We start from the raw sequence: 144,179 nt of genomic DNA, 5'->3' as shown, positions 1-144,179 counted from the left end.
TCAGGAAAAAGCCGAGCTGAGAGAGAAGAGAGAGATAGAGATAAAGAGAAATTGTTCTGTGCTATCTTCTCGCTCTCGGTAGGGGACTGGTTGTCGTTTTTACCTGAGGTGGCAATGTATTGCTACTCCAGATGAGTGCCGTATTAAGTGCTTCTGGAGTTTATATTCACATTTAGTTTGATACACAATTCACGGCCTATTCGAGAAGAAATTAGTTTATCTACAGACTTTTAAACAACGCTAGTTATCTCTGTGAGTTTTGTTCGCAAATTCCTCATCCGTCTCTGCCAAACTTGGATCTATAACCATCTCTCTGTCCATTGGTATACCCGCAGACTCGTAGTTTGTTAAGGGGTTCTAGAAATTCTATGGGGTCTAGAAATTTCAAAAAATCGATTTTTTATGTTTTCGATATTTCGAAAGTATAGTATCTTAAGAATATACTGTGAGATTTTCATGCTTAAACTCCCAGTATTATAGCTTCTACAGCCCATTAACTAGGTAGAGAGTGGTCCGCGCGCTCCTGTACCTCCAACTTTAAACTCATTTATCTCAAAACGCCTTTTTTCGGCACGGCGGGGATGAAAACAAAAAAACTATTCAACCGAATCACTTGAAATTTGGATATGCTTTTCACAACATGTATCGCTATCGTCGGAACTAGAATCATAATTTTATTTAAATAATTTCCTATTTTTTAAACTAAAAAACTAGTGAAAAAACCCGATTTTACGAACTTTTTTTTCAAAAGTGCGCTATTTTGTCAATTTTTCATTTTTTCGATTTATTCTAGTTCCGACCATAACTGCACTCTTTCTGATTAAGAATCTTCTTGAATTTTGTGTGTTCAGATGAGTAGAAGTCTCGAAATCATCCACGCCGTCCGGGTTCGATTTTTCGAGAGCGTCATCTTCAGCGGCATTTATTTTCAAAGTAAAAAGCATTATTTCAAAAGTAAAAAAAAAATTTTTTGTATGCTCAATAAACGTACTAATAAGCTCGAAAAGTTGAAACATCGTTTTTTAAATTTTTAATGGCAAAAAAATCGTGAAAATAGGTGAAATTTTCGTGCTCTAGACCACCGGGTAGGTACCCTTAATCCATCATCCAGTTCATTCGCATGAACACCAAGAGTGTCATACTTGGCACATAAGTTCAGGCACATTCTGTGTTGTAGCTGTCAAAAGGATGTATGATATGTTGAGAATTAAGTTTCACGGAAAAGGTCATAAATTTGGATGGTCGTGAATATTGAGATCTAAAGTCGTGAATATTGAAATTCAAAGACAGCATCTGAAGTTCACGAATGCATTATTTCCTGAAAATTGCTTGTACACAGGTTATGTTAGGCTGTCTGCGTCATTTATATCAGAGGTGCATGTGGATTTTAAAATAAATTTAAAAAAGTAGTAAAGCTGTGGAGGCGTAATGGTGAAAAATTCACGAAAAAGCAAAGGATGATGAGATTGGAGGTACTTTTATCAATAGGGGTTTTTTTTTGACCAATCACGTTTGACTACTGTCAAACTAAATACATTTTTTTTAGCATTCATTTACATTTCATCACGGAAAGATTCACGCCTCAAAAGCGTTTACAAATCGTACATTTGTTTTACGAAAATCGACGCTCTGTGAAAAGTGTTTATCGCGTGCTCAGGTCAACTTATGGTGTTCAGCGATGAGACCAATTTTTGGCTTAATGGCTACGCCAATAAGCAAAATTGCAATATTTGGGCTGAAGAGCAACTCGAAGCCATTCAAGAATAGCCTTTACATCCATTGAAAATAACCGTTTGGTGCGGCCAATGGGCTGGAGGAATCATCGACCCATATTTCTTCAAAGACGTGGCTGGCGCCAATGTAATATCGAATGGCGAACATTACCGCGCCATGATAAACGACTTTTTGATGCCGAAAATTAAAGCCCGTGATCTGCACAATATTTGGTTCCAAGAGGACGGTGCTGCTTCCCAAGCAGCCTGTGGAACAATGGATTTTCTGCGTCGTCGTTTCGGTGAGTAATTTATCTTTCGGACCAGTGGATCTGCCACCAAGATCATGTGATAGTATACCTTATGGACTTTTATTTGTGGGGGGTATTTAAAGTCTAAATGCTTTGTGGATAAACCAGCTTCGATTGAGACATTGAAAGCCAACATTACTAAAGATATTCACGAGGATGGCTAAATTGCGGCGCAGTTACGGCCAACAATTGAAAGGGAATATCTTTAAAAAATAAATGTCATGTCTACACAGAAATAATGCCCAATCATTTTGAATTTTCGTTGGCTTACTTCAATTTAATATCGGATACCCCTAAAATGATCACCCTTAATGGATTCTAAACCATTTATAACCTATTAATTATATGGCTAAGTAACAATAATGGATATCTAAATTCCGGGATCCCAAGAATGTTACAATGAGGTTCCGAAAATTCCGAAAAATTGGCATTCCAATAGGATGAACAGTTTCAGGAATCATTAATAGCTTTTGCCCTGCCGACTTTGAAACTTACTGAACCTATTCTATCATACAGCTCCAGATGTCTGTTCTTAAACAGAAAAACTCTGAATAGCTGAAGGGCATTTTTGGTATGGCTTTTTTTGCGGCTAATATTTGAGGAGGTCATATTGACTCGGCTGTGCTAGCGAGAAAAATAAGCTTCAATCTTCCTTCATACGGTCTGTGGCATGTGAGCATCTTTTGCATTCCGAGAGCTAAATCTTATTACAAATATTTATATACTCTAAATGAACCTGTAAATATAACTCTGGCTAAATTAAAGGAATTCCCCTGCATGGATTTCTCGTTTCCAAGTGCCGTTTAACTCTATTTTGATGCAATCGGTTTAAGTAACTTATGATATGTCTTCTTAGATCGTTAAAATTGTTATATTTATTGACTAATAATAAATATATAAATAAAGCGCTACCTTCCTTCCTGCAATAGCATTAGTAACCAGTGCCTCCAAAATCAAGAAGATATAATTGAATCCTCTTAAGCGTTCGTCTGCCCTATGTCCCAACCTGGGACTCTATGAATTGATGGTGATGAAGGCTACGTAGTGAATAATTTAAAGGATTTATTCACAATGGACAATTAAATATATGGCTTACCACTTCATTTACAATAAGCCATGAATGCGAATGGAGGTTGTACTCATACTTTCCAATAAATGCTTCTTCATATTGTACTACAACATTTTATTGCAGATCAAGCAAGTCGCCTATTGCCATCGTTATACGAGTGTTCCTATAGAATGCGCTTGGAAATTATAAATGCCGCCAAGTAATAGTGTTTAGCCTAATAAATACCTTACCGCATTATATGCTCAAGTTTTATTTGCTTGCACATTATTTATCAGACGTGAATTATAACCCTCGGGGATGGAGTGTTAATCTAGTTGATTCCATGAACTTAAGAGCAGAGCGCCCTTTCGAGCTATGCTGCTAAACATTAATTCATTTGAAGCTCAATAAATAAACAGAAGTGTACTCATCACTTTTCTACTCCACAACCGGTACGAGTTTTCCCAAGAGAGGCAGCTATTTTCGTTTAAAATATAATGAAAAAAAGAAAAACCAGAAATCTTATAAAAACTAAATTGAATAGCATAAAATATAATAACAAAAATAGGAGCATGTTTTGAGTGGTTATCAGCAAGACTTTTGGCATACTTCATTTTTTTATTTTTCGTTTTTTCGCTTTGTGGTTCAAAAATAATACCACCTAGTTAGAGATAAATTCGCGAAAATATTTACTAAATCCCTTTTGAAAAAGCGCATATTAGATTTCTTTTATCTCTTTGGAATAGCCCATAATAAACTTTAACTTTTAACTTTTCTGAAGCTGAAAAAAAAACATTTATACTTATATATGTATGTATGTATGTATATGCATATGTATATATAATTTTTTCTGCTTGGGTTTTTAAATTTTCCTTTTTTCCATTCTATATCTCATTATTTTTGTTCTGATTTTATTCTTGCGCCTGGCACTTGAACTAAATATTTCAACGTCTGCTGTTATATGCGACGGTGATTTAATTTTTCATTCTTTTTGGCACAGATTAAAAGTGGTGGCGGCTGCGAATGTTGTCGTTGTTAGTGTACACGTACATTTTCGCATCGAATTTTCCCCACTAAGTTTGTTAATTTATGATGAGAAATTATCTTTTATTTGATTTTTTGTGATTTTGTATTTTTTTGCAATTTTTTGTGCTGTGTTTGCATTTTTTCGGGACCGATTCTTAAGTAGAATTTTTTTTGTGGAGACTACTCACGTTTTTATATGTATGGAAGTTTTTTGTTGTTGTTTCTGTTTTTTTGTTCTACCTCTTATTAAACTTAGTTAATTTTCCTCTTACGAGGGCGAATTTCCACTAAATTATAAAGTGTTTTCGTTTTCCCTTTATTGGTGTGTTTGTGTTTTTTTTCGTAATTTCTTTTCGAATTGTCAACTAAAGCGAAAGTGGGCGCATACACAGCCAAAATCCCCCGAAAAAGAAAAATGAAAAATAATTACATGAAAACAAACTTGCAGCACGTTCGAGGCAACGAACCAGACGGCACTTGTGTTGTTGGTGTTGTTGTTGTTTTAGTTGAAGAGAATGATGTAAATGAGTTTTTATAATTATTTGTAAGCAACAATATGCAAGCACACAAACACACCTACACCAAGGCACTTCTGAAAACATGCTCGAGCGTATTCTCTATGGACATATAACGGGTATTTTTTCGAGACTGAATTCTTGTGCTCTCTTTATTAGCTGGCGAGGTTTATTTATTGTAGTATTTATTTTATGAATAGTTTGGAGCAGCTGGCGCTACACAGAAGACTATCCGTTTGGCTGAATTTTTCCCTGCAGAGCAACTAATGGCTGCATGACTTGGCGAGCGAAAATCCCCGAAAAAGGTAGTTCACATAATCTTGGTGGTTGCTAGCTCACCTCAATTCTGGATGAACAAAAGGCCGCACCAATAAAGTTCTGGTTTCATGCACTGTATGTCTTATTGAATAAACTTACTGGAGTTGTTTAAGTAGCATTTCTATAGGTGAATGGAATTGACTTGGGGAACCAAACAGTAGCAAATCATTTACCTGTAGCGCACAGCGCCGAAGGTAATTTTTGAAAAAGTGGGCACAAAAAGCCCAATGCATCAAATGAATCGCCTGTGGATTCAGCATCATTTCCTAGAGTTCGAGTGTGGAACATAGGGCCACCGCCTGTGGATTAGTGTCACTTTAAACTTGACAATTTTGCATAGCGGCTGTCGAAAACTGGACTCACGGCTTTGTGAAATTTGCTTATCGTCCATTGCTTTTTGAAATACATTTTTACAATATTCAAAATGGCGCAAAATTAATCACCTTATCGGAAGGTTTATAAATTTTATAAATGGCCTCGTACGTCAATCATATTTAATAGCAAGCAATAGAGCACCCAAAGGTCAAAATAAAGATTTGCATCACTCAATTTTCTTTCATTTATTGAATGAGTTTTTCAAAAATCAAATGGATGATTAATTAATAAAAAAGAAAAAAAAATATTAAAAAAGTTTGTATAAACGCAATAACTAGTTTGGGTGGAAATCCTTTATATGGTTACCTTCTAGAGTGATTTGAACAGAAGTGCGAAACATTTTTTGTTTTTTTGGGACAGCTGGCTTGATAGAAATAGAAAATATGTTTAAAATTTCTTCATACACTCGTATATAAATGACATTTTTGTATATCCGCGTGGTGTGCATCTTGGTGTTTTTCCAAAAATGTAAAGACCCACCTTCGAACGGCAGATGGTTCACTCGTAGGTTTTGACATAGTCTGTTGAAGGGCGAAAACACATTTCCTAATATATTATTTTGCTGTTTTGTCCCCATAGCGGGTTTCGAACCTAGGCATTTCCGAATAGTTGTCACGCTTGGTAGTCGAATGGCTTGGTATTCGAATACGGCGGTCGTCGCCAGTCGATATTTCGATGCATCTAAGAAATACACCCGTTATATGCCCGCAAGTGTGCGCTGCGAGCAGCAAGAATTTCGCCAAAAACATAGAAAAAAAACAAGGGAAAATAAAAAGATACGTATAGTTTTGTGTGCGCACTGACTCTTTCCAAAGATATTTTTAAAAGTTGCAAGACACGAATAAACATAACTGAATATCTGAGAGTGCCACAATTGAAAGGTTTGTAAATAACATAATTCATATATACATGTGCACACACATATGCATGTATAAGTGTATATGTCCATATGTATGCTCATGGCAAGGAGGAGGGCAAACGGTGCGCTGTGTATTTAGGATTCGTCGGAGCGCGTTATGTTTCGTGCGTGTAGCCTTGATTTCATTCAGAAGCATTCAATTTACAGTTGCATACGTAATTGTGTGAGTGTGTATTGTAGAAAATAAAAAAGTACCCTTGCTCTTGCATGAAAATAGAAAAAATCAAATGCTTAAAAGCTTTTTGTAACATCCTTCACACGTCTACTCCCACTTCACTTGCTGGTCGTTCACACCAGCGATTTTTCGCAAATTTCACACACAAATATGTATTTCTTTATCTTCGTTAAAGCAGCATTGCCGCTACCGCCACCGCCCCGCTACTACTTCATTACCGTTAAAAAATTTAGTGAACGCATTAAAATTCTATAGGCGAAGTGGCCGCTGCCACCATTGCGAGTGCATGGAACCACTTAGCGTCGTTCCGCGCCATACACACAAACACACGCACCCGAATTAACGTACGAGCACGCACAGACACCTCGACGTAGATGGTTCGCGTTTACGTGCATACACACAATGGAATCAATGAAAATCTCCTCTGAAGCACATTTATTTCTATAAATATTTTTTTTTGTTGGTTTTTCTTGCAGCAAATCAGCTGCGTTTTTAGAGATTTTTTTCTTCGTTTCAAACACTTATCAACTGCAATCGTTTCTTTGTGTATTTCTTTGGGTATTTTCTTTAAAACAACACACCAAACACACGCACACATATATGCGCGCACAATTATTTGCGCTTTTGCAGAAAATTTGTTTCGAACGCCAAGCTAATCCACGACAGACTGACAGCAAGCAATGTGATGGCCGAAAGCATAGCCACAGCCATAGCCAAGTGGGCACATTATTTAAAAGCTATGGTGAAAAAATGATGCTGTTTTTTTGAGATGCTGCGACGTGCTATCGTTCATTTCCCAGTATTTTCCACGTGAGTCAGGAAAATCTACTAGTGAGCGAGAGTGATAGTATCAAATGTGAATACTGAGAGAGCGCATTTTGATTTGTAGGTATGTAGTATATTGCGAGTGCCACCCTCCTTCCTATGCTCCCTTTAGCCTACCTTAGGGCTGCGCGATTTTTTTCATTTGTTTCATCTTGTTTCCGCTTTGGAATTTATAAAGCGTGTACATGTATATGTATGTAAGTGTATGTATTTATTCTCAGTTTTAGTGTTTGTTTACGCTGCGCATTTAGTGCATTTCTTAGAAAAATAACTACCAAGGCACCGTCCCGGTCGATGAGAGGAAGATTTTAGAATCCGAAATTTTAAAAATAAGAGAGGATTTCTCGATGATTAAGTGGGGAGAAGTGGTCTGTAACATCTGAAAACAGTGCCTTGCGCATCTGTCTATAGTTAGATATAGCCTAGATGGAAACGTTGGTGCAGAAGTTTCCTGCAAGAAGCTCTACATTAAGTGCAAACTTAGACTTCTCGCTCATTCCTGTGTTTTCTGAGTGGAGGTAACTGCAGACGATGCGTCTTTTACTAGTTTAATATTCTTTTTTTATTTATGTCAGTCGATGGTTATAAAACCTTCACAGACTAGAGGCACAAGAATGAGCTGCTACTAACTATAAACTAATTGAACTTCTACTAAAAAACTAAAGAAAACAAATATGTATAAACTATTGGAAAAGAGGCATAAGCCTTGAACAAATATTTCTTTAGCGAGATAAGATAAGATTTATTTCGAAAGACAAGCTGCAATTAAGACCTTAGATTCTGTTATATTACGATCGAAATTGGCTGGCAAAAGCCTGTTTTCCCTGCTGGACGCATCGATAATACGCTGCAAAGCTTATATTGGTGGTAGGCCATAGTGACATTGCAGGGAAGTTCGTACGTAGCTTTCTCCATGCAAAACAAGGTTGGCTATCGGCTACCTGCAATCTGCTCCTGCATACGTCAAGTCCGCTCAGAACACACTGGGTTGCAAAGACCTGCTGGCCGCGGGTAGTTCGGGGATGGTTTGGAACTCTGGCTTCAAAAAATAAGAATCACTCGTTAATGGTGTGGGTCTTAATTGGAGGCTGTCCTATGGCTGTATGGAGTGCGATTCGACTGTCATGCTTTAACGCGGCAAGGTTTAAGTCATTTTGGTTCGCACTTTTTATATAACTCTGGCAAGCTTTCCGATTAGGATATCAGCTGTAGCGGAATTTCCTTATTAGAATGTGACGTTTTCTTTTTCGAAACTTTTTCAAATTCACCGTTCGTTTAGTTTTTGTCCCTATCCTTTTTTTAGTCTGTTTTATAATGGATGATTTTTATAATTAATTGTTTAAGGATATCCCAGTCTAACTTATGCGTAAAACTTTCGGCGAGCTTTCCAGTTGTAAAATGCACTTGTCTGCAAATATAACTTTATAATGGGGGCTCCGGTAGGGCCATACAAATTTTGTATTTAAATTATTAATTGCTAAATTGTTTTTGGAAGCCTGTATTTTTATAGATTTATGTCTCTCCTTGTCAGTGCTGGGTACGATGCTCGCATGTATTTGGCGGGTTTAACTTTCTGCCTACAGAACCTGTTCCTGCGATTGGAGTAGGTTAGTAAGATGATAATTCAATATTTTTTGTGGGGAATAAGTTCATGGCGTTTTTACATTTTCTTTTATTTTACAACGATTTGTTTGCTGCTTGGCAAAGGGTAAGTATTCATTTGATAGAACTGTTTCTGCTCTACAAAACTATGGTAGTTTTATTTTTGAGATATTTAATTTTTTATTAGTTTTGAGGCTTATAAATAGAATACCCAGGAGGCAAAAATCAATATTTTCGACACCTGGTCTTCTTTGCTTTTCATAAAGGTCAAAAAGCTGCCGAAGTAGCCCGAGACATTTGCGATGTGTATGGATAAGGTTTCCTAGGCGAAAGATCTAATCTGGAATCGAGGTATTTCAAAAAATATATTAATATTTGCAGTTTATATTCAGAATACGAGTATAGTATACATACATATATGTAGCTAATAAGAATATTCTTCTTCTTCTGACATGATCCAGCCAACGTAGCTCATCGTTCCATCGCCAAGGTCCAAAAATCTTGCGTAGAATCTTTCTCTCAAACACTCCAAGCGTCGCTTCATTGGATGTTGTCATCGTCCACGCTTCTGCGCCATACGTTAGGATGGACATGATGAGAGCCTTGTAGAGTGTTAGTTTTGTTCGTCAAGAGAGGACTTTACTACTCATTTACCTACTTAGTCCAAAGTAGCACTTGTTGGGAAGAGAGATTCTACTTTGCATTTCATGGCGGACATTGTTATCGGTGTTAATGCTAGACGCGTGAACCTTATCCGACCTACATTTTTCAAAAGTTTGTACCAATACGGAATTCACAAACATTCTTTAAAATTTCGCTTACATATTAATATATAGATATTAATGGGCTCTTTGCACTAACATTTGTTGTTCTTTACCTACATCTAATATTTATATATTTTGTGTATTTAGATTTCCACACGCTCGACCGCCTGCATAGCATTCACATCCGCTAAAAAATTCCTTCCAAATGTATTTGCATGAACTTTGCGTCGCGAAATCCGCTCGATCGTGCTTTATGGTTCGCACGACTATGTACGAAAACACACAAACCCTCAACCAACCACTTTGTACGACCCAGCAGAGAAATCTACCAGTACCAAAGATATTCGTATTTTAGTAAATGGGGAACTAATAGCTCGTAAGAGAGAATTTTACAGTAATAGCAATAATTGCTCAGCTTTCACATCAAGTTCATTCAGGAATTAATATGCAAGTGAATGCATTCAGCCCTTACTGATCGCTACTGACATACCGAAAGGAAATAGCTAAGTCAAAAGACTTTAAAGAATAATTGTAATAATTATACCGACGTGAGCTTTAATTATACCTTGAAAATCAGGGTACGGCACTCGAAGTGTAACCAACTTCAGACTGCTCGCGCAGCTGATGAACTGGCACTGGCATCAGCTGTCTGTTATTTGGCTAAATGACAGTCCAGAATATTGTTTACAAACGCGCGGAAGCATTTTGTCGAGAGTAAATGCGAAAGAAGAAAATCAGTAATGGACTTCAAACGTAATAGTGTAATTGCATTATATTTGGCTGGAAAATCACAACCAGCGATTGTTCGTGAGCTCGAGCACCTTAAAGTAAATAAAATTTTTGTTTATCGCACCATTACTCGTTACAACGATACTGGTAACCTCGCGAAACGTCATGGAGGTGGTCATCAAAAGACTGCAACGTCACGTGAAATGGTTCAAAAGTGAAGAAGTGACTTGAGCGAAATCCCCAACGAACTGCCAATCAAATGGCGAAAGAACTGAAAATATCTGACCATGGTATCCGCCGCATACTGAATAATGATCTCAAAGTCAAGCCTTACAAGATCCAAAAGGCGCATGATTTCACACCAAACAAACAACAAGTCAGACTTGAGAGAGCGTAGGAGTTGCTTTACCTGGTCGAAAGCGGTTAATTTCCGAACGTTTTGTTTTCTGACGAGAAAAATTTTCAAATTGAGCAATTCGTAAATTCCCAAAACGATAGGGTTTATTTGACCGACCGTTCATACGAGAATTTGAGTCATCGATTGGCCACCAGGAGACAGCACCCGCCACAAGTAATGTTTTGGGGCGCTGTAACCGCAGATGGGTCCTCTTCAATCGTTTTCATCAAGCCTGACGTAAAGATAAATGCGAAATATTATCGGGAAAGTATGTAGGAGATTACTTTGAAGCCGAGGGCAGACAAACATTTCGGTGGCAGACCATGGATGTTTCAAAAGGACTCGGCATCGTCTCACAAAGCTCGAGTGAACCAAGAATGGCTAAAAAACAACGTTCCAAACTTCATAACGACCAGACAAAAGGCCCTCTAATTCAGGAGACGCAAGTTCGATGGATTATTCTCTTTGAGCCATTGTGGAGACCAAGGTCGGAACTAAAAGAAAAAAGCCATTGTCCGCGAGTGGGCCAAAATACCTGCAAGCCACATTCGGGCAGCTTGCGATTCGTTTATGGATCGGCTTAAGGCCATAGTCAAGACAAGAGGTGGTCATATGGAGCAAAAGTAAATTCATTCTTAATTTTGTATTATTTTCACACATTTTTTACTTTGAATTGAATAAAAGTAACTTTCCAAACTAAATTTATGGCCTTTTCAATAGGTCACACTTTGAGTGCCGGAGCCTGTAGAACAAGTTTAGCAAACGCTGTAAAATATGCCACCTAGGGGGACGAAAATACTCGCATCACCATTCAAATTATTAGCTGGAGTTGGGGTGAGAATAAAAACGGAAAAAAATCGCAAAAGTTTTGACGCTAAGAGAAAGGAGACAAAGTTAAAAGAGTGCTTTAAGGACACGGCTAAAAACTTTCGGTCTATATAAGTATAAGATTACAAAAATCCTTCTGTTCGATTGTTACGAGGTAGAAAAGAGCGGCGCAGGCGGTAGTAGCGAGGAAAAGTGTTTAAAAACCATGGTGTATATATTTATGCTTAGAAAAATCCATATTTTGGATTATGAATAATCTATTTAGAATTGGTTTTGGCTAACTTACATACATATGTGTCCATTCCAAGCGGAATAAACAGCGCCTGAGAAGCGAAAGCCTTACATTGGTTTCTTAAGACATGGTTCCGTTGGTGTAAAAACTCGAAGTCAAACTGGAGCAACTAGCGTTTTCGCAAGATATGCCTCTTTCTGACTTATTTAAATCCTCAAGCTCAAATTAATACTTCGAAGCACCCATTTTTAGTCAATAGATTAAATAAAAGACTCACTACGAGAACTGTAGTCGGTTGCGGAAAATGCGTTTAAAAATGGTTTGCTGATTGGAATAATCAAGGAGTCCTCTAAAAAGGCGGCGCAGTAAATGTAAATGAATAATACATATTTCATGTTTAATTGGTGAATTGATAGAACGCACATACTTACGTGAATATATATTTACGGCAATGTAATTCACAATTGGCGTAATCGGTCTAGTTATGAATCAGAAATTTATTCATCTAGTGTTTTCCTGCCGACTAACTACCTACAATCTTCACACATACATGTATAAGTATGCATGAGAATTTTTGTTTGACTGTTTGCTGCGATGGAATTTCACGTATCGGGGCGAGTAATCGTCCTCATATGCAGTTTCGCAATCGCTATCCTAGTCTCAGTTACATAGACATAGTTGCAATAGTCATGGCTGCTCGTTCCAATATATTAGTGGCGTAATCAGTTGGAACGTTTTTTTGCACTTCTGCAACTTTAACTTCGATGGTTGGAAATAAACTGGTACTTGCAGCTGCCTCTTACTTTTTTGTTTTGGAGTTTTTTCTTTTCTTTCTACTTTGCGAAAGGCCGTAAAGATTTACTTATCCTGCGGTACTACAAATGCGGTGCAAATAGCAGTGTTTTTGGCTTGTTTGGCCTGCCTTAGATGCTTTGTTTTGTGGTCTGAAGGCTGCTACGTACACGTACGGATATACCTATACCTTTTGAACGTTTATGCTCATTTGTATGAATGTATGCAAGAACATTCATATGCACAACGTTTTGCACTATTCTCAACTTCTGAAAGCGACTTTCTTGTTTGTAAGCAAATTAGTAGCCTGCCTACTGCACGAGCGTTAGTTGAGTGCAAGATATTTGGGTTAGATGCATGAGTTTGTAGGATAAATTGAAAAATGCTGCTACCGAAATGAATTATTAGAATGCTGGGTAATAAGTGCCAAAAAATTAAAATAGAAGGCGTTGCAACTTTAAATTCAATAGCTTCAGTTTGTTAAGAAGCACCCGCTAATTTTCTGACTGATGCGACTAATAGCGAACATTCTCGTAAGTAAAAAACAATTAGTTTTGTATACGCGAGAAAACCATCAGCTAATAACTGAAAAGTTTGAAAAGTATTTGGAGATTATTTACCATTTGCCATATTTGCGTCGGAAAATTGAGGTAAAAACATCAGCAATGGGAAATATAACGAACTGTACAATATTGAACAATAAGCGAACGAAGGTGTGTGAACTTGAAGAGGATACAAGTTTCAGTTATGGATAAAAATTTGCATATGAAAAAGGTAGATGGATACTGCATGTTCAAGTAGCATACCATAGATTCATTACAGTCAGAGATCAAGAGCCGTGCAAACAGAGGACTTATCGCAGTGCATCAAAGCTGAAGAAGGTCAATATGGTCTGTGCCATTCACATCAATTACTTTGCAAATGATAAAGTGATTATTATTTATCTTCTATTAGGCAGAATTCTTGCATCGATGTCGATTTGAAGCGAGGACGACGGCATTTGGTGAGTAAAAAATTCCTCCGGCACTCAAATTCACATTCGCAATGGCAAAGACGCTATCGGTGAAATCAATGCCTGTTTTAAGTGCTTCGAGAAATTGTATAAATTGGAGAACGTCAGAAAATTGGAGAAATTGAGGATATAGCTATTATATCGAACTAAAAGAAGATCATTTTGCAAAGTAAACAAGTTTTTAACCAAATCTTAGTAGTGATTATTGCAATTTCCAGACCCACGTTGACCTATACTCGTGTTTGATTTCTACACACAATAAAAGCAGAACGTCTGAATGGAATTCCATTCTCGGGATTTCAAAGGAAGTTGAAGAGGTCAAAACAAGACTGCAGTTTATACTGATTTTATTTTCACCAGAATATGGTTGCGGAAGAAGAATCGATTACAAATGCATATTTAGAAGCAGAAATAGATCACCACGCTTAAAGATTCCTGTAGAGGCCCAAGAGGTCCGAAAATAGATCCATACAGCTATGCCTATGCATGTAGCTATGCCTATGGGAAGTTATTTTCTAGACGTCTCTGTAGCTACCGAGTGAGTGCTGCATATTTTCTCACCCATTTAAGAATGGTGGAAAGGATTTGGGAATTTTATGTACCATAAACATTAGACTTAATAGTGGGAGGCATTTCGACCTAAGGCTACTTTGTGACCTCTACTCATCATAATACCTCATCCAAACCCGGTTCATTTAATAAGACCGGAATGAAGCTGTGTTTGGTTGAGCATATGTGTGTTTCTTCTGGCTGTATCAGGGCGAGATGTCTACTACTTCTCGTTATGGCATCGAATTTAAATCCGAGAAGAAGGTGTGTTGAAGTTTCTAGAGATTGATCACGGAAACGACACTAGACAGTTTAATATATCCAGAGCCAGTGCAGATGGCTGTGCACCTGTTTACTAGCATTCATAGTTTGTACTTAATGAAGGTTATAAGAAGCTTAAATCACTTCAAGAACTTAGCCTGGCATAGCCTCATAGTTTTGTGCCGGCTTATATCTCTTAGTGTTAGTTTTTTGGTTCTAAGCTCATCCTTGATAGTATGTTGCCCCATAACAATAAAGTGGCCATAGGCCCTTTTAATAGCGATACCACAGCCTTTCTAACCAATGTATCTGGCGCTGCATTTTCAGATATATTCAGCAGGTATAGCCCGATGCGTTTGTGCACTACTAATAAATTTAGTTTCTGTATACACTCGCGGACTAGCGACACTTAACCTCAAATGTTGATACAGCCAACTGTCTCACAGAATGGCAATTCGCGTCTTTCGGAATTTTAATTTTAAATGAGCCCTTGTACATAGGCAGATAGCATACTCTTTCGCTTGGAAAATGCGCGTAAAACTACCCACTAGCACAGACAGCTTTGTTTTGGGACCATAAAGCACAAACGCCTTTGCCCTCGGGTATGTTCGGCCCATCTGCATACCAGTGCACGGCACACTCCTGGTGCTTCCTTTCAAGGAAAGACTGCCTTAATGTCCTGTTAAATTTTGAACCACTTGTTAAGAACTATAATTTTAGTGATATCATCTCTGGGGAGCTCCATTATATTATAGTATTGGACGGCAAATATGTATGTACATTCAGCCTGACACAATCCACAAGACGGGTAATATCGCTATTTTCATTGAAGGCAGCGATTTCTGAATATGGCATGTATGGACAGAACAACTTACGCCCAGGCTTATTCCCCATTTTCTAACTCAATAAATCCTAATTTAGTTAGTTTACATTTAGTTATTCTACTTATATATCTGCAAAATTACCTAATAAATTGCTTTTCCCAACAAATTAAGCATTCACTGCAAATAAATTAAATTTCTGTAACCGTACGGAGTTGAATTTCGGTTGGTTAATTTTATGTTTGGTAATTAAACATTTCTACAAACTAAAGTAGGTTAGTGCATCTGTACTTATTTACGCACATCTGGATGTGGAAGCTCCCTGCTACGTAAGAGAAAGCAATAAGTGCCCAACCTACAAATGAGCATCAAGCAATTGTACGACTGCATGTAATTGCGTAGCCGGGTTGCTGCCCAAACATAGAAATAAAGAACTTGAAGCTGATTACGATACTCATAATCGTCCATCGGAGCAGCTGATACCCAATGTAATGGATAGATTTGCTTACACGTACTTGCCCATGAAGAATAGTCATCCAGTAAAAGCCAACTGGACTTTTGTTGGTGTCGTACTTTTAACTAAAGCAAATAAAGCTTGATTTTGCTAGTGAAGTCAGCTTTAGTGGTGGAGTGTAGTTGCAGTGAAACAATTCTCATTAAGTTGAGTATTAGCAAAAAGAAAATGGTATACTTTTATAGGGTGCCTTGCATGTCCTTTCTTCTGTTTGAAAATTGAAAATGTAGTCCTTTTTACTGCTGACGATGAGCGCTACTGGCAATGATTTTCAATTTTTTGATTCCCTATATCAAAACCAATCAGATGTACTATATGCATATGTAAGTGCTACATAGTTGATTAGTGTGATTTGATTCTTTTTGATTTGACTTTTTTGATTTCCCCACAAATGTGTAGTATAGCAGGATTTTCCCCAATTTGTGGTCACTTATCATGCATATGAAAGTGCATCATCTGAGACACAGCAAATACACAGGGAAACATCATTTTTGGGTGCGCAAGGATTCCAACTCAGCATGAACCTAGACCCATACAGTAAAGCCTCCATATTGTTTTGCATTTTCAACTAAAATTTGTTTTTAATGCCACGGTTTTTTTTTTTTGTGAGGTAGGGTTCAAAGGTTCTGCGTTGAGTGGTGTGGCCGACATTATTTGTAGGAACATTAATTGTTACTTGAAATCAGCATTTAAAAACATATTTTAATGGATAGCTTATATTTAATATATTAGCAACAGTAATATACTTAGTTTTAGTTTGTCAAAAAAGTTTTTGTATCTGCTAATACTGTTGGTGTGATTCGCTTTAGTCAGTTCCATGTGCGGTATTTTTTGTACCTCTTTGTTCGAATGGGTTGGTAATTTTTGTGTGTGTTTCGTCCTGTATTTTTGGATTACGTCTTTTATGGGATCTTCATTTTTTATATATCAAGGTGCATTTACCATAGTCCTTAAGATTTTTGATTGAAGTCGTTGAATTATTTATTATTTATATATGTATTTGATTTGCATGCTGCCCCCCATAGTTCTACGCTATATCTCCAGATGGGTATTATCATGGTCTTATATATTAGTAGTTTGTTTTATACTGGCAGTTTTGAGTCCTTGTTGAGTAGCCAATACAGTACTGAATCTGTTCCTGTCTGCCCAGGTATTAGCGTTTGCGTTTTGATTGATGACTGTTTGCAGTTGGTATATATTACTTGGACCGTTTTTTCTATTAAGTTTGCAATTATTTAACTGAATTTTTTTAGAGTAAGTGTCATGTCAGTCTCCTTGCCGCGGGGATGAGGATTAAGTGGTGATTTAATCCCATGTTGTGGAGATTAACTTACCGCGAACTAAGAGGGCAGCTCCATATAGGAATTGGGTATCCACCCATCCGCGGAACAGCGGAATTGGTGCTCACGCAAGTACTATGTGGAGAGTACCGGACCGACAACCTGGAAGGAGGTATAAAATGCATTTTCTACAATAAACGATAGTAATAAGTATCACTATGCTATGGGAGAAACGGCAACTGTTTTCCAAACGGAAGTTTTTGTCATCCTGAAAGTAGCCGAATGGATAATCGAGAGGAGATGGAGAGGAAAACAGATTGGAGTTTTCAGTGACAGTCAGGCTGCACTGAAGGCCCTGGAGAGCGCGAAGCAAGCCTCAAAGATTGTTCAAAAATGTAAGAAGAAGCTTAATTCTGTCGCAAGACAAAATAGGCTTGAACTTATATGGGTTTAAGTACACTCCGGTGTTCAAGGAAACAAAATTCCCGATGAATTGGCCAACCGTGGATCAGCGGTTCCCCCACAAGACTTGTAACAAAGTCTGTTTGTTTTCTCGTGTTGTTTATAGAAAATGACGCAAAATTAATCACCCTATCGCAAAAATTTTAATTGACGTCGTACGTCAGTTATATTTGACACTTGTGGACTAGACAGCTGCAGATGAACAGACAAGCAATCGAGTATATAAAGGCCAAATAAAGACTTCCATCACTCAAAATACTTTTTTATTCATTAAAAAATTTATTATAAAACAAAATTGGATGATTAAATTTGGGCCCCTTGTACAATGCTTGTTATCCAGCTAGACGCTACCGCTAGTCGTTGAAATTTGTATGCACAGTTGGACTGGTTAGTTCTCAAATATATAAGGACTTATTGCTCTTACACGAAATTTTTTTACTTAAGACATCCTTTTAGGAATCATGTTTTGCTTAGAAAAACATTTTTTGTTTCGAGATTCGTGCAAGAACGAAAACTTCGTGTAAAAGAATTTATTAGTGGAATAAGTTCGTAGCGTTTTTACCGAAGATTTTCATTGAAACAAAAAACAATAATTACATAAATAATATAATCAATTCAATGCTCGCCGTTGCTGTTTGCAATATCATTCTCCATCTTCGCCAAAAATCGCCTGGTCTGGTGTTGAAGAAGTTGTTGAACCAGATTTTAAGGACCTCTTTGTTATCTAAGGAGCGGAGAGATGGTAATCGGAAGAAATTAGAACGCAACTTTTTTTGTTTTTTCGTTGAGCTGGTGAAGCACCCAGGTTCCACTTTTTCGGTAAATCCCTTTAAATAAAGGCAACTAAGGATCATTTTATGATCTCAGATAATTTTTTCTGCCAATTCACGCCTGCTTTGGCGACCGTTCCGAGCTGCTTCAGCAGCTTTTTCACCTCGATGAAAAGCAAAGAAGAGCAGGTGTCACAAATGTTGATTTTTGCCTCCTGGGTATCCCATTTCTAAGCCTCAACACCAATAAAAATTTAAATAACTAACAATTAACATAGTTTAGTAGAGCAGAAAGAGTGCTATCGAATTAACACTTACTCCTTGCCAAACAGCAAACAAATCGTTGTAAATTATAAGAAAATATAAAAACGCTATGAACTTATTCCCCAAAGAAAAGGAAAGAAACCAATATGTCCCCCTTAAATATGCAACCACTTTTTGGTGCTGTCGTTTAATAGCATTTACTTTGCATGTTACTGCTGATACTCTATTTTTGTTTAAACCTCATCAAAAATATTGTATGTCCTCGCTTTTTTTTTTCTAATTTAACCAAGGAGCCTTTAGATATGTTTCTGTTAACATTCGACTCCATGGAAAATGTAAAAAAGATATACGAAATTAAAACTATTTTACTATTTATTTAACTACCACAATGCAAACTATGTCAATCCTACGGTCATACACAAAACTATTGTGGTAAACAGCCAAGATGTGTTAAGTGTGCAGGAAAACATAAAAGCATTGACTGCAATAATGCCGAAAAAGAAAAACCAAAATGCTGTAACTGCGGAGAAGCCCATCCAGCCAGTTATAGAGGGTGTGTAGTACCAAAAGAACTACAAAAAATGCGCAGTCAAAAAGTTGGACAGGAAAAAAAAAGAACTTTCAGCTCCCTATACAACGAAATCCAACCAAATTAATGAAGAAAATTCTGAGAAATCAATGGCTTGCAACTATACATTAAAAAACAGACCCCACAACAACTTACTTACGCACATGTTCTAAAACAAAACACTACTAATACTGCTTGCTCTGGAGATGCACTAGCACAGATACTACAGAAACTAAATGAGCAAATGGATTTCAATAAAGCACTGGAAACACGCTTATCTAAACTTGAGATATTCTTATCCGAATCTAACCATGTCTAAAACCCTAAAAATACTTTTATGGAACTCGAATGGACTACTAAAGCACAAAAATGAGTTGGAGATTGTACTCAATTCGGAAAATGTTGATGTCTGTATGATATCTGAAACGCATTTCACAACGCAATCATACATAAAAATTAAAAACTATGAAACCTATCATGTGATTCATCCAAGCAATTGTGCCCGAGGTGGTAGTGCAATAATAATAAAAAGCTGCATCAAGCACTTCGAAGAAGAAAAAGTTTCTGATGATGAGTTCCAAGTTACAGCAGTAACCATTAATGAAGATCAAACCCCCCTTTCGCTTATCGCACTATACAGCCCCCCAAGATACCAGATCAAATGTGAACAATATTATAAACTATTAAAAAGATATAAAAATAGATTCATCATGGGTGGAGACTTTAACGCTAAAAACGTATACTGGGGTTCGAGACTAACTACAACGAAAGGAAGAGAATTACATAAGGCAATGCAACTTGCTGGATGTGATGCAGTCACAACATGCAAACCAACGTACTGGCCAACTGATTCCAAAAAAATGCCTGACCTAATCGATTTCTTCATAGTTAACAAAATATCTCGAAACTTTCTAGAAATTAAAGATAGTGATTATTTAAACTCGGATCACTCACCAATATTTTTGTCTCTCAGCGAGCATATCATTTTTAAAGGACATATGGACAAATTGAGTAACCGATTCACAGATTGGCATTACTTCAAGAAAATTCTACAAAATTGCAAAAATAATGCAGCACAAATAGTTAATGAGGAACAATTAAATAGTGAAGTTCAAAATTTTACGTCCAACGTGCAACTTGCCGCATGGAAAAGTACTCCAACTATTAAAAAACCGCAGTCATTACTCAATACCCAAAGGACATCAGAGATCTTATTTCACTAAAGAGAAAACTTCGCAGTAAGTGGCATCAAACACGAGCACCAATAGATAAAACTAGGCTAAACAAAATGACCAAAGACCTCAGTCGGAAAATAAAGAAGTTTAAAAACGATGGGTTTTCTCGTTACTTGCATTCATTGTCCAACGATCGTCGTGTGGATTACTCTTTATGGAAATGCACAAAGTACTTAAAAAGGCCACAAATGCACTGTCCTCCACTCAAGATAAAAGAAGGAAAATGGGCTAATAACAATTCCCAGAAAGCAGAACTATATGCGGATTATCTAGCTGATATTTTTACACCTCATGAGGCAACATCCGAAAACCTGTCTACATCCGTACTCCAAGAGTTTGAAGAAATTCCACGAGTCACGAGCGCCGAACTAAAAAGAGAAATTAAAATGCTAAAAAATAAAAAATCCCCTGGTTTCGATATAATAACTGCAGAAATACTCAAGCAGCTTCCCCCTAAAAGCATCCAAATTCTCACTAGCATAATGAATGCATCTTTTAAGTTTCATTACGTTCCTATTCTCTGGAAAACTGCGGAGGTTATTATGCTCCAAAAACCAGGCAAACCTGGACACGAAGTCTCATCGTATAGACCTATATCACTCCTACCAGTGATCTCAAAACTGTTTGAAAAGCTGTTGATTAAAAGACTCAATAAAATAATAGAACGAAAAAAAATAATTCCAACTCATCAGTTTGGCTTTCGAAGTAAACATTCTACAATCGACCAGGTACACAGGATCACGCACGAAATAGAAAAAGCACTCGAAAATAAAAAAGTATGTTCTGGCGTATTCCTCGATGTGGCAAAGGCATTCGATAAAGTTTGTCACACAGGTTTGCTTTTTAAACTAAAATTAATACTTCCTAAGCAATACTACGAAATCTTGGAGTCGTACTTATCAGATCGCTATTTTCGAGACAAGCAAGATGATGCTTATTGAAGTCTTCGACAAATAAATGCAGGAGTACCTCAAGGCAGCGTTCTTGGGCCTCTGCTGTACCTTATCTTTACACATGACCTACCGTCTGATCCTAATTACGTCACAGCAACGTTTGCAGATGACACCGCATTGATTGCAGTTGGTAAAACTGAAAACGAATCGACAGCCACATTACAAACCGCGTTAAATAAGATCTGCCAGTGGACTAATACATGGAAAATTAAACTTAACCAAACAAAATCTGTACACGTAGTTTTCACAAACACTAAAATACAACATATACCACTATACATAGATGATCAACAAGTCCCATACTCAAACTATGCGAAATACCTAGGTATGACACTTGACTGCAAACTTCGATGGAAAGAGCATGTCAAGAAAAAGAGGCAAGAATTGGACATCAAACTCAAAAACATGCAATGGCTCATGGGTAGCAGATCAGCTCTCACGATAGAAAACAAGCTATTAATTTACAAGCAGATACTAAGGCCAGTATGGAGTTATGGTGCGCAGCTATGGGAGTGCGCCAGTCAAAGTACGAAAAACGAAATCCAACACTTCCAAAATAAGGTCCTTAGGTGCATTGTCAAAGCACCATGGTACTGTAGAAGTTCCGACATTGAGCGCGACCTTAAAATAAACTCCGTTAACACTGAAATCGCAAAGATTGCAGTTGCCCACAAAGAAAGACTATTAAACCACATCAATGAAGAAGCACTTAATTTAATTGAAACCAACGGATTAATACGAAGGCTCAGACGCACTAAACCTAACGATCTCATACCTCCATAGAAATGCTTTATGTCACGTAGAGTGTAAATTGTGTAATGTTATCATAATTAAGTTGCTTGTTAGTCATTTGTAAATATTTATGAACTAGTTGCAATAAAAATAAAAAAAGTTAGCACCTGACGTTACAGTAACGTGCTCAGTTTACATTTTTTCAAAAGTGTTGGTATTGAGTGTTGTGAAACATTGCAGCAACTGACTCTAAAAAATGAAAATATTATTGGGTTCGATAAATAGGCTTAGTTATAGTTAAAGTTAACAGGAACTGGCAAAAGAAAGTTTACACCAATCTCTCTTTGAACTGAAAAAAATTTGAAAGAGTTCTCAGACAATTGAAACTTTTTGCATGTGCTTTGAAAAAAAAATATTCTGCATATTCGACATTTTAGTTTTGACTTTGTTGCCCATATATTCTAAAGCTGTATACTTCTATTGTAGGTTCATATTAAACTGCCAACTTAGTGGGCTTGAACGCCTCCAGAAATTCTTTGTCCATTATGCTTTGCATTCTATTATATTAGTTTGGGGAAAAAGAAATTCATTATTTTCACGGTAGATGACTGTAGTGATCGATACCTCATAAAGTATAGATCAAACAATTTAAAGTTTATGCTCGCCGTCAAGGTGACACTTTACGCTAAACATCTTTTGCTGTTTTTTGTCTTTTCCTTTCAGTTGTGTGTTACAGGGTGTTAACAATGGAAGTCAAGAAAGGGAAAATTTGGTATATTTTACAGTTTTTCTTTGAAAAAGGCGAAAATGTAAGCCAGGCAGCTGAGATCGTGAATGGTGTTTACGGTGCCGATACTGTAACAGCTAATTATGTACAATTCCGATCAGGCATTTTTCGAAGTTGACCGGTATTTTAGTAGTCATAACATCGCCCAGAATCTAAAGATGGTCCGTAAAACAGTGTAAAACCATTTGCGCAAAAATTGTATCCAAAAATGATGGATTTATTTTTCCCCAAACTAATATAATATTTTACATGGTTTTTTTAGGAAAGCTGTTGGAGTGGCATTCATGGCTCTTCCCTTAGAAAAGTGGGCAGTGCGAAAATTCGCAAGAGGTATCAGACAATTAAAACATTTCACATACCCCTTAACAAAAAAAAAAAAAATGATCTGCATATTTGCCGTTTCAGTTCAGACTTTGTTGTTCCGTTTACTCCAAAGCTGTTATATACAACGCTTGTCCGTTCTGAGCTATGAGAACCGATGGTGCCGTCAGTGCTCTATGAACTTCGCGAACAGATTTATGTTTAGTTGTTCTGGCGTTAAACGATTTATGTTGACTTGCGAAACCTTGCTGAATAGAAATGTTAACACAATTTGTTCACACAGCAGCATAGCTCTCACCCCATACTTATGGATGCGATAATTCTCATGCAGCTAAAGGGACACCCGATACTACAATATATTGTGACATATTCTGAATTTTTTTTATCAAACATGTGAAAATTGATATATGCGCGATACTATAACTCAATTATGTTAATTCTGTGTTTTTTGGTTTACATCTTCACGTGAGTACATTTTTAAAGGACCGAACAGTATAAAAATTATTCTAATTCCATAAAAGTATCATAATAACATACATATATGGGTATCAAATGAAGGAAGAATGCAAGAGAATTCAAAACTATAATTTTTTGCTGAAATTGTTATGGTAATATAGTCATGAAACTGAGTGCATGTATCTGATTATATTTAAATTACTACTTCCTTCTAATTTGAAATCTATGCAGCTACACCCCCAGAAACGTAGTTTTGTGCACGTGGCGTATAAGTCGTATTCTAATCCAATGCTCTGCATAAAATATTTTAACTCATACACACAGCCATAAATATTTTTGTTGTTGTACATTGCAAATACAAATCAGCCATGCATAAGGCTCCTTTCCCTCGCCTAACTCTAACCATGCCCTTGTTGCTCAGTTAATGCAAATAATGGTGCAAACATATGGTAGAGGATATAAGCAATATGCTCCCATTGTCAACCAGCGGCAGCGAGCTTTCTCACGCTCACTCAAGGACGTAAACAAATATGTATGAGTAATCACACATATAGTGAGAGACAAAAGTGTTCGTAAGAAAATATTTTTTTTTTTTTTAATATTTTGAATTTCGCTGCTTCTCTAGATATCCTCAAACCATATCTACCACAACCGAGCTTGAGATGTAAAGAGGTAAGAGTTGTAGCCACGTTTTGCGATCAGGCTTTTCAGATATTTATTTAAAAACTAATAATGTGAATTTTCGAAATTTCTTCGATTTATTTTATGAGTATGGAAAGAAGGCTTTGATGTAGTATAGAAGTAGGGAAAATACATTTTTTCTAATTGCTTCTAAGTAAAAGGAACAAAAAAACAAATGATGGCGGCAGAACCACGATCTCTCAAAATCGTCTTCCTTCACAGTGGCGTGTACTTCTAAAAGCTTTTAGACCCTATACTATAATTTACGTTATATTATATATAGAGTATTTTTTTAGCTGTATGAGAACTATCGATATCGATATCGATAACTACTTATTTGGTTTGACAGCTAAGAATGGCAAACTATGTCGACATAATTGTTCAGTCAGGTTTGACAAGTCATCATGCACCGTTTAACGCCAGAGCAACGCTCCAAATTATGGAAATTTACAATAATTTGAAAAACAAAAATTTGTTCGCGAAGTTCATAGAGCGAAGTGTTGAAGAAGATGCCGAAATGTGGATTCGCTGTCGTTCTCAACTTGTTGGTCTTTGTTCTTCGACGACTACGTGGGAAATTGTACAACTCTTGCAAGCATTGAAGCCAAATGACCATCGTTTGCGCTACATTTCTGGCGATTGGGCTCATTTAGATTTATTGGAAAAAGTAGTAAAAAATTGGAGTGATCGAATGGACCATGTAACTCGTAGCGGCGGCGGGAATACGCCAGATACGGTATTCTAAAAATAAATTCCATGAAATTATCTATCAGATTCAATATTATAATAAAAAAATGCATTCCAAATACATTTTAAGTTCTCAAGCTCTTAAAAAAACACCCAAACAGCCAAACAGGACCCATTTGAAAGAGAAATTAAATCCGATCATTGTTGTATTATTGCAAAGAAAAAGAGGAAAACGAAAAAAGATAAATAGGCGAAAAGTGAAAGTCCGAACGATGACTATTTATGGTTGTGTTTGTCTCTTTGTACTACAAGCAGACAACACCTACGCCTTCTATTTCTGCAGTGAGAACAGTGTAATGTAATCCAAGAAAATAATTAATTGTGATATTTAATCATCTCTAGCTCTTTCCAACTTACACAGAGTTGATCTGGCTTTCTTCTCCTTGATTTACAAAACCTTCTACTTTACAACACTAAAGGTATGTAAAAACAGGTGAATTCGTACCTTAAACCGCTTGACAGATACCTGTAAAATTTCGAAAAAAAATTTTTTTTTCATAAAATGTTAACATTTAACTTTAAGAATGTGTCAAGAAAATTTTAGAATGTACATTTAAGTTTTTTTATATTATAGATCGCCAACCGTGACGACTCTATTCTTTGCGTTCGAGTGCTGGGAGAGGTATAGTTACGTTGTATTCACACTTTAGACTTGTTTTTCTCAAAACTATATTTTTCGAATTGGCATACACGATAGCTCGAAAAGTTATTGACCGATCTCCCAGATAATTTGCACACATTTTTTGAAGTGAAAACTTCTTTAGAATCGTTGGGAGTGATTTGGGAAAAAGTGAAACGAAAAAAGCGACCAACTTGGCTACGAAGCGTTATATTATATATTGATATAAACGTAGCGACGAACTAAATAAAAATAACTTTTATTTTTTCTTGTGATTCGAACCAAGGATTTTGGATCGGAAGCTCACATTGCTAGTCGCTCGGCTACCGCGTCATGCTGTAGGTGCTGGCCTAAAAGTTATTTAGTTACGAAGCGTTATATTATATGTTGATATAAACGTAGCGACGAACTAAATAACTTTTAGGCCAGCGCCGATAGCATGGCGCGGTAGCCGAGCGACTAGCAATGTGAGCTTCCGATCCAAAATCCTTGGTTCGAATCACAAGAAAAAAATTTTTTTTAAACAGATATTTTATTTTATTTTATGATATGTTTATGAGGAGCTTTTTTCATGGCAGAAATACACTCGGTGTTTTGCCATTGCCTGCTAAGGGGTGAGCGCTATTAGAAAAATAGTTTTCCTTAATTTTGGTGTTTTCACCGAGATTCGAACTGACGTTCTCTCTGTGAATTCTGAATAATTCTGAATAATAGTCACGCACCAACCCATTCGGCTACGGCGTTTGTTTAATTTTACTGATGCAAAAATGAGGGAAAATATTTGAATAAAGTTTGCTTACTGTTTATACATTTTCCAAAGGTGACGGAGAACCAAAAAAAAAGTCGATTTTCAAACAAATACGAGTGCATATGTGTAATTGTGTTAGAGTTTCGGTCACGCCCCAGCAAAACCTGCGTGCATATGTGTTTGTAACATTCAAAAAAATGTAATTGTGTTAGAGTTTCGGTCACGCAGGTTTTGCTGGGGACGCTCATAATAGCAACCGCGTGTGTATTTTTATATTCGTAAATATTTTCATTTTTAAATATTTACCGCAATTATGCCGAAAAACAATGCAGAAAAGTGTCGTGAATATCGACAGAAAAAAAAATCAATAAATAGCATCACGGAATTCATTCACGAAAATTTAATAAAGTATACACCAGAAGTATCGCGGATACTTAGAAAAGATTACGATAAAGTTCCAATGATTATAAGTGGCGATTTTAACGTAAATTTTGCATTAGACACAGCGGTTCCTTCAATTGACTTTCTCAATACAACATTCAATTTAAAAATGTGTAACAATCGCACTGAACCGACAACACGATCAAAAACAACAATTGACGCGGTATTTCAAAGATATGTTGACAACATCGAAACCAAAGCATTTGTAACATATTTTAGCTATCATAAGCCACTCGTATCATTTGTTGAAATTGAAAACATTGAGGATGAATAATAATAAAATGAAGAAAGTAAAATATGAACTTTATAGCAATATTATAATGAACCTATAATTATCCCGCCCCTAATGCTGCTTTCGTCTCATTCTCTCTCAGTTTGTCTTACGGAAGGTTTCACTTCTATCCCGTCTAACCGTTAGACTGGTATTTTTTTTTATGATATTACTTTCTATGTGAATTTACAATTTTTCGAAAATTTTTCGAAAAAATTATTTTTTCGAACCAAAAATAGTGGGAAAATTCGCCCCAAAATTCATTTTTTTAAGCATTTTATTCCGCGAATTGTTTTTTTTTTCATTTTTGTTTAATTCATATAAAAATTATGGCATTAATAAACAAAAAAAATTTTGGTTTTATGTATTCAGGTCACTGACGCCGATGCTACAATGCCCGCCGATTGAGAATCCCCGCTGCGACCTTCCTGGAAGAATTGAGTGTACATCTGCCATTTTAAATGATTGAAATAAAAAAAAAGATTTCTTATATTATTTTAATGTACAAATAAACTGTATGCCAATTTTGAAAAAAATGTATTGACTTCTAAATTTTATATAATTTTCATGAAAATCATGGAAAATATGGCCGTTTACAGGTATCTGCCCCCTTAAAGTTAAAATTTTATTTTTAGTCAAATGATCTGTCCGATGTCTCGGTCAACTTAATTCTGCTTGCAAAGCTGTTCAATACAAATTGAAATCTAGGAGGAATGCAACACATTTTCGTCAAAATGTTACACTTTTTAAACAGAATATTTAGAAAATTTCTGGTGCCCAGTTTTTAGCCCTTTGCGTTGACTTTTGACAATTTTTTTTTTGCTGGCGGTATTGAATACCTTTTTCCATATACAAAAATACTTCCATATTTCATTACAAGCCGCCAACAAGTCCCTGTGATATAGGTATTTTACGCAGTATTGGATGGTTCGTCGTTTAGAGCTTCATTTAAGGGGGGAGGCTGGTTTATGAGGTCTAAAAATTGCATCTCTTTGCGATATTCTTTTTTAAGAAAAAAATTAATTTAGCACTGCAAAGTTTTTTCTATCTTTTAATGAACATTTAAAAAGTATAAACAATTTGTGTACTGGTTAAAATAAGTTGAAAAAAAGGTTTAACATAGAAGTTAGTAGAGCGCTGCAACGCTGGAGTTTCCAACTGGCGTACAAGATACAGCTCGTAATTATTATCTAAAGCAAAAAATTCAAATGGGTTTCTAATTATCATGATGAACTAAGAAAATTCCAAAATTTCAACTTTTTGGAGGTTTTAAAGAAAAAAATGCCTTTCTATAAAAAAAAAAATCACTTAAACTTGGTATTAAAATCTTGAAAATTTTTTTTGTATCTATTTTCTTAGTTCAAATAGAAGAGAATTTAATACTGAAGGGAACAAGCTATGATTCATTTCAAAAGGTTCATTAGTTTTTTTTTCATTCATGTACGCCAATTCAAAGAAATCATAAAAATGAAAAGTCGAGAAAAGAAGATAAAGTTTGTACTATAGCTGTCCGGTCACAGCGTAACTAAGTAACGCTTGCCTACCTTTGGCTTTGTATCTACGGAAATATTGAGAATTAGGCTCTGTAATTTTGTGTGAATATTCTGAAATATATTAGGAATCGCTTAAAACGAAAAAAAAAAAAATTGATTTTTTTGACCTTATAAACCAGGCTCCCCCCTTAAGCGCACATACCACTCTATAATACTCAACAACTTTGCTTCGTTTTAGAAATCATTACTAGAAACTTTGCTCATCAATTGTAATCTTTAAACAAAATATATTAACTGAAAGATCTTTTTTCGATGCGGGGCCTATAAATTCCTTATAAAATTTATTTAACTAAAGATCAAAATTACGTGCTGTAGTTGGGTAGTTGCGTAAGTGGTATTTAAAAGTACACTATAGTTTAATAGTCAACATCACGTAAGCGTTAAGAACCATGTGGTTAGACCTTAAGCATTGAAATAAGATCTGAAGGCTAAGGAGGAAAAATAAGTGGAGAGAAGCGATATTGAACGATGGTGTATTTTTGATGCGGATAATTATTCCGATTGAATCGTATCGTTTTACAGAAAAAAATTCCAAATTAAAGTACCTGTAGTTAAACCTTTCTTTTCCGAAAATAAATATTTATTGCAAAATACAATTTTTAAGCAATAAATTCATGTATTTGTAAGAAATCCAATAGCCTTGAAATCCAATAGAAAATATCTCTTGCCAACGAGTGCTACTTTGGACTAAGTAGACAATTAAGTAATAAAGTCCTTTCCCGACCAACAAAACTTGGGCAACGACAATGTCCCTTAGAGTGTGACGGCGAATATCGCAGGCGATGGAACAATGAGCTGTTTGAGCTTTACGAGGACATAGACTTAGCGCAGCGAATAAAGATTCAGCGGCTACGTTGGCTGGGTCATGTCGCCCGAATGGATACAAACGCTCCGGCTCTGAAAGTATTCGGTGCGGTCCCAGCTGGTGATAGCAGAGTAAGAGGAAGGCCTCCTCTGCGTTGGAAAGACCGAGTGGAGAAGGTCTTGGCTGCATTGGGTGTGTCCAACTGGCGCCGGTTAACACGAGAAAGAAACGACTGGCAGTTCTCGCGCCAATAAAGAAGAAGAAGGTAGCAAATGAACCTGATTGCTCCATACAGTGGTTGTCATTGGGTACAGTTCATATACAAATTGTGTTGCAAACAATTTATTTTATTCTGCTCATATTTGGCTTTCATTGGTTAAATATCCGGTAGGTTATTTTTGTATCTTTACTAATAGCGCGACAGGTAGTGGGAAACGCTAAGTCCTTCCAAAAATTCTGTGATCCTTAAGAGCTTATTATAAGCCCTTTTACGATCTACGAATGGTTGGTATTTAACGGATATTTACTTTTCTAATAACGTTAACGCCGCAACCAATGGAAAGCTTATGAGTACATTTCTTCCATGAAAAATGATTTCATCCATGTCTTAATAGGAAAACTGTAGGCCCTTTTATTTGCTGGAAAGCTCAGTTTTCCAAGATCTTGGTGACGGTTGCAGGCACTATCCCAGGAATGGTTTGCGCAACGTCCTGAATCTTTAATGGATTGTTTGCATAACATCGCTCCTTCACGGGAATTCACGGAAAAGTCTAACTGCTTCGAGATCGCCAATTGACCTCGCCGAGACAGGCGATAGAACGGTTTTCGAACTTGCCCGTAAAAGATCGATTGTAACATGGTCTGCGTTGTATGGCGTGTCATTCTGCTGAAACTAACAAACCAAATTGCCGCTCTTTGTGAGTGCATTGGCTTCTCGATGATAATCACCTGAAATCACAATTTTGGCTGTTAACATAGTCACATAGCCGTGTTTCGTATTTTCTCCCTTCGGCAGGCAAAGGCAATCCTCCAAGTGTATTTCTGGTATGCAAAATTCCCCATAAAAACTTATTTGCCGTTCAGAGTCGGCTTAAAACTGTAGGCCCCTCCAATTGTGGAACAACATCAAGACGCAAACGACAAATCGGAAGAGGAGCTCGGCCAAACACCTCAAAGAAGTGTACGCACCAATTATTTATTTATTCTTATATCCCAACGTTGTTGAAGCGTAAAGCGACTCATTTCGCTACGCGGGCTTTCTGGCAAGATTTCCTGCGTGAAAGAGCGATAACTGTCAAAACAGCATATGGTTCATAAAAGAGCTACCCTGTGGTTTACACTGCATACAGTATACGTTAAATACTATAATAGCAAAAATCGTATTTTTATGAATACTTTTAGGGCTCACTATTTGTCCATATGTATGTGGGCATGCAATTTGGTATGCTTCAGCATCGCTTCCCATAAGTAAGAAAGTCAAAGTTCGAATGCAGCGAGTTGGAAATGTGATTCCATTTACATTACCGCAGGCATTCAGGTAATTTTGTGACATTTCCTTGGCACTAGCCTATTAAAAGGCGAAACGAAGCAACGAGGCAACCAAACATCGAAGCTGTGGGCCAAAACAGCAGCAAAACAATCTCAACTGAATATCAACACAAACACACACACACATATGTGCGCCTCCGTGCATATGGATGTGGATAATAAAACCTGATATTGCTCATGAATTTTACGAGTGGAATAACGAAGTTGTAAACACAGTTTATGAGGTAACCTCAATGAGCTGCACTCATGCTATTCAAAGTGCCTGTGAGTAGTTGGTTCGTAAATTATGATGGCGAGGTAGATATACGGTGTGTGAACACCTTTGGAGTAACGCCTGAAAGTAGGCTTTGTTTTGTTCCGAATGTTCATAGTTGCAGCGGCATTATTTATGTTTAAGATATTTTTATTTGTCTTTCTCTCTTACAATTTTCAATTCAACTTCACACATTATTGAACAAATAGTACTCGTATAGTACAATAAAATACACCTACATTACTTGGGTGGCTAAGTGTGTGTGTGTATGTGTTTATGCGTAGGGGCGCATGTACATGTGTACTAATTACAAGTTAATAGCTTTTCCAAATAGTATTTGATAATTTTAAAATTTTGTTCGATTGTTGGGTGTATACATGTCTGTATGTATGTAGTTACACATGTATCTATGTATGTATGTAATTATAAATGCTTACAAAATTATACAATAAAAGGTACACACTTAAAATACGGGTACGTACTACACTCAAAACTGGCAGCGGGCAGTGGAGTACAAAAGGGCATTTTACGCGTTGTAAATATTAAGTATGAGTATATCAAAAAAAAAAAAAACACACATAATATTAAAATATTTAATAAAAATCGACTGTGGCCGAAATCAAGCCAAATTAATGTGTTTCTAACGAGTATTTTCTTCAAGTCAAACTACAAATAACAAATAGTAAAATTATTAAGTGATTAATTGATATTTGATTTTTTCTTTAAATTAACCCAAGCAGAGAGCAACGACTGCATTGTGAGGTCAGCAGGTGAGTGCTGCTTACGCTCTATTTGCTGTTTGTTTGACACTTCGTATTGTTGTGCTCCATCACACTGGGATTTAATTCATCACACAGGTGCTCACAAATTTACAGGATAGTGCCGGGTTTGCGCAGTGGCAGACGCCTTCTTTGCGTTAGTAGTCCCAAACCGCGTGCCTGCTGTTTCGTTGTTGTTTCTGTATCATCGTCAGTTTCATCCTTGGCACTGTCAGCATCGGCAGGCGCATCAGCGGAAGCAGCGATTGGTGCGCTCTCCTCTTCCGTTTTTGAATCTTCGGCAGCGGTGGCGTTATCCTCATCAGCGGGCGCTTCTGTGTAAGTAAAAGAAACGAATAAAAATTAGTATAAAATGGCTGCAACTTTTAGGGTGGCATTTGTATGGCTCACCCGTTGTGGAGTGTCCCAGTTGCAGACGTCGCTTAGCCAATAGTGGATTGACTTTGCGTGGCGCCACTGGCGCTGGTGCCGCCTTTGGCTTGGCGTTCTCAGTCTTGTGCAGTTGTGGACGCGACTTCAGACGAGTCAGTCCATGTGGTGCTGCGGGCTTAACTTCTGCCTCTGCCGCTTTCTCTGCATTCTCTTCGCCATTCGCTTCACCTTTCACATCATTGTGATGACTGCTGTCCGCTGCGGAATCATCAGCTGCAGGTGCTTCAGTGGTACGCGCCAGCTTACCACGTGGCAACAGCCGATTGCCGCCGGGGCGTGCAAATCGTGATGCTGGTTTCGCTGGTGCAGGCGCTGGTTTCTCTTCGTTGCCACTAGCGGCCGCTTCTTCTTCCTTGTGCTCACTATCTGCGGCTGGTTTGGCGGTTGTAGTACGACTGCGACCGCGCAGACCTAATGTTGGGCGACCGCCGCGCAGCGAACGCGCCGTCGTGCTGGATACAGCTTCCTCATTAGCATCGTCGCTGTCAGCGCTGGCCGATTTTTCGGTGGTTGTTGTGCTGCGTAGGTTGAAGCGGTTGCGTGCTAGGGAGAATAGGCGAGATAGAGCTGTGTAAATAGTGAAATGGAAATGTGTATGGGCACTTACGTCTGCTACGACCAAAACCTGAGCTCACTGGCTTGACCTCTTTGGGTGCGGCTACTTCCTCTTCCTCTTCGGCTGGCGCTGGCGCAGCGGTTGTGGTACGTGCTCCAGGGCGCGCGCGTCCGCCGATTGATGGACGTGAGAAACGATCTGGGAAAGAAAAAATTTAATGATAACCATTCTGTCCGAAATGAAATCTTTGATTTTACTTTTGCCTGTTTTGGGTGCCTCCGCTGGTGCTTCTGTTGTTGTCGTCGTGCTAGTTTCGCTTTTGCCGCCCTTGTTCAACTTGAAACGGTTACGTCCAGGCGAATTTAAGCCAGGCCGTTTGCCACCGAACAGCGATGGCGCGGGTGTGGTGGTGGTAGTAGTTGTTGTTGTGGTAGTCGCTTCAGTGGTGGTTGTTGTCGTGGTGGTTGTAGTTGAGCTGGGTTCTTCTTCGACCAAAGTGGTCATGGTCTCGTCATCGGAATTTGTGGTATCTGGCAGCACAGTTGTAACCTCTGTATCGGCATCAGTGGTCATGTCCATGTTAAAGTTTTCATTCGCTAAAATCGCATACAGATCCAATGCTGCCTTCTCCATTGATAAAGTTGTTTGTTCTACTTCCTCATCATCCAAATTCTTGACAGTCACATTTTCCTCATCACTGCCGACAGTAGGCTGACGGCGTTGCTTCTCCTCGGCCTCCTTCTTCTCAGCTGCTTGAGCTGCTGCTGCGGCTGCTTGTTCTTGTTCAATGGCGATCGCCGATTTCGTTTCGGTATCACTGTTCCGGATGCCCTTCACTTGTTTCTCGTCCGTGTTGAAGGTTGCACTGTCAACTAATTCCAAGCTAGGCCGTTTTACGCTGATTTTCTTCTTTTCGGCTGCGTTCTCAAGCGAATCCAAAGCGGGTGTTGGTTGCGCATCAACGTTTTTGCCTCGGCTGGGGAAACGTGTATTGGCAGGTAGCCGTTCGGCTTCAACGTCATCACCAGTGCTATCCGATATGCTTGATGAGCGACCCTTAGCCTTGTTGCTTACGAGACTATTGCCAGTTGGCGCCGCAGTGGTGCGCTCAATGTTGCTGTAACGAGACTTGCCACGTTCACTTGAATCGGCTTTAGCTGGTGACTCCGATGGTTTGGCATCATCTTCGTCTTCATAGTAGTACACGTATTCATATTCGTAATCTTGACCATTTGGTCCTTTTTTGATTTCAATGCGTGATTTTTTGTTATTTTCCGAACCGGCAGCATCCAAGTTAATGGCCTGATCGACGAAACCTACATTTATGTCCTCATCGAGTGCAACTTTCTTAACGGGCGACGCTGTAGTCAACACACCGTAAGTGACATCGGCATTTTCGACCTCTTCTTCTTGCTTACGCGCTGCGTCTAGCTCAGCTTTAATTTGCTCCAACTCCTCCTTCTCAATGGCACGCTTGGCCTCGATGCTTTTCATGACATCCTCATTGATGAGCGCACTTAAAACCGGATTCAGTTCTGGGCGTTCCTTTGTTGGTAACAAATTCATGGCACTCTGCAATAAATCAGAATCTGGCAAAAAAGTATGCCTTGGAATTTTATGTGATGTTTGGAATTCACTTTCATCAGGACGTTTGTGAGAGGTTTCGAAAAGTACTTCACTCGACGGCTCTGCTGACAACTGTTCGATGGAGTTCTGCGCCTTGACCAGCAACGCCAAAAAGCATATCAATTGACTGCAAGGACAAAGGAAATGGTTGTAATTAAATATTTCAGTTAGCAGACAGCATAAAAAATGCATAAATAAATTTACATAATCGCGTAGAAGGACAAATAACTTGGTCGAAGTGATGGTGATGGTAAAGTAAATGCAATACCTGTGATGAGTAAACCGGTTACAGACATAATAATTTTGTACAAAAGATTGAAATTATTATTGGTAACTGTTGCTAAAGAATGTTGTCGACTGGTGCATGACTGGTTCTCATTTTATTATTATAAATACCCACACATTTTACGTACGACAATATTTCATGCCAGAAAGTGAAGGTATGCAAAAGCTTCCCACTAGGAAATTTTATGCTAGAGATTAGTCTGGCTCCGCTTGAAGGGATATATACATAAGTACATATATTAAATGTGGTGCGCCGCACTGTCAGTGTAGTGTAATTACCGGTCGTCTTCGTCTAGCTCATCTAACGGTAGGCCCAGGAAACTGGCTGTTTCGACGGGTTGGGTCCAGAGGGAGAGAGGTGTTAGATGAGTGGGTTTGATGGGGTATATGAAAAGGTGGTTAGTGTCGTGCGGGGTGCCTTCACATACTGGACATATGTTTAGTATGTCGGGGTCGATTCTGGATAGGTAGGAGTTTAACCTACTACAGTATCCAGAACGAAATTGTGCCAAGGTTACGCGAGACTCTCGGGGAAGCTGGAGCTCTTCGTCTGCAATAGGTGGTGGTTGGACTCCGATAACGGCATTCGGAGGTCGGGAGCTTAAGAAGGTGGTAAGGGTCTCCCGATGAATGTCGTTAATGGCCTGTCTGTACACTGTCTGATCCTGGAGTGGTCTGTCTGTTTCGTCCTGGATCTCGGCCACGTAGTTGAGGAACTGTGAATAATAGTGAATGGATTCCCTTCTAAGCTTAATATAAACTTTCTCCTACAACATCTTCTGTCATATAAGTTGTCTGCCGTATGTACTGGGTTTGCCTCAATTTCAGTGAATTATTCGTTAAATGAGAAAATTTGCTTTGCTCATTGAATAGGATACTCGACGTGCAACGTCACATTGAGTGATCTAATAACCCATTCCTATTTCGCTGAGATCAAGGAATAATTTTAAGACCATTTCTCTATGAACTCCACTGAACTGAGTTATTGAAAAATTCCTCAAGATTGACATCTCTAAAGTCCGACCTTGAAAGTAGGGAAATCGTTTCAAGTTTTAACCAAAAATGGGACACTAGTTTATGCAGATGGAAGTGGAAGTTTGTGAGCAACCGAGTTGGGTGAAAAGTATCGAAATAGTTTTTCTAAATGAAAAATGAAAGGAGTCATTCTAAAAATATATTACAAAAACTCTCCGCTGACGTGGGCTTAACAACTAATGCAATCTTCTCTATTCACTTAGCCGTGGGTTTCAGCGTTCCATTTGCATTGTCTCCTCCCAGTTTGCTACACAAAATTCTTGCGGCTTTAGCGTGCTTTCTATCTTTTGAGAATATTTCTTTTACGTTCATTTCACTCTTTCCAACTTTTTGCTCTATCAAATTGGCTCACCTTTGCACGCAGGTTTTGGGAGGGGCAGAATAAATCAAAGAAAGTTGTACTCTTGACTTTTTTTTATGGTTTGTCTAAAAGAACTCCATCCACCAACTCGGAAGTGCCTACTTTATTAGAGTTTGTCAAATGATATTTAATAACTGATTTACCCACGATCAGATAGCGAGGAAATACGGAAAAGGAAATGCAGACATCTATTGAGATTCATTATTGACTAATTTCTGATTGGATTTTGGAACATAATTGACAAGTGCTATAAACTCTCAATCGTAGAGATTTTTTACTGGCTATAGCAATAGGTAAGTAAGAAATAGTTCTTTCACCGTTTAAGTAAATTAATTTGAATATCGCAATATTCATAGGCTGCTTCTTTTTTTAAAGCGAGAATTAGATTGCACAACTTTCTCTAGTCGATGAACAGTCACGAATTATGAATGTTTCCAGACGAAACAAAAATGAATACCACATGAGCAACATAAACTCTTCCCTTTTACATCTCATCTCCCATTTCTTCTTTCATCTTGAAATTTGAAAGGTCGAGCCAAGAAGCGCCGAGAGATTTGGTAGCTCCTAAAATACTCGGTCTAAAAAGCCCATTTTATTTAATTCCATCTTACTACCTAGGATATTGTGGAGCTTTATCATTTGAGGATTGAGAGGTCGACGGTACGCATTAGCGACGACTTTTTTCCTTTACTTAGAGGCGTCGAATTCAGCGACTCGTTACCCTGTGCATAACAGGAGCAATGATAACTATTCCTAAGGCGGCACTAGAAATGATACTTAGCATACCACCTATTGACCTTATGGTGGAATATCTTGCAGCAAAATCCGCGGGGAGATTAGTGACTGCTGGAGTAGTTACTTATAGAACCTTGGGACATAGCTCAATAAGAAAGAGGAGTACAGGTTGCACAGACTACATGGCTCTGCGCTTTAATTGGGAGAGAACGTTTCAGACTACAACTGAAGACGATGGATGGCATAAAACCATAAAGCCTGGCTATAGAACTTTTCACATCTATACAGACGGCTCTAAAACTTCAGACGGAGTGCCCGCTCCCACTCTGTTTAAAACTAGAGATTAGGTAGGCAATCAAGCTGCCGGACCAGAGCAGTATTTTTCAAGCGGAAATTTTTGCTGTTGGGAAAGCCGTGGAGCTAGCCTACACAAAAACTGAAAATAACTCAATAATAATAGGACTATGAATAAGTTCGTGCGGTTTTACAACAGATGGCGTAACTTGATTATTATTCCATCGATCCACATTTCCAAACATTCATTGGAGAGCTACTGTCGTAAGGCACAAACGTCAGTATAAGTTTTTTATTTGAAGCGTAAACAACAATATTTTTACCACACTTGAAAATGTCGAATTTCGTGCCAAATAATGTGTTTTTGCGGGGAATTCTTCTTCATTATTTTAATATGAAGAAAAAAGCAGCCGAAAGTCATCGTATCTTGGTGGAAGTTTATGGTGAGCATACTCTAGCTGAGCGAACGTGCCAGAAGTGGTTTGCACGCTTTAAAAGTGGTGATTTTGGCTTGGAAGACGAAGAACGCGAGGGTGCGCCGCCAAAGTTCATGGATACCGAATTGGAGGAATTGCTCGATCAAGATCCGGCTCAAACGCAAGAAGAGGTTGCAAAAACTTTGGGAGTTGATCAATCAACCATTTCCAAACGTTTAAAAGCCATGGGAATGATCTGAAAGGTAGGCCATTGGGTGCCGTATGAATTGAAGCCAAGAGACGTTGAACGTCGTTTTATGGCATGCGAACAACTGCTTCAACGGCACAAAAGAAAGGGTTTTTTGCATCGAATTGTGACTGGCGATGAAAAGTGGGTCCATTACGACAATCCAAAACGTCGGGCAACGTATGGATACCCTGGCCATGCTTCAACATCGACGTCGGCGCAGAATATTCATGGCCTGAAGGTTATGCTGCGTATCTGGTGGGACCAGCTGGGTGTTGTGTATTATGAGCTACTGAAACCGAATGAAACGATTACGGGGGATGTCTACCGACGACAATTGATGCGTTTGAGCCGAGCACTGCGAGAAAAACGGCCGCAATACGCCGATAGACACGACAAAGTTATTTTGCAACATGACAATGCTCGGCCACATGTTGCACAAGTGGTCAAAACATACTTAGAAACGCTCAAATGGGATGTCCTACCCCACCCGCCGTATAGTCCAGACCTTGCGCCATCCGATTACTATCTCTTCCGATCGATGCAACATGGCCTGGCTGACCAGCACTTCCGTAATTACGATGAAGTCAAAAAATGGATCGATTCGTGGATTGCGGCAAAACCGACCGAATTTTTCACAAAGGGAATCCGTGAATTGCCAGAAAGATGGGAAAAAGGAGTAGTAAGCGATGGACAATACTTTGAATATTAAATTTGTAACCATTTTACGTCAATAAAGTTTCAAATTTCGAAAAAAAACCGCACGAACTTATTCATAGTCCTATTAAATAAAAGGTTTTCCAATAAAAGATGTTATTTTGATATACAAAGAAAAATGCTATTTTTTAATATAAATGATGTTTATTTCATTATCAAGAGGAAGGTACGCCGTTAATAGTGGAAAATAACATCGGGGGAATGACCACCACGACCACGCTTACAGGGTAATATCCTTTTCATGAAATTTTCCATAACCGAATTGCAAAGTGGATGCCCTATGTCCTCGATAGCCTCACGAATTCCATCTTTGAAGTCTTGAATCGACCCTGGGCTGTTGGCGTAGACCTTCTCTTTCCCGTGGCCCCAAAGAAAAAAGTCACAAGACCTCAGTGGCCAATTGTGATCACCTCTTCGAGAGATAACACGGTCCGGAAACTTTTCCCGTAAAAGATCTATGCTTTCGTTGCTAAACGTTGTCCAGATCAATACCATCCAATTCCGGCCATAAGAAATCGTTAATCATCTCTCGATAGCGATATATAACACCTGTTATTGGAAAACCCTTTATTTACGTGGACAATTAAACACCAATAAAAGTATTAACCTCATATTGTATTAAGTCCAAAAACGCCCAACGGAACAGAAAGGCTAGCCGCAAACTGCACATCTATTGGGCACTGGGCCACAAAGGCATCATAGGAAACGAAATAGTAGGTGAGATAGCTAAAAATGCCATTAACCTACTATTTGAACGAAGTAAAAAAGCCGCTAAATAAAGTATACAACGAAATGGGCGACTGCATGAAAAAGAAAGCGGAAGCTAGGAGGACTAATCTGACCACATGCTAAACTGCAAAAGTCATATGTAGAACTAATGGCAAAAAACTAACTCAATTTGTACTTGCATTCTCGCGAAAAGACTGCAGAACTATCATAGGTATCCGACAGGCTAAAATCTATTTGCTGCAGATGCATACAAGATAGGGCTTTTCTAGCAACGACAAATGCAGGAAGTGAGATGCTAAGAGGAAACTTTAGAGCACCTGCTGTGTCTTTGTCCGGAATTATCAAAAACGCGCTTGAAATGCCTGGGAGTCCCACAGGTTGAGGGTCTGGAAGATATCTCAGAAATAGATCCTCCTGCACTACTTAGGTTTGCTAAAAGCGTTGCCACCCTACGTAATATACACTTTAAATCTTAATAAAGGTCAGTCTCCATCTGGTATCGCTAGGAACCAAAAGGTCTATGCATGGCTTAATGCCAGCGGGGTTAGCCTAACCTAACTTAGAGGCGTCGAGTGGAATAAGTTTACTGATGAGAGTGCAACGCAGCTAACAAGTGCGCTATTGATAGAGTTCTGGTGCACTCCTCTTTGTAGCAGGCTTAGTTGTATCTAGAGCAAAAACTCTCAAATCTGAACCTTTCAGACTTTTACGACGAACTGTCATAGGTTCAGTATCGAATATATTAGTTAATATGGTAACTAATATCCTGCTCACCTCACCTGCGAAAGATGAAATGTAAAGAACGAGCGCAAAGATGGTACAAGGACACATTAAACTTGAAATGCTCGCATATTGATTGATTAATGATTTTCGATGACTCTTGCGTTTACTGGTTATTTTAATTAAATCGATTTCCTATTTGGTTGGTCTGTGAACACATACTCGCTATCGCATACAAGCACCGCTACAGCTTTGGCGAGTACCTACCGGTAAGTGCCAGCAACGGTGGGGAGCGCATGCGCAAATGTGCCGTGATACGTGATACAGTTACCTGTCAGTGCAACACACACATACACACACAAAGTCATGTTTTTTTGTGGATGCACCGCATAGTTCAATGAGCGACAGATGCTTTACCAAGCCCAAACAACAGACGATATAATGGACGGATAGATATAATAATGCACATCGAACAACGCGCCAATAAAGCGAACCGGGGCGAATCGCTGAGGTCGAACGCTTGGCTGATGCGATATGCAGGCAAGCAGGCTAGCGAGCAAACAGTAACGGCCATACTTTGCAAATCTGAAGAAATAAAAAATATATGCCCATATGCATGCGTGTGTGTGTGTGTGTGTGTGTGGGTAATGTAAAGTATAGGTACGAGTATTGTATATCGATACATTGCAAATCTGTCTACTTTTGTGCATGTTGTTATTGTTTGCATTTTTTGTTGTACTTCTGCTGCTTTTTGTTGTTGCACATTGAAATGCCAATGTATGCACGTAGATGGCAACAAAGCAAAGCTCAAGGCAAACTGCCAAGATGCTTAAGCGGTTCGGGCCAAGCTGTGAGTGTTTTTTTTATTAATTTTTTCGAGATGTAAATCGCAGCTAACGTATGCATCGTTAAGTACGTCTGTATGTATGCAAGAATATGTATTCGAGTTAAGCATAATTGTGTGTTTGCGCGCAAACTGCAGCGAAAGTACGCTAAAAAGTGAAGTGAGTAAAACAGACCGGGAACTCGTTTCAAACAGCACTCTATTTCTCACTATTATGGGACTAAATAAGACGGCACAAACAAGCAATAGCAATCTATTTTCAATATTGCGGTGTGCTACAACCGTCGCCGCACACCCTCATCAGCGCCGCCGCCGCTGTGGCCACCACAGCAGCCGCCGTAAACTGGTTCCTCGATTGCCGCTGCTACGCGGACACTCGCGATGTGGCAGCAGCAGCCAGCAGCCAGCAGCAGCTTGAACTCCACAGCCGCGTTGCATTGGTGTACCCTTTCGCTAAAAAATAACTGGTCTACTATATTGTACCTATAATAAAAGGAAAAAAGTTCGAAATTAACCCATTTCAATGTGCAGTTGTTTTTACGGATTTAACGTTGTACATTTGGCGGCTGTTACTTGGCGGCTGTCTACTTGACTCCGGCAGTTATCCAAAGGCAAGCAAGAGCTTTGCGCTGGTTATGGCTGTTATCGCACACTGGTTATTATGGAACATTGGTAAGAAAATGGGGCAGCGTAGTGCAGTGCTGTGCAGTGCAGTGCAGTGCAATGGAGCGCAGTAGAATCGCCAGACCGCAGCAGGGGCAGGTGACAACAGATTGGATTGCATTGCAAGCTGTGTGTACTCAGTGCTTGTGTATGTGTGTATCTGAACACCCGAGCATATGGCTGAAAGGTAGTCAGTGCACACAGTAGTAGATATTCATATATGTGTTTGTATGCGTTTATACTACTTGTATGTATGGCGTGCATACTGCCTCACCGCTAGGCATTGCGAACGTAATCGTAATCGTATTGATATTTATGGCTTTTTATTTCTGACTGTCATTCAACCAACCAGTCTTTTTCCCTGTACAATAAATATTTCGTTATACATTGATGCTGTTGTTTTTGTAATAACTACATTTTAACATTCGCTAGAAAAAACTTTACAAAGGTAGACAACTTCAACTTTCTGAAGCAACAGCAAAAAACAAAAACAAGAAAATACAAAAGCAGCTTGCATACCAACAACAGCAACAAAGCGCCCAGCAGCCCCATCAGCTCTTGCAGTAAAATGAAAAAAAAACCCAGCATCAAGAGTTTTATGTTTTTTTTCTGTTTTTTCAATCATAAGCTTAGTATGCTTAAATGCTAAAAGTGCAAGTGATTGCGGAATAAATATACATACGTACATATATTATATATTTTTGTTGAGATGTGTATATTGTGGATGCGTTCGACACTCACTCACTATCAACTGGAATTTATACATACATACACACATATATCAGTACAGGCATATGAATTTAAATATTTTGCATACCTGAGTATGCAGACAAGCTATTTAGTTGCATTATTTTTTAAGGCGTGTATGTGCAAGGAAGGGTTTCGCAATGTGCTTGCATTCATACATACATACATACCCGCAGGCAATGCTTCTGCATGAGTATTATAGCTTTTACATAGTTTAACTGAAATGTCTATAAAATCAGTTGAAGGGTAAATTTTTGTTGCTGCGAGCATGCAAGTCATTCGTGTTATTTTATAATTGGAAAAATAAGAGAATAGTAAACTAGAGATCACTTAACCTTCGAGTTTTTTGGAATGAGTTTGCATGCGCAGAAGTTAAATTTAATTGAATTAGCGTCAGTGACTCACAAAAATTTCGCAACAAAGAAAAAATATTTAACCAAAGGATTTAGTTAATTGTAGAATCTGCAAAGGCTCGTGATTTAAACTTAATTAAAAAATAAGTCAAGGTAACCGCAGGCATTTTTAATTAGATCTTAAAATACTTACTTATTTAATATTTTTTTATGACAATGCTGAGCTTTTTGGGCAAACTCAATGGCATTCGAAAGATGAAAAACTATTTTTTACGCTGAATTAGGTAAATAATGGAAAAGTTGCCACAACTCTAAAAATTGTGTACGATGAAATAAATTGAAATAATTTGTGTTTCACAAAATCTAGCCTTAGCTTAGTGAAACACAAAACGATTGACATCGGTATGTCTGTCGAATTCGCTCAGAGCTGAATAACGGTCTGCTGCGTAGTACACCAACAATTTTTTCACCATGATAAAAGACAGCCGTTTTAAATTTCATAGGCTATTTTTTAGGCCCGTGCGATGTAAAATCTCTGGAAAGGAAACGATGCTCTCGGAGTGGTATTTTAGTTTATCAACGAAAAACATCCGGAGTTGAACCAGGCGATCTCGAACTTTTTTTCAAATTGTAATTAAAAATTATTGCATTTATTCAAATCTGGTTTTTTAAACTTTGCACATAGCTTTAAAAGTTTCTCTCTATGTTTTGTTAATTTTCATAAAGTTTAAAAAGCTGCGTGAGATATTTTAACTCCTTTTTAATATTTTCTGGGTCTCGTAAATGAATGCCGATAGAAGCAAAGTCGACGAAATTATAAGTATGGGAATATGCGCGACTACCATTCGAAAGTGCAAAGCTTCCGAGTTTTCCGACACAAAACACCAAATGATAGAAGAAATTTTTCCTAGGAGCGGTCGGCCCTCGGTAGGCAATGGCAAATATAATATAATATATAATATAATTTGTGTGTCCATTACTCCAGACTGAGTTTCCATTACTCCAGACTGAGTTTCTATGTATACCTACTCGTCCAAGAGCGATTTCCTTGTTATTTTTGAAGTGCATATACGTCACAACTCAAAATATACTGAACCAATCGTTTTGAAATTTTACGCATTACCTCATCACTAAGTGTACCAGGTATCAAAGGAAGCTTTTTTCTAGTCTTATAATAAAAAATTAGCCCATTTTTTAATCGAGCATCGATTTTCTTTGGCTTCCAAGTACACCGAAAAATTTAAGCATCGAAATAAAAGACTCCCGATAGCTCGAGAAATTTTTTCTTTAACAAATGCATTTCGTTTCAGATATTTCTGTTGCGATGCATTTCGAAGAATTTTTCTTCGCGACGCTCAATTCTCAATATTTTGCAATGAAAATTTAATAAAGAATTGCACAAATATTGCTTTTTATACAAAGTGGTGCATTATCCAAACAAACAAAAACATTTTTTTATTATTTAAAAACAAAATGAATACAAAGAACAAATGGATGATTAATTTTGCGCCACCTTGTGTGATAAATTATGGGATAAACATATCCATGCCCACAGAATTAAATTTACCTCCCGCTTAAAGTTTATATTGGCTATGGTTTGTCATCCTTCTTTAAATTTCAGTGAGTTTCAGAAACAAATGAAGGCTTGTTTAGAAATTTGTTACTAACCAGGGTAAGGAAGCGCAAATATGAAGAACGCTTCGAAATGCAATGTGTGCATATTTTACCGTCAGAAAAAGCAGCAGTTTAATTTATAAAAAATACTTTTAGATGACTCAGATTCACAAGTGAAAGCAAACCCACTTTAATTTCTTTAGAGACTCCAAATATTTAAAAAATTAAAGTTCTGCGGTTATTAAAATATTGTCTGCTATAAACTTTTTCTTTTTAATATAAGTTAAGGCATGATACCGAAACCTACGAAAGCAACAGCATTTCGTTGCAAAACCTCACATACCCTACCGCTTTTTCTGTCAGCCTAGTGCTGACATCTAAGCTCAGTCCATGCAGCCCAAAACCAACAAACATGATGATCACTACCTGCGCTTACCTTAGCAACAGCATGCCGGGCAGGCAGCGCAAATAGAAAGACACTCGCCTGGCCTCACAAAACAGTGATCACTTGCTTGCGCTTGGCTTGGCAACAGAATGTTAGGCAGGCAGACCAAAACACAACAATTGTTGTCTGGCCCAACTAACCACTGCATAGCAACACAACATGCGTGAGCTTAGCATACAGATCAACTGTATGACAACAGCTCGATCAATGCATTGCGCCTGCCCTAGCAGCGTCGTGTTGCTAGCGGTAGAGTCCGAGCGACCTTTTTCGCGCAACAACACTTACGGGTGATTACCACTGATCGCGAGGGTATAAAAGGCGGTATCATTGCCTGCCGAGGACAGTTCTTGTTACGTTGCAGGAGTTGCAAAGTCAACTTAAATAATAAAGTTAATAAAGTACCTATATAATTCAAACAAAGTGTTGTTTTATTTTATAAGCAATATGACTTGCTTAACTTATATAATAAATGCAGGAAAACGTGTACATACATTAGTGGAATGCTTATTTTCATTTGCTGGAAAGATTATGAGGCTGCACGTGGCAAGCATGAGCGATGACTTATTTGAAAAACTAGCTGACTTGAAGTACTTGAAATGAGCCTAAATACTTTTTTCTATATGATTCTATTTTCTATAATACAATAAATAACAAAATGTTTTCAAAATACATGTAATGTTTGGTTTTTAAAGCCCTTTGCGCTTTCTATTTAAATAAAAAAATAAATAAAAATTATTTGTGTTTTGTATTTAAATACTTTACTTGGGACACCATAGACCTTCAGAATGAAGTGCTTAGCTCATTTTCATGCTAATTTATATCCAGCAGGAATAACAATCGCGTATGCTGACGATATTGCAATAGTGGCAAGGAGCAAAAGGTATAGAATAAGGGTTTTTAGAGTAAATGAAGGTAAAACTAAATATCTGAAGAACTCACGCAGCGAAGGGAGATTAAATCCTGAAAACAGCGAAATGGGGACAGTCACCTTTGAGGGTGTTCAGCTCTTAAAATATCTGATAGTTCTAATAAAAAACAACGCAGTATAAGACAGAATAATGGCACAAACAAGGAGTATTACGACCACACAAAATTGCCGAAGTCTGAATTGCTTACAAGTGAATCTAAACTCCTGTCTCTACCAGTCAATAATACTGACTGTGCTGGCTTACGCCTGCGAGTGGTGGATAATGGCAAGTGAAGACGAAATAATCTTAAGAGTTTTCTAAAGAAAAATATTGGACTCGTAATTGGACCCATGCGCTGCAATGACGGAACATAACGAATACGCTACAAAGACGAATCTCTGAGCTTATGCCGGGTAGAAGACGTCGTTAAACACATAAAACCCCAAAGGCTTCGATTGTCGCTACACACAGCGCGCATGGAGGACATCCGCCTTAAAAATCTTTTTTAGCGACAAATTCCCTAACGACACGAGCTTGAGGACGTTCATGGTTAACCTGGGTTGAGCAAGTCATAGCCGATCCGAAAGAGTTACGAGTTCGTGCAGAATGGAAGAGGCCTGTCGACGAAGCTGACGCTCACACTGAGCTGTAACCTCCCCTTGATGATGATTTCTTTTAATATTTACAGTATTTTTCGAACTAAATTTTTCTAGTTATTTAAAAGGGAAAATATTAATCATGCTTTAACCGAAACTATATACAGTTTGTCAAATAAATGTTCTGACATACTAAAATATTAAGGTCGTTTGCACTTCTTTAACTGAAACCATCTCTTCTTACTTCATTTGGCGAGCCTTTTAAAATGATTTCAATACCTTACATAGTTACCAGTACTTTGTAATGGTAAACTTGTTGAATCCACTAAAGGTAGCAAAACGAAAATACAAAACTAAAACAAATGCTTCTCTCAGCTGTCAAGAAAGGATTTTTACATATCTTTTTTCGGCATCGTTTGCTAAGATAATTTCATACACCGTTATCTCACCGAGTTGCTACACATACGTTAGTCATCAATCAGTCATAAAATCGTCGTAAGATGATTTGTTAATCAAATTATCAAATCGTACGTAAATTATTTGAGGTGACTCTGTCGGTCTATTACAATCATACAATAAGAAAGAGTATGAAAGGTATCAGAAACTATTTACATATAACATAAAAATCGTAGTCGGAGTTTTTCATGAAACAGTTTGCCAAGTTTTGTAAAAGTACAACTATACTTACGAGCTGTTCGAGTTGCTTTCGGCCCAGTATATTCTAAAGCGTTGGACGCGTGCCCAGCAAGGAAATGGATGATTTGGTGTTTATAGAAGATAAGATCGATGTTAGTACAACAAAAATAGTCTTCACTGTTGGCAACGGACCTCAGTCTAAATTCTGCCAGGGCAATGAACCAAAACGTAAAGCTCATTTGGTTCTTTTGGTTGCAGTAAAGCATTTTATACACCAGCCCAAAGCCAGGATATTAATCCAATAGAAATTAACGAACAGACGACAAGAACGAACGCGTGAGGTAAAGCATCAAGACAAACCCAAACAGACAAGCCGATACCGAGCAATGATAGTGCTACATTCCGATGCCCCATTGGCCACTAATCAATGGAGGTTATCGATAGCGTATAACGCCAACAATTAGGAGAGGAACCTGGACATAAATACCTGGTGTGTCTAATAGGCATAAACACGGCTCCACCTTATGAAATCTTTTATCAGTCCCAGGGTGGAATCAGCCGAGAGGGGAGGAATGTTATAGGGTTCGTGGGAGCATGCCCCACTTACCACTGGTGTAATGGCACCTTCGATAATGTGCCGCTTCGACATTTTCGATTTTAACCGCCTCTGAAAAAAACAACCATTAGAAAATTAGTGACCATTTGTAAAGGAAAAAGTTCCAAATAACAATGGAAAGGTCGAGTAGAGCTCAAAAACGCTATTTTCGAGGAATGGCATAAAATAGTCCAGGGCTACTATAGTCAAAAATTGATTCAAGTTATGAAGAGTACAATGCAAGGTGTTTTACATGCTCGGGGTAGTCATACAAAGTCCTGATTCGTATTTATTTTTTCAAAACTTATATCTAAAAGTTGTTTACAGCAAATGTAAAAATACTTCCTTAACCGCTGTGTTTGAAATGTGTATTCTTTTTGGTTTTTATTTCTGCGTTATTTTTAAACGAAATAACTTTTCTACTATTGGATTACAAATTATTTATATCAGTTAAATAAAACCAAAGACTGAAAGAAAACCATAAAAAGATACATATTTTCTAAAGCAATACATTCGAATTTCGCTTGATTAGTAGATGTCAAAAGACTTTCTTGACAAACTGTAACCCAAAGTTTCAAACCTTGTACAAAAGTTAGAGAAATTTAACAAATTTTCATCAAAATTTTGTACTTTGTAATCTGTATTTGTAGAAAATACTTAGTTATTACATGCCTATATAACAAGTAAATTTATAAAAACTCGCGCTGATTTAAAAAAATTGTTTTTGTTTGCTTTTGCTGTCGGCTTTTACCATATGACAATATTTTTCTATTATTTACGCCATTTTTCAGCGTAACATATTTGAAACCATTGAGATATAAAAAAAAAGTGTGCAAATTACTTCCAACTATTTCCGTTTTCAAATTTTTAATTGCGTGGCAGAATAAACTGAGTGCGTAACTAACACCTTTAGATTTATTATTCATGCAATGTGTAAAAATTCAGTAAATTAAAAAGTTATTTGTTAACTACTGCAATGTGCAATCATAATATAGGAGTGTGAGCTCATAAGCTTTAAATCGTGGTTAAAATGTATAAAAAACAAAAACAATTAAGTTATATTTTTGTAAACACGCACAAATATTTTCCTGTTTGCTTTCGTTAATTGAGGTGAAATTTTTTACTTTTTTGTTTAATTGCACACATAATCCATTATATGTGTAAATTGCATTTGTTTATTTATTTTTGGTTTTTAATTGCAAGTTTTCTTGTTGTTGTTTCTATTGTTTTGGCGAGGAGTAGCGGCGCATCACTTAAAAATTCGGAAGTCTTGTAATGGATTATAACTGATGTAAACGGATGGGTTGGTGGGAGGCTGAGCGGCAATAGGTTTGGGTGGTTGTGTGTGTGTGTGTGTTTATGTGGGACTTCCACCACCGACATGCAATAGCTGATATGTTGGCATCATACGGGCATATAATAAACATAAGTATGTCTGCTTGTGTGTATGGGTGTATGTACATATGTATGTATATGCAAGTAAATATATCAAACATACGAGTACGTCAGCCGTTGGGTTGATCGTGTACGGTTACAATTTCCTTTGGGCAAATCAACGTTACTATATACACCAATAAATATATACACACATACATACATACTTACACAAACACACACATACTTACGCCATTCATGCTCAGTTAAACAAGTAATTTGCGCAAATTTAACCAAAGCAAACGTAATTTATGATTCATGCAATCTAACGTATACCACCACTGCACACACACACACACACGCACACACGTAATTACTTAATACACTTTTAGCAGTACATTCATTGTTTAAAAATTTAGCGGCAATATGAGCATATGAGTTGGTAGAAAATTCACAATTATGTGGGAATAAACGCACCCATAATTCATGCATTTCTCACCCGGGGCAAACACCCGCGCATGGATGCACACACAAACGTGCCTAGTATTCATTTTTATGTGGCTACATGCATGGCTATGTACTATGTGCATGTGTATGCTGCCATTTCGTTGTACATGCACTTAAAAGTTGTTAAGAGTGTGGCTGCCAAACTAGTTTGAGTTAAGTAAAAATAAAAAATGCATTGAGAAAGAAACTGAGTGATGGTGTTGAAGGCAAACTTGATGGAAAAAATGAAATGCATTCTTGCTGTTTGCAAACACTTGCTTCGAATGGATGCATTTGATGCGTAATATTATTGACGTTAAAAAAGAATTTTAATGATAAAACGGTTATAAAACGGTGAGTGTGGCAACTTAAATTGAAATACTTTGTTTTTGGTAATTTTCGCACTTTGTTTGGAGAATACTTGGAAATATCTTTGGCGGCCTACTTCATAGCTGGTTGATTTTTGCAGTAAGACTAGTGACTTTAGTACACATTTTTGTTACACAAAATGTGGCCAACTTTAAATTCAAGGTAGAAAATTTATTGTTAATGGTTTTGATGAAACCAAAACTAATATTTATTACTTGGAGCTAAAAATATACAAGGATAGAGGGTCTTTTAAAAGTGACGCCTAGATATCAGAGTAGTATTCGACATTTGTCAAGTAGACAGACGTACGAGGGGTGCCTTTTATGTGTCGGGATTTGGCAACCCTGGTGTTGCAATCTGGCAACTACAGCTGTATCGCAAAGTTTGACATTTTTTGGCTTTTACGTACTCAGAACGTTTTGAAATACCAGCGCTATTTGTGTTGTTTACAGTAACTTAAAAGACACATCTCGGTCCAAAAATGGAATTAAATCGTGAACATTTGCGTGCGATTATTTTTTACAACTTTCGACGTGGATTAACTCAGCAACATTGCATGGATGAACTTAATTCATTTTTTGGCGATGAAGGTCCATCAAGGACCAGTGTTTATCGATGGTATGGTGAATTCAATCGTGGCCGTAGTTCACTCCAAGACGAATTTCGTGAAGGTCGTCCAAAATCAGTTGTTGTTCCGAAAACCATTGATGATGTGCGCGAACTGATATTGCAAGATCGTCATGTGACCTATCGTGAGATTGAGACAATCTTAAGCAATAGTGGGACCAGCATACATTCAATATTGCACATTTGACTGTCAAAAAAATTTGTTCGCGTTGGATCCCACACAATTTGTCAATCGCTCAAAAAAAAAGGCTCGTGTCGATTGGTCGAAGGAAATGCTCAAAAAATACGATCGCGGGGCTTCGAAACACGTCTATGACATCGAGACAGGTTTCAAGATGAGCCAAATCCAACTAAAGTTGTTCGCGCACGAAGCACTTCCAAGCAAATGGTCGCCTGTTTTTTCGGAAAAACTGGACATCTCGCAACCGTACCACTAGAACAACGGAGAACAGTAAATTCTGAGTGGTACACAACCATTTGTTTGCCAGTTGTCTTCCTAGAAATTAGGAAAACCAATCGCCAAAGACGGATCACTCTTCACCAGGACAATGCGAGCTCTCACACATCGGCTCAAACAACTGCATTTTTGAGCACCCAAAACATCGAATTAATGGGTCATCCGCCGTATAGTCCTGACTTGGCACCGAATGACTTCTTTTTATTCCCGTACGTAAAAAACAAACTGAGAGGTTAACGTTTTTCGACACCTGAAGAAGCGGTTGCGGCATTCAGAATGCATGTTTTGGAGGTACCCCATTCAGAGTAGCAAAAGTGCTTCGACAATTGGTTCAAATGCATGCAAAAGTGTATAGATCTTCATGGAGAATATTTTGAAAAACAATAAAGTGATTTTAGATGATTAAATTTGTTTTTGTTCTCTAATCCCGACATATAAAAGGCACCCCTCGTACAAGTTTTCACAACACAACAAAGCGATACAATTTTCGAATGTTATAATGAATCTCTAAGAACAGCGTATTGCAAAATTCGTGAATTTTTTGGTGGAAACATTCATCCCAATGAGTCAACGACTCAAAGTTTGCTGAAAAAATGTCAACTGGTTCTGCCAAGGATGGAAAAAGGACTGGCAGACCAAAAACTGGACTTTCTATTGAGAATATTGTTATTGCAGTGCAAAGTGTTTCTGAACAACCTTCAATATCGATATCTCGACGATCTCAGTAATTAAGTATTCATGAATCGACTGTTTGGTGTATTTTATCTTTAGAAGTGCTCATTGTGGGCATTTAAATGATGTCATACTTTACATATAATTGCTAAGAGCAGTATTTTGAATAAAAATATTGAAGCCTAAAAGGATCTACATAAATTTTCATATGTTTTATTTTAAAATAACGTCTAGGTGCGTCTTTTCAAATACCCGTTATAGATAACGATTGAACCGCAATAAAATTGCAGCTAATTCAGTACAGTTTTATTATTTCAGCTTCAAATTCTTTTTGCTTATTTAGTTTATTAGTGAATTAGTTTTATAGAGAACTAAGTGAAAAAAATCATCGTTTAATTGCTGTCGAATTTTTAGTTTTATCTCCCATATCGAGTACTGGGATCGTACCGCTTACTCTGATTCAGTTTTTTTATTGGTTCTATTGGTCTCAATCCTGGAGCGTTTCCTCTCTCTCTTGCAACATAACGGACGTGTTTTGTTTAGGTTTTTTTTTAATTTATGGATTCAACGTCATCGCTTTCAACAGCTCGTCCTCTGAGCATCCTCTATGTGGACAAAAGTTCTTAGTCGACACCCGTATGATATCTTTCTGGATGAGAAATTGAAACTATTGCACCATCGGTTGAGTCATAAATTGGAGGTTTGGGCTGAAACTCAATCCTGGAACGAGGATCTTGAGACCCCGTTACATCCAGAAAAAGTTTGTGTTATTCAAAACAGTATATGGACTTAAAGGTACTTTCTATGATAGCCAGTACATGCAAATGATTCAATACCTGGCCCAAGTGAATAACTATTGCTTAGGAAGTAAATGTTTTCAGATTAATTTCACCAAAAAAATCACAAACGATATGCTGTTCTTAAAGATCGACCATTTTTATAATGAGTTTGAATTATTTTAAAGCGTTATTCTATCGGGCCAAATTTCTACTTGACACATGTTAAAGATCACATAAAAAGTAGGTAGCGTCTAGGAATTAGTCAATATTGACATCTAGGCGTCTTTTTTGAAGACCCTAGTAATATAGTAAACATAATGCAAAGATTGAAAACTTTGTACAAAACTTAAATAAATCGCCAAATTTTCTTCCAGGTATACAGTTTTATAGCTCTTTGAACTTCGGTACAATAAAGTGCAAGTTTCAAGTGGCTCAAAGACTGCGTTGAGTTTTGGAATTTTTTTTTGCTAAATGTTTGTGTTTTCTTCCATATAAAAAATTGAGAGTATCGTTTCTTAGTTGTAAAAAATATGTAACCATTAATTGAAATTAAAAACTATTTATTCTAAAATCATCTCACCCGATCAGTGAATTACAAATTTTAAAGCCCGAAAATTATACCTGGTCCTATTTTTGAGATAGAGTGGTACGCCAGATTTAGTTAACTTGTTTGAAAAATTGTATTCTAGAGATTACATTTCATTGCACTATGGTGTAAATACGCCTTTTATTTACTAAAGTTAATAACTTCCAACAGATAGAGATATTGAGTAAGAAAGTGAGTTACATCTTTGTAATGAAACATGAACGACTTTTGTCAAAAATGTGTGTGTATTGTGCCCAATAACCTAAAATATCTTTTGTGTTCTACTACATATTTTAGAAGTAGTTAGTACAAAGTCCTAGTGACTGGCACAACTACCTTAAATATGTTACAACAGGGTCTATTTAACTTAGATGTTCCCTACCTCAGGCTGAGCATGGCCTTATGCCAAATTCTTTCAGTAAATTTTCCACCTTGCGGTCAAACTTCAGAATATCTGCAACAGGAACATTCTTGATTTCATTCGGATTCATTTGATCTCGATGAAAGATTTACAGTCTTGTTCTTGCCAAGGTAATATAGTTGCATATGATATGCTTTGTGGTTTCAGCATCCTCCAGACAGAGTTTACACTCTGCCTCAATCCCAAAGTGAATTTTTGAGAGATGAGAGATGGTAATTTAAGTAATAGTGACCTGTCAGAAAACTAACTATTTTCTTGATGTCTACTTTACGCACCTTATGCAGTTCTCTATTTTAGGTAAAGGCCTTATAAGAGTTAAAGTCTTATAAATACGTCTTAAAGACATGTCACAAGCATTTATTTTTATTTAGGATATAATAGGATAATACATTTTTTTATTTAATGATTATAAATTAAAAAAAAATTTATATGATCTAATTAGCTGTGAAATTTAATTATCCAAAGTGTTTACAAAAATTGCATTTGGAGAAAAATTGCTTTCACATTCCTCGTTATTATCATATCGTCGTCACTACTCATCGTCAGCAGTATCTAAAAGTGCCTGAGGCTTGACGCCATACAGTAATTATATAACCGCTTTTGGAGTGCTCTAGCGTGTCCGTTTAACAAACGTTTACTCTGTCCAAGAAGTAAAATATTATATGTTGCATTATTTTTCAAAATTATTTACTTATTCCATTTTAGGTGAATATTTCAGCTATAGTTTCGCGCCTTTTCCTTTAAGTATAATAGATAATTTAAAGACAACTCAGATGCATTGCTGGCATCCCAGCTTTTAAAAAATTAGTTATGTGCATCATTTTCTTCACTCCTTTCACTTCATTTCACGCATTTTCCATATTTCAAATAAGTGACAGTTTTCTACAGGAAAGTCGCCTAGAAAAAAATACTTTTTCTGCAAAATCGGTAAGAATCACAACACAAAATATAGTGGCGAGAGCTCACATAAAACTTTTATACTTTAATAGTTGCTTCTTATTAAAACCCAGCCAAAATTGTCTAGGTTTATGCAAAATTAAAATTTAAGGCAAAGCCAATCATTTATTTGGTAGTAAAAAAAGTAATAATACATTTTCTCACCAAAACCTAACCGAAATATTTTCTTATCCTAATTCTTTAACTCTGCGACTGTCGCAGCCAAATGGGTTGGTACGTGACAATCATTCGGACCGAGCCGAAACACCAAATCATAGAAAAAGTTTGTTCTAATAGTTGCCGCTCCTCGGGAGCAATGGCAAACCTCCGAGTGTATTTCTGCCTTGAAAAAGATCCTCATAAAAATTACTTGCCGTTTGAAAGTGGTAAGGTGTAAAAAAGATCAAATATCACAAATTGGAGGAGTGTCTCAGCCAACCGCTAATAGAGGGAGTAAGCATCAATTGGATTTACGATATTATAACTCTTTAATATCAACTTTCACGTAATTTCAGCTTCCAGATCATTTTTTTCTTAAGAACTTCTTCTAATACCTAAATAGGAGCTATTAAAATTTGCACTTTATGTCTGATGCACGATTGAATTTTCAGTTGCATTCAAATAAGCAGGTTTTGACTGCTAAGTTTTTGCTATATGGCAGCTTTTTATGAAAATAAAGTAATAAAAATGGCAGCAAAAAGTAAATAAAAATTTGTTTTGGCCAGAAAACAAGCATTGAAGCTATAGCGTATAGGAATTTCTTCCTTACTTCTTGGTAAAAGCTGTCGCCTTAACAGAAAAATATAAAAATATAAAATAACAAAATAAAATATTTGTCATAAAAATACTTGGCTTTTTCTGACTCAAAAAATAAAAGTCATAAAATAACACATTATGAATTACATTTTATAAGTAAAAAAATAGTTCATGTTTTTCGACTTTTTCGTAAAAAGCTGGACACGAACACTTTGAAGATGTTTTTATGGAAAAGCCTTGTAACAATTACGATCTCTTAAACTGACATTTTAAGTCTGGGGAAAACACATTTTTGTTACTTAATTGTAAATTGACTATTTATTAAAACATGCTATTTGTCTGTCCATATCAACATATATATACATACATATATACATTGAAGGCCGGAAATCATTGCTTCTTACGGATTTTACGTAGTTTTAATTTCACTTTAGAGCCCCATAAATCACTAAAGTCCTTCTCACGTTATTATGCAATTTATATCTGTGACAATGCAATTAAAATTGTGTGGTAATACTTACATTTTTAGCAACATATCTGCTTATTTTTCTGAAATTTTGTGCACTGAATATTTGATTATCAATCCCTTTCGCTGTTCAATATTCAATATTCGTATCAATACGGGCCGCAATCAAACGAACACCTGCAGTTGCAAGTAAAATAAAATGGAAATATTTAATTTTTTTCATGCAAACAGTACAAGCAAAACAACACTTAGAGTTCATGCACACATTACGGTATTTCGAGTTTTTTCTCGATTTTTTTTGTATTTGTCTATTTGCCTGCTGATGTGTAGTATTGTTTAGCCGTTAAATATTTTTGCTTAAGAGTCTTGCGACTTTCACTTTTCACTAAAAAAAATTACAAATGCAAAAAATGTTTTTTTTTTAATTAGTTGATTGTTTTTGTTGGATTTTTGTGCAGCTAGCGCGCTATTTTGATTATTTGTTGTATTTAGAAAATTTGGTGTCTAAGTACGTATTTTGCTTGCATTAAAATTTGGAAGCGCACACGCCACAAATGTTGTTGTTTATTACTAAATGCCGTTCAATAATAAATAGTTTAAGTTGAGCCTTTTTCACGCTGCAAAATAATGCGAGCATGAAAGAGGTGAGAATTTGAAAAAAAGTCGTAAAATATTTTTTTGCGAATAAAAGGTGATGTTAGAAAATCGCGCACAAAACAAAAAATTTTAGCGTGCAATGGCGCACAAATAAATTTGAGAAAGGAAAAAACATAAAAATTAAAAAGAAAACACCAAAATCACAACACGACTGTTTTGGGTGTAACCGTTGCTGCTGCTGCTATTGCCTTCGCCGCCAATGGACGATGCATTCCAAGGTAACACACACTCAATAAACTTTGAAAAAGATAAAAAAATAAAAAAAAATTGTAAAAAGCACAAAATATAACTAACGGCAATATATCTGCGTACAGGTCGTAGTATTGGCAGAATGACTGACTAGTGAATTGGCAGGCAAGTAGGCACTGGCACACTTCACGGTTATGCGCGCACTTAACAATCACTTTTGGTTTCGTTGCCAGCCGAACAAGAAATGGTAAAATGATGAGCGTTCAGAGAGCTGAAGACTCAAGACTCGAGGCCGAAGCCGAAGCAACAGAGCAGACTATAAAAATTATAGACTTTTAACTAAACAGTAGACAGAAAAAAGACTTACTACGGCGGCGGTTGTTGGCTGTTAGCTCTTAGCTGTTGGCTATCGGCTGGTGAACTGGCGAACTGATGATTGAAGACTAAAACATCTCACGCGGGCTGTAGGTTGTAGGCTGCCAGTTGCCTGTTGGTGCCAATAACCAGTGCATAGTTAATTTTGAGGTAAGCGGCAGAAGGTTGAGCTGCGACGATTGTAGGAGAGTTGCTGACAGCGGTGAAGCAGCATTAATTTCAGTGGCAGTGGCAGAGCAGAGCCGTTGATCGTTGCTCTATCTCTGTCGCTGCTGTGCACTCAGAAGACATTGGCATAACCATATGCGAGTAGAAGAAGGAAGTCGTGGCTTGGCAAGCTTTAATCATCATCTGGTGGGCATTAATGAGCATCAAAGAGTGACAAAGCAACCCGATTCGTACTTCACGAGCTAATAAACGAGCGAAAAATATGCCGCTAGTAAGCGGTTACACGCTTTAGCTGCGATCAATTCAAGGCATACCAATACAATTCATAAATTGCTCCAGCTTAAATTGAAGTCGATGCTGTTTACTATTTTCTTCTTCTGAAGCCGGCCATGCTTATTGAGAGGCAGGCAGGCAACAATGTCACTTGTTTTTGTTGCTGACTGCTAATATGATATTGAATTTGGGTGCTAGGAGGGATGCACACACACATGCACACATAAATCCAAAAAAAAAAAAAATGCAAGCTGTTGTATATTTTCGTATGTGGCTACGAAAAGAGTCTACGTTGGGCTTTTTCGAAATGTTTCGAGATAGAAGCATTTACCATTTTTGAACGCTCCGATGCAGCCAAAAAGTGTTGACGTGTGTTGGTACTTTGCGCGAACGAAAGACTTAAGCAACAAACCCAAAGAATTGCAATGAAGCGCGAATGACTGGCGATCGCTGTCAACCAGCTTGGCGATTGTTTGTTCACAAACAACGAAAGATTCAAGCAACAAACTTGCATTTCACACACGCACACGCACGTACGCTCATACAATCGTGCATACATCTCAGCTGGGTAAGAAAAGGGATTTTAATGGCATGTCGTGAAATATGCAAACAAACCACTGCAATGCATATCTTCGTACAATAGGCGCACAAACGGCGTGCATTGCCAATATTTATCAACTTAAATGAAAACAAACACTGTGTGTATGCGAAAATAACAGAAGAAAGAAGAAGTAGTAATGCAAAGAAAATGTAAATAAAATATGTAAACATAAGTGTACATACATACACACATTGCATTAGTGGCACGACTGCTCTTCGAGTCTGCGTGATAGTTGGGCATTGTGGTAGCGCTGTGACTACACGGCTACATGGCCCCATGGCCGGCCTAAGGCCACGCATTGTTGGCTACTGTCTTGGCTGCATTTCAGTTCAAAGCAGCAAAGTTTAATTACTATTGCGGCACTTTAACATTGCACAGCATCTAAACTATATACATATGTACATGCATGTGCATGTATGTGGAGAAAAAGCGCCAGAGCGTTTACTTTTAGTAGTCACTGTGGCTGATGTTTGCGGACCGCACACGCTATGATTAGAGTACATTCAAGTCAGTCGTATGAAAAAAAAACACATTTATTTCGCAAGTGTTGATGTTGGATACCCAAAATAGTTACTTTTAATGTGTTTCGAATATACTAGCAATTCCAAGGTTTTTAGCTCTCCTTTTAAAAATAAATATATATATTTAATATTTCTTTAAGTTACATTTGTCAGTGGGAGCCCGCATAAAACGATTAGCTGCTCCAACTGTAAACCAAATTTAAGTCGGCTTATCACTAGGCCAGCTTAAAAATGTACCGGTTGTTTCAAAATCAAGAGGATCTCCTCGAAGCGATCTAATACCCAATACTTTTCCCGAAGCAAGTATTCCTGGCATCGATACTTATCGGAGGTGGTCGTCGTAGGTGCATGATTCCCGTTCGCCCGGGCCTGGATTTGATTACCACTGTGGTCACGAAATATCAAATGATAAAAAAAAACTGTTTCTAATAGCATTTAAACTGCTGCTTAAAACTATTTCTAGCAATGAAGTATGAGTGGTGAGCTACAGTCACTCAAACATTATTCGATAGAGATGAAATTTTTTTGTATAGTTGATTTATTATTTATCTTTATTATCTGTTTTTAGAGCTGCTAATACTTTATATTTCTATGCTTATAGTCAGCAATGGTAGATTATTTTCTGGAGTTTATTCATTTAGAGGAAGTAAAATTCGAAACATTATTTATTATTGCTTCATTGATTTCCCATAAATTTATTAATTTTGGAAAGAGATGTTTGCAAACTTTTACTTTATATTTATTTAAATAGTTTGTTTAAAATATTGATTTGTGGTGTCAATAATATGATTTTTAATCATTTCATTTATATTTCATTATATTATATTTTGCGAAAATGGGAAAAAAGTATGCAGATATTTATTTATTTTTTTATCAATATAAAATACAAAGAAGTGCTTACCCTTACATTGTAATGCAAAGAAAAAGAAAAACAGAATTCACGCTGCAGGTTAAAGTTAAGAACGAGCGACTGTTTATTTCAAATTTTTAAAATTTTACGGAATATAGCACTTTGCTGGGTATCCTTTATTCAGCTTGAAGTCGTGGAAGGACATGGAGTCAACCATTTTGCTTGTGTATTATGGACTAATTTGGTTCCCTTCTTTAGGTATCGCCCTTTTAAGCTCAGATTTGTTATGAATGTATATTTTCTTATATTTGACTTCTAAACCGACCACAAAATTTCGATGACCTTCAAATCCGGAGATTGTGCAGGAGTTTCAACAATGGGAGGACATTAATATATTACCATGCTTTTATTAATTATGACTTGTGTTTAGTGTCGTTATCTTGATAAAAGCGACAGTCAGCTTCAATTTGTAGTGTTCTAGCTCTTTGAACCAATTTGTTCGTTGTTTCTTCGATAAAGGTCAAATTTCCAACTCCATTCGATGACATGCATAAGCAAATCATAAAATTTCCATCGCCGTGTTTTATAGTAGCCCGCAAATTTTGGTGTTTGACCTCCGTATTAGCCTCATGCTATATAAAAGGTCTGCCATTTGGTCCAAGCAAGTTTATTTTTAGCTCGACTGCAAAAAGTACGATCCTTCAAAATGCTGGGGTTCTATTTAGATGGTCAGGCTCAAACTGTAATCTCTTACATCCACTCTTTGGACCTACGAAAGGTTTATTACGGGCTATTCTATCATTTAAATTTGCTTCACTCAGTATTTTTCGAACAGTTTCTAGTTGGCAAGTCTTACTTGAATCCCTGTTGGCCATTTCAGTTAACTTTGGAGCACTTGTTGCTGGATTTTCTTCACTTGGCGCACTAACCACTGACAGTCTTTCTATGTAAAAGTTCTATTTGGACCCTGTCGTCCCTTATTTACCACACGATTTTTATGCATAGGCGTTCCTTAATGTATTGAACTGTTGACGAACAGCTATTTTACGATGCGACATTCCTTTTTTGAAATGCTCCAAAACTAACTCACGCTTTTCTATCGAAGTATGCGATCCCATGGTTAAAAAAACAGGCGTACATAAAATTGAATATTACTTTATTTAACATAACTCACTCTACAAACTCTCGCATACTAAAAATACAGTTTTATTTTTTGAAACTTGCGCCGGGAGGAGCGGTACTAGTAACTGTGTCATTTAAGCTGCGGCGTGAATTCTCTGAGTGTTTTTTCTTTTTGTCTTCTGCATTACAATGAAATGACTGGATACTTTTTTGTATATTAGTTGAGAAATAAAATAAAGCAAAATAAATAAGATTTCTGCATACGCGCTTTTTCCTTCTTCGTAAAATATAGAGTACTTTTCAAAAAAATCATATCTGTATCAAATAAGGCATGAGTGCCAATATATAAAACAGGCGTCATCCTGAAGTTTGCCAGGTAATAGGCTTGGTGAGTGTGTTGTTCTCTTTAAAATTGAGTAAATTGCCAAATGCAATGCTTATAAAAAGACATTTAACATTATGGAAGAAATTCTTGTTTTTATACTGAATTTAGTTTGATGAACAAAGACTCAATCAGCTTAACGAACTCTGTTAATGTAGGGGCACCAGTTTTCATACCATGTAAATAACAGAATAATGTAGTTTAGTGTAACAGACAAATCGGTTTATGTAGCGAACATTGGAGAGCAACAATATGAAATTTTTGATTCTACTGGGGACATTTCTTTCTATTTACTTGTACTGTTTTAGCAAAAACATTGTAGAACCACAGCAGTTTTGAGCTTCTATAATTAATATTTCATTACTAGAAACTGTCCCAGACATATTCTCCGCTTTCCGGGTCTTTCCCTCTGTCTCTTATACTGTATCAACGAACTTCAATCTTGCTCTTTTCAGTGCACATTGAGCCTTAAGAAACATATAGAAGTGCATGGCGCAAGCTCCAGCAAGTAAGTCGGATGGCGTAACATATATTGAAACTGGATAAAAACTTTTTGGTAGAAAATGCCGAATTAGATGGCGCATTGCCTTCGTGCAGAATTTATGACTTTTTTTGTTCTTTCACATGGCAATTTTGACTAGTAGTTTAACCGTCCGGTTCAGTTTGAGTAGCAGGGTTTCTAGGTTTTATGTGAAATTTCATAGAAATTCATCACTTAGCTGATAATTTTGCCCATGAAACAAAAGAAAACAAAATTACTAAATTGCAAATTAAAACCTATGGCTGTACTGGTTTGTTAACAGAAGCGAGTGGTACTTCATTCTTCAAGAGAAGACGTCCCGCTATACAGCTATAGAATCTAATGAATAGCGGCGTCAATCTTGCTATTTAATAGCCACACCTTGTATGTGTGCGCACACCCTTATTAACTTCTTGTATTTATTTTTGGCAAAAGTTTCCAAGTATAATACTTCAAGTGGCATTTAACACGGGGCTTTTTGTTGTCAGGAGTCGATGCCATCTCCAATGCTTGACTGTTGGTTGGATAAGTGGTAAGCCAACAAACTGTTTAATGGCAACTGAGATAAATAAATAAATAAAAAATATACGGATGAAAAGACATATAAATTAACAAAAACAAAAAAAAATTGGAGTTGCTTGTTTTTATTTTTATTTTTATTTTATTTACTACCACTGTGAGTTGTCCACAACAGCACTCCGCGATGACGCTGGCGTCAGCTGCAGACACCTCAGCGTCGCGGTCGACTTAAGCAGCACCAATACAAGTTTACACTAAGTAAGAGCAGACACTTGTATACACATGCATGCACGCATACATATATCTGCAGCTGCGAATTGGTGTTTTGACTGAGAGCTGAAGTTGAACTCCTTACATTTGGTGTGCCGACGTCATTGGTTTAGTAACCTTATTTTACGTTGCGATTAAAAATTTTAAACAAAATGTGCGGAATAAATATTGATAGGTAGGTGCGGGTTAATTTTTATATTTTCGTTGAATTAGCTGTACAGATTAGTTTTACTAATAGTTTGAGGTTGCAATGGTATTAGTTTGTGGTTACGGTTGCGGAAAGCACAGCAACATGAATATTTTGCTATTGTTTTTGTTTGATTGGGATGCATGCGAAATTAGATAAAATCGCTCATTTGTATTAACAATTAACGTAAACATAAAGAAGCATCGATTCATGTGCGCTAAAAGCGATGCAAATGAAATAATCTATGTAAATTACTTTCGACAACAAATATCCAAATGAAAATTCAAACATACCCTATGAGGAAAACTAAAGGTTTTGAGCTGGCATAATTTCTAAATTTTGAACCGTGACTTGTTCGAGCAGCTGAAAGTTTTCTACCAATTTTGGTCAAATGTATGCTGTCTAGTAACCAAACAGCTGGCTACAAAGCATCTGGCTAAAAGGAGAAGTCAGCTTTAAAAGATAAAAAAAATTTAACATTTTTCACTTCAATCGATTCCGAATATATTTGATAATATATATACAAATTTATAGAGTCTATCTGAATGTTTTCGTAGATACCCAAAAGCGGACGAGTGTCAATGATTACGCTGCTTAGCGAAAACTTTGAAGCTCGATTTCTTGGCTTTGACTGGCTTCAAACTTTATATGCTTTGTTGATTCAGATTAGATTAGCGAGTTGGATTTTTACGCCATTGGGAAATTTCAGCGATACGGCGCTTATACGACAAAAAAATTTAAAAATATTAAAACAACAAATTAAAACGACTTCACGCTTAACAAAATTTTATCTTTTTATTAAATCAATAAAGACTGTCATCTGGTTTGAGTTCTCTTTCTTTTATTATTAACCACATCTGTGATTAACATTTCCACTAGAATTGTATCGCCATTGCTCTACATTTTCAAAAGTTACGCCGTCCTGAGTAAATCTACCTCTGCAGGTGTTTTCGATTTTCTACAGTTTTCAAAATGGATTTGAATGTGCAACAATGAGTTTGTATTAAATTTTGCGTTGAAAACGAGGAAGAGAGTGAATCGAGAATGACGAATGTAGTGACCAGCTGTCGACATCGAAATAAGGTGAAAGAAGATTTGCTCAATAAACTTGAACTTTACTTATGAATCCCTTCAGGACTTTGTTACTGCAAAATTGGTCCCAAAATATCTCAGTTTCATGCAAAAAAGTGATCACGTTGATATCGCCAAAGGCATGAATCCCGCCCAACATTCACCAAACGTATCATTACTGGAGACGAGACTTGGATTTATAAGGGAGGCATGCAATCCAGACATCAAGCGAGTGAGTGGAGAGCTCCGAATGAATCAAGGCAAAAAAAAAAAAAAAAACACGTCGTTTGTAGTCAAAAAAGAAACCCATGCTCACGGTTCTTATGTGCTACAACGGTATTGTAAAAACGAATGTTTGCCAGAAGGTCAGACGCACGATAACCACATACACGAGTTTAACCGAGTTTAACAACGCGCGCCAGTCGTGTCTTTCTCATGCTAACCAACGGCAGTTGAATACACCAAGTGAAGCTAAGACCTTAGTCTTCCCTTGAATCGGCTGGTACCTCAACGAATACTTTCAAAGTCGCAATTTTGTTCTTCTTTAGCCACGTTGTCGCTATTTTCTCCTCGGCATGGTAGGGTAGCGGAACGACAGTCCCGTTGTCAACAATTGGGGTATCGGGATCTTCACATTCTCTGCCCTGTACGCAGTTGTCACTATTAAGCAAGTTCCTTCCATAAATAAGTACGCTCTGAATGCTAGCTACCAGTTCGCCGTCTTTGTTCTCATAAGAAAAACAATCTGTCGCCCGGCTATTAACAAGCAGTGGGACATCAGTTGCTCATCTATTCTTACTATTGCTTATTGGTCGCACTTAAGTATGTATGTAAGTACATATTTATTGAAGACAGCAATCAAAAATACTTAAATATTTCCGTTCCCACGACAGTCGGTTCTACCGGAATGACCCGGATTTATATCCGAACAAGGACTGTCACTTCAGCAGCATTCCCCGTATATGTATGGAGAATGTTTATGCTGCTACAATAACAACAAAACAACAACAACTTAAAATTTCAGCCACGAGTTTCTAATGGAGCATGCTTGAGTATCTACGCGTATATATCCAAGGTAAGAGATAATGATCCAGACATTATTACTCGTTGCTTTTTAAGTAAAAAAATATACTATATAATATTTAAAAAAATTTTTTCTCTATAATATTAAAATGTGTTGTTAAGAAAAAACAAATAGAGGTCATACTTTTAGCAAATCAAATATTGTTTTCGGCAGAAATGATTCTGATTTGCACTGTGCTGTAAGTTAGCAACTCGTAACGGCTTATCTCCACAGACAATCGGTTATTGCTGACCAGCTGTCAGTTTGACGGACAGATAGAAGCCATCTCAAGGCAAATGTTTGTGTGTGGGCAATCGATATCTTTATACAAGCATTTGTAAGATGGTTTTATAGAAGCGCTTAAAGTTTAAAAGCAATGCAAACTACAGTTAAAAATGATTATGCGGAATTAAAAGAATCGTCATGCCAAATTAAGAAATTCTTAACAAATAAAATGGAAAGCCACAAACTAACAAATTGCATTCATTCCAATGATGTTGCCTCCATGAATTTTCTGTCGAAATAACAAATTGGTTGGCAGTTTATGGTAGGCAATAATTATTGAGATATGAACTCTGATATTTATTGCTGTTCTGGTTATTGTTGCAGCAGTTCATCGTCTATCTTATCCAACGGTAGGCCCAGGAAACATGCTGTTTCGACGGGTTGTCTTCAATGGGTGCGGGTTACCTTCACTTGGCGGACGTATGTTATGTATGGGTTGATTCAGCGTTGATTCTGGATTGTTAGGAGTTTAGTTTATAACAATATCTTGAACATAATTGTGTCAAGACAAGGCTGAAGCTCTTCGTTTGTGATGTGTGGGGGCATTCGATAGCGGCATTCGGCAGTCGGGTTTTTAGAAAGATGGTAGGATACTCCCGATGAATGTTGTTTAATGCCGTCTATAAATCTGTTCGTCATGGACTGTGAGCCGTCTACATTGGTAATGTGTTTTCTGATTTAATATCAAGATATGTTAGTTTACATGTAATGATATGGAGTAGAGAGGAGGCAATGGTTATTCGACGTCATTTATATAGTTATTTTTTAATACTCCCCGGAAAACTACTCTAGAATCTTCAAGATTTTTTTGTAATCTCAAAATCATATTTCAAGCAAATTGTTTCTCAAATCGCAAGCCATTCATTATATTTTCCACACCACTGCAAGATAAAAAATTTGTTGGGCTATACTAATATACAAAAACACTCACATTTATTTTCTACGATTTATTCTTATACATCTTCGGAGTATCATTGGAATATAACAATAAATATAACAAAATAACAATAATACCATCGCTAAGCATACCGAGTATCCCAATTCATGTCGCCAATTTCATTCAAACTTCAACAAATTATTGTGTTAGTAGTTATCGATGTTAAAAATAGTATTTTCTACCGGGATTTCTTACGAAGTTATGCGTATTTCGATTTGCATGTATTTATTTTCTTCTAAAAATCACAACTTTACTTTAAACGTCGCAATTATCATTGGATGCCACTAGCCTTATAAGAATGTCTCCGGGATAAAAACGATATTTTTTATAAAAAATTGCGGAAATTTTACAATAAAAAATATTATTGCAATTTTTGAACAATACGAGGCTTGCCTAGCATTTGCAACACGAGCTGCGATGAGTTGTAATTCGATATTTTATCGAAAAGGAGTGCATTGTTAAACTTTCTTCGATTTTGGCATTGAAGCATCTCATGTAGCCTCTGTGAAATGCTGGAACAACGAATTCCTTACAAGATTAACTTCGTGAAGAATGTCCACAAAACGGTTGACGTGCTAGAAACAGTCGATGTTGTGCGTAAATTGTATCAGCTCATACTAAATATTGCATGAACATTTGGTCGTCAAGAATATTTGTTCTCGTGGAATACAGGATAATTTCACAATTGCCCAAAAAAAGACTCGTATAGATTGGTGTAAAGAAATGTTGAGGAAATTCAGCCACTATGATTTAAAGCACGTCTACGGCATCGTAACAGGTGACGAATCCTGGATCTATGCTTATGAGTCAGAAATAAACCACAATGGAATTTTTTTCGGAAGGAACATTTCAAAGCAAATGGTCGCCTGTTTTTTTGGGAAAATCAGGTATCTGGCCATGCCGAAACTGTACCACTAGAGAAACCTAAAACAGTAAATTTTGAGTGATACGCAATCATTTGTTTGCCAGAAGCTTTCGGAGAACTAAGGAAAACTAACCGCCGAAGACGAATCATCACCAAAGCAATGCTCTCATATATTTTAAAAACATTTTCATTCCATTATTGAGCGCATGATGTAAGAACAACCCTCGTATATGGCTCTTAATTTTTTTTAAGGGGCTTCGTTTGAAAGTATATTTCCTAAGCTTTTCAAGAATATACAGTTCGCGAAAAAACAATACAACCTCAAGATTTTGGTAAGCATTTAATATTTATTTATTTCTTAGTTTGAATATTTTTTTTACAAAAGTATAGCTCGTTTTATAACAAATACTATATTAATTTAAATTTCAAACTTTGTTGAAAATTGGAATAATTTTCATCGAAAATTGTAAACAGAATTTGAAAAAAAAAATTGGTTAAGCAGTTTTTAGCCTATTAAATTCTAGTATAATTCCATGCCAGTGCCTCAAAATTCTCGTTGATTTTTCTTCATTTATTTCTCTGACTTTACTGCGCATTTTTCTATATAAAAACGAATGTTGTGCATTTGTTATATTGAGAAAAAAACTATAAAAAGTTAAGGGGATTTTCTAGCAACTTCAAATTTGCACTTTATTGAACTTGAATTTAATGGACTATAAAGTTGTATTCCGAAGTTTTTTTTTGATTCTGATAAAAAAAGTTTGAGACTTAAAAAAATTTTATATAAAGTGTGAAATTCGAATTTATATATTTTTTATTTGAAAATGAGCTATGGCTTTGTAAAGAAATAATGAACATTCTAAAAAAGTGGATAGCTGAAAAGGTTAAGACGTTTTAGTTTTTACGCGGGCTGTATAATTTGTAATAGAATGAGCATGGGGACTTGAAGTTTTCAATAATACAGGGTTTGATTGAAAAGTAATGAGCCTTATTTTTTTTAAGCAGTTTTATTAAACCTTTTGGCTTATACAACTAATATTCTTCAAAATAGAACCCTTGAGCGTCAATACACCGCTGGTAGCGGTCCTTCCACTGCAGGAAATATTTTTTAAACTCATCCGCCGGAATCGCGTTCAATACGGCTGTCACAGTTTTTTGGATCGCCTCGATGGAGTGGAAACGCCTCCCCTTCAGCTTTCTTTTCAGGCGCGGGAACAAGAAGAAGTCCGGAGGGGACAGGTCTGGGCAGTAGGGAATGTGGGGAAGCACCGGAACCCCCCATCTTGGCCAATGCAGAGGTGCAGAGGAAGGCGGTGTGCGCCGGCGTATTTTCGTGATGAAGAGTCTAATTGTTGACGAGGTCGGGCCGAACCCGGGCGACGCGGTTTTTCAGCTGAAGGACCACTTCTTTGTAAAATGCCGCATTTACAGTGCTTCCTGGAGGTACAAACACCTTGTGGACGATGCCTCGAGAATCCAGAGCTTCCAGAGCGCTGTTCGTCTTCGACGTCCTCCCGGCCTTCCTTGAACGACTTGTGCCACCGTTTTACCTGGGCACTGGGGGACCACAGCCTCCTTGAGTAGCCCTATGGTTTCGGTACTCGTTTTGTTTAGCTTTACGTAAAATTTGATCGAGTAACGTTTCTCCAACGATCGCTGCATTTTCGCCACTGCAAAATCCTAACACACTTTTAAGACAGCTTTCACGCGCGGAGGGATGTTGACTGCAACGCTGTTGCCAGCGAACTGGGATCGGTTTCTAGTGGAAGGAGAAGGTCCAACGATCTTTTTCCCCCACCAGCTGATTCGGTTGATCGCTTGGCAGACGCTCCGCGCGGGAAGGCTCATTACTTTTCAATCACACCCTGTAAAAGGTGGTGTAAAATTAGTAATCAAATTGTGGTTTTGAATAACCTCTTTGCTAAATGATTTTGAGTGATGAAAATTGTGTTTTTGTTTTACATTTACGCACTCTATTGCTTGTCTGTTTTATATCGCAGCTGTTTATAAGTAGCTCAGAAGTATGCAAACAATTATGAAACTTCCGATTAAGTTTGTGCCACCTTTTAGAAAGCCTACATATCCAAAAGCCTTAAGTCAAGGTCTAGACGAAATTAAAAGTATTAAGGGGATCTAATACTGTCTACTCGAATTCTCTATAAAAAACTATATTATTTCCCGGTCCCCCTAATAGTTGAATGGAGTGTTAAGTTTTTATAATAGTAAAAACACGAAAATTAAAGTGTTGCTAATGCAATTTTCTTAAGTTGAAATTTAGACATTTTTTAACAATATTTTTGTGATGCAAAAATTAATTTCGCTTTGAAACTGCTCACACTGTTCTACCGAAATCAGAAAATGTTCGTCTTTTTAATAAAATTAGGAAAAAAACTGTTAAAATTAAACCAAAACAAACTTACTGCTAAGTACTTTAATTATGTTGTTTAAGGGTCTATGTAATCGCTTTCTGACTTTTTCTTATGGGCTGTGGCAGTGACCTCTTTGCATGGCGGCAGAGGTGGTTGAATATTCCCGCGCCCTCAGAAAACTAACTTTGTATCGTGTTCATATGAGCCAAGAACAAAGCATACCTCCCAATGAAATTAACAAATTTTTCTTCGTCAATCATCACGATATCCCGCATGCCAAGCATGCCATATGCTACCCATGCGAACCAAGTTGCATTAAGATATCTATTGTAAATTTTTTCGAGTTATCTTATGGACGGAGAGTCATAATTGAATACATTTCCTTTACTATTCGCTTCCGTTAGGCTGTAGCAAGTAACCGTTTTATGAACAAAGTTATAAAAACTTGCTGTGCATCGAGAAGATAAAAATTAAACATTTTTTTCAGTAAGCATCTAGTGGCACCCTGGAGGAAACTGTAAAAATTTGATTCACTTCCTGATTGTTGCAATGCAAATGCAAACTTTTGCAATTCCAGAAAAACATAAAAACATTTCAATGGCCTACAAATATCAAGTTTCCGCATTTTTATTTTGTGAGTTCAAGGCCGGTTTGATAAAATACGAAATCAGATCTAAACATTAAATTTATTTCAACAGTAGAATCGGTCCCTACAGGGTGCTAACCCGGGTGATAAAACATGGAGAAATAATATTTATTATTTGCACATACAGTGTGTGGTGAAAAACTGTATGTGTGTAGTAGTGCGCTTGCTGCAACTTATTGGAATAAATATTGGCTTGCTTTATATTGTTTGCTTCCGTAGCCGCATTGCAGCGCATAACACACACGCACACATAAACACTCACCTCGGTCTCTCACATGCGCACCCACCATGCAAATACGCGCACACACACACAAAGCGTTGATTTAAGATTTTATGCAATTTAATTTTTTTTTCAAATTTTAAATTCTCAACTTCTTAACTGTCAATCAATTTGAAAATGTCAAGGTGAGCATGAAACGGTTTATTGAAGCAGTTAGTGACTGTTTACTAGCGTCGCACTATAAAACACAGACATTGAGTTATTTGGTTGCGTCAAAAGAGATTCTTGTGAAAACCCATTGCTTTTGATGTTTTGGTTTTTTGATTTTCTTTTTGTATGTGACACTTTGCCAGTATTGAGAAGGCAATCGTTGTGACTATTAGTGACAATTAAATATTATAGTGAGTAGTGGTTACAGCCTGAATACGTTTTTGTATGATTTGAAACTATAAATAAAAAATAAACCATCGGCTGATTTATCTATGAATGTTACCTCACACTCACTTAAACAAAAATGTTATTTCACGTGCAGAGAACTGGCAGTAACTCAAAATCATATCATCGCAGTACGAAGTGGATCGTTTTATGTTTTATGCAAAAGATGAACAAAGCTTGGAAACTTTCAAAACTGCTTCACTGCTTCACTGCTTTCCACTGAAATTTGTATATTAGTAAAGGACGCCACTTTTCATTATAATTTGTACGACCAAATATTTTAAAAATATAATATAATCATTGGTCAAAAATTATACTGTACTTTATTTACAAATTTAAAAGATATATAATATTTTCAAACTATGTATAAACTGGATGTCCGGTGACAGAATTAGGTTTTAAATTTAATGTTTCTCCCTATCCGCTGAGCGTATGAGTGGAGAGGATACTGTGTTAACTTTGTTATTGGTGCGAGTTATTTAGTGACGATGCCCCAGCGGTCGGGTGAGCCTCGTGCGTTTGCAATCGAAGCATATTTGATGGTCAATGACTCTTATGCACCTGCTCGTCGCAGATTTTGGTAAAGAACAGAACATATTATTAAAACGATAACAGTCACTTCACAGTTCCAAAGTGACGGTTTGGTGTACATTATCAAGCAGTGGAATAATTGGACTATATTTTTATTGAAAATCGTCGCGGTTAAGTAAATTCTGTGGACGGTGCCTACTATCAGCGCGTGCTGACCGAATATTTTCTGCCAATATTGAGAGAACATTCTTCCTTCAGTACACACACATATGGTAGTTCCAGCAATACGGGTCCTCGGCCCAGACGAACATAAATACCATGAGATTAGTGCGTGGTCCATCCAACAAACTGATAAGCCGTTTCGTTGACATATCCTAGCCACCCGATCTTACCCCTATGGACTTTAAAAGTAAAATCTATGAAACAAAGCCAGCAACCACCTCAGCACTAAAAGAAAATGTCGTTCGCAAGGTTAACAGCACACCGACATCACACTCACTTACAGTTTCACAGGTCAGATTCCAAGAGTGTATCCGACGTAATGGTGAGCATTTACAGGAAATAAAATCAAAAATAAAACCCCGGGTGTCTTATTTTTAATAGCTCTTGAAATAACATAATGAAATATCATTAGAATTTTTTTTTATTTAGCTTTTAATTTCTAATTCTGCTACCGTACACCCTGTATATATGTATTCTTCTTGGCTTTAAACATTTTTCTCTCATAATATTTCGAGCTTTGACGACAATGCTGTACTAAATAAAAAAAAAGTGCTTTCATTTTATAGTGAGGACTTAGGAGTAGAAGAAGATTTTGAGGAAGTTCGGATTGAATAGGCTATTAAAGGTGCAAATCTATATTGGAAAAACCAAGTATCATATCAAGGAAAATTAACTGTAATTATACGATCAGGTGTAATTGGCCACCACTTGCTTGACCCTTATTTACCATCGGATTCTTCGAATCGAGACATATACATATTGACTGATCCCCCTGTCCTATTAAAAGAAACTCTAATTCTGGTAAGTTAGAGGCTAATTATTTTCCAAAATAGTGAATATCCGGTGCGCAACCGTATCAACTCACACCGAACATCTTAATAGTTCTATCTCTAAATAGTTGGGTTGGGAAAGAGGAGCCTGACTTTACTCCAATGGAGTTTTATACCTGAGGTCAGGCCAAAGAGTTTGTTTATTGAGTAAAAATTTAGAATCGGGAGCATTTGATAGAAATAATTATGCAAGACTTTGAAATGAAAAATGAAATAGGGACAGAAAATGTTTAACTAATCAAGGTTCATAATTCGAAAATAAATAGTAAAATAAGCCATTATTCAGGTCGTATATTTTTTCATTCTACATGGGAATGAATAAGAAATCGGAATGAGATTAAGTACTTATATACAATACATAATAGGCACTTACACCCTTAATCGGGTGAAATCAAATGAAATTATGTGTTCGTGGAAAAAAAAAATTTTTCGTTTTTGTTTTTTTTTTTGAAAAATATAAATGGATAATGGTTAAAAAAGCTCCAAGCTTAATAAAACATATAAATTGAAACGAAAAATTCATGGATGATCAGGAAAAAAGACGATTGATTCTTAGTTATTCATTTGCGTTGATTTGAAATTCAAAAACAATCTTCTTTTTTCCTGATTTTCAATTTATATTTTATATTTACTCAAAAACAAATAGAAAAACAAAAAATATTGTTTATGCCAAAGCGCTTGAATAAAGAATAAAGAAATAAATAATATGAAAACAATATCTTTTCTGTTCTAAACCATATCTATTCTATTTTAGTGTGCCCAGCGAAGCGGGCCGGGTGTGCTAGTATTTAATAAAGAAGATGCAAATTCGATTTTAAAAAATTTTAATATAATGATTGCCTTTTGTGAAATTCCTTTGAATTCAAAATTTGCTTGATAATTCGAAAACAAAAGCTTTGAACTAAAGTGACATACTTCTACCAGATATGGTAAGGAATCTTAACAGCTCCCGAAAAATATCCCTGCTGCGCGCCTGTGTACTTTGTTCGGTAACCATCTTGATGGCAGTAATTGGGCACCTCGGAGTTTCCATTAGAACCTTAAGCCTTTTGCCTGTGTTCCAGTTAAGCATCGATTCCATCCATGCGGATAATAAACAAAACCAATCTACATTGTTGCTTAAAATCGACAGCAGCCGAAATATGTGTGAGATATGGGCAGAACGCGTTGACTTCGTATAAAAAAATTGGGTTGGCAAGGCAGCAATTTGAGCGAAATTATTGTATATTCCACAATTGATCGGAAAACTTACTTTTTCTAATAAAGGCGAAATCACCAGGACAATTCTCAACTACCTAAATGCAAGCAACTCCGCATTTGTTGCTAATGAATGCAAATAAAGACTTTCTCAAAAGTGACGCCTAAATATCAGTAGTGAAAATTTCTAGATGGTACCTCCTTTATGTCATCTTTGACACTTATCAAGCAGACAGTCGTAAAATTTTACACGATAAAATTACGCGTTCAAATTATTGAAACTTACTACAACAGCAACAATCGTCGACGTTTAAGAACAACCCATCGCAAAATTTGTGATTTTTTAGTGGAAATAATCGTTCGAATCAGCGGACAACTCAAAGGTTGGTGAAAAAATGTCAAGAAACTGATTCTGTCGAGTATAGAAGAAGGACAGACAGACCAAAAACTGGACGTTCTGTTGAGAATATTGCTGCTGTAGCGTAAAGTATTGATGAACAACCTTCAGGATTGATATCTCGACGATCTCAATAATTAAATATTCAGGAATTGACTGTTGGCGTATTTTATCTATAGCCGTGCTCATGATGAACATTTAAATGATGCCATTTTTGACATATAATTATTAACAGCCGTTTTTAAATAAAAATTTTGAAACGAGAAGGAATTTTAATTTTTAGAAATTTCATTTAAAAGCCACATCTAGTCGCATCTTTTGAAAGGTCATTTATTTGAACCAGTTCCTTTTTTCGTATGATGAATGCCATTCGCGACATTTAAAACAAGAGTTAGTTGAAGGGGCCGATACTGCAGCTACTTGTTTTTATTTTACATTTTTTGGCATTCCATTGACTGCTCTGCAAAAAACGTGCGGTGAACGCACAATCTTATTCATTTCTCCCTGTCTTCATATTCCGCAACGCGCTGTTGCTTCTTATTTAACTTATGTTTTTTTGTGTTTATTCAAATTTACTAGAACAGCGTTTGCAATAATTAAGCACAGCCTACATTCATCGGTTTATATCACGCAACTACTTTCGCTTTCTGGCGCTTTCTTCATTCTGCCTCACCTTCCTTCGATTGCTGCTAAAAAAGAAAAAAATCACCCTCAATAATTAGTTACATCACTATTATTGGCGTAAAATATTTTCATAAAAAATGTTGCTAGTTAAGATTTGTGAGTGTTAAATTATGGCGGATGGCCATTTATGCAATTCACACAAAAGTTAAGGTACCGGCATCGTGGTTAACTAATTTACCAATGGATTTAGTATGGGCAATTTGTTTTTGGGTCAGCACTCATGGAGCAAACGACTTTTACTCATCCACTTAAAACAACGGCGATAATTGCTTTCGTGTGATATTTAATATTTGTCGTTTTTTAGCTTTTTTTGTGTTTCTTTTTTGCAAAATATGTGTTTACGGTATTTTACTTGTGTCTGATTTACGAGCGGGTACAATTTATTAGAGCAAAAATATGACGGCAGTAAAAAATTTCAGTGAAGAATGTGCATCAATATTTAAAACGTAAATGCCATACCCTGTTTTTGTGGCCATATAACAAATTAAGGGAGTTAGCTGACCACTCAACTTAGTACATTGAAATGTATATATGAATATATGTATGTACAAGCATAAATCTCCACGCCTTTGAGCGATGACAATAATGTAGGTTAAACTTAATTACCTTTTCATGCTGTCTAGTGACCTTTACTGTGCCCTGATAAAAACTTTTTTGGGGAATTTCAAACCTTACATTTGTTTTATATTTTTAGGCTTGGGGTTTTACGCAGAATGCATTGCAATTTTTATGTAAGCATGTGAAGAGTTACAACTACATATGCGTTTTTTCTTTATTACATGCAGCAACTGCATTCCTGTAAAAGTTATTTGCACACAAAGACGACTCACTCACACAAACGAGGCAAGATTAGTTACAGTATTGCAGTTTTAACTATACTCGTATATATGTTTTTGAAATGAGCCAGACAAATCCGGTTCCGTAAATGTAACCAACTGCAGAGTTGTTAATGACACAGCTAATAAAATAAAACATTAATTAAAAACAAAAAAAAAGTAAAAATTTAAAACAAATACTTTTGTGTACGACTATCGCTTGCGCCGTTGGCTATTAGGGAAGTGAAAAAGCTGGCAGTAACTTACATATGTACTTATATGTACAACTATGATGCAAGTCACATCCTAAATGGAAGTGAGTGATTTGACGAAAATTTAGCTTGGGAAACAAGCGGCTAATTGATTTGCATAAAATTTGGAGCATAGTTGCATGGCTGTTGCATGGATGATTGTATAAGTACAACAAAATTAGGCAAAAAACAAAAACGGTATACCAATATAACAAATGAAAAAAAGTTATGCACTCAATCGCGACAAATAACCAATGCGCAATGGTCAATGATCATGAAATATTTAAATTTTGTTCAGCTGCATATTTCACTCTGCGCTCTAAGTTTCACTAACGCCACACATTTGCACCAATCGGATTAGGACGTCCATTCCGCATTTGCCTGTAACTGTGCACATAGCGGGTTCCAATTTCTAATTCTCAGAGTAAGCCTGCAGCGCGCTTCATTCAGGCAGAGGCGGCAATTAAGATATTTTCTTTATTTCCCCAAATAGTAAACGAACATTTTTTCACCAATAATGCAACTCTTTAATTAGCTGGTATTGGGTTTATTTGAGTATGAAAAAAATTGTTTGGGCAATATGTCGATTAAATGTATAAATACAAGTGGAATGCCCTTTTTTGTTCATCAGCGGTCATTATTGAACGCAAATAACCAATATCCGGTTTTTTAGTTACCAAGAATGGTCAGGCTAAGGGAAATTAGTTGGCATCAAATTATAGGGCTGCGCTGGGCGAAATCTTTACTGGAAGGGTATAATCAAAAGAGGTTAATAATCTCATAACTCTCCCCGAGGATAAGCAGAGATTGCTCACGGATATTTTCACCGCCCATTGCATATGATGGGGATATGGTCCACCGACTCTTGTCGTTTCTGTGATCAATCCCAGTGGACTCCTTTGCATTTTTTCCTTGAATGCAGCGCTACAGCGCGGAGAAGGGTAAGTCATCTAGGCCGAGAGAAAGGCACATATGCTCAGCCAAATCCAGCTCTATCTTAAGTTTAAAGAGGGAGCTGTATTTGGATGAAGTACTGTAATGAGTAGAGGACACGAAAGACGATAGGGTCGGTATCCAAACCTCAAATCTATCTGCCAAGAATGGAGCGAAGTTTTAAGTGGTTAAGACGTCGTGTGCAGCTTTGGACTACAGTTAATAAGAGGCTGCTCCAGAGTTATATTTGGTGCTTTTTATTAAATGAATATCTCGAATCTGCCGTCTGGTATTACAATGTTTTTCAGATATCCCCTTTTTCATGAGTATTTCTCGAAAATTGCGGAAATCGTGAAAATTTAAAACTCTAATAATTTTATTATAACACAGGCCAACAACCAAAAAACTTTTTCGATAATCTGAACTAATTACTTTGTAATTTGGTGTCCTGATTACGAAAAAAATTATTAAAAAGTTATATCACCCATTAATTTTTCACATTTTACAATTAAGTAAAAATAAAGTTTATGTACCAAAATGTATCGGACATATTTCACAGTCCTGCGAGGTACAGTTTCTAAAACGACTATGGGTGTTTCTTGAAGGTTTTTTTATGCTGAAAGCGATTAATATAAAAAAAGTTATACTATTTTGAATTCGCCCTTTACAGGGGCGTTAGAGAATTAGAAAGGTTGAATTTGCATATCTAAAAGTCTCCAATTCAAAGTAGAATAACTTTTTTTATATTAATCGTAAAAATATTTTTAAAAAAGGATCTTAAAGCTAAAGAGTAGTACTTTGCGATGCCGTTGTGGAAAATTAAAAAAAAAATTTTACCTTGCTCAAAAAAAATTTTAAAAATAGCCAAAATCTGCATTTTTTGACTATTTAACCTCAAATTGCCAAAAATCCTGACGTGCTGGAACATTTTCAAGGTCATATTCGTTTTCAGCATAAAAAAAAAACCTTCAGGAAACACCCATAGTGGTTTTAGAAACTGTAAAAAAGCGAGATTTTGGAGGCCTGTGTAATTTATAATTTGAAAACTCTTCCTACCTTAATAAACTTGTATTTTCAAGAGGGATTCCCCGATGGGAATAACTAATTATAGAATAAAGATATTTACAGTGCATATTAGTGAAAATGTGGGAGGAAATGTAAAATGAAGTAGTCACCAACCAGATTTGAAAACATTGCGAACATTCAATTTTCTGGAAGAAGTTCATAATACAAGCAGCGTGGCATATCATATTGCAAAGTTTTGAAAATTTATTTACTAATTTATTTATTTTTCACAAAACCATATAACTTATATAAAATAGAGACCATATAACTTAGTTTTAAGCTTTGTACAAAATTCAACCAATTTGTATCTAAATTTCCAACTCTTTAATGTGAATTCTTAAAAAATTTCGAGTATGCAGCTAATAAGCTTATGCTTATTCAATTTTGATATCAAGTTGTGCCAGTTTAAAATGGCTCACATAACTTGAAATGCCAAGTGATTACTATTTTACTTAGACTCAATGTCGTTTGCTGTTAAACGAAGTTTGTGCCTTTTCCTCGAGTAGCCAACCGGTATATTCTACGAGGGTTGCTTTTTATAGTATTATGTGCCATTGCAGCACTGCGTGTGCCGATATTTTTGTAGAACATCTTGGTAATTTTAGTATAAACTTAAATATAACGTTTTCACTTACGAAATGGATTTATTATTGATACTTCGACGCGGATTAACGACACAGGATCAACTTACTTCGACTTTTGACATTGAATCATTAAGCTTAGCTACTGTGAAACGCTAGTAACACGAGATCCAACATGACCGTCGATCCTTGCAAGATGAATTTCGTGAAGGCTGTTCAAAAACTGATGTTGCGCCAAAAACAATTGATGCATTGTGTCAATTAATGACGCAAGATAATCATGTGACATATCGCGAGATAGAGGAATCCTTGGAAATTAGTGACATCTGTATATATTCAATATTAAATGAATATTTGGCCGTCAAGAATATTTGTCATCGCTAGACATCGCATAATTTGAAAATTACACAAAAATAACTCCTGTCGATTGGTGTAAGGAAATGTTGAATAAATATTACGACGTTGAGTCAAAGTACGCCTATGACATAGTAATAGGTGACGAATATTGAATCTATGCATAAGAGCTGGAAACCAAAAATCAATCCATAGTATGTTTGTTAAAAGATGAGATTAAATTAATAAAATTTGTTTAAGGAAGAAACACTGGAAATCAAATTATCGTCAGTTTTTCGAAAAATCTGGTATCTGGTCACGTGGCATCTTTAAACAGTTAATTCCGAGTGGTATACAACCATTTGCTTGCCAGAAGCTTTCGGAGAATTAAGGGAAACCAATCGCCGAAGATAAACCAATCCAATGCGAGCTCTCACGCTCCATTGCTTGACTGTTTGTTACTTGAGCTGTCTAGTTCACAAGTGTCAAATGTGATTGACGTACGATGTGATTTCTAAAATTATAATTATAAATCTTCCAATTAATTTCGCGTCACCTGGTATATAGCACTGGGCGAGTTTCATATTATATATGGATTATGACAAATATGACTTGATTAAAAGTATCTAATCAGTGAAGTCTTGTAACCTAGATAAACAAGCAGTTTCGCAATAGTAATTGGAGACAGTCTAATAAAAAGCCAAAACTGGCCTCTGGAATAAAAGCGAGAGATATTTTTTAAAAACAATCGAACGCGACGAAAAAACCAAATTCACGTTAGCTATTGCAAAAAGGAGTTTACGTTTCAACTTCTTTCTTCTTTTTGTTTTATAAAAGCGCAGCAAAATAGTTTAACTTTCTTCTATGAAATAAAATATATACTATGGCGAAACGTAAACAAAACACTTTTTATATAAGCTGGATAACCACTTTTGTTTGATGTCCATATTAATATCATCGAGTGAGTAAAATAATTTAAAACCATGTTTTTTTTAATTTAGTTCTTTGAAACTTTAAAGTCCTTTCCAAATTAAATTGGTCAGAAAATGAAAAACTGAGTATGCAGCATTGCTAATTGAAATCTATCGCTACACGTACACCTAAGTCACATTTGAGCAAATGTCAGGAATTTGTTTTTAATCAAACAAGATAAAAAAAAAATGATTCAGTAAGAAACGGGTTAGAAACCCACTGTAGGCATGAAACACCAAATGACAGGAGAGGGGTATTCTAATAGTTATCGTTACTCGAAGTAGGTAAAAAATTAAAAAACAAGTAAATATAGGAGTACATGTATTTATTCCCACCGTACATACGTCAATATCTCACGGCGGAAAATTTTTAGAAGGAGCTGCCATTGTCACATATGGCGCATATGTCCACAATGAGCGTCGAACATGGGACTAATCGCTGACTAGTTACGGGCGTCAAATAGAAATTGCACTCCTTAAGTTCCTCAGCATGCCCATCTAAGTCTGTACTGTCTAATTAGCGTGATTGTAGCCATATATCGCTAAGTTGTATAACCTCTTTGATAACTAGGAAATGTAGTTCAATATTTATTGCCTCTTTTGGCAGTAAATCCAAATATGACAGCCCTTGGGAGCACAAACTGGCTTCGCTTGGAGTTTATAATTTGCGTGAGTCAGAAAGAACGAACCTTCATACTTGATCGTACTTTTGGCAAATCGTTTAGACGGCTATAAAGCCCGTCAAGGCGAATACTTACTTATAAAGTCATAAGGGTTAGGATGTATGAATGTATGTATGTATGTGTGCAAGTTTTTCGTACACACAAATTTTGATTTTTTTCACTTACATTATTGAACGAGTTTAATGTTGTTGTTTTCCGTTTGTTGTTATCGCATCTGGGAGATAGCGTGTAATAAATCCATACTGAACAATAGTATGATTTGTGAAGCACATTTTTATTTTTTTTACTTTTCATTTTTTATTTTGTGCAAAACACAACTCCTTTGAATATTTGGGCTGACGTAAGCTAAGGAAATAACAAATTCAGCGCCTTCATTTGAGTATTTCTTTTGTTGTTTTTAAATATTCACTTTAGAGGTGTGGCAGCCATAGCGGTAAGTACAGCTGTGTGGCGAAAAATGCCTGGCAAAATTGACTTGGGGTAAAATTGTTACAAATTATATAAAAAAGAAAGAAATCGAGAAATAAAAGAAATGTCAAAAACAAGGCACAACGCACTCGAATACCACAAAAATACTAAATAAAACAACAAAGGCCTGAATGGCTGCTGACAATTACAAGTACAATCTCTTTGTGTTGTTGCAAATACACGTACATATGCGCACTTTACGCATAACTGGGCGTCAGCTTGTGACTGTTGTGTCCGTTGGTAATATTTATACCATAGTTGTAGTGGCTATGGCGTGGTTGGAAAGGAAAAGAATCATCTTGATTATACAATAATACAAATAAAATTTATCGCTCCCAATTATTATGCAAGAGTTAAACTTGGTAATTCGTGGAATAATCAACTTTAAGAAAGCCAAACACGTACATATTACCAACAATCAGTCGAAGAGGCAGAAATGTTATGGCGGAAATAACAAAAGCAAAAATCAAAAAATAAAAAATAAAAATTATTTTACATTCAAGTTTACACAGTGAGAAATGGAACCAAGGCTTAAAGTGTGGGTGAGAGCTGTGCGTTATTTAAAATAATTTTATTTTATTTTATTTTACTGATTAAGGGGACTGAGCAGAAATACAGGGTACTCCATACAGTTTTTTTTTTAATTATTTTGCCAGTTGTCGCTCTTTTCCGACGGATATCTTGACAGAAAGTCAATATCATATCTCCCCAGAATGAAATAAATAGATTTACGATTGCACAGCATTAGGATATAGGATTGCAAACTTATTTCCAAACTCAATGCCACATAGCCCAAAAAGTGAATTTATTGAAAAGAAGTCAAAACAAGTAAAATTGCCTCATGTAGGGATCGAAAAATCCGCACGTGAACGTCGAGTAGCCAATGCATCCTCAGAGAGTGACAGTTGAGCGCGGAATTTGGAGCGGTGGCATCTCTGGACTATGCTTCTATACAAAAAAATACAATACAAAAAGTCTTCTACAAATGTCACTTCAGCCAACAGTGAGCGCTACAGAGGCATGATGAACTATTTTGAAGTGAAGACATGAATTTGGACAGTCTTTCGGTTTCGGCAGGATAGTACGCTATACAACGCAACCTATGTCAATTGGCTACTTCGGGCGCCAAATTATGCCAATTGGCTACTTCGGAGTTGCGATTTAACGCCGTTCGTGATTTTACCGTTCGTATTAAGGTCCAGGCCCTCCATGCAAATTTCGAGAAGCAGTTCGTGAGTTAGAGCCAGAAACATTTACCAAGGTCTTTGGAAACTTGACTAGAAGGATGCGCTACTGCGTAACTAGGCAAAAGAGTCACGTGAATAAAATTACATATAAAGGGTTTTCCAATAATAGGTGTTATTTTGAATTGGATTGCGCTATCGAGAGATGATTAACGATCTTTTATGGCCGGAATTGGATGGTATTGATCTGGACAACGTTTATTTTCAACACGACGGCGCTGTGTGCCACACAAGCAACGAAATCATTGATCTTTTACGGGAAAAGTTTCCGGACCGTGTTATCTCTCGAAGAGGTGATCACAATTGGCCACCGAGATCTTGTGATTTAACACCTTGTGACTTTTTCTTTGCGGCCACGGGAAAGAGAAGGTCTACGCCAACAGCCCAGGGTCGGTTCAAGACCTCAAAGATGAAATTCGTGAGGCTATCGAGGACATAGGGCAGCCACTTTGGAATTCGGTTATGGAAAATTTCATGAAAAGGATATTGTCCTCTAAGCGTGGTCATGGTGGTCATTTGCCTGATGTTATTTCCCACTATTAACGGCATACCTTCCTCTTTATAATGAAATATTAAAAAATAGCATTTTTCTTTTAATATCAAAATAACACCTCTTATTGGAAAACCCTTTATAAGGAAAATGTTTGCTCTTTGGAATAAGCCAATAAGCTACCGAAAAAAAATGATTTTGAACTTTGAAGATGAAACCACCCTATATATTGCTCTTGGCAATAGGTCGATTATATTTCATACCCAGTCAATAAACTCGTGTCTTGCTATGTGAAGGCCATTTTAAAATCGCAAGGTGTGTTATATTTTAGTAGCCAAAAAGAACAAATTGCGGAATGTTGGTTATAAAACAAATTACGACCTCAGTGAAATTTTTCACTCGTTATGGCAAAATGCTAACTCTCATTCCAGAACTTTTCATATATTGAGCTCGATTTTCATCACCAAACGATACTCATTCGATAAATGCTAGACGATGGTGTACCTCTAAATTTTTATTCTGCAGTTGAAATTTGGGCTGGGCACACAGAAAAATATTGTAATGCAGAATTTGGAACCGCTCCTGAAATTTTCCTGTAGATGAATAGTTTTTCACGCTTAACGAACTATCTTTATTGGCACAGCGTGAAAGCCAAAAATGATTGGCCGTCGTGTCGATTGGAAGAAATGAAGGGGTCTATTATTAGAAAAAAGATTTTTTCCCTTGGAAAGTTTTAAAAATACGCGTCGGGCACAAATTCGATTCCGCCTGAATACGAATGCGCAACTTTTTTATTTCTTTATATACGCGTAGTTTTACGTTACGCTGTTTTATTTTAATTTTATTTTTGCTATTTTATATCTATTATATCCATAAATATAGAAAATCCGATGCAATTCCCTATCTTGATGTCGCTGCAACCGCATTGATTGTCAGCATTCTTGTCATTCTTGTACTATTCAACAAAAGCGTCGCGTGAGCCTTAAGTGCGTATATCGCAGTCTTCACAATAGTCGCATGAGTTACTGCATTCCGATGAGCTGCAAAGAACAATAGGCTGTAGGACAACATCAATGAATTCAATCAATATATTTCCGTTTAATTGGAAATTTATTGTAAAGAGTACTTTTCTTACATGAGTGTGAGAATCTTGAAATGCTGGGCAATAGGAAAAGCGCCCGAAAAGTCTGCCTGAAAGTTTGGCTACTGACAGAAGTTTCCAAGATCAGCACGAGCTAACATTTCTATCAGCATGAACTAACATTTCATGAAATTAAGCCTTGTTCAATATGTTAGAGCTTCGTTTATTTGAATGAGTGTTTTAGTTGTTTTATAACGTTTAAATTTGTTACCAAATGTATGATGAAAGGCGTCCCTGGACTCTCATGAGTATATTTATAAAAAAATGTAATAACATTTTGTAAAATCGTTCAATAATGTCTCCACTATAGATGTGACTAACTAAATACAGCCCAGGCTGCACTTTAGTTTCAATGCCGAAAATTGTTGCTATTGATGTATTCACTTGAAAATCCCTGTTTAGAGGCGTAAAAATATCAACCGTCGTCGTCAATGATATCTAACGGCAGGCCTTTGCATCGAGCTGTTTCGACGGGTGGTCCGAAGGGAGGACGGTGTAGGATAAATGAGTTTAAGCGGGCATACGAGAAAGTGTTTAGTGCCAGAAGAGGCATTTTCGCATGATGAATGTATGACTGATGAGAGCATCGGAGTTTAACATGCTTCAGTATACAAACGTACATAATTGCGCCAGTGTGATGCGGGTTTTCACCAAAACATTTGAAGATCCTCATCTGCAACAATTCCGAATGCTTGGAGGACTGTTAAATATAGCTATGGTACTTGGAGTCATAATTTTCGTATTGGATTCTACACTGAGTAGCACACAATTTCACCTTTTTATCTTCCTGGGCTGCATTCGGGCGCATATGGAAAATTTGAGCAAACTCGCAAATTTCCAGAGACACCAAGCTCAGGACATTCAACGCATGTGTCAAGTCGACGCTTCTGCAAAGAAGAGAAACGTGGTTTGTTTCGAAAATAATCACGCGGAAACCTCAATGCTTCAACCACAGATGCTTGCAGTATATTCTGACCCAACATAATGAGTAACGTAGAACTCTGAAGACAAACGAACGAAGAGTCCATATAACGCCAGCTAACACGCCTACAATGGGGTTGGATAGGCTACGCTCTTAGAAGCAGAAGTCGCGGCCGGCCAAAGAACACCTGGAAAAGATCCATCCTGCATGAGTTATCCTCCGTAAACTCATGCTAGGTCAATGCTAACACAATATCATCTAACCGCGTACCTTGCAACAGTTTTGTAGAGACCCTATTCCGCTCAAAGGAGTAATCAGTAGAAAAAAACTCAGTTAAAGTCATGCGAGTCAATTTCCAGAATTCATTAGGTTTTCTAACAACGTAGCCTTTGTCTCAGCTATAAGCTGAGCTCCATAATAACAGCGCTTTGGCTGATTTTCGTAAAGCGCTTTGAGCTGTAACTGCGCGTTTTAAATGTTCCAAATATTTGCAAGAGCCTATGAGTCTATTATATATAAAAGTACGGCGGTCGGTTGGGTTGGTGCGTGACTACGATTCAGAATTCAGAGAGAACGCAGGTTCGAATCTCGGTGAAAAAGCAAAATGAATAAAAAGTTTTTTCTAATAGAGGTCGTCCCTCGACAAGCAATGGCAATCCTCCGGGTGTATTTCTGCCATGAAAAAGCTCTTCATAAAAATATCTGCCTTTCGGAGTCAGCTTCAAACATTAGGTACGTCCATTTGTGGAACAACATCAAGACGCACGCCACAAATAGGAGGAGGAGCTCAGCCAAACACTCAATAAAGTGTGATTTTTTAAGAGCTATAGGAAAACTTTTTAAAAAAACACACGTAAAATTCAGAAAAATGCATGAAATTTTTATTTAAATCGATAGTACAGTCCATATAATTGAATGTTTGAAGATTATTTCATGCAAATGTTGACCGCGACTGCGCTTCAAATGGTCCATCCGCTTAGTCCGCTTTGGCATACTCTTTCCAATGTTTCGGCCGGTATCTCACATATAAATGCTTTAACCCTTTCGCTACTGCTGGGACACTGATATCCCACAGCATTTTCACTTCACCCTGAAACTTGCAATTTTCATAGGAAACTCAACCAAAATGTCCTAATCAATAGCTGCGAACAATACCTTCAATTTACCGTTATCCGCATTCCACACTGTTTCAATCGTGTTTAGTTTTGATCAGTTGTTTGAGAGCAGTCGCTAATATTGCATCAAATTTACGCGTAATTTTGGTGAAATAATACGTATTTTTATAAGAAGTGTTAATTTTTCTAAAGAAAAATATTGCCCATTTACTGGTAAGTGCAAATATATATTTTAATAAGAGTTTTGTGAAAAATATTCAGCGAAAATTAATTTTGGGATGCATGTGTCCCAGCAGGGCTTTATATAGGGACATATATGTCCCAGCAGTACGTTGTACATAATGTATCACACAGCTAATTTTTTTATTTTTGCAACTTCGTAGACAGCAAAAATGTCGAAATTAAATCGCGATCAAATTAGTGCATTACTTTAAGAAGATGATGATGAATCCATGGAACTAGGAACTGATTTTAGTGACGAAAGTGATGATATTTCTAGTCCTGAGTTAGATAAAACCACTGGCAATGACGATTCTTCCAGCGATTCAGAGGAGACCGGATTGAGTGACGAGAATGGTGGCATATACGATCAACCTGCACGAGGTGAGGAAGCCTCAGGCACGGTTATTTGGAGCACACCGAATGAGTCGTTTGTTTCAAGAAAATCGGTTAGTAACCACCGCGAATGCAAAATTGCTGTAAATATTGGGCGCCACTCAACCCCCTACGAAATTTTTCGCAAATTGTTTCCAAGAAGCATATCTTTGTATATACATTGCCCAAGCAATATATGCCACTCAAGCCAGTGAAACGGGGCATCAAAATGTGGCTTCGCTGCGATTCTTTGACTGGAGACACCTAGGACATGAGTATCTATTGTGGAAAGAAGAATCTGTCCTTGAAAGGACACTCGGCGAACGAGTTGTGAATGATCTTACAGCAACGATTTCTAACCCTGACGTGACACTTTGCTTTGATCGTTTTTTCACCACTGTTAATCTTATTAACAACATACAATATCCAGCTTTGGGAACATTCATATCCAACCGGAAGAATGTTCCGAAAATACCAGAAAAATTGCAGCGAAGCGAAGCTATTTTCAAAGTTAATTCGGCGGGTACGAAGTCAAACTAAAACCCTTTAATTAATTTTTTAAGTAACTTTCTTGATTGCAGGTACCATAGCGGTAAAGTGGCAGAACTTCAAAGAGGTAATGCTGCTCAGTAACTGCCACACTCTGAAATGAGCACTATTAGACGCAAAATGAAAGATGGAACTGAGGCAGAGTTCCCATGCCCTGACATCATAAAGACGTACCGCGCAATAATGGGCGGTGTGGACTTGGCAGATCAAATGTCGGGATTGTATGATATAAACAGAAAATCAAATTAATGGTGGAAAAAAGTATTTTATCGTGGCATGATGATGGCTGCTGTAAACACTTGGGTTATATATTTGGAGCTGAATAGGAAGAAACCGGCCTTCTTACCAGTGCTGGCCGAGATTGCTGAGTCGCTAATTGAAAAAGGAAAGGGATGTACCGCATATAAACGATCCCGTCGGTCTGGAAGATCATCGAATAGGTACAAATCAATGACAAATGTGGGGGATCATTTACCCATAGAGCAGTCTAAACGACGTCGGTGCGTAGCATGCGCCAATCAAAAAGTCGAGAAAAGAACAAAAATCATTTGCCGGGCTTGTAATTTGCCATTCTGTATACAATGTTTCGCTTCATCACATTCATAAAATAAATAAAAGTACAAATCATATGTTATTACCAAAAAAATGTTTCTACTTTCTAGGTGTAGTTTGTACCCTGTTGGGACAAATATATCCCATTTTTAAATACTGTTGGGACACATATGTCCCACCTCAAAATACCGTTATCTTCATAAGTTACAAGCTTCATCTTGTTTCTACGCTCATAAAGTACCAATGGGTATCCAAAAACTCAAAAATAAAGTTTGAGCAAATCCCCTCTAAAAGTCGGAGCGAAAGGGTTAATGTTGTCTTCTAATGCGTTAATTTAAGCGGGCTTGTTGAATAGACATGAGCTTTAACATAGCCCCACAAAAAATATGCGTTATATCGCACAATCTGGGTGGCCAATTGACAGATCCCGCACGTGAAATAAATTGTTCACCGAACTCCCTCTTCAACAAGTCCATTGTTACGTGTACTGTGTGGCATGTGGCACCGTCTTGCTGAAACCACATGTCATGCAAGTCAAGCTCTTGCATTTTGGGCAAAAAAAAGTTGGATATCATTTCACGGTAGCGCCCACCATTCAGAGTTACGTTACGATGCGCAGCATCTTTGAAGAAGTACGGTCCAATGATACCTCCAGCCCATAAACCGCACCAAACTGTGACCTTTTCTGGATACATTGGTAGCTCTTGCAATTCTTCTGGCTGATCTTCACTCCAAAATCGACAATTCTGCTTATTTACGTACCCATTGATCCAAAAATGAGCTTCGTCGCTGAACATAATTTTTCGATAAAAAATTGGATCTTCTGCCAACTTTCCAAGAGCCCATTCACCAAAAATTCTGCGTTGCGGTAGGTCGTTCGGCTTCAGTTCTTGCACCAGCTGTATTTTGAAAGGCTTCACACCTAAATCCTTTCGCAAAATTTTCCACGTTGTTTAGTAAAATGGAAGAAGGGCGCGATAAACTTTCCTAACAGAATACGCATTTTTATAATAAAATTCAATAATTTGCAAGCGTTGTTCATTTGTAAGACGATTCATGGTTAAATTATAGACCAAACTGAAAATGTTTGACAGTGAAACAAAACACGAAACGTGCATCAGCTGTTTAGCTAATAATAGCTAAAAAATCACCCGTTATATATATAATTGGCGCGTACACCCTTTATACAAATAGACGAATCTATGGCGGATGGTTGTTTCGTGAGGAGCTTTTTGATGGCAGAAATATTCTCGTAGGTTTGCACTATCTGCCACTGCTGAGGGGCGACCGCTGTTAGAAAAAAACTTTTTCTACCATTTTGTGTTTCATACCCAGAGATTTGAACCCGCCGCTTCCGAATAATAGCCACGCACCAACCCACGCGATCGAAATAGAAATCCTATAATAAGTAAATATTTGTCGAGAAATAAAAGAAATTAAAAATATGTACCGTGAGGCATGAACGTGTATTTTGGCTCCACTTAGTTGTCAACCTCTGTATAGACATGTAGAATGTATGTATGTGTTTTATGTACAGATATTTTTATATACATATGGACTTCTATGTATATGTCTTTATGTATATTCCGATTCTTTTTTATTTAAAAATTGCTGGTTTTAGCTGCTGGCCGGTGACATTATTTTTCTGAAACTTAACTTCAGGAAGTTGTCCAATAAAATTTAATGCGAGTACATGTCGTCATACGAAAATTTATTCACACTTGGCCGATAATTGTTTTTAACACAAACTGTTTTTATTATTTTTTAACTATTCATACATAGTTTTAATGTTTTTTCAACGATACTGCATCAGTATGCCATGTTCACCGCATCATTTTGTAGAGACGAGCATTGAAATTTTAATTGAAATGCCTTAAATGCCAGTAGTTCGTTTAATCTTTTATTCGTCTACCGGTGGCTAGCAAAGAACAACAACCAGAAGGAAAGAAAATCTTTTATTTAAAATAATACAAAGTACTTATTTCACTTGATTACAAATGCATGTAGCATTTTAAATATGCCAACTATTTAACGGTAAACAGTGAATTAAATGGGAGCCTTGGGTAGCGTAATGGGCAGATAACTGGGCGGACGCGCGCGCCCAGACATTCAACGGACCACAGGCAGTCAATCAATTACAGACAAACCAATGTGACATCGCTATAAAATCCAATAGAGAGCCTGAAGGCAACAACTCATTTATTTAATGAAAAAAATTATGAATGCATACGCGCTGATGGATTAATATCTATGCACACCCATCTGCATGTGCATATGTGCACATGTATACATATGTAAATGTGTGCTTAAAGCGATTATAAATGCAAATGCCTATAAGTATGAGCATATTTCTATACAAACTGTAAACGTGTGTGTACATGAATGTTGACACGCATATTAGCATGAAAAAATTACTTGTTTATTTCGTCAGCCCCTTCACATGCGACCGGCCCAACCGGTGTCGCCTAAAGGTGAACAACATGTTTTCTGTTGCTGCGACGAGTCCACAATCGCTGCCACCTTTTGACACTTTATCAAGCCCAAATTGCTACTGGCTGCATTTTCGCTGGGTTTGGTGTACATACTTACGTGCGTGTACTATCATTGGTACTGTTATTTTGTACAAGTGCAACCGCATAACATATTATTTTTTTTTTTCAAATCAATAACTGTCATGTTTGCCATAAAAATTGCGTTGACAATTCATCCGAATGCGGCTTTTAATTATTCCATAGCTCAGCGTAATTTTACTTCATTTTTTTTCAATTCAAAGTACAAAGTTTAGTAATGCATTTGTGGTAAATGTTATAAAGAATATGAAGAAAAAACAAGTTGGTACATCTATGCATATGTTTTCAAGTAAAAAGCTGTAGGCTTTTCCGTATATATTGTGCGTAGTGTTGATTTCCTTCGAATGGAGGCACAATATGTACAGAAGTGTGACCAACATCCGGTGGCCGTTAACAGGCTCTCAGCGATTTCGAAGGAATCAGCTGATTGGCTGACGTAAGCGGAGTCATGACAGCGGTCTGTTAACGCAAGAGCTGATATTGCGTTGGTGATATACGAAAAAAATCAACACAGCCTCTCTCCATATTGCTTCGTTACCACCTGAGCAACGACTGATGGGACGAGTGTGTGAATATGTGTAAAATGAGCGAGCAGAATTCTTTTCCTTGCACCCGGTTACGTGGAAGTTACTCTTACAATTTTGTATCGGATGGCCAAACCTAGTAATCTATTATCCTTGGAATAAAGGTACTTATGGTATTGTTATGCGTTTGTACAAGATCTGTCGTAAAAGTTCCCTTACTACCTTCATATCTCAGTGATCTGTAGTGCCAACTTTACTTTAGATTACTTGTGTGAATTTTTATATGTGAATTATCGCACTGTGGGAGATTGGCCTTTTCCTCAGGACTTCGAACCCAGATGCCATTACCTCTTCTTAGCGGGATTTCAAATAGGAGGAGGAGCTCGTAATACGAATATGTAGTCAGCGTCCACAAAAAGTGTGGACCACATATTGACAAGTCTTGACTATTTATTTGTTTATTTTTTATATTTTCAATTCTTTTTTAATTTCAATACTTTAAACTACAGCAAAATTTATGTATATAATGCAAAGTTTCAAATTTGTACAAAATTTATATAAATTCAGCGAATTTTCATCTAAATTTCAAACTTTTCAATCAGAATTTCTGGAAAAAATTGGTGTATGCAGTTTTGTAGTCTATTGAATTTTGTTCTTGTCGAAGTGTAAGTTTCAAGTGGTTTAAAAATTTTGTTAATTTTTGACAATTTTTTCTGCAACAATGTCTGCACTAGTGAACCGTTACTGTAGTTTTTGGGCCTTTTGAAACATGCACTTATACAGTTACTGGCCGGGTGGATTTATAAGGCTTGAGCCGCAATATATATGTAATGCATTAAACTCGCCACCTGTTAAGAAGCGGTATGCCAATGTACTAAAAAAGTCTTTAAATTGCTTATCTGTAATATGATATAAAAACGAGGAGATCAGTATATCGCTGAAATGGTCAAGTTTATGAAACTTTTTTTGGCATATCGATGTGGCTTGCATGTAATTGGCACAACAGGGTTTTAGAAAATGAGAGAGAAAGTCTATTTCTCATAAGAATTGCTGTTCCGCCGTGGACTTTGCCATGTGGGTTGTTTGTATTATAATATTTTTTCCCTGGTATATTATATAAAAGTTATACTTTTTTGGGAGAAGTGTTCCTGATGAAAGATGATGATATAGAACGTGCGCTGTTAAGAATCAAATTTTGTATTAAAAAAGCGTAATTTGTTTCCTTTTCACTTCAAATTTTCATTTTTTTGCGTTAAAAAGAAATAAGTGCGGCGCAGAATAACTTATTTTGATGAACATTTTTTGTCTGGTTGATTTCAGTTGATTACAAGAGGCTGTAGATTCCACGGCGCAAATTAAAGGAGCCACAAAAAATGAGTGAAAAACCCGTTGTCTGGAGGAGCTGGCCACTTAAGTGTTATTATATTCTTTATCAGTTTATGCGACACCTCTCAATCGGAAGCTGGTATTTTTATACCAGTAATAGTCGTTGATGATAAGTAAGTTTCAGTAAACTTCTGAGAAAAATTTTAAAAATTTATTTTATTTTATTTTTACTGTATTTAATGCAAATCATTTATTAATGAAATGATAAATAAAACGAGCTAAAACTAAAAAAACAATAACAACCATATTAGCAAATGTGAATGAAGCATTCAATAAAGAAAATAATAGATTTTTAGAAATTGTAAAATTTAACAAAATGGAATTCGAGATCTTATTAAATTCGCGAAGAGCCCGAGCAATGCGCCTAGGAGTCGCAACTCGTTTTGAATATCTTGAGATAAAAAGGATAAGAGCTCCGTAAAGCTCTCGCCGGAATATTAATGAATTGCATTAGAAACTCACAATCAATGTCACTTTGAACTTAATTAAACACAAAAGAAAGCGACAGAACCGCCCTTCTGCATTCAAGCGACTTTAATCCCATTAATAAAAAGGGCGAATGATAAGAAGGAAATGGGAGTGTGATTTCGAGATAATAAAATTGAGAAGGAAAAATTAGAGTTAAACATTTCTTCAACGTCTTCGATCTCATCCACAAATTTTAGGGCATTATTGGAGGTATGAAATCACGATCGTGGAATATCGCAAGATTTGGGGTAAAGGACCTGAAAACATTTTGTAATATTTAAAGAGGTATATAAATATGCTCATCAAGAAGCGAGTTCATTAAAATCAACCTGGAGCTTAAGCACATCCTTTGAGTTTCTTATGGCAAATTTAAAGCATCTGTAAGTATCATTCATAAATAAGACGGAAATTAGAGGGCCCAAAACACTATAAATTTATTAATTTTAATAGGTCAGAAATTAAGAAGTTGTGCGTGAAATGATTCTATTGAAGTGGATCTCCTAAATTTGTGGCCAGATAAAGTGTAGAAATTATCAAACAATGTAAAAGAATTTCAGTTGTTAATTGCTAATTGAGTAAGCTAATTTACTGGTTGAAATGGAAAAATAAGTGTAACTTTACCGTAAGGTAATTGAAAGAGAGGCATGTGAAAGAAATGTTTTTAAGCAAATGATAAGTTAGGTTGGATTTATATATTTTGAGCCTTTGCGACACTACGTGTGATGAGCTGTTACTCGATATTTTTATCGAAAAGTTTGGTATCTTTCAGCATAGACTTCCATATAACGTTTTCACTTATGAGCTTTATTTGTTCTTTTTCCATTGAGTAAAAAAATCAATCTCGCCTAAAAAATGGAATTAATTAATGAAAACTGAAAGTTTATTATGTAATTCGATACGGATTAACGAAACAGGAGTGCCATGATCAACTTACTTTGATTTTAGCCACTGTGCAACGCTGATACAAGGAATTCCAACGTGTTCGCCGATCCTCGCAGGGTGAATTCCATAAAGGCCGTTCACAAACGTCATGTGACATATCCCGAGAAAGAGGCATTCTTAGTCATTAGTGAAAGCAGCACCCATTCCATATTACGTGAACGTTTCTCGTTGGATACTGCATAATTTGAAAATTACCCAAAAAAGGGGCCTTGCCAATTGGTGTAAAGAAATAGTGAAAAACTTCAGCTGCGGTGGTGGTTCAGATGGTTCAAAGCATGTCTGTGACATTGTAATAGGTGGTGAGTTTCCGCAATCGTAAGTTAGCGTGTTCAAAGACGAGTTTATTCCAACAAAAGTTGTTCGCGGAAGAAGCACCTGAAAACGAATAGTCGCCTGTTTTTTCGGAAAATCTGCAAACTTTACCATTAGAAAAACTTAGCACTGAGTGGTTGTACCAATTGTTTGTCAGAAGTTTTCAGAGACTCAGGGAAACCCAATCGTCGAAGATCACTCATCCCTCACCAAGACCATGCGAGCTCTCACGTTGATTTAAACAGCTCGCTGTGGAGATGTCCACTTTTGAGTAGTAAAAGTGTTTGAAAATTGGTTCAAGCAAATGCAGGCGACATCCAAGGAGAATATTTGGATAAGCAATAAAACTATTTTAATAACTATTTTACTGTGTGCGAAATTTCTGATCTGAATTTTCGACAAGTATTTAGCGCTGGGGTTAAACTGAGATTTTCTATTTGTACACCGCATAACATTTTTTAACCTATCTCATCGTACGATCTTATTTTTCTAACAACTGCCACATAACGCCAACACAGTAATTCCTACTTTTTCATAGCAAAATCTTTCGACATGAATTTTTATTAACGATAATCGCAAGCAAAGTCGTTAAATTAAAAGAAGGTATTTTTAAATTGCCATAAATTCGAACAATGGCAGTGAGCGTTCATGAAATGAAAGCCAATACTCTTTGTTATGCTCTACAAATAATTTTAATAGCAATTATTAGACATAGCATACGAGCAGCAAACTCGAGTTGATGATTCATTGTCAAGGTTAAACATTTCAGCGATCGCAAATATAATACATACATACATACGATATGCATGTACATTTTTGAATATGAAAATATTATGCAAATAAAATGCTAATTACTTGAAAATAAGTTTATAAATTAAAACTAGAGCATTTCGCATAAAGCATCGAAACCAACGTCAAACAAGCGGTGAACTGCATTTTGTACAAGACAAAAAAAAGTTGCTTTTGCTCTGAAGTATTTTTTTATTTCATTTTATTAAATCTATGGTTACAGTACCTTACAGAATAGAGGTAGAAAATAATATAATCTATTGTATATATAGAAGAGTCTTAATTTTCAATATGATTAATTTAGTCTATGACATGACCGGTATATTTTACAGGCTTTACTGCTAATGTAATCGTTAACAACATAATCGTAAACTAACGGTACATAGCGTCAAAGGATGATTTTAAAGCCGACCTCAGAGAGAAAAAATAAGTATGTATTTATATTTATTTTCAGATTTTATTATAGTTCAAAAGTGATGTGGTTATAGGCGCACGAGAAAGATAATTCGCTATTAGCACATGGAGATAAAATGAATTTTGAACACAAAAAGTTTTGTTAGGTATATTGAAACTAATCAGCCCGAGAAGTTCAGTCAATTCAACACAAGAGGTTGGATTATTCTTCTCCTTGTGACTCTAAACTAATTAGTACACAAAATCAACTGTAAGAGGGAAAGAGACCTTCAAATTTTATCGGTTGGAGTACAAAGCGAATTAAAGAGTTGTAAAGATCTTTGAAAAAAGCTGGACTACTGTAAAACTTAGTAAGAACATAACCTATATGATTTGTGAACGTAAAACATTTAATGAAGACAACTTCAAGTTTATCAAAATCATTTACTGAAATAACTTGGCGATTAATATGTACCAAAGGGACTTAAGCGTGCTGCAGTCCAGCTAGAAATGTAGTAATGTGGTTTTTGCACTGGATATTTTTGAAACTCACCGGATATCTCTGGAACTCAAACTCATTATAGAATTATTTTTTTTAGTACTGTCACACATTTGTTACGAAGGTCTATAGTAGATATTTTTGGGTACAGACCAGGGTCGCATTTATGTCACAAACACACAGTAAGGTGTTATAATATATAGCTCAGTTTTATTCAAAGATACAAAACTTACAAAATAGTATGCCTTAATGAAAATATAGTTATCTTATGGCTTATTTTCGGACTGATAATCTCTAAAACATAGATCGATACATGTACCAATTGCTTGGTCTTTATTTTGGCAGCCGTCGAACGTTAAAAAAGGTTGTTGACCTCTTCTTTTTTGAGAATATACACGGAATCTTAGCTACCATTCGGAATCCGGAAGACGTTGGTTCGAATCTCTGTGAAACACCAAAATGAAGAACAACATTTTTCTAATAGCGGCCGCCCTTCGGCAGGCAATGACAACACTCGGAGTGTATTTCTGGAAATAAAAAGCTCCCTCCATATATGAAAGTATAAGGTAACTGATTTTGACCTTTTATTTTCTCTTTTATCTGTTATCTCATCCATAGTTGCCTTGTGTTTTGAAAAAACCCAACTGACTCTTAGCCTTACTTTTTTTAGAGCTCGCCGTAGAAGTGCATAATAAATAATTGAGAAGCTTCTTACTTTCATTCTTAATATTAAGAATATTCGGTTTACAATATAGGTCATGTCATTTATATCTTTGCGTATTCCATTCATACATTTACTTTCAACAGCATAAAATTATATAGATAGATAATAGACTTAAAACTGTTGTATATGAGTTTGTCTAATTGTTACCAAATAGAGAAAATCTTAAATCACTGGAACGTTTCGGTTTTACTGCATTACCTCATACTGCATAGGAATAGTTTAGATTATTTTTGAGCATACTTTTCTACCTAAATTGAAGTCTCAAAATTTTTATAGAGAGCGTTAAATGATTTGATTTTCTTTTTGTAATGACTTTTTTGTTAGCAGTTTTCATAATATTTGTAATGCAATATCACAAAATTTATTATATTACAAAGTGGATGTCAAAACTGTGAAATTATTCATTTTATATATAAATAGATACATATATAGTTGATTACACCGGGAAACATTTGTTCCTTGACCTCGTGACTTGCCAGGCTCGTGCTCTGTCAATACCGTTTGTTTTCTGGTTCTTTTCGTTGTTGTTGACTTTAGACTAAAAACTGAATAATTGCAAGCAACGGAGTTGTCGTGTATAAGCACGGCGGGCAACACCCGAAGAGAACCGTTGAAGCAACAAAATTTGCTCTGCATGAACGCAGTCTAACTTGCCTAAGCATTGAAAATAGTGAGTTTGCAAATGTAAATTTTTCGTCAAGCCAGCAGAGAAGTGTCGAAACGAAGGCACCTATTATTTAATGCTAGTAATGCTAAATAAGTTATCGAATGAATAACAAATGAGTAAATAGTTTCAGTACTGCAAATCAGTAGTTATATTTACGTAATTATGACAAAAGCCCCAAGGCTCATCTAGTGAGTAAGTAACACTGACATGCATATCACCTTGTACATCACATGCTAACTTCGCAAATAATTCCAAAACTGAATTTCAGAACTCTCTTACTCAAAAATGCTATAATCTGAAAAGGTGATTGGAAGAGCTTACTAGAAGAAGGCTTGTTCGTAAATGCAGTATTAAAGTTGCACTGCATAATTGGCCTTAAATTGTGGTTACGATTTCCGCAACAGCATAATATATATTTGCTGTCCTCGCTGCAAAAATCTGCGTAGTATTGCCGCTGATTGTATTAAATATTTTAATTCAGAACGGTAATTCCACACAACCAGTTTGCTTTCATCAATCGTGTAGTGCAACTATCGGGGGCTTTTTTAGTTGCATGAGAACTTTTGCTATCGATAAATATCAGCTGTGTTGACATATCTGTTCAGTAAGGTTTGCTAAGCCATCATGAATCATTTAACGCTAGAACAACGCAAACAAGTAAATTTGTTCGAGAAGTTCACCGATCACTCGCGGCTGCATCGGTCCTCTTTCGAAAAGCAGAAGGAGCTGCCATTACAGGAAATGACGAGCGCTAGCGAGCCATGCTGACTGAATTTTTGTTTCCAAAAATTAGTCACCTATACATCGACCACATTTCGTTCCTACAACATTTTTGTCTCCATAAATTAATCAGCTATAGATCGACGACATTTGATTCTACCAAGACGGCGCAACTACTATACAGCGCGCTTAACAATCGATTTTTTGCAATATTCAAGCCACCATTGACGCCATACGGCTAGATTTATTGGAAAAAGTAGTCAAAAATGGAACTGAACGAATATAGAAAATAAATAACAGACACGGCGAACATATGCCGGATATCCTATTCAAAAAGTAAATGTTATGATATTATCTACCGATTATAATAAAAAAATGCATTCCAGTAATAATTCTCCTTTGTGTTATCATTTTAAGTACTCAAGCTCTTAAAAACAACACCCGATATTAAAATATATTTTATTATTATTCAGAACGTTAATTCCACACGTTTCTTTCCTTTCATCAAACGTGCAGTGCAACTGGAATACTGCATTTGCTTACTTTGCTACACTCTACGTCGTCATGGCTGTGCTCTATCCTATTGATGAATGCACAGCCATGCATTACGGACTATCTGTTCAGACAATTCTTGGTGTGTTATGGTGGCATATCTTTCTCTTAAAAGTCCAGACACTTTTTTCATGTGTGACAGCTATTGTTCACGACGCTACAATAAACTGTATGAGCATAACATTTCCACGAATTAAAATCGAACGGCTCTGCTCTCTGTTGTTGAAATAAACCAATCGCTTTAACAATAATTGATGCCATGAGGCGAAAAACGGCGCTAATAGGGATACATTAGAGAAGAACTGAACTTCGTTTTCAACGTCTTTTTTGAATTCATTCGAAGAGGCTTTAGTGAATTTATTATTGTTTTAATAAATCATTCATATGCGAAGAACTGGAATAAAGAATGTGTAATAAGCGGTTTTTCTTTCTTCAGCAGTGCGCTCTACAACATTGCACACGCAATTGCGTAAGGTAATAAAAAAACAATCATGCATATGTATCTACATATGCTTTTATTTCATTTAACCTTGAAACTTACTTATAACCAACCATAAAATATTGATTTAGTCCAATAAATAGGCTGCCAAGAAAAGAAAAAATAGCAACAAGAAAAAAGCAACACTATAAATGGTTAACATAATAAAAAGCTGAAAGAAAACAACTTCATCAAGACCACATTCTGCGTCAAGCAACTCAAATAACTGACTAGCGTGGCCTGAGCGAGCTAATAAGCTTATCACACATCAAATCTAGTTTTTGAATAACTTGAAAATCGTAAAAGTGTTTAATTTCGTAATTTATTTTGTCAGCAACTGCGGTGAAGTCGGCAAGGGGATTCGCATGAAAGGAATGATGATATGCTGGTGCTGGTGGTGGAGGAGGTAGTGATGTAGAACTGGTCTGGTGACCAAAATTTGCATTGCTGCATTTTAATATGACTTTATATACTTTCAAACATATATACGAGTAGAATTGTGTGCGTGGTGTATTTTGTGCATATGTATGCAGCTGAATGCAAGCGTGGCGACAATCGAGCTCATAATATTTCTAGTTAAACCCATAATAAATCTAAGCCGAGGCAGTGAAGCCATGGAGGTGTTCAATAGGTTCGATATTTTTCGAATGCGCGAAAACTAATACATATGCGCTTAGTACAGTGTGTTTTAGACGTTTTTCTTTGTGAAAAGGGAGAAAATCGAATATGATGACAGTTAATTTTGGAAGCCTTCACATTTCTATTCAGGATTATAAGTCAAAAGTCAATAAAGCATTTGTTTTGTTGTTACTAGGGTAGTTAGGAATGTACTGGGAGAGTAATTTGCGTTTCTCACATACCAAGTGAAAGTGGAATTCACTTTGCGAATATTATTTAATGGAAAACTGCTCTTGAAGCTTATTTAGTTCACTGGAAAAGGCTTATAAATTGTTGAAAACGATAACGAGTTTTTCAATAATGTTTTGCGAAAAACTGAGAGTATTTATTATCTTAAAATAAATTACATATTAATATTCATGCTTAAAAAAAGTGCTTTCTAATAGCGGCCAACCTTCGGCAGGCAATGGCAAACCTCCGTGTGTATTTCTGCGATGGAGGTCCCTCCATTTGTGGAACAACATCAAGACGCGCACAAAAATTGGAGAGGGAGCTTGGTCAAATACCCAACAAGAAATGAATGAATTTATTTATTCATTTATTAGTAATATAGAAATTCAAAGTTTCTGACAGGCTATTAAACACAAATTAAAGGTAAACAATTATGTTATTTTTTTTTTTTAAACACGAATTAAACTATCTCAAAATTCTAGAAATCGGAGTATTGGTACATACCCAACTAGAACATATCTTCATTTCATACGCTTCACTAAGGACTATTGAAAATATCAAGTAACGATATTCGGCCCACTTATCCAATCGAAAATGAGAGTCAGGGAGGAATTAGCCATTCTTCTATCTCAGAATGTAAGAGGTTTTCCAATAACAGGTGTTGCAGGTGAATGGGTTGCGCTATCGAGAGATGATTAACGATTTTTTATGGCCGGAATTGGATGGTATTGTCTGGACAAGGTTTATTTTCAACACGACGGCGCTGTGTGCCACACAAGCAACGAAACCATTGATCTTTTACGGGAAAAGTTTCCGGACCGTGTTATCTCTCGAAGAGGTGATCACAATTGGCCACTGAGATCTTGTGATTTAACTCCTTGTTTCTTTTTTCTCTGGGGCCACGTGAAAGAAAAGGTCTACACCAACAGCCCAGGGTCGATTTAGGACCTCAAAAATGGAATTCGTGAGGCTATCGAGGACTTAGGGCAGCCACTTTACAATTCAGTTATAGAAAATTTCATGAAATGGATATTGTCCTATAAGCGTGGCCGTGGTGGTCATTTGCCTGACGTTATTTTCCACTATTAACGGCATACCTTCCTCTTTGTAATGAAATAAACATCGGATAATTTATATTAAAAACTAGCAAATCAATCTACTCCAGCTCTAAAATATGAGAATTCTTACTTCCGGAGAGGACAATGCACTTTTTGCTAATGATTTACTGAAAATAGCTAGCAGATAGTTTCCAGCAATGTAACAATTATCTGTATTTTTATTCAAAATGTTGAAGATCTGATTGACAAAGAATACCCTGAAATTAGAAATCTTAAAACTAAGTCGTTGGACTGGTTTAAAGAGCGAACAATATTTATAGTCGCCAATGAGCAGATGGATGTTGGATGCCTTATCCATGCCTAGACACAGTAGTGGATACTCCAACGAGATAGTATATTACAAAATAGAGTTTTTAAATTTTTGTACCGCTACATAAACTAATTATTAAATTAGAAATCTAAACTTACCAACATTATGCAATGGAACTAGGCTGCTAAATAAAATGCATATGATTGAGTGTGCAATTTGGCTGGTTGTGGTGCTGGAGAAAGCATTTTAATTAAGGGGTAACACCACTGTAGAAATTTCAAAACACTGATTTTTTTTTTATAAGCTTAAAAAATTCTTTGAACCTTTTAAAATACAGAACAAAAACTTTTATACGTTACCGAAGTCTATTTCATAAATATTTTAAGCTTTTAACCAAGCGTTAGTGACTGCTACCTAACGACTTCTCCAAATTTCCAAACTTTAAACGCGTTTTTCTCAAAACACGTTTTCTGAAATTGGCACGCAGCATAACTCAAACAATTTTAAATATTTTTAATCAGGTTTTTCACTACGTTTGTATAATAACCTTCCTAAGAGAAGAGCGTAGGGGATTTTCGATAGATTAATTTAAACGATTGTTATAATTATTTAAGTGCCGTTTTTTTAGTCCAAAATAGAGTTTTTTCCTTCAAATGCTTGCTAATTCCACAAAAATAAATATTTTTTAAATCCCCTACGTGTTTCTCTAGCTATTCTTATCTAGATTAAGAAAAAAAATGTTTCTTTGTTCCAGATTAAAATTTGCACCCTCTGTGCTGCGTGCCGCGGAGCTCCTTCAAGAGAAACCACATTACAAAAATGTCTCCAATGCCGCCATTTTGTAAATTTTTTCGATCAAACTTTGTAGTTTTGTATTTTAGTATATAAGTAATAACTACCCAAGTCAGAGTGATTGTTTTCCCTTTCCTTCTATACAAAAAAATTCTTTAAAAATCGTGTTTATTTTACGTGTGTACAGTGGTGTTACCCCTTAAATGAAATACCGATAATGCCAATAGGTCTTCCATTTCAATCTAATCGATTCCTGTTCCCAGTCACATAATGTTTTGCGGTGGCAAGCTCTATCCCGTATAACAAATGAATAAAATTAAAATACTTTGGCTTTTGATGGAAAAGCTGGGAATAATGTGTATACAAAAATTTTATAAAACTTTAATAAAAAGTAACTGCTGCGCTGGCTGGTCACGTTGAGCGAATGGACAATGACGCTAGAACAAAGAAGGTGCTCTTTTCGAAATACCCTGGTGGAATTCGCAAAAACATATCGTCCTTATCTACGTTGGAAAGACCAAGTTCATAGCGTTTTTATATTTGCTTTTTTTTACAACGATTTGTTTGCTGCTTGGCATAGGGTAAGTATTCATTCGATATACCTCTTTCTGCTCCACAAAACTATGTTAGTTGCATTGTTTTAGTTATTTAATGTTTTAAAGGGCCCGCCATCTATCGTTATGGATTTGAACTAGGTATTATTTGAAGAATACCATTCAGTAAAATAACTGTCATCTGATTTGACAGAAAATTAGTTTTATTCTTCCGCTGAACGAAAATGGTTGTGTATACGCTCAAAGAACGCTGGGAAATATTGCGACATTACTTTGAAAATCATGGTAATGTTGCAGAATCTGTGCCACACAGCGAATGCTACGATCAATCTTTTGCGCACTGTCTTCGAAGATCGCATTATCAGCCGAAATTCTGATATCGTTTGGCCGCCTCGGAGCTGCGATTTGACGCCGTTGGATTATTATCTTTGGGGTGCCGTCAAAGACCAGTATTATGCCAACAAACCAGCAACAATTGATGCATTGAAGACCAACATACGTGATGTCATAGCTGAAATACAGCCGCATACAATCGAAAATGTGTTGAAAAATTGGACCGCATGGCTAGCCGAGGCAGCCATATGAATGAAGTTGTGTTCCATTATTAACCGGAAGGGTTGCACTTCAAAATAAAAAAAAAACAGTTTGGAAAAATATTGAGTAGTTTCTTTTTTATAGCATTTTTAATTTCGTAAAGTTATATGGCGGACCCTCTTTTAGTTTTGAGGCTTAGAAATGGGATACCCAGGAAGCAAAAATCAACATTTTCAACACCTCATCTTCTTTGCATTTCATCGAGGCCGCGACGTGTATGAAAAAGGTGTCAAAGGCGAGTCTACAGGACGCAAATGATTTGCAAAGTTGAAAAATAGCGATTTTGACGTGGATGAAAAACGTCAGACTTCCCGCAGCGGAAGGCCTTCTGAATTCGATGAAGATCGTCCCAAATCACTTTTGAAGAAGAACGGTCGCCAAACCAATCGAGAATTGGCGGAAAAAATGAATTGCGACCATAAAGCGATTCTCAATCATCTTTATTCAATGGGATTTGTCGAAAAATTGGGAGGAAACAAAAGAAGTCATCTTCAAATTGCTTCTCAGCATCTCGACCGTCATCGAGCAACACGTGGTCGTAAACAGCGCTTTTTGTATCGAATCGTCACGAGAGATGACAAATGCTGCCTAAACATCAATATGAAGCAAAGAAAGGAGTGCGCGGCAACGCCAGGCCTCATGTTGCACAAGTCGTCAAAGCCGCACTCTAAGAGCTCGAATGGGAGGTCCTTCAGCAGCCGCCGTGTTCTCCGTACCTTACACCGACCGATTACCATCTCTTCCGCTCCCTGTTGAGCCACATGAAGGGCATTATCTTCGACAACAAAGAGATCCTTAAAAACTGGCTCAATAACTTCTTTGGCATCAACAAATTGGTCGAGAGGTGGGAACAAGCTCTAAATAGTAACGGCGAGTAATTGATTCACTTATTGATATAATTCTTGTTATTTGTTTAAATAAAAGTGTTCGGTAAAAACGCTACGAACTAATTTCCCTTAGGCTTAGAATGATGAGAGTAGTTGATTTAGGCATGTCTGTCCATCCGTCTGCCCTTTCTTGCGCACTCGTGCTAAAATTAATATACGACGAAAGTAAAATTTTGAAAAATGGCCAGTACCACGTTCACTTCTGTAAATTCGTTAATCTCGATAGCGACCTAAAAACACATCGCCGCCCCTAGCGATTAATCGAAACTCCTCTTTTATCGTTGCTAAGAATTTTTTGTATCCTTTTGGAAAAGTTGATGACCAAAAGGAAAGTAAAGGAGTTTTGTTTTGCCGCTTATGATATTTTCTGAAATAAGATTAGGTAAAAAAACTAAAAAACAAAAACGAACTCACATGTTCCTTAAGCTGTAAAGTTCTTGCTGTTTGATAGTTAAGGGTGTTTTTAAGAGTTTCAAAACTTAAAACGCACTTAGCAATCCGTAGAAATGTTGGAGTTGTCACCGTTGATGAAACCTGGGTTCATCATTACACACCAGAAACTAAGCAACAATCAAAACAACTTATTTCTCCCGGTGAGTGTGTTCCAAAGAACACAAAGACAGTCCCATCGGCCGGAAAGCTAATGGCGACTATTTTTTGGGATACGAACGACGTCATCCTCATGGATTTCTTAGAAAGAAGAAGAGCGATCACTGAACAATACTACAGTGAGTTATTGGAACACTTTCACAAACAATGGAAGGAGACACGGCCGAAAAAGAAGTTGCTGTTTCACCACGCACCCCCCGTATTCACCCAATTTGTCTCTCTCCGACCTTTTGTTGTTCCCTAGCATGGAGAATCTCGCGGGAAAAAAATTTAGTTCAAACGATGAAGTTATCGACGAGACATAGGCGTAATTTGGAAAGTTTGACAAATCCAATTTTTTGGGGTTAAAAATAATGGTCGGTGGGTTGGGAGAAGTGTATCTTTCTAAAAAGGGGCTTTGTTGAAAAATGAAAAAAAAAAAATTGGAAAAAATGGTCTCCTCATTTTGTACTTATTGAACCCCCCTTGTATATGGGTAAGTTAAATGGGATGAGTGACGTCTTACAAAAGCGAGCATAGGATGTGTATTGAAAACGACACAATTTGTGGGCGTGATAAAATTTGGCATTGAATCAAAGAATACCCCTAAATCTTTAAACCCATCAGACGAAGCAATATATGTACGATATAATTAATATGATAAGAGGTATTCAGGGGGTTTTGAAGTGGTTTTATGACACGTTTCAATATTAGGAAGTAGACTATTCATGAGGAAAATAAATTTTCAGCTCAGACTGCAAATCAGCAAAGTAAATGCACGAACAAATATCATTAATAAACAAAACAAATTATAAAGGTCTTAAAAAGTACCCTGAGGTATACCAGAAGTGCCAATATATGTACTGTTTCGAAGAAAACCCATCGATAACTACAGTGTTGAACCTCTTTATTAAATAGGATCGAATTCAATCAGAAAGTCGAATGAAAACCGAAAAAATGCCAATTTAGTTACTAAAATCGTATGGAAGACTTTATCGAAAGCTTTAGAGAAGTCCGTGAATATCGCGTCAATTTAGTATCCACTCTGGAAACCTGCGACGTGGCAACCTCCAAACTGATAAGTCCGATAACTTAGATCTGTCAACTACAAAACCATGTTGCCGAGGACGAATCAGGCGCTTTACATTAAAATATAGCTTGCCTTTGACAACACATTCAATTTAATAATGTTTTCGATAATGGAATATGTGTATGTATTAGTATACGCCTCGTTACATCTTGGTGCTCTATTAATCTTAATGCAATATTTATTTTCAATTTGTAAAGTAAATTTGACACTTATTTATCAGTGTAGATCACATCGTATTTATTTTCGACACCAAAAAAAAAAAAAAAACAAAAAAAGTGGTTCCATTTTTGGGATTTTTCTCGAAGCCTTTTCACGCAAGTAATGGTAGATAGACCTTTTAGCAGTTTATTTTTCTACTTGATTTCTTTTTAGCTGCTATTTTGCTGTTTCGTTTGCACAGCGTATTGTTATTCTTTACCTACGACTATCACTTTTTAACAATGGCGAATGTTCAGTTTATTTCTTTTCATATTCTTTTGGTAATTTTTTATTTTTCTATTTTATTGTTGTTTGCGAAATTTCACTATTCCAGCAAAACCAGAAGAAATCATTCATTCAGTTCAGTTCACTGTGTTTGCCTTCAATTGCGTCTCACCCCTGTTTTAGCCATTCATTCGTCCATTTAATGGCTTTAGTCTGTCACTGCCAAGTCCAAACGGAAAAAATAATAATAAATGAAAATAAATACGAACAGCACAAATACTTTCTTTAAATTCACTACAATAAATTGTCGTATTACGGTCTCACAGCCGTTTGCTTTGCTGGGAAAATGGCAACGTCTATGAGTGGTGCAACTCTAACTACAACTACAAGTTGGTTCGACAATTTACGAGTATTTCTTGGCAGGCACACAGTCAAGTCAGCAAGTAGGCAGGCTATAACAACGCGCACCGTGGAGTTTGTCATCGACCGCGAAAGCGTCAACACTGATCCGGCCAATTATGGGTGCCAACGTCTTATTGTGTGCTGCGACCAATCAGCCAAATACCGAAAGTGATAGCCAGGCAGGCAGGCAAGCGTGCAGGTCGGCAGGGAGGCAGGCGAACGCACAGTCAGTCAGTTAGTCAGTTTGATGAAGTTCGATCGTTTGGTGCACAATGCTGATTGTCGCACTCATTTGGTCGCATACAAATGTCATGCCACCAATAGGAATGGGCAACAGCAACAACTTCCACACAATCACCTTCAATAACACCAACATACGATTTTTCACTAATTCATACTTGCATGCATGCATACATACATATATGTAAATATGTGTGCAACGCTACGTTTAAACAACAATTTTTGTGCTCTAGCAATAGGTCTCGATAAATGTTGCCAGCTACTACAATGTTTCTCTTGCAACAACAGTAACAACAAGCAATAACAGTCACAGCACCAACAGCGTTAGTGGCAGTGGCAGCGGCAGCGACAATAGCAGCACTCACGTGCGTTTAAAACCGCTACTTGATTGCGGCCAATTGCTTCAATTCAATTGATTCGAATCGTTTATGCTTTATGTGCGCACATACATACAAACACATATACATACATGCATAAATGCGCAGGCTAATACACAGAAATTTTGGATACCATAATGGACTCACTTACCGACAACTTGTGTATTTGCCCTGCCTGTTCGGAATACTCAAACTGTTGTCTGTTTGTTTGGCTCCATGCATCCATACGTACTTAGGTATGCACATACGTACAAACGTACTGGCAACTTGGCAACTTGCAACGTTCCAAAAATGTCGAACAAAATCCATTCAATCAATCCGCCAAACATATATTTCACAGTGGCATTCGTAGTGTATCTGTGGTAAAATTTCATTTTGAAATGTTTTTCATAGCCGTAACCTTCTAGACTGTTTGAGATCTTTAAAAGAAAAATTTCTAATATCATTAATAAGTACAAATATTCCTCAGTTTACTAAGAGAGTTTGGAAATTGCCTAAAGAAACTTAATGATCAACGGAGTAGGTTGAATAAGATCTATACGGAATCAGGCTCCATCCAGTATAAATCTAAATACTTTATTATATGAATGAATTTAACCGCCTTAATAAGGCCGAAAGGGTTGGTAGCCATTTGGAAGTGCACAAATTCGAAATTCCGGGCATAAAACACCAAATTGTAGACATCTTTTTTTTTTAATATCGATCGCCCCTTGGCAGACGATGGCAAACCTCGAGTGTATTTCTGCCTTGAAAAAGCCACTTATAAAAAATCATCGGAATTCGGAGTCGGCATAAATCTGTAGGTACATCCATTTGTATAAAAATATCAAGACACATCACGAATAGGAGGAGCGCCAATTATTTAGGTACATATATAGATGTTGGAGGGGATCGTACGAGCCGCAGAACTTAATCGTTCAGGCACAATATTTTATAAGAGCGTACAATTGTTGGCGTATGCTGATGATATTGACATCATCGGCCATAACAACCGCGCTGTTAGTTCTGCCTTCTCCAAATTGGATAACGAGGCAAAGCGAATGGGTCTGGTGGTGAACGAGGACAAAACGAAGTACCTGCTGTCCTCAAACAAACAGTCAGCGCAATCGCGTATCGGCACCCACGTCACTGTTGACAGTTATAATTTCGAGGTTATAAAAGACTTCGTATATTTACGAACCAGCATTAACACCTATAATAATGTCAGCCTTGAAATCCAACGTAGAATCTCTCTTGCCAGCAAGTGCTGCTTTGGACTTGGTAGACAAACGAGCAGTAAAGTCCTCTCTCGACGAACAAAACTAACACTCTACAAGGGTCTCATCATGCCCGTCCTAACGTATGGCGCAGAAGCGTGGGCGATGACAATATCCGATGAAGCGACGCTTGGAGTGTTTGAGAGAAAGATTATGCGGAAGACTTGTGGACCTTTGCACGTTGGCAACGGCGAATATCGCAGGCGATGGAACGATGAGCTGTATGAGCTTTATGACGACATAGACATAGCGCAGCGAATAAAGATCCAGCGTCTACGCTGGCTGGGTCATGTCGTCCGAATGGATACAAACGCTCCGGCTTTGAAAGTATTCGATGAAGAGGAAGGGGAAGGCCTCATCTGCGTTGGAAAGATCAAGTGGTGAAGGACTTGGCTTCACTTGGTGTGTCCAAGTGGCACCGGTTAGAACGAGAAAGAAACGACTGGCGCGCTTTGTTAAGCTGGGCCAAAATCATGTAAGCGGTTATCGCGCCAATTAAAAAGAAGAAGATAGATATAATAAGTTCCTTTACAAAAATTATGAGATAGGCTTTGAGAATAATATCAAATCTAATCCAAAATCGTTATGGAATTTCATTCAGTCGAAGCGATCATTTGCTACACTACCAAAAACAGTGTCATATGAACTCCTCAAGTTGATACCATATACGAGTACGATTTTTCGAAGGCATTTAGAGGGGCGCGCACAAAATAAAGGGTGCTTCAAGAGACGCGCCTAGATGCTGCTTTTAAATAAAACATGCCAAAATGTATATCCTTTCAAGTTTCACTATACTCACATTTAATCAAAATACAACTCGTAGCAGTTATATGTGGAAAATGTGATAATTTAAACATCCACCATGAGCACATCTATAGGCTGTCATATGAGAATAAAAATTTTCAAGGACTAACTCCATTATTAGCGTATTGAGTTCAGTAACCTTGATGCGAATATTGTGCTTCAGCTCTGGAATCGCTGTTGGGTGAATAGATTTATCTTTTAAAAAAACTACAATTCTGGTCTGGCAGACCTTTTCTATCCTCTTTCCCCAGAACCACTTCGGACGATTATTTCCATCAAAAAATCACGAATTTTTGGAAATGTTGTTTTTAAAGATCGATCATTTTCATTAAAAGTTTCAATAATTTTAACGCGTGGCTCTGCTGTAAAATTGTAAGTCTGCCTACTTGACAAATGTGAAAGATGACATAAAATAAGGTACTGTCTAGGAATTATTCTTCCCTAACAACTAGGCGTCCCTTTGAAAGGATTTTTAGTTCCCTGGAAACTTGAAAATCTAGGGTTTCACTCAAATTTGTGACAACTTCAAGCGTACCATAAGGTAGCATTAATGGTCCTAATTTGTTTATACTTTTTATTAATGACGCTGGTCGTTGATTCAAGTATTCTAAATAAAATATTACCCTATGCAAACGATTTGAAACTTTGGCAATTGTGCGATCAAAATTTTAGTATGGCTCTTTGATATGGAATCCGTTCTGTAATATCTACTATATAATAACGAGCCATAACCGCCGAAAAAATGTATCCCACAAACTCGAAATTTTACAGGGGAAGGTTTTTTTTTAAATTAAATCAGTTTTAATAAAGCCATTATTTTAATATTTATAATGTAAATATTTTTTTGTGTAATACATTTAATTTTAATAATTTTAAATAGATATTTGCATCATAAGGGTTGTTTTTGTGGGATACATTTTTTTTGCTTTCCTTCTGGCAACCTATTATTAAAAAAGTGTGTGGGTTACACAAACATTTATTTTAAGGAAGTGACTTCCCGTATTTTTTTTATTTAATTTTTTTACTTAGTCCTTCAAATTAAATTACATTTGATTAAAAAAAGAAAATAAATGTATACATTTCTTAGTATATTCGATCAAACAAAAATAAAGTAATGTAATTCATATATTTAAAGTTTTCTGTTAACAAAGTAATGCTATTCATATTAAAATCTTGTAAACTTGAATAACGATAGATAAAAATATATAAAGAACGCTAAATACTATCTTCCTGGTCGGTTTCAGGTAGCAAATCTTTAACAGATCCATCCCATTTTAAATTTAAATACTCGTGTTGGAATTTTACGGGTAAAGTTTTTCTATCGCAAAGCGTTTTCGAATCCTTATATTTAGCAGAAGAAATGTTTAATATATCATCATATAATTGAGTAGGTCCCTCACAAACTATTTCGGAGTTTCGTCTGGATCGTGGAATTGAATCTAGATCATAATTTATGGTTTCAGATTCATCAAAGTAGCCATATTTAAGAGTAATATTTGGAATATTTTTTTCCAATGTAACAGAGCGTAATTTTGTAAATTGAATTTTCACTGAATTTGGAAGTAACGCCTGTGAAAATGTCTTCCAGTCTTTAAAATCACTGTTAGTTAATTCAATACAATTATATTTTCTTGGGTTAGTTCTTGCATTTGATATTATTTTGTACCACTCACTTGGAGCCCAAATAGTCCTATTCCGAATAAACGATTCAATTGTACTATGTATCGAATCAACAGGCATCATGGTGTGTCCAGGCAACAAGTATGTGATTTTTATATTAGTCACAAAATTAGAATTTTCAACAAAATAGGTTAATGTCGCAAGCAGAGCTCTGTTTTTGTTATGTCCTGCGCAGCTATCACAATAAAGATGGACTATCGACTGGGTTTTTCTTTCATCGACTAATTTAAGGTATTGGAAAGTAGTTGTGCAAATTTCATTACACCCTCGTTTACCATCCTTTTGTTGTTCTAAAGCTTTATCTTTAATTAAAGTCTCAAAAAATTGTGTTTTTTTTTTATTTTTTCCCCTTGTGTTTCATTTATTTTAAAAGAGAATTTAATTGTATCCCACAAAAGCATTCAAAGAAAATGTAAACAAGTCACCATATGCATTTACATTAAAATTGTTTTTGTTGTAAAATCATAACGGTTTAATCTACAGCCATGAAATTTTGACAGATGATGCAAATGATGTTGAACTATCGATTTCGATAACAAAACAAAAATCGATTATGGTGTAGGATACATTATTTTGGCGGTAATGGCTCAATAAAAGAATTGAACGCGTTCTGTTTATGTTCCTGTTGAAATTCGTAGACGGTACCCCACATTTTGTATTGATACCTGCATCGTTAAGTAAGCTATGAATGAGCCAGTTACTTGTGCTCTATTGAGTTCAGTAACCTACTATGATGATGAAAATACTCCCTTGACCGATTCGGCTTTAGAAATGCATTACTTTCTTATTTTAAGTAAACTGAAACTTAGCTTAAATTACCAAAGGAAGCGCGTAGCAAATAAGTCTGTAGGATTTCGAAATCATGGACTCAATAAAACAAAAAAAAAAGTACAAATACAAAAAGCAGGTTTTTAAGTTACACTTTTACATAAAATGCGCGCGCCGGCCTCTTAAAATTCGAAAATAGTTTAGGTATTTGGTAGGTTTCTAGCACACCCGTTTTTGAATTCATTGATAAAGGCCAGTTTATAGTGAAATAGTTTTTATTTTGCAGATGAGCCATGAATGCATACATGCAATAATAGTCTTTTTCGTAACTGAAAATTCGGTAGGCAAAGCTGGCATCAAAAGAGCGCGCAACGTGGAGCGAATTTGTCGCCTATTGGTATCATTGTGTGCAGTATATAAAAAAATTATATTTTCCATTTTCAGAGTGCTAAACTCTTCATACGCAGTGGAGCTCGTTCACTATACGAGTACTAGGTTAAAGCTCAACAGCATCACTGAAGAATAAAATTCTTCTATATAAATATCTGCTTCAACCTATATGGACCTAAGGCATCTAAATATTGGGCTCAGCTTCAAACTCAAATATTGAAATTTTGTAATGAGATTCTACACTTAAATGTCCCAACTATACTATATATAGTATGAGGATATCAGTAATGTTAGCCGCAGACACAAATTGACTTGTCACAAAGATTTTAATCAAACATAAATCGAATGTAAATTAATTATTAAAAATAATGTAATATATTGTAATTTAATGTACTTTAATGATCTCTGACGGGAGCTCTTACCCATGCTATTATATTTTGAATGTATAATCATATATAATACTCAATTTAATAAATGGAGATAAAAAAAAAAACAAAAAAACAAGTATTAAGACGATTTTTTTCAGTCAGGCCGGCGACATTGACCTTAATTTATTAATGTTTTATAATATGAGCAATCCAAAGACATCGATTATAATAAAGCATCTCATAGATATTTCTAATACGAATATTTTAGAAGCATTGGTTTGAAAGTTTCCATTAAAATTACTTTTACACACAGATATAAATATATTATAAAATTATAATCAGTCCTTAGTTAATAACTTAACTAATAAACTTTTCTTAAACTGTGTAGTTTTATAATATTTCGACTTGGTTGATTGGTTAAAGAGGTAATTCATCCGGAATTCAACTAGCGCTTCCGCAACATTTTGTTGCCACATCCTCGCTACTAACTTGTTTAGCGGTTAATTACAGCATGATCCATATCCAGTCTGTGCAGTTTAAGAGCCATATTGGGTTGTCCACGTCTAAGTCAGACAGTTGTTCGAGACTCTCGAACAGTGGTTTGCCCAGGGTTGACAATCTCCCCTTCCATAAGGCAGGGCACTCACAGAGGAAATGGAAAATCGTTTCCTTTTTCTCTAGTTGTTTACAATTGTGATAGTGTGTGAGGGATGCCCATTTTGGCTGCTTGTTTCCCGACAGTCCAAAAGCCAATTATGATTGCCGTGAGTCTTGAAGCCTTCCGTCTTTTCATGTTTATCAATAGTGACGTTAGTTTGAGGTTGTAGGAGGGCCATAACGTGTCTAGCCAGTTCATCTGCATTTTTTCGTTACATTTAATATTCAAATGCTCCGGGATCCAGATTAAGGTAACGTTTTGATTTTTACTCTAAGGGCAAGGCGGCCGCCGTAGCCGAATGGGTTGGTGCGTGACTACCATTCGGAATTCAGAGAGAGAACGTCGGTTCGAATCTCGGTGAAAGATCAAAATTAAGAAAAAAGTTTTTCTAATAGCGGTCGCCCCTCGGCAGGCAATGGCAAGCCTCCGAGTGTATATCTGCCATGAAAAAGCTCCTCATAAAAATATTTGCCGTTCGGAGTCGGCTTGAAACTGTAGGCCCCTCCATTTGTGGAACAACATCAAGACGCACACCACAAATAGGAGGAGGAGCTCGGCCAAACACCCAAAAAGGGTGTACGCGCCAATTATATATATATAAGGCTATTCCTTATTTGTTTCACCAGTTCAGAGGTTTTTGTAGCCGAGTCCAGTGCCTGGACTGCAGCTTGGCTATCCGAAAGATTAGCGATATTGGCCTTAAAAGAGAAATCTGCGATTTGTAACCTACAAGCTTCCCCAATTGCCAGTACTTCCGCCTGGAAGACTCTGCTAGTATTAGGGAGACGCACAGATTTTTTAATTTCAAGTCTATGGGAATATATACCTGCTAGAACATCAAATCCATTTTAGAGCCATCAATATAGACTTTGGTGTCAAAGTTGTTTAGTGAGAATCCCTTATTCCATTCCTCCTGAGACGGAAAGAGAGTAGCAAACAAAATTCCTATTGAATGTTACCGTAGTGACGAAGTAGTCAGTCTTCTCCGAGGTGTACTGACCTTGTCACAATAATAGATTGGCATGGCCATAAGCTTTTTCATTCTAGCGACCCGCTTCATTTAACCCAAATACACTCATGATTGCCATCTTCTAAAATGTAGGTCTATCGGAATAACGTGTGTAAGTGCATTAAAAGCTTCACTAGGACATGATCTGATTGCACTGACTGTTATTGCACAGGCTGATCCCTCGACTACTAAATAACTGGGCAGCACAAACTTTGTTTTTATATTGCAAGATACTCGGAATTGAAAATGTGAAATTTTTAGGCAGCTTAGGCCCCTTTTTTTACCACTTCAATTAAATTACGAATTTACCAATGAAAAAAGTTTAATTCTCATCCTAGCATTTTTGGTATATCGGACTTGTTTCTTACCATCAATAAAGCGATACTATCATCTTTCAATGAAAGATTGACGATGGTATACTTCTAAAATTGTATTCAGCTGAGGAGTTTTTTTAATTCAACAATTTTGTATGTCGACGCTTAAAAAACTCCTGCCCCTCTTGACACGAAGCAAAAAAAAAAAAAAATTATCCCTACGTCATGCAAACTGCAGCCCTCATATCGGCTTTACTGGAGGAGTATTGCTCTCAAGGTGGGCTGAGTTTTTTATTAGGGACATATTTCAACGTCCTGTGTTATCCTCAGCGGAAACTAATTTTACGCATTCTACGATACGACCTGTAACGACCATATGGTAAATCCGACTGCAATTGTGCATGATAACATTGTAGAAAAAAAGAGCCAATTTAAACATGAAATTTTCCGCTCCACCGAATTCTTCGGGCTTAAGTGATGACAGCCGTATTCTTCTCTTTTTGGCACGAGGCAGCCAGCTGATCTATTAATCTGGCCATTATAACTTTATAAAATATTTATTAAAAATTGAGACTTGGTTCTAACATTTCTTTCTCCACTGATTTTTATTCAGCGTGCGTCACATGACTGTAGTCTACGGTTGAAAAGCCTTCTGAATCTCAACTTCACAACTCACATAAAATATATTGTTTCTAAATCATTGGTCTAATTCGTCGAAATACTTCTTCTTTTTCTGATCGCTATACTCCCAAACTGGTGTACTCGTCCTTAGTTCGGTCCAGGTCGTTTGGAGACCGTTCCTGCAGTCTATATTAGTAGATTAGAATCTGTACAGAGAGCTTTAGTGCGTTTTGCTTTGCGCTCGATCCCATTCCGTCCTATCGCTCTCTAGGCGTATTCTGTTGCCGCTGTGTTTTGCCTTTGATATTTGTATGAGCCAATAGATTGTTCGTATCTGCTTAATAAAATTCATTTGAATGCCCCCTCACGCATTTCCCTTGTAATGAATTGTTTTTGTGGCTTTTGATAAAACTGCTTAGGGGATGAATGCTCCTTTTAGGGGGACGCTAGCTCAATTTAATACTTATTCTTCTTCCTTAAGGTCTTTTATATATCTATCTTATAATCTGTAAGAATCCTGTATGTTGATTAATAAATAAATACATAAATAAATAAATTTACATACATCTGACTCGTTAATGAATGAAAATATTTAGCGATTTTTTATGAAAAATAATTGCCTTCACTTTAAGCATTGTAGAACTTTTGAATTAGTACTTGTAAATAAAACCATGTAGTCTACTTACAATAATTAAATTTCTTCATGAAATCCGTTGATCAAATTATTTGGGAAATCATTGCGAGTCTGTAACTAAATCACATTTTTTTTCAGCACAAAAAATCATCGTTCCAAGAGGCAAGTGTTTTCTGTTTGTACAACTCATCGAACGATAACCGGCTTTCAATATTTGTCGCTGAATATTGTGGTTTCTTAATAACAATTCTGATATGCATTTGTTTTTTTTTGAGGCGATCTGTTGTACAAGTATTAAGTGGAAGCCACACTCAGGTCACTAACGAAGGTTTCGGCCAGAATTTGCGAATTTGCATTCACTTTTCATGTGATTTCACTATTCTATTAACTAAATGCTATTGTATAATTAACGTTTCTAGCGGGCTTGGTATCAGGTCTATTTACATTTTCTGTTATTTTTTTTGTGGTATACTAAAGCATTACAAATAATGAGATATTGCTGCTAATTCTTGGATGGTTTCTCCGATCTGCTGATTGTTCTTTATACACTGTGCTATAGTCAATAAAATAATATATTTCAAATATGCCTAACTAGCAGAATCATAGAATATCAGATAAGAATTCAGAGAAGTAATACTATAAAAAAACCTAGTGGATCTTCCGTTCAGGGGCAATGAAAAGTGTCAAAGGATTATTAAAGAAAACAAAAAATATTAACATGAGAGTATGTTAAAATTCAAATACTATTAATGGTAGTAAAAAATGTAACAAAAAATTTAATTTAAATTTGCAACCAGCATTTCCTGTTAACAGACATACGAGTAAATACATTATAGTAATACTGACTCACGTCCAACCTTAACAGCTGTATATATCATAATATAATATGTATTATACTTTACTATTATATTATTTTATTTACATATATTGTTTTATTTTCATATTTTTTATTTTTATTTTCTTCATTTTTATTTTTTATTTAATTTTGTTTATTTTCAAACTAAACGAGAAAAACGCGTTTTAGGTTTTTTGGTATTGTACGCATCGGACTGCGAAAGTCTACGTCACATATTGAATCAAAGTTTAAGATAGAAGTATTTACTAATTCTTCCCACGTAATCCTGTGAGTATGTAATTTTAAAGCCAAAGATTTTTTAAATTGCAGTTGCTCTGCCCATAAATCGAAAACATTTTGGAGCGATTCTATGTCAGGTGATGTAAGTTTGTTTGCCATTGTCGTAAATTATTCAGAAAATTGGTTTTGTGTTTGTAGACTTGGGTATAATAAAACGTAAATTGAAAGAATTTTAGAAAAAAATAATGATTTTGAGACTTATTCAATGTTAATTTTTTAAGTGAGGTATTGCGGCCCGTAACCGAATGGGTTGGTGTGTGATTACCATTCGGAATTCAGAGAGAACGCAGGTTCGAATCTCGGTGAGAGACCAAAATGAATACAATTTTTTTTCTAATAGCGGTCGCCCCAGGACAGGCCATGGCCAACCTCCGAGTGTATTTCTGCCATGAAAAAGGTCCTCATAAAAAAAATAACTGACGCTTAAAGTCGGCTTGAAACTGTAGGTCCTTCCATTGATGGAACAACATCAAGACGCACGCCACAAATAGGAGGAGGAGCGCGGCCAAATACCCAAAAAGAGTGTACGCGCCAATTATATATATTAAAGCCCCTTCGGACGTACGGCATACAGCTATGGGGCTTACAAATATTGTATCTTATGATTTCAGAATAAGGTCAGAAAATATCAAATAAGATCAGAGTCATAGTAAACGCGCCCTGGTACAGACGCAACGAGGACTTGCATAGAGACTTAGAGATAAAAATGGTTTCCTTAACAATGGGTTTGTAGGTGATTAAACACGCGCAAAGGTTACAAACACATTAGTATCATGAAACCGGAATGCTTAGCGATGGAACAGCCGTAATAAGACCGAACGAAAACTACTTATAAGTTTAATTTGTAATTAAAAAAATATATTTTACTCCAACGCTATTCTTCTTAGAAATAAGCAAATTCTCTTCCTACAGAAGGAACTAAAAACTCTTCAGTTTACTATTCTTTATTTATTTGTTTGCTTATTCCTTGACAATACATAAATTAAGATGACATTTCATGAACAACTAAATAACTACTATTACAAAGAAAAACATTTCTCAGCACATATTATCACAGTGAGAGCATATGGCTTCAGTATTACCAGCTTTGGACAAAACAAAATTTCGCATCAAAGTGGCTACAAATCATCCCACTATACTGCTTCAAAACACACAACAAACAAACGGAGAGTCAAATGCTGCAGTACTGCCACTCATCGGTATTTCCTATTTTTCACACACATACATAAACATTTAAAGAAGTCACCTGAAATTTAAAGTTCATTTGCTCCGTTTGCTGGATCTAGTTGTGCATTTGAGTCAAATTTTCTTGAAAATACTTCCATTACTCTTTGCCCCTTTAAGGTTCAATATACACACACTCGTATAAGTGATGCTTACATTTGTGCATACAAACATATATACATACGATTATATACATAGGTATATATCTTGTGTGTACAGAATTGAGTACGAAAGCACTTGAATAGTTGTAGTCGTTATACGGCATGAAGCAGTAGTATTTGAGTGAGTAATGCGAGTAGTAACACTTTTCAGAGTTTGCCTGCAAGTTAACATACATACATACATACGTCACTAAGTACATAAGTACTTGTATGTAAGTAAAGCTTTGCTCGTGCATATGTGTACACACTTTTTGGCATATGAAGTGATTTGTATGTACTTATGGAAGTCAACAGTTACAACAACAATGCAAATATTTCACATTTACCATATTGTTTTTTGGGGGTGGCAAAGCAAACACTTTCTGCGCATAAATTTCGCCTCCTATACTTGAGCATGCAGTTGCGCGTAGACACGCACGTATGTACATAGGTATATCCATACATACATACATAAATGTGAGATACGTAGTACATATTTTTTGGTGGAAAATTTCAATTTAGGATTTTGACATGCAAGAAGAAATTAAATCTTTACGTTGGCTGAATATAAGTAGCGACGTATGCATACATTTACTATATATACATATATATATATACTATTCCATACATACATACTATACGTTTTATTACATATGTATACACTTCCGAGCGCATACAAACATATGCAGTTATATATGTATACTGATTTAAAAATTAATAGTAAACTACTTGTTGCATGTGGATATAGTAAACATTTAATTAGAGCTAGCAAATGCAGAGCGGACAGAGCTAAGAGTGTACGTACTCGTGTGTGTAAGCTCACTGTGTCAAGAGTTTGGCCCAGCTAGCACTGCCAACCCAGTATGCCAAAAACTTTCTCGTAATTGCAGCGAAATTGTAGGGAAATACTTTGCAATATAAAATCTGTTGATAGCTTACTAAGCTTGTGAATATTCAACTTAAAATATTATTCGGATATCCAGAAGAAAATTTCACTTCCACAGCAATTTCCCACTTAACTCCGACGTGTGGTTGTTAGGATTTTCGGGATATACTAGAAATTTCGGCTACTGTATAGGATGAATACTTGGTTGCGCATTTGTGCACATAGAAGTATTTTTAGTAACAAAAACTGTGTGCTAAACTTGCACCTATATAAGTATCTCAAAACTCTGTAGATGTTTGGGTATGAGGATTTAATAGAATACGAAAATTCGAAAGGCACTCGTTTTTATGAAGGCAACAACAGACACCAGAGCTTTCAAATATTAACCGCCTTATTGGCATTAATTAAAATACGAGGTGTGCTTACTAAATATGAAGTCTAACATTTTTTTCTTGTATACAAGTATTTATTTAAAACCGCTTTCAACATGGGATGAGTGTGCCTTTTCTCCTTCAGTGTCTTTTGTGAAACTTCCGCTGTTTGAAGCAGTACACAATGGAGCAATCCACACAAGTTAGCCGGACAAAATTAGAGCGAATTAAAATGAGTACAAAATAGTTTCAGCGACAAAAGTCTATTATGCAGACAAGTGTGGTAGAGGGTTAGGCTAGGTGCGGTTAGGTTAAATCGCGTTGTTGCTAGAAAGATACCAGTGGACATCCGTGCGAAGAACTGTATCGCCTATATGGATTGAAAGTCGCGAAGCCGACGGAATCAGAAAAAGCGGCAAAGAGAACGCAATCGATGGCCAAATGAGATGGGTTAACCAAATGTTGGTGGGCATACAAACTCATACCAAATCTTCAAGAGTGAATGAATAGTAAGTGTTGCGATATGGACTACTACCTAACTGAAATACTCACTGGATACGGCAGCTTCTTGCAATACCCACTCCGTTGACAGCTGCCTGATAGCCCTTTTTACCCCAAGTGCTCGAATACAGTTCCACTGCAAACGTTTCAATAAAGAACGAGTTGTGCTGGAGAAGGCATTCGAATATCCGCCATCTCACTTAATATTTGTCCGGGATATGTGCTCGACCATCGCTAAAAGGGACGCCGTAAAAACGTTCGCGGCTACAGTCGTGATGAGACTTAACCCCGGACTGACTGTGAGAGGAAAGCACAGAAATATCAGCAGCAGTAGAAGCAGAAAGATGGATTAAATATTTAATACTATTATAATATTTAATGTTGTTTTGTAATTAATTAGGTGGCTAGGCCAGCCACATTATTATTTTATTTATAGAAGTTTTTCTGGCCATATTTCGCTTAAGCTCAGAAGGCAAGTTAATAGTTTGTGTTCGATGTTTCATTTCCCCCACAACCGCGTTTGAACACAGTGGGAGGAGTGAACTCTGTCGACTGCATAAAGTGTCCATATGCCCACAGAAGCAGCACCTGGACGCAGGAACCTGTTGTGTTAATAGACATAAACGCGGCTCTATTTTGAAGAAGTGCTAACGCGGTTTCAGGGCGAAAATCAGCCGATGATGAGGAATATTATAGTGTTGCATGTGTGGGAGCATGCCTTACAAACCATTGGTTTGACGGCACCTTTGATAATATTTCGGATTTCAACCTTCTTCCCAAAACAGAAACAAAAAAAAAAGTTAAACTGTTTATCAAAAAGTTGGCGCATTTTAGCGAATAAATAAAATTGGGTTGGGCATGTGTTTATGACGACCGAACGATGACATAGTCATAGTTGTGTTAACCGCTTCGTCCGGTTACTTATAGCACGGCCTGGTACATCAACAGGCTTAGTAAGGAAATGAGAACCAAGGTACCTAAATTTTAAAGAAGGTGCTGAGATAATTCTATCTCATCCCTCTCTTATGTAAAAATGACTCCAAGTAATGATGGATTTCACAACATATAGTACATTCCTCGCGAATAGTGTCCTGTAAGGGCACGCTCGAAATTCTAGAGCTTAGGTTTTGTCAACTCTGCTGCAGAAGATCCCTCGAACGCCTCCGATTCACTCTTGGTAATAATGATTTCATGACTTCACAAGTTTGTGTACTTGCTCAACGCTCGCTAAGTTTGCACGAAATCCACCATTCCAGAAGCTGATCAAAGATGGTCAAAAGTATCCTAATCTTCATCTTTCGCGGGGGAGCTTCACAGGCTTCTTGTCTTGCCAGCTCCTCACAGTTTCCCGTAATGAAGGGTTAAAAGTGGTATTTTTAGATTTCCCCACTTAATTCAATGTGTCCTCTGATGGTATATGATTTTATAAATACGTTTTTGAAGGCTCAGTATGTTCTTTCACAGGCTTTTATAATTTTATAATATGTAAATGCATTTGTACCTCTGTTTACAGAAGCAAAAATTAATCTGGCAATCTGGCAGTTGATAAAAAAAGATAGGAAATTAAATTTCGATATAAATCCTTATGCACTACTTTCCTGTTTACTTTGTAGATCAAAAGTAATACAAAATTAATGACTATAATCAAAGACTAGTACTTCTCAAAATGTAGAAATTTGTATTAGTTAAATTTTGCAAATGGTTCAATGATCTTCATAGACAGTGTTATTAATTTAAACTTTACAATGTGGTAAAAAGTTATTTTTGTTTACAATTTTATAGGAAGCTTTCGGTTTTAGACATTCCGATCCTGCTACATTCGGTGGTATCTAAGAAATAATTGCCACCTTTTATACAGCCAGAATTTACTGTTATATCTTAAAAGTTCAGTATGTCTGGAGAAATCTCTATTTGGATTTAGTAGAGGTCGCTCAAAAAATGAGTTTTTCAAAGGAAATAATTTTTGGTTCCATTCTTCTAATATGGATATATTTTTTGGTATATTTGCAATTGTCCTTAATTTTTTCAAAATATTGTTTTTCCCTAATAATTATTCAACTTCGCTGAAAACTTTGATAGGTACCTCAATTTTCTTGCAACCTTACGAAATCACTGATTCATAGGGCAAAATAACAAATCATTCTATTTTCACTTTCTCTGCTAACCGCAAGCATGATCAACTGCTCAGTTATTGCTGTTGTTAAATCAGTATAAACAAACTATTTTTTTCATTGTTTTTCTTTCCCCTGCACATGCAGCTATGCACATACATATAAAAGCATCATTAACGCACTTTGAACAAAGACTTAAGCAACGAACTTGATTGGTTAAATCACCTTTACATTACTTAAAATTCATTGATGTGAACTCGTGCCAAATCTAAGCTCTTCGGTATGTAAAGTGAGATATTTGAGGTAAACAATTTCAAAAATGTAGACTGGTGGTTGTGGAGTTGATACAATACTTCTGCATTCACTTTAACCAATTTTTAAAGCTGTTTTGTCGTTTACATTGGCTAAATTGACCATCCGTAAACACCAATTTTGAATGAGTCGTTGGAGGACTTCGTTCGGTGTCTCGACAATAACGTCAGTAAAATTGGTTTTCAATGCCTCAATCGAAGGTTGCTGATGCACAAAGCAATAAGAATTTACATATCCCCACAAATAAAACTCCAAAGGTGTGATGCAGTAAATCCATTGTTTCACGGGTTTTATGGCAAGGAGCGCTGTCTTGTTGAAACCAAATGCTGCGAAGATCACGGGCTTCAACTTCCGGTATCAAAAAGTCGTTTATCATGGTGCGATAGCGTTGGTGACCACCTCATCTTTGAAGAAATGGGGGCCGATGATTCCTCCAGCCCATATCCCGCACCAAACGGTTGCTTTATGGTAGATAGATGTAATAGCAGTTCTTGATTTGCTTATTGACGTAGCCAATAAGGCAAAAATAGGCCTCAACGCTGAACACCTTAAGTTAACCTGAGCGCCCGATGAACACTTCGTCGATTTGCGTAACTTTCCATCATGAAATGCCAATGAATACTAAAAAAAAAATATGTATTTAGTTTGACAGTAGTCATGCGTGATCTGTCAAAAACCTCTTATTCGAAAAGGCACCTTCGATTTGATAACCCTAACATTTGGCGGAAGGCATTCTTGGAGTTTATCTGACACCGCTAACCTTTTTGCTGATTCTTTTAAGTCCCCCATAACATAATAGCCTTAAATCCCAGGTCTCTTGCTTCTTCGCATGCTCTACATTTTGGATGATTGCCCATATCTAAACTGGACAATATCCATAGCAACTCTTCCACACAGTCATTAATGAAAAGTTATTTAGAATTACGTTTACAATCTTTTCCTCGCTGTAGGCGATTTTACGGACCGTTGGAAGGATGCATCTACTACTCTGATTTTCAAAGCGGGTACTAAGAATGTTGTAAGAAACTAGAGATCTATGTACAATATATCTATACTCAAAACTTGTTCAAGGTTTTTGGAAAAGGTGGTGGAAGATAAAGTGTACTTCTTTGTCAAAGGAATAATTGATCCGCACCAATACTTCTTTTTCTAAAGTCGACCCTAGCTGAATTCTTCCAACTTTGAATTTCATCATTTAAAACAGGTCATCAGATAGATGTTGCCTACAGTGATTTATCAAGAGCTTCTGCAATTGTATCGCATAGTAGAATGTTGTTGTAGTTTCAAAAGTTAGGTTTCTATTACCATTTTCTTTTTTGTGTTTTTTGGTTAAGGTCTTACTTCTCTAACAAAACCTCTTGCGTCGAAATTGGTAATATTAATGCATACCCCTTCGATGTCACCGTTCGTTCAGGGTAGCATTTTTGGTCCCCTATTATTTATGCTTTTGTTAATGACATTTGCGTCGGTTTTAATCATGCTAAATTTATACTCGATGCAGATGATTTGGAAATTTTCAGTGGGATAATCTTTATCTCTGATATTTCGCCAATGCAAATTGACTTAACTGTCTATCCGATTGTAGTAACAGGAAATTGTCACTTAATATCAGTAAAGGTTTCCACATGGTCTTCGCTAGTGTTCTTGTCTAATGTTCGTCTTTCCGCCTTAAACTAATTTTCGGATCTAGGTGTTGCTTTTATTCAGGACGCTCCTCTATTAATAGCATCCGATTCATTATTCCTAAGCCCTACTCCAACTTGGGCTTCCTGCGACTTCAAAAGTCCTTATACTAGAAAAACTATTTATAATTCTGCAGCTACGTCAAAATTCGAGTACGCCTGTTATACTTCTTACTTCAAAAGATCGCAGGAGTTCAGCGTAGCATTTTCCGGTTTGCCCTCTAATCACTTAATTTTAACGAGCCACGACACACTCTCTGATGCGACATTGTCTGTGATCCTTTGACAGTATACTTCAATACTCCCCCGCGTATTGCTTTTCAATTTCCGTTGCATGAAAAAAATTTCAAAGCAAATTAATTAAAGTGTGCACCCATTACTAGGACGCTTAATGAACTTAGTATAATTTTTAATATTATCGATTTTAATATTCCCGACTTTAATCTGATTTTCCCTTCCTAGTCATCGATTTTAATCTAAGCTGGAATGTATGTATGTTATATTCTTTATTTAAAAAAAAGAATAGATATTTTTACTTGCAGAACGTATGACTATAACATTAATATGTTGTCAGTCGGAATAATTTGAAATAAGTATATCATGGCACATTTTTTGCGTTTTTAATTCAAAGGATTCTGGCTCAAGTGTATTAAAATTAAAAAAAAAAAAAATTAAACTCAAAAGTGTAGTTATGAAAATTCATTTAAAATCATTTCATCATTTATACAAAGCTCTATAATCACCACCAATTAAGATATTTATAACACTAGACGCCTTTTCATCAAAATGCTCTAAACGAAATTTTTTATAAATTAGGCAGATGCCTATGATGTGTTGGATGTTTTCGGGGTCACCCAAGTTACAAAGTGTGCAGGCGGTAGAAAGTACACTCTTAAAAGGTTAAGAAGACTTCCCCTTGGCCGAAAAATTAAGCTAATAGCGTTGGCAGGAAAATCATCACTGAAATATTTAATATCTCCAAGTGTTAAGTTAGCATACAAATCCAGTGATTCTGATTTAACAGCAGAGTACAGAAAAGTCGAAAGTTTTTTATTCTTAAGATTTAGAAGTTATGGACGCAGACAAAGACTCAGAAGTAAAAGCAGTAATAGTCTTCATATTTAACACTAGCGATATGTCCTTCCACTTTTTTACTTAATGAGGGCCGAGCCGTATAGCCTCCTCAGCCTGTGACTTGTGTTCGTCGACAAATTAGCGTTCTATAAAACATGAACAAGCGTGCTCAAAGCGTCGAAGATTTTTAGTTTATTTGAAATGCAGATTCGAGAATGATTAATATATTAAGCCAAGTTGCATTGAAAACGGGTTTTGGAATCAGGAAGCTTCAGAATTAAGTAAGTGCTTCGCATAAGAGAGTTTGTATGTAAGCAGCACGCCCCGATATTTATATTTGTTAACAATGTCGATATTCTCGTCGCCAAACTTCAAATTATAAGAAGAAGGAATTTTGCTACACTCTCTAAATACAGTGCATTTCGACTTGGTCAAAGTTATTTTAAGGTCCATTTGAATGCTATAATTGCGGATTGCATCGATCATATCCGAAGGCTCGGCATAAAGCACTAAGTCATCGGCGTACATAAAAATTTTGATACGAAAATTAGCCCCTTTAACTCCACCAGGTAACAAATCGTTTAAATCACTTATATACAGGTGAACAAGGTTGGGCTTAGCAGACAACCTAAGACAAGGTGTTGATTTGTGTAAAAAGCTGGGGGAAAACTCGAAAACTGGAGCCATATATGATTTGCAGTGTCTTCGTATAACGGTTTTAATATTTCTATTATATCCGGCGAGATAGTATCGAATGCACTTGAGAAGCCAACAAAACATGCAAAAGTTTTCTCCTTAGCCTTGAAGTTTACATGCATAATCGAAGACAGGTTAAAAATATCATCTATTGTTGAGTATCCACTCCGAAAACCTGCTTGAAATTCAGTAAGCAGGAATCAAATTACTTTCAAGAAAATATTATCCTAAAGTAGCCGAAGGAGTCGGTGCGTGACTACCATTCGGAAGTGTACAGGTTTAAAACGCCGGGCACGAAACATCAAATGACAGAAAAAGTTTTTAGTGGTCACGCCTCGGCAGGCAATGGCAAACCTCCTGCTTTCTGCCATGGAAAAGCTAATAAAAAACCATTTGCTATTCGGAGTCGTCATAAAAATATAGGTTCCTCTATTTGTGGAAATACATCGATGCGCTTACCACAAAAAGGAGGAGGAGCTTGGCGAAGCACCCAATAAAGGGTGTAATCGCCAAGTATATAGTATGTATACATGGTCTTATTATTCCATTAAGGAGCAAGGGGTCGAATATGTACCTACATATATATATCCATCCAGTCTGTAAGGTTTTGTAACTATAGACTTAAATGAAATGAAAATATACAAATATTAAAAATTTTGTATATAAATATATATTAAATTATGAAATATAAATACTTATTGTTTTTTTTTTAATAACTTTTATTAATCTTACTGTATGTGAAAATTAAGAAAAAGCTATATTTTAGTAGCAACGTCTTGTGTTGAACGTTACATATCTTACTGCTTTTCGTGCTATTTTAATTTCTATCAAATGAAACTTCATTTCTGTCATAATTTAATATTCGCTGCTCCCACTCTTCAGCTTCACATTCTTAATAATCAGTCGCTTTGTGGAATTCCCAACCGCAATACAAGCTTATTGCGAAATTCCCATAGAACGCGATGCATTTTGTGGTTTTAGCTGAACTTTACACAAAGAGCAAACATTCAAACGTTTGAACTCCTGCGCAAAAAAAAAATTCTTTGATAGCTACTTATTTTTAGTGAAAAAAGATGCGACTAACGAATCCGTATGCTTTAAATCGGTATTGCGTTTAACAAGTAGAATATGCAGCCACATCTGAAGCCAACAAAAACAGTGAAACGAGTAGTGACACAGCAGCGACTAAGCCAACGGCAGCCGTAAATCAGCCACTAAGCGGCTGCATGGCAGGCAACGTCAGCAAGGCAAGCAGTCAGTAGGCAGCAAGCAGACGTTAGCAGTCAGTAGCCGGTACGGCCGTTATACATACGTATGTATGTACAAATCATCGCTATAGCCGCGAAACCAGCTATACGAGTACCACTTCGACTCGCACTTCTGACGTTGAAGCTGTCATTGACGGTGACCAGCCAACACCGAAGCCAAAACTAAAGCGGCAGCGGTACAACGGTTCGGTAGACGCTGCAGCAGGCTCAGCAGCCAACAGCCTCCGGCACATAACCGGCCTGCGGCGACACGGAGACACAATTCACCAGCCGCGAGACCCAAATACCGAAAAGTACCAAAAAAAATTATGACATAACACCCGAAAAGTGTATTCATTTCAATTTTATTTGTTTTTACACTCTTAATTTCATTGTTTTTATGCTTTTCAACATTTCAGCATACGAGTATTTTGGCTATTAATGTTGTTGCTCTTGCCGCTGCGGCTGCTGCTTCTGCTGCTGTTGTGATTGCTGTTTTTTGTATTTTCGGTTTTTGTTTTTGGACACGATTTTAGCTGCGGTATTGACTATTTCGTTTTTTTTTTTTTGCTTCACTTCTTTGTTTTTGTTGATTTTCTCGCTACTCATTTCCACAACCAGTTATTTTAATTTCTGCAATTCATTAAAATCGATTATATATTGAATGTATGTGTGCTAAAAAATAAAAAAAAAATGAAAAAGCTACACGTAAGCAATAACAACAAGCACAACAACAAAGAAATAGCACATAAATTTACTAGTACACCTAAATGAAATTGCATAAACAATCGGTAGGTGGATGTATATTGCATACACATCGGTATGTATTGTGTGAGTGTGGGTATGCGTGGTGGCACAGCAACAAATTGCTTGTCAGCCATCCAGCGCGAGTTCGCTGGCTAGGCAGCCAGCCATGCGAGCAGTCAAGCAAGCAGTCAGACAGTCCGCAAAAGAAGATGAAAGTGTCGGCGGAAATTTACATATTCGCTTAGAGGAATGTTTTTATTTTTTTAGAGATCATGAAATTGGGTAATGGGACAGGGTTGCTGTTGGGTGTAATTGCTTGTACGCTGTCCCACTTTAGCATACCAGTAGTAACACCACCGGATTACCGGTAATTGGTCCAACGCACGGACACACAACATATGCGCATAAGTATGTATGTGCGGATACAACTGCTTACTCGTATGTACATATGTACGTAGATAAGCAAAGTAGTCGCATTGCAACAACTGGTACGATAGCAAATTGAAATGAAGGCACCAAAAAATAGGTGGTAGTGCATGAAATTAATGCCGAATGCAAGTGACAACCTCAGGTGTTCCAAGCAATGCATACGGATATTGGTAAAATTACTTAGGTGCACACTCACACACACATACCGACCGGGTACTCAGTACACTCAATACACGCCAAATGTATTGGCAATTCAACTTTGGCAATTTGTGTGCAAATTCGAGATTTCGGGAATATCATTTGCGGCAGAAAAAATACGCGAATGTGAATTTGAACTTTTCATGGCCTCACTTATAGTTTTGGATGATTTGTGCAAAAGCGCATGCATTCATACATACGCAAATGCAAACGTAGTCGGCTACTTATGCGGTATTGGTACGTACATAAAAGCTGAAAATCATTTATAGAAGTAGAAATGGTACACAAAGTTTTTCTTTACTTTGAGTCACTTTTTACCACATTATGATGCACTGAAAAATCGGGAAAATACTAAAGTTTTGAACTCAAATTTAATATTATACATTTTTTATGGTAGGTACAGGGCATACATTGGGTGGTTCTAATACAAACCCCTTTTAATCTTAATGGCTCCTTTCTGCGCGAAAACATAATTGTCCATACATAAGTTGGCTATAAAGTACATATTGAGTAGCCCGATTCTGTAAGAAATCATCCATGATGACGAAGTTAAATTGATTCGATCCAAATTACTGTACTTGTCGAGGAAAAGTGTTTCATCAAATATGATAATTAATCGACAAAATGTGGAACATTACCATAAATGCCATGCCAGTCGATAAGAAATGTTTGAAACTGAAACAATTCATTTTGGCAATATTGAGCATGATTGGAGAACTATTTCCATATAAATACAAATTCTGCAGCTCCAAATCTGAAGTGCATACTGCCGTAGCAGGTGGATTTTCTATTTTTCTGTTGGTACCACTTGGAGACTGTATACCTCGCGAATTTAAACTTATATTTTTATACATATATGTAGCTCAGAAAACGTGGAGTACATCCCTAAGCTACAAGCCTAAAGAATATCTGGTAAGCTTTACGGGTAAGATGACAGGTACTGAATAGCATCAGACCGCATCTAACTTGAAGAACATACTCCTTTTGCAGCCGTTCGCTCCGAGATAGACGCTGCGAACTTCGGGGGCCTTTAAATTGTATATGTCAAAGTAGCCGCTCCGAAGCTTCTCCTCGCGTTAGCCCTGGCCCTCTCACGTGGATTGTATACCTCATCTTCAGCTATTGTTGCTCAGATTACCAGGTTATATTACGTGGAGGTGAGAGTAGGATTTAAGGTTATAGAATGTTGATGGCTGCTTCCTCCGATTTCTAAAACTCCCTTACACCCCTAAAGCCCCCTCGGAGCCCTATGTTATGAGAACCAAAACGAATTGATGATGAACATTGAGCATGAAAACCAAAATGTGTGTACAGAAATTTTAATATTCATTAATAAAAAATTATTTAAATGAAGTTAGAGCTGAGCCAAATTTTTTTTTAACAAACCACTTTTGGAAATAATTATTGTACATATTTTAAATTCAGTTTTATTTATTTATTCATTTCAAGTCTTCTAATACAAACTATTTTTACAGACTACACAGCTAACACTAATCTGAGTGTGGGCAAATATTTAATGTATGAGCTAAGATAAAACGCTAGTGATGTGGCGCAGAGAAAAGCATTCGCAAATATTTAACTAAAGTTGGACTTGTTTGCGTGAAATCAAAATCTAAAGCATTGGAGACTAAGTTTAGTTCAGCAAAAGTTCTACTTTTAAAGAAAGCAATTTTAAAGGCCTCAGAATGGCGAAGAATTCTAGAGGAAATATTAAAAATAATCTTTTCTAAAGAGAAGGGCAGTCAATAGCTCAATTCTGCCCTGAAGTGTAGGCATTCTAATTAGTTGGCAAATGGACTAGTAAGAAAGCAATGATAGAGACAAATTTAGTGCGAGAAGAGCAAATTTAAAAAAAAAATTTTGAACTGGCTCAAAACGCTTTGATAAAATTTCAGTACAAGGCCTTCAAATAAACACTACACACTCCAGTCTTGACCTAATCATTGCACAATATTTCATTTAATTACTAGAATTAATTTATTATTTTAGAATAGAATTTTTTGTTGACGTCAACAGTCATCAACAGATGGCCACTGTAGACGAACGAGTTGGTGCGTGGCTATCATTCGATAGTGCCCGGGTCCGAAATCCATTGAGAGCACGAAACACCAAATGGTAAAAAATAATTAAATTAAAGTGTGTTCTCACCACCTGAAGGCCCAGTGAAAATAGTGATCAACAATATTTCATTTCATTTAGTTACAGAAATCCTCTCAATTGCGTATTCGTACCGAAATGAAATGAAACACGCCATTAATTGTGACGTCAAATCAACTATTTCAACCGATACTTACTTCAAAAATAGTTACAGACGGACTACTGTTATCAAAGAATTACGCAGCTGAAATCTACTCATTCCAAACAGAGTGCCGCATTTGATATTAAAAACAAAAAAAGACATTGAACAAATTTCAAACAGGCAAACAATTTTATAACAATAATATTGGAAATTGTAGAACCAGGTGCATGAAACACCAAAATGAAGAACAATTTTTTTCTAATAGCGGGAGCCCCCTCGGAAGAGAAGCTCCATCAAACACCTAACAGAAGTGTACGCGCCAATTATTTATTTTTATTTCGGACTCTACATGCGCCATAATTACAATTAATACGAAGTGGTGGAAAATTTCGTTTTTGAATAACTTTTTTACTACAATAAATAAAAAAAATATTTTTTGGAAGTGAAAAATTTATTTATTGTAGCATACTTAATAAATTTTATATACTATATGGCCTTTATCTTTTTGGCCTTTACGCGCTCCATCGCTTGTCTGCTTGTATACGGCAACTGTCTAATTCAAATATGATTGACTTATAATACATCTTCCGCTAGAGTGATCAATTTTGCGCCACCTTGCAGATTATCTTTTTTTTTTTTTTAATATTTAAAATATTTTTGTATTCTCAACTATTTTATTTTATTATTTCATATGATTTTTATATGTATATTATATATTTCATTCATTTTTATGCCCTGCCTTAGCCAATTATGATCATTGATACAATAAGTTTTTGAAGGTACTTTCAGTTCTTCTTATCCGCCATTTTAGCTATCTGAGTGAAATTAAAAAAAGATTCATCCCTTCAAATTGAAAAAATTTTCAAAAAAGTTTTAATAATTTTCAGCATACAAAAATTTGTAGAAAAAATTAAATGCTACTTCCGTAGATGTTTCAATACATGACTGTTCTTGGGGTAAAGTCTAGCAACATACCTGTTTTCACTGTTCTATAAGCTTCATCAGGAGGGCGACGCTAAGCAATCCTGAAGACAGTACATCATGCCACTCCAGCTAATTAAGTTGAGGCCGTAAGTCTAGTGAAAAAATTACGATGATCACTGCTCTATAAGACATAACTTCTAATTAGCTGATATCTTACCAATTACTGAATTACTGAACACTTAGTGTCATAAGTCTACGCTCTTTTGCAATTAGGTTAAAAAGGTACTTCATGTACTTCAAGTTTTTGAAAAACATTTTTTCAATTGCATATCTATATAACGACTTTAAAATTATTAAATAAATTAGATAATTCATTCTGAATCACACCATTTAACAAATAAATAATAGAATTTATTTGAAACACGAAAATGACAAACTTCAGAAATCTACGTTCATCTATAACTAATTTAAAATATACAAAAACTCTCATAAAATATGCACGTTCTCAGCGCTTGTTGTGAGTATTTTAACGCTTCCTTAAGTCTATTGATCATAGAGTTTACCAATTTGATATTCTCTTCAACTGTAATCTTCTCCCACTCCTCACACGTAGCATCTTTCAAGACTTCTTTGCTTGTAATTGGTGTTTCTTGATATTTCTTCCCAGAAGCGCCCGTAAATGTTCAATCGGGTTTAAATCTGGCAATTGTGGAGGAAAGCGCAATAGCTTGGGGACATTTTGGAGAAGCCATTACATTATTATATGAGCCGTATGCCAGGGGTCGTTGTCTGGTTGAAAGCGATATTAATTTAATAACCGCAGCATCCCAACGCCTTGCTTTACATTTTATATTTCAATATTCAAATAAGCAATTTTTTCCATTGTTGAATTGTTAAGCTACAAACTTTCCACGCCACCAGCTGCCATACACCCCACACCAAGTTTCACTGTGGTAATAAATTTTATTTATTCAACGCTGCACCTGAGTTCCTCCACACAAATTTTTCTTCATTTGATACCAAAACCCAAAACTTGCTTTCACTGGAAAAATTTTGTTTTTCCAAAATTTCTGAGGCTTCTATATTAGCTGATTTCCGAAACTAATCTATTTTTGGGTATTTATTAGCGAAATAAATGGTTTTTCCTAACAATTCTCACATGATAGACTTTTCTGGCTGTTGAATCTTTAATATTATATAAATATTTTTGAAACGTATTCCTTATTTCATCTTTCACTCTTGGAGCAGTTATGTTTGCATTTTTTTCACAAGCCTTATTATATGGTGCTTCTCTTTTTTGTTAATTTACATAGAGGCCTTGCTCTTGGCCTTGAAGTTATAATTCCGGTACTTTCGTAGTTTTGAATTACTGTCCGAACCGCTGTCTATACTTGTTGCTTGTTCCCCTTCCATTTCCATCAAAAAAAGCGAATACGTAAGTGATAAGTACTAGTATGCCCCTTTGACACTTCCGCGACAATTGGTGACGACGTACCGCGGTGAATTTTTTGTCACCAGCATGACTACTATGACAGTAAATAACTTAGGTGACAAACTTGAATTTGTACTGATCTTACCGTTAGTTTTTATTGACAAATAGTATTCACAAATAGAAGGAGCGTAGAACTATGACACCTAAATATGTAGCAGACGCCGACCTTGACGATTTTTCTAGTATACTTTGTTTAATTGTTGGGTAATTAGATGAAAAAATGGGACGATCTTAGTAATCATGTCCCTGTTAACATGTAATTTTCTTTCACAGGTGCTTGGAAAAAAAATTCTGATCTGATTTTAAGACGCCAATTTTTTAGCACATGAGGTCATTATGAAGAGATCCCCGCTTGGAATTTTTAGCTATATGCCAAACCAATGTTTTAGCATAGTCTAAGGAAAAGAGAATTGTGATAATTATAATGAATTATTTAATTAATTAAGATTGTTTGTTATATTGCTTGTTTCTTTGTTATATATACTTTATGGTTTTTTAATAATAATAAAAAAAAAATTTAAATAACACTCTTGCATTTTTGCTTGAATGATATTTATTGATGTGATTAGCAGCGGTAAGTATTTATTAATATATATTCATATTTAGAATAAGAAGTGACCAATTAAGAAATACATATATAAAGATTTACATACTCAGTTAAAAAATACGAACTGCAATTTTTTTATACACTATTCGTCTTTGAAATAGCCTCCTATCGGCATTGAGACTTATTAAGAACACTGTGCGTTTTTAAAGCGAGCTGAACAAATTTTATGTCTTTTGAATATGCACTCATACAGCTATAATATATAACAACTCTTATTTGTTCTCGAACCTTTCCTAATAATTTATATTCTTCCCTTCTTCGATTTTGCTATTTATGATTAAGATGGTCGTATACACCCGCGAAATATGTGTAACACCTCATCACCAATTTTGACTACTTTTCTTCTGTTTTGAATGTTAATTTGTTTCACTGTCTAACAAAAAACAATGAAAATCCAAATTCCGAACTTGGTACAAAAATTAGTAAATTGGAGAAATTTCCATCAAAATTACAAACGTTCAATTAAGATTTAAATAAAATTTCGTACGCTGTTTTATAGCCTTTTAAATTATAAAATATAGTATTATAATGAAGAGTGAGCTTGAAGTTACTAGAAAATTCCATTGATTTTTAATTTTTTTCCTCGGCTGTGCTGCACATTTCTTCCGTATAACAAATCTTCGAAGGCTGTGACTCTACTGAGGTAGTCAGTTTTTTATTTTATTTTATTTATTTATTTATTGAAAAGAAAAGAAGAAAAAAATCAATTTAACACTTAAAGCAATGCGTTACTTCTGAAAATATTATTTTCTGGCTTAGTGCTAATATAGGTATCTTCGAAGTTTGCATCTAAATGTGTTCATGCCACTTATAGATACTATATTTTGGGGAAGAGAATTCCAAAGTCGAGTCACATGCACCAAGAACTGTTATTCTGTCGGTAGTGTTTTGTATCTGGTAGCGAGAAGTTTGGAGTTTCTCACTGACTTCGTGGCGATTATTCTGATGGCGAAGTACTCGGGTACTTTCGAGTAGTAGGTTTAGTTAGTAGTAGATTAAGTTGAATACATTTTTTGTTTGGTGCAGATTATCGTCTCAGTGAAACGGGTATTATCAAACGCCAATTATCAATCGTGGGCAATAGAAAAGTCACAATTAAAACTCGAAACCCGAAAATCAATTTTTTTGGTGAAATGCAATTTGACATGTACGACTTTTTAAAAACAATTCCAGAAGATTTCGCCGAAATCCTATAAAATATAAATATATTACCAGTTAAATCAGGTGAACGAAGTAGTCAGAGAAAATCTGGTAATAGGTCTATAGGATACACATTAGATAACTGGTCAGCCATTGACCGTAAAAAGTTGCCGATCATTATTCGGTAAGCAGTTTTGGAAATCGTTTCTGGCGTATACACCCGCAAAAAATATGTAGCATGCTAATTTGAGCATAAGCGGAGGCCGATATCTTTTTTGGCTATAGGACTACATCTGGGGATAACTGGTTTTAAAGTTGAAAAATCAGCCGGCCAAGCTTCTAATCTTTACGGCTCCGGGAGCAGATCTTGAATTGAAATACAGGGAATAATTTCACTGCGACATAGCAATTGAACGTTGAAAAGAATAGGAAAAGTCGATATTTGAATACGATGTTGTGTATTGCATGTATTCGTTATAAATTTCCACGAATACGTATATTGTAAAATATAAGGTTGGCCAAAAAGTCTTGCGGTATTTCCGCAAGCTTGTCTTTGCAAGCGCATAGTTCTAGTTGTATTCGTCGCATCGGTTCACGCTAGAGCTTTTTGGAAAACTCTTTTCACGTGCTAACACGTGTTTGATTAATTGTTGTTTGCTTTTAGTCGTTCGTGAGTTATAGCGTCGCAAACATGGAGCAAAATAAAGAGAAAATACGGCATATTTTACAGTACTACTACGATAAAGGCAAAAATGCATCTCATGCTGCCAATAAAATTTGTGCAGTTTATGGACCCGATACAGTTTCCATTTCCACCGCACAACGATGGTTTCAACGTTTTCGTTCTGGTGCAGAGGTGATCGAAGATGCGCCACGGTCCGGAAGGCCTGTCGTCGAAAATTGCGATAAAATCGCTGAATTGATCGAAAGAGACCGGCATAGTAGCAGCCGTAGCATCGGCCAAGAGCTGGGCATGAGTCATCAAACCGTTATAAACCATTTGAAGAAGCTTGGATTCAAACAGAAGCTCGATGTATGGGTGCCACTTGACGCAAAGGAACATTTTTGCCCGTATGGATGCATGCAAATCGCTTCTGAATCGCAACAAAATCGACCCGTTTTTGAAGCGGATGGTGACTGGCGATGAAAAGTGGGTCACTTACGACAACGTGAAGCACAAACGGTCGTGGTCGAAAAGCGGTGAAGCTGCCCAGACGGTGGCCAAGCCTGGATTGACGGCCAGGAAGGTTCTTCTGTGTGTTTGGTGGGATTGGCAGGGAATCATCCACTATGAGCTGCTCCCCTATGGCCAAACGCTCAATTCGGACCTGTACTGCCAACAACTGGACCGCTTGAATGTAGCACTCATGCAGAAGAGGCCATCTTTGATCAACAGAGGCCGAATTGTCTTCCATCAGGACAACGCCAGGCCACACACATCTTTGGTGACGCACCAGAAGCTCCGGGAGCTCGGATGGGAGGTTCTTTTGCATCCACCGTATAGTCCGGATCTCGCACCAAGTGATTACCACCTATTTCTGTCCATGGCGAACGAGCTTGGTAGTCGGAAGTTGTCCTCAAGAGAGTCCTGTGAAAATTGGCTCTCCGAGTTTTTTGACAATAGGGAAGCGAGCTTCTATAAGAGGGGCATTATGAAGTTGGCATCTCGTTGGGAACTCATCATCGAACAAAACGGCGCATATTTGACTTAAATCGCATTACTATAACCAATTTTATGAACAATTGAAAATTCAATAAAAATAGCGCAAGACTTTTTTGACAACCTTATACATATATAGAAAATTATTTTTTTTTTGTGTTTAACATTTGTGGCTTTTATTGGATCCACGCTGTACAGCGCTAAGAAACTTTCACATTTATATATGAAAGACTACTGTAATTTGTTTCCTTTAAAATTACAGGCAATAGAGATTACCATTTAGGTAATATAATATAAAGCCAAGCATGTATACATTTGTGGAAGGAAAACTCATGGGCGATAATCGCTGCACAAAGGACTTTGGGAGGTTCAAATTTAGTTTAAAAATTGAGCAGAAATATTCAGTGAAAACCGATAATTTATGCCAACTGAAATTTTGTAATAACAAAAATAACTTAATGTGTGTACTTCAATCAATCTAAGATAATTTCGTATACGAGGGTTGCTATTTTTATTTCTGGCCTAACAATGGAAAAATTTAACAATTAGTGATTGAAAGCGATTTTATTGTTTTTCAAAGTATTCTCCATGATAATCAGTACACTTTTGCATTCATTTGAATAAATCTTCGAAGCACTTTGTCCAATCGAATTTCGTTTTTTTTGTTGTGCCAAAATACAATTACTAAACCTCCTCTATGCTATTTTTCATGAGATTATTTTTCGAGTTTGAAATTTAATTCCTTATAATAAAGACTGGACTTGTATTTATACAAAAAAACAGTCTGATTATAGGATATCAAGCTATTACATTTTCCTCTTTCTTCCTGTACTTATTCTCATTTTATCTCTATCTTATCTTTCAGTATATTTTCTATGAAGTTAATTATAATCTTCGTGAATGAATTCGTTCACAGCATCGATACTTTCTGCCACAACAACTGATTTTGGACGACATTACCGGAATTCATCGGTGAGCAAACACCGATCACGAGAAAATTCATTCAGCAGCCGTAGACGAGGGAGACCAGCAAATATTTCGAGACGATTTCTAGAGAAATCCGCTCCATGAATGAAGAACCCTTGAAACGTAAGGGTGATCAATTTAGAGGTATTGCATTTTAAATTGAAATAGAACAACGAAAATTCAAACTGATTGGGTATTATTTTTGTGTAGAACCATTGAAGGCATTTTTTGTTTTTAAGATAATCGACTTCAAATGTTGACCACAACTGTGCCGTAATGCGGCCACCCGTAAACGACCTGCTGGAGGACTTCGGTCGGTATCTCATGAAAAACTTTAGTAATGTTGTCTTCCAAAACCTCAATGGATGCTGATTGATCCACAAAGCATTTAGCCTTTAGCCAAAGGTGTGATATCACATGATCTTGTTGTCATTACACTGGTCCGAGACGAGAGATTATTTGCTCACCGAAACGATGACGCAATAAATCTATTATTTTACGGGCTATATAGGAAGTAGCTGCGTCTTGTTGGAACAAAATATTGTGGATATCAAAGGCTTCAATTTGCGGCATCAACAAGTCGTTTATCATGGCGCGATAGCGTTCGCCATTGACGGTTACATTGGCGCCAGTCTCGTCATTGAAGAAATAGGGGCCGATGATTCTTTTCGTCCATAGACCGCACCAAAGATGGACTTCATCACCATACAGCGTAAGTTGACCTGAACGCGCGATGAACATTTCTCACAGAGCGTCGATTTTCGTAATACAATTGTACGATTTGTAAACGTTGTTGTGGCGTAAGACTTTCCATGATCAAATGTCAATGAATACTGAATGAATTTTTACTTTGTCAGTAGTCAGACGTGATCTGTAAAAAAACCCTATTGAAAAAAGTACCTCCAATCTGATCGCCCTTTATGTATAAATAATTTTAGTTTATCGATGAAATCTTATCTTGCTATCCCATGTCAAAACTAATGTTCGCGGTTTAGTTCTACTTTTTTGCCTTTACGAATTTTTAAAGTCACTGTTAACAGCATTTATATGATTCACACATCAAAACGGTTTTGCGTTTATGGTAAAATAAGTCGGACTTTCCAATAGAAATGTTAGATAATAAAACCAAAAGTGCCCAAGGCTAGAAATATGATATAAATAGCAATCCTTGCATTAATAAAAATCCAAGCAAGTTCTTTGTGGACAAAGTTTGAATATTTTTTATAAATACCGCTAGTATTTAGTCATTTCATAGAAATATATAATACATAGTTAACGAAAACTATATATAAATAAGTGGAACAGATGCAAATAAAGCAAGGCCAAATACTTTTTAAAATTTGCAATTAGATGACTAATTTTACTGTCTCTGAAATTAATCTTAAATTCGCATTACTGGGCAAAATTCTAACTAAGTGAATCCAATATGTTTTGAAGAAACCAGTTCTGTGGTTGTCAATACATATTATCTCTTCATGCATTTTATTAAAAATTAATGAACACAAATTAAATAGCACCAAATCTTTTTAGCCTTAATTGCATACTAGATTTTATGTACATATAATTGAATGTTGTGTTAATGAAAAAGAAAATAAGTCAACTAAATACAGGGAGGGCCATAAAGCGTTTGCTATATCATAATTTACTTAAAGGTTTGACATTTACGAAATGGGACGCTATACGCTCGATTAAAATTGGGAAATATTGAAAACCTATTTCCAAAGTGGTGAGTCTTCTTCATCTTCCGCGGTTACAGTAAATGGCGAGCGTTACCGTGACATGCTCAACGAGTTTTTGTTTCCAAAAATTGAAGAGGATGACATGGGCGACATTTGGTTTCAACAGGACGGTGCAACTTGTCACACTACCAAAGTTACACTCGAACTTTTGGCTACCGTTTTTGAATTCCGATATCAATTGGCCGCCTCGGAGCTGTGATTTAAGCCCTATTTTTTGTTAGGAGCCGTTAAGGACAAATGCTATGCGAACCATCCAGAGACGATTGATGCTTTAAAACACGAAATCGAAGTTGCCATTCATGAAATTGGAGCCCAAACAATCGAAAATGTGCTTAAAACTTGGGTGGATCGAATGGCCTACTGTAAAGCCAGTCGTGACAGTCATTTGAACGATATTATTTTTCATTCATAAATGACAATGTTCAATCTTCAAAATAAAAGAAAAAGTTTGAAAAAATATTGATAAGTTTGTTTTTATAGCCGATTAAAAATCAAATTTTACATGGCCCACCCTATATAATCAACATGGAGAGATTTTTCGACTATCAGTTTCAAACAGCTTACAACTTCGAAACTCAGTCTAGTATCCTCCAAGTAGACGAGTTGCATCGTCAGCGAAACTTAGTAAGACCACTTCGAAGTACAGGGTGGGCCAAATAAGACCTACTAATGTTAAACACAAATAAATTTTGCAATAATCATTTATTTTAGTTAATTGTTTTTATACATTGAATATATTGTATGGAAATTATGTATGAAATATTACATCAGACAAATGTCCACCATTTTTCTCGATACAAATATACGCTCTTTTTAACGCGTTTTCCAGTACACCACATAATGTTTCTGGTTGAAGGCTCAGTATTTCGTCTCGAATATTTGCTTCAGCTGTCTAATAGTCTCTGGTTTATTAAGATACACTTTATCTTTTAAATATCCCCATTAAAAGAAGTCGGACGCAGTCAAATCTGGCGAACGAGGGGGCCAAGGGAAATCTGAATTTTCGGAAATCAGACGTTCGCCAAAAATTTCACGCAGCAGGTCCATAGTGTGCCTAGCAGTATGCCCAGTTGCTCCATCTTGTTGAAACCACAAATTAGGATACTGCTCCGCCATGGGCGTAAACAGTTTTCAATCAATGTTCTGTAAGAAGCTCCTGAAAACGATTCCGACGTTTCATCCTCATTTTCGAAGAAATATGGACCGATAACTCTAGTGGTCATAAAACCGCACTAAACAGAACATTTAGATGGGTGCAACTGATGTTGGTGTGTTGCTCTTGGATTTTCAGAGCCCCACAAATCTACAGTTTTGTTTGTTGACATAACCATTTAAATGGAAATGCGCTTCATCCGACATATGCCGATATTTACGCTGCGTTAAAACAATTGATCGTTGAGAAGAATCAAATAAAATAAATAAATAATTGGCGCGTACACTTCTGTTAGGTGTTTGGCCGAGCTCCTCCTCGTGGTGTGCGTCTTGATGTTGTTCCACAAATGGAGGGACCTACAGTTTCAAGCCGACTCCGAACGGCAGATATTTTTATGAGGAGCTTTTTCATGGCAGAAATACACTCGGAGGTTTGCCATTGCCTGCTGAGGGGCGACCGCTATTAGAAAAATGTTTTTATTAATTTTGCTTTCACCGAGATTCAAACCAACGACGTCTCTGTGAATTCCGGATGGTAATCACGCACCAACCCATTCGGCTACGGCGGCCGCCAAATACAGGCGAGAAGAATAGAAAAACTCGATAATTTTAGCGCGTTGTGTTGTACTGTACAGTTCCATAATAAATTTCCAACAATTCAATTGTAACCTACAAAAAGAGAAAAATAAATATGTCAAAAAATAAAAAAGTTATTTGTGCTTAACATTAGTAGGTCTTATTTGGCCCACCCTGTATTAGGCTTAAAAGCTCAAGAAGGGCTGCAGTGGTTAGTGAATGTAACAATAGTTGCCACATACATTCCATATTAGGCGTTGGGTTGAGGTCCTCCTTCAATTTGTGGTCCACCTAAATCAAGAGGCTTGAAAATGCATAGCCCGAATGGCAGATAGGTTTTTATTTTTATTTTTTCATGATAGAAATACACACGTTTATTGGCAATAACTTCTTCTATAATTTGATGCTTCATATTCACAATGAACAATGGTGGTCATGCACAAACTTACTCAGCTTCGGCGCCGCTGTAATTGTTCGCTGGACTTTTGGCCCGCTGCGTAAAGTAAATAACAATTAAAATGCAATACATAACACGCTCAGGTTCCTATGTTGACAACGACCTACGCAAATGTTTAAAGTACTATAATAAAGGTCTACATTTTCGTTGACATCCATTGGCAGAGAGTGTACAGGGTCCGGCATTCGAAGTGTAACAAACTTCAAACCGCTCACGCAACTGATGCACGGGCATCATCTGTCTGTTAGTTGGCTAGAGTATTGTTTACAAGCGCGCGAAAGCATTTTGCAGAAAGTAAACGCGACAAAAGGTCATAAATGGATTTCAAACGTAATAGTGTGATTGCATTATATTTGACAGTAAAACCACAACCAGCGATTGTTCGTAAGCACGAGCACCTTAAAGTAAATAAAGTTTTTCTTTATCGCACCATTACTCGTTACAATAATAATGGTAGCATTGCGAAACGTCATGGAGGTGGTCATCAAAAGGCTGCAACGTCTCGTGAAATCTCCGACGAAGTGCTAATCAAATGGCGAAAGAACTGAAAATATCTGACCGTAGCATCCGCCACATACTGAAAAATGATCTCAAAGTCAACCCTTACAAGGTCCAAAAAACTTATGAGAGAGCGAAGGAGTTGCTTCGCTTGGCTGAAAGCGGTTAATTTCCGAAAGAGACGAGAAAATTTTTCAATTTTAGCGTTTCGTAAACTCCCAAAACCATAGGATTTATTTGACCGACCGTTCATACGAGAATTTGAGTCATCGGTTGGCCACCAGGTGACAGCATCCGCTACAGGTAATGGTTTGGGCCGTTGTAACCGCAGATGGGCGCTCTCCAATCGTTTTTATCGAGCCTCACGTCAAGGTAAATGCGAAATATTATCGGGAAAGTATTCTAGAGTTGCAGTTGGACGTGTTGCTTTGAAGTTGGACGTTTCAACAAGACTCGGCACCGTTTCACAAAGCTCTAGTGAACCGAGAATGGCTAAAAAACATGTTCCCAACTTCATAACGCCCACACAATGACTCTCAAATTCACCAGACGCGAATCCGATAGATAATTCTCTTTGGGCCGAGAGCAACGTCCGAACTAAAAGATTCACCAGTCTCGAGGCGCTGAAAAAACCGATCTCCGCGAGTGGGCCAAAATACCTGCAAGTCACATACGTGCAGCTTGCGATTCGTTTCAACGTCATAGTCAAAAGGTAGTCAGGTAGTCAGCAAAAGTAAACTTATTCTTAATATTATATTATTTTCAGAGATTTTTTTCTTTGAATTGAATAAAAGTAATTTTCCAAACCACATTTATGACCTTTTTAATTGGTTATACTTTGAGTGCCGGACCCTGCAGCTGCTGCGCATCTTAGAAGAAATAAAGACACCATCGTATCGAAATCCATACTCCGACTCCTAGTAATTTCTTCGGAGCGTAGAGCGTTGTTGTTAAAAAAAAATGTATTTCAACATTCCTCAACGAAACTAACATAGTTCTTTGCCATTTAGCGGCCTTTAAAAGAACTTAATGACCAAATCTGAAAATTTTATTGTTTCTTATTTAATTGTAATAATTTTTATAGAAAATATTGTTCATTCCCATACTAAAATTATATACATATACTCCAGTTTCGAACTTTGTACAAATTAAACAAAAACTACAAATATTCATAAAAATATCAATCTTTTTAATGTTAATTTTTAGAAATATATTCCCGATTTCAGTTTTATTTTTTATTGCGTTTTGATATAATAAAGTGCATGTGAAGAGGCCCATAAATTACGATGATTTTTGGCAATTTTTTTTTTGTAGACGGTCTTACGCATTTTCACCATACAACGAATTCCCGATTTATAAGCCACTTGAAACTTACACTTAGGCGACCGCCGTAGCCGAGAGTTTTGTGCGTGACTATTATCCTGAAAGGCTATTTTCGAAACTCTCTGTGGACATAAAGCCCTAAATGATAGAAAAGGTTTTTTTTAATAACGGTTATCGCTAAGCATGCAAGTGTCCGACTGTATTTCTGCATTGAAGAAGCTACTCGTGAAACTCACAAAACTGCACCCATAAATTCATCTATGGAATCACATCAAGACGCACAACATAAATCGGAGGAAGAACTCAGCAAAACACTCAACAAATGATGTACGCACCAGTTATACAAATATATTATATGTACAAGTACATATTATGATAATACTGCAGACCACAAAGAGAGAGTTATCAAATGAATTTTTGCCTGCCTGTTCGCTAATACCAAATGCATAAGGCAGACTTGAGCTTTTTTTGAGATCACAAAAATGAAATTTTATTTAAAATAGTGAGTAATTGATCAATATAATCAAAAGCCATTATAAAACGAATGAAAGATATTGGAGGGGGTTGCGGGGATAGCAGTGATATATATCGGGTGCAAAGGTCTCTCCTATCTCTCACACGGGAACTATACACACCCACGCGGTTTCAATGAAATTGGATGGGTGGTTTTTAGGAACTATAAAAAATATTTTCATTCAAAAATAAATTACAGCTTGGCAAAGATAGATAAGGAATTTAAACCAGTTAAAAAAAATGTTAAAAACGACCGGTGGCGTTTTTGTTGAAAATTAAAAAAAATTATTAAAAAATTTTTTTTTTTTAATCCTACTATCCTACCTTTGAAGCAAGTACAACAAGGCAAGGAGGTGAAGGCGACTTTTTTTTACAATTCTTGTTTACTGTATAAACATGAAACACCCTAATACGTATGTATGTCTGTGTGCGTATACATCTGCTGTTGTGTATACATATAATATTTATTAGAAAGAAATCTTAATTGATAAGCCGGTTCTTGGTTGTGGGTCTCACAACTCACTGACTTAGTGACAGACTTACTAAATGTTTCATAAGCGTTTCAAGACCAGTTTTGCAATTATGAATACGATACTCGTATTATGCAAAAAATTAGCTATACAAATAATCAGAATTTCTCTGATGAGAGAAAATGTGACGGCGCTGCCTTTTACCGAACAAGAAGCGCTCAAGCAGGTTTGTTAGAAAAAAACCAACTAACTACACTAAATTAAATGACAACCAGTTATTTAATGTCACACGCTTATAAGTTTTTAATTCCACGATTTAGCAATTCTTACACGACTACATATGCCGCTGCAAGATACTTCATAAATATTTGGTTTCACAGCTGAACATCCATAAATTGCTAGTCTATTCAATAATTTATTTTCTACTTCGTGGATTCTACAACTTGGACGGCAGTTGGTAGCTGCTATGGCTATGACTGTGGGAGCCGGCACTGATGAATTGCGGTGCAGGCAGCAAATGTCCTGTCAGTTTTAGAGCATAATAAATAAAATTGTTTTGCTGTCAAAGGGTAAACGAATTAATCATGCGTGACAATAAAACACAAACCCGTAACCATTACAAGCTCCTTAATTTCGGTTCAGAGAAATCACTAAAATCGGGTTATTAGGCTAACAACATACGGCGAAGTGATAGAATGGCGGAATGGCGCAATGTGACGGCAAATATTTCCTTCTGGTCTGAGTGCTTGTAAAACGGATGCTTTCAGTGCAATCAGTAGAGAGAAAGAGCGAATCAAAAGTAGGGAGAGGAAAATTAATGAGCAAAAACTTTAGCGATGGTTATTTGACATGCGCGCCATATGTGAAGTGAGAGCATGAAAGTATTCTGAGAGAATAATGGGAAAACCATATGAACAATAACAACAATAATAATGACGAAATGCTACCAGCTAAGCAGTGAAAGTGTTTGAGTGGCGTACGGGGCGTATGAGTGTTTTTAAATCAACTTTTCCCAAACACTTTGGTCGCAATTGCTCAACTTACATACAGTGGCACATAAAAGTAATCATAATACAAATCAAGAAAACACGACACACGCATACAAACACTCACGTTCAAGATAAACAAATAATCTAATAGAGGAAAATGTTTGTTTGTGTAATACATACATATGTAATATGTAAGTGAGACTCTGTGTGTGTGGCTGTGTGCGCTTTGTAGGTGCTTAGAGCAGATATTGTTAGTGATGATTAGGTGATGCCACCGCTGATATTGCTAGTGCTGATGCTATTCAATCATGCGGCGTTGATAATAGGAGTTTCGGTTGTATGTAGTAGTGTTGGCAGTGTAGCGGCATGCTCCGTTGCCTCTGCGAGTCACCACAAAATTTTGGTTTGGTGCTGGTT

General features: G+C 36.6%; 1 protein-coding gene across 4 annotated transcripts; it reads right to left on the bottom strand.

Annotated features, from left to right (window-relative positions):
* Positions 1-31,348: 31,348 nt before the first annotated feature.
* LOC129238656 (uncharacterized) lies at positions 31,349-106,139 on the bottom strand. Of its 4 annotated transcripts, none has more exons than XM_054873757.1 (6): positions 105,914-106,139; positions 55,537-55,658; positions 33,244-34,739; positions 33,038-33,184; positions 32,389-32,973; positions 31,349-32,312 (listed from the first exon to the last, which is right to left on the bottom strand). In XM_054873757.1, the coding sequence occupies exons 2-6, from the start codon at positions 55,548-55,550 to the stop codon at positions 32,089-32,091; spliced, it is 2,466 nt and encodes an 821-aa protein (XP_054729732.1). In that variant the 5' UTR covers positions 55,551-55,658; positions 105,914-106,139; the 3' UTR covers positions 31,349-32,088. The 4 variants fall into 4 exon arrangements, with proteins under 4 accessions (XP_054729732.1, XP_054729733.1, XP_054729729.1 ...); XM_054873758.1 differs by lacking the exon at positions 105,914-106,139 and adding an exon at positions 56,695-56,777; XM_054873754.1 differs by lacking the exon at positions 105,914-106,139 and adding an exon at positions 56,433-56,554.
* Positions 106,140-144,179: the final 38,040 nt, after the last annotated feature.

The sequence above is a fragment of the Anastrepha obliqua genome, chromosome 2, assembly GCF_027943255.1.
Source record: "Anastrepha obliqua isolate idAnaObli1 chromosome 2, idAnaObli1_1.0, whole genome shotgun sequence".
NCBI lineage: Eukaryota > Metazoa > Arthropoda > Insecta > Diptera > Tephritidae > Anastrepha > Anastrepha obliqua.
This window is presented reverse-complemented; position numbering and strand designations above follow the sequence as displayed.

Bases quoted from the DNA above. Each gene is read 5' to 3' on its own strand.
- LOC129238656 (XM_054873757.1), bottom strand. The intron at 32,974-33,037 runs GTAAGTGCCCAT...TATTCTCCCTAG, and splicing joins AGGTTTTGGTCGTAGCAGAC to CACGCAACCGCTTCAACCTA. The intron at 32,313-32,388 runs GTGAGCCATACA...TTACTTACACAG, and splicing joins ACTGGGACACTCCACAACGG to AAGCGCCCGCTGATGAGGAT.